At 38.4% G+C, this 121896-nt stretch overlaps 6 protein-coding genes across 7 annotated transcripts; 5 read left to right on the forward strand and 1 right to left on the reverse strand.

The window, feature by feature from the left end:
• The first annotated feature begins 15069 nt into the window (after positions 1-15069).
• On the forward strand, positions 15070-20398 carry LOC131993993 (uncharacterized). The gene is made up of 10 exons (XM_059369763.1): positions 15070-15353; positions 15406-15747; positions 15800-16175; positions 16242-16448; positions 16498-16569; positions 19680-19790; positions 19861-19947; positions 20000-20053; positions 20146-20193; positions 20258-20398. Exons 2-10 carry the CDS (start codon positions 15419-15421, stop codon positions 20396-20398), a joined length of 1425 nt encoding a protein of 474 aa, XP_059225746.1. The 5' UTR covers positions 15070-15353; positions 15406-15418.
• On the forward strand, positions 20376-22573 carry LOC106092300 (uncharacterized). Its single transcript, XM_059370289.1, has 2 exons — positions 20376-20507; positions 20575-22573. The coding sequence occupies exons 1-2, from the start codon at positions 20412-20414 to the stop codon at positions 22471-22473; spliced, it is 1995 nt and encodes a 664-aa protein (XP_059226272.1). The 5' UTR covers positions 20376-20411; the 3' UTR covers positions 22474-22573.
• A 3018-nt stretch (positions 22574-25591) lies between these two features.
• On the forward strand, positions 25592-38624 carry LOC106092297 (uncharacterized). The gene is made up of 13 exons (XM_013259123.2): positions 25592-26116; positions 26179-26287; positions 26619-27161; positions 27222-27425; positions 30414-30551; positions 30617-32101; positions 32174-32302; positions 32371-32424; positions 32694-32786; positions 32866-32883; positions 36221-36463; positions 37015-38221; positions 38326-38624. The coding sequence occupies exons 1-13, from the start codon at positions 25781-25783 to the stop codon at positions 38453-38455; spliced, it is 4689 nt and encodes a 1562-aa protein (XP_013114577.2). The 5' UTR covers positions 25592-25780; the 3' UTR covers positions 38456-38624.
• A 5830-nt stretch (positions 38625-44454) lies between these two features.
• LOC106092301 (zinc finger protein 845) lies at positions 44455-52848 on the forward strand. The gene is made up of 8 exons (XM_013259128.2): positions 44455-44953; positions 45031-45177; positions 45239-45364; positions 45425-45460; positions 51043-51144; positions 51211-51351; positions 51970-52504; positions 52570-52848. The coding sequence occupies exons 1-8, from the start codon at positions 44455-44457 to the stop codon at positions 52793-52795; spliced, it is 1812 nt and encodes a 603-aa protein (XP_013114582.2). The 3' UTR covers positions 52796-52848.
• Positions 52849-52868: 20 nt separating this feature from the next.
• LOC106092302 (NADH dehydrogenase [ubiquinone] 1 alpha subcomplex subunit 6) lies at positions 52869-55984 on the reverse strand. The gene is made up of 3 exons (XM_013259129.2): positions 55751-55984; positions 55546-55661; positions 52869-53046 (listed from the first exon to the last, which is right to left on the reverse strand). The coding sequence occupies exons 1-3, from the start codon at positions 55878-55880 to the stop codon at positions 52918-52920; spliced, it is 375 nt and encodes a 124-aa protein (XP_013114583.2). The 5' UTR covers positions 55881-55984; the 3' UTR covers positions 52869-52917.
• A 5628-nt stretch (positions 55985-61612) lies between these two features.
• LOC106092299 (uncharacterized) lies at positions 61613-117138 on the forward strand. Of its 2 annotated transcripts, none has more exons than XM_013259124.2 (2): positions 61613-61909; positions 114455-117138. In XM_013259124.2, coding segments are annotated over exons 1-2 (1422 nt in total). In that variant the 5' UTR covers positions 61613-61908; the 3' UTR covers positions 115876-117138. The 2 variants fall into 2 exon arrangements, with proteins under 2 accessions (XP_013114578.2, XP_013114579.2); XM_013259125.2 differs by lacking the exon at positions 61613-61909 and adding an exon at positions 76989-77072.
• Positions 117139-121896: the final 4758 nt, after the last annotated feature.

The raw sequence follows: 121896 nt of genomic DNA on the forward strand, positions 1-121896 counted from the left end.
TCGGTGTCCCAGTTATCCATTTTTGTCAAATCTAAGAATCAATCTGCAAAATAAAAAAAAAATCGACCACATTCATTAAATAGAAAAAAAGTTATTACATTTTTTTTTGGTAGCGGCTTTCATCAGCCACCCTGTAGTCCCATATAGCCCATCTTCGAACTTAACCAGCTTATGAACAAAAACAGATTCTGTACAAAGTTTCAGCTCAATATCTCTATTTTTAAAGACTGTAGAGTGATTTCAACAGACAGTCGGACGGACATGGCAAGATCGTATTAGATTTTTACGACGGTCTAGAATATGTGTAGTTATTAGGGTCCGAAATAGATATTTCGATGTGTTGCAAACGGATTGACAAAATGACTATCCTTCGGTGGTGGGTATAAAAAAGTATATTCAGTAGATCGGTTTATATGGAAACTATACTGGGTTATGAACCGATTTAGACCATTCTTTGTAGGAATGCTGGAGCTCCTACCAGAAGTGATTGTGCGAAATTTCAGCACAATCGGCGTGTCGTGGGGGACTTAAAAGGTTTATTCGGGGATCGGTTTATATGGGAGCTATATCGATTGTGTAATCATTCTGCGAAATTTCAAATCGAGAAAGAATTGCGCCCTCTAGTGACTAAAGAAGTCATATCAATTGGTCTGCTTATATGGTGGCTATATCCAAATCTGAACCGATATGGGCCATTTACAACCCTTAACTTAAATAGCACGAAATCCCTGACATAGATTTTCTTTTTCGCACCCTCTTTTCAACCTAACCTAACCTACATCAATAAGAAGTATGTGTGCAAAAATGTCAAGTAGCTAGCTTCATTCGTTCGGAAGAACATTGCTGGATCGACTCAGAATGTCAAGACGATCCAGAATATATATACTCAATAGGGTCTCAGGTCAATATTTCGGAGTGTTACAAACCGAATGACTAGATTAGTATACCACCAACCTCCATAGGCGGGTACAAAAACTAAAAAAGTTTAAAGTGTTTGCTTACAAAGTGGAAATGGAAGAGCATAGCTCGCAGCATAACGATATGGGAAGTGGAATTCAATGTAAGGTTGGTCATAGTGAATGGCATTGTATGCCAGCGGAAATCGACGTGAGTTTTCCGCTGTAAATGGTGAATAACTTTGCAACCACTGCTATCGATGGGTGGCAGTTGATTGTTGAAACCACTCGTAGTTCTAAAGTTTTAAAACAAAGTTTTGTTTTGAGATTCGTTCAACAAAATCGTCCCCATAGAGTGGGGCATATATGGTTTTTTTTGGATTTTGTAATTTTTTTGATGGCATATTGAATTTCCAAAAAGGTTTCATGAGTTTAATGGAATACTTTTCTGAAATGGCCTCCAATTACATAGAAAACGTGACATGTACATCGCTCAGCTGTTACTTAATTTCAAGAACCATGGTTGGATGGGAAAAGAGAATAGGTAGTGAGGTAATTAAAAAAAATCAGACTGCATTGTGATTCCACAGGAACAGAAGAAGGAAAATGCCTTCTAGTTCCTACCGTTGAACCATCCAGATCGCTTTGAAAGCTTAATAAGTTACGAATGTTCATATCCGCTAAATCAGACAATTTCTCAAAGAAATGAAAAACTAAAGTGGAACTCCTTCTAACTGCTAGTGCGGGACTCACACAGTCTATAGTCTCTTCTTCTTCGATGTCCTCACTGCTTCTGCAAAAGTCGTTTTTGACAACTTTCAGTCTGTCAGCATGTTTTCCGATCAGACAGTGACTTGTCATGACGGACACAATGGCCGAGACGTCTGTTCTTGCCAGTGACAGCAAAGCTGTATACCTCTTCAAGTCTAGATTAGGCCACATAGTTTTGGAATGCTCACAGCCCCCTCTTTGTGACCATCTACCATTCGTTGTTCTTCGGGCCTGATCCTAAAATCTTTGCTTACATGTCGCTAGAGGAATACCCACAGATTCCAGTATCCCTGGAATGTGTTAGGTAGTTCCTAGTATCGCAAGCTCATCCGTTTTACAATTCCATGAGATATCTATGTAACCCGGCATCCAGAACAGGTAATTTTGTACTGTTCAGCCATCATCTTTTTGTGTTCAGAAATATGTTCTCCAGGGATTTAATGGCTGCCTAGCTGCCTGAGAAGATATTTATGCCATTCGTCGTAATGACATTATATCTTAGCCATTCCACCACTTCCTTAATTCCAAGGATCTCCGCTTGATACACACTGCAGTGGTTGGGTAACTTTGTCGATATGACCAGTTCTTCAACTTTAAAGTACACCCCAAAGTCCACCTCGTCGTAAAAACAAGTAAAAGGCATTATGTTCGGCGAGCCGAAATTTGGATTCCCACCACCTCGGATATGTATATTAACCCCATTTCTCCCATAGAAACTATATCTAAATATGGTCCGTTTTCCACCATATTCAGGCTATGTAAGTGCCTAAAACAACTTCTTGTACCAAATTCGTCGACTCCTAGAGCCTCTTGCAGTGGCGATCGGGCGATATATATATATATATATATATATATATATATATATATATATATATATATATGAGTGCTATATCTAAATCTGATCCGATTTCTATGAAATTCACCAGTAGTGTAGAGAATTAGAAAATCCTTCCTGCCAAATTTCAAAAGAATCGGGTAACAAATGACCATTTTATTACATAATTACTGCAAATCCGATGAACATATATATGGAAGCTATATCTAAATCTGAATCGATTTCTATGAAATACAACTGTCGACATAAGAAAATTCTTCCTGCCACATTTCGAGAGAATCGGTTAACAAATGACCATTTTATTGCTGTATTACTGCAAATCGGACGAACATATATATGGAAGCTATATCCAAATCTGAACCGATTTGTTCCAATTTCAATAGGCCTCATCTCTTGGCCGAAAAACATACCCATACCAAATTTAAAGACGATCGCATGAAAATTGAGACCTGTAGTTTGTACACAAATCAACATGGACAGACGGACAGACAGGCGGACAGACAGACAGACGAACATAGCAAAATCGAATTAGAAAGTAATTCTGAGTCGATCGGTATACTTATCAATGGGTCTATCTCTCTCTTCCTTTTGGGTGTTACAAACTAATTCACTAAGTTATAATACCCTGTACCAGAGTAGTGGTGTAGGGTATAAAAATTTTCAGCGGTGGTTTTCCCCTCCTAATGCTGACAACATTTGTGAGGTACTATGCCATGTAAAACTTCTCTCCAAAGAGGTGTCGCCCGTGACACGCCGTTCGGACTCGGCTATAAAAAGCTGGCTCCTTATTATTGAGCTTAAACTTGAATCGGGTTGCACTCATTGATATGTGAGAAGTTTGCCCTTGTTCATGGATAAAATTTGCAATTTGCAATCGTGATTTCAACAGATAGACGACCACACAGACGGACAGAAAGACGGGCAGACAGACGGACAAACGGACGGACATGACTAGATCGTCTTAGATTTTTACCATGATCAAGAACATATATACTTTATAGGGTCGGAAATAGATATTTCGATTTCTATTTCTAAAACAAAAAGTTTATAGAAAAGTTGGAATGAAGACGGACTCATGAACTTTAGTTACAATTAAAGGGCATAGAAAAAATTCTAAAATTACTTACCTTTGAATCAAACATTAACGGCCTTATTCACAAAACTTAATGTAGATTAGAAATGGGTTTATTTGGCATATTTCCTTTACAAAACTGTCAAATAAACCTATTTTAAGGCTTCACAAAGTTTTGTCTATAAAGGTCTATATGTGTTGAAAATGTGTTTTAGTAGATGTAGCCTATCTACAAACAAAACAAACTGTCCTCAACCTTGACCCCACTACTTTCCTTTTGTCTTTCCCCTATTAAAGTAAAATGCATCACCAATTTGCACGATGAAACCTTAAAATGCTTGTATATCCCTTATAACAACGTAGTGTACTTTATTAAAATAACCAATAATTGTAAAAACTTAAAATGCTTGTAATCGCTAAGTATACCATAGTGATTAATAAGCATAATAATTCTACAGGGTAGCTGACACGAAGTGTTGCCATATTCACATTGGTATATCCCTCAAACTAGCTACAATATATGATATTTCTTTTATAGCAAATGCAAATTTGCCCATGAACATTCCATAAGGAAAAGGGACAAACTTCTCGCATAATCAATCAATGCAGTCCGTTTCAAGTTTAAGTTCAATGATATGATGGCTATTTTTTATAGTCGAGTCCGAACTTTGGGTAGAAGTTTCTATATGGCAAAGTACCTCACAAATGTCGCCAGCATTAGAACCATTAGGATGACCGGCTTGTTAGAGCTCAAGAAGTCAAATCGGGAGATCGATTTATGTGGGAGCTATATCAGGTTATAGACCGATTTGAAGCGTACTAGACACAGTTGTTGGAAGTCATAACAGCATTACAGCATGCAAAATTTTCAACCAAATCGAACAAAAATTGCGGCTTGTATGGGCTCAAGAAGTCAAATCGGTAGATCGGTTTATATGGGAGCTATATCAGGTTAAAGACCGATTTGAACTATTAAATATCTGTACATAATTTCAAGCGGCTAACTTTACGCGTTCAACCCACCACCATAGGATGCGGGTATACTAAGCTAGTCCTTCCGATTGTAACACCTCAATGTATTCGTATTAGACCCCATAAAGTATGCGATGCATATTCTTGATCGTCTCGACGTCCTGAATCGATCTAGCAATGTCAGTCCGGACCGATCTCCCGATTTGACTTCTTAAGCCCCTATAGGGCGCAGTTCTTAACCGGTTAGGCTGACATTTTGCAAAATGACTTCTGCTATGGTCTCCACCATCAAAAACAAGTACGTTCCGAACCGGGCCAAAACTAGATATAGCTCCAATAGCATGACAATTTTTACACATTATCCTCCATAGTGGAGGGTATATAAGATTCGTACCGGCCGAACTTAGCACGCTTTTACTTGTTTTGTACTCAATCAAATCGAGTATTGATTGAGGTGTCTAGGGGCTCAAGAAGACATATCCGGGGATCGGGGGGTTTATAGACCGATTCGTATCATATTTGGCACGCATATCAAAAGTCATAATAAAAGTCTTTATGCCAAATTTCAGCGGTTGAAAATTGTGGCCTCCAAGGGCTCAAGAAATCATAACCAATGATCGATTGCAATCCTCAACGACGTACATCAATAATAACTATCGGTGAAAAATTTCAATCGAATATCTTTAATAACTGGAAGGCTATTGTGTTTTCAACAGATTAACGGACGGGCATGGCTAGATCGACTCAGAATGCCAAGACGATCAACTCGTTCTTTGACCGACTCAGAGCAATAGGTTAGGTTTACGTGGCAGTCTACCATCCTACTCACTTAGACGTTTTCGTCCATTGTGATACCACAGAAATAGGAGAAGGACGATGCCTTCTGGTTCCTATCGTTGAACCATCCAGATCGCTTTAAAAAGCTCAACAACTTGCGAATGTTCACATCCTCTGAAACAAACAAATTCTCCAGAAAATTGAGACCTAAAGTGAAACATTCCCTCAGTCTTCCAAGTATGAATTCAGGATCTGAGGGAATCCTTGATATACAAGCATGCGCCATTGGTCGAGAAGGAATATCTTAATTCTTGACTTAACCCAGTGCTGCTCGTGGCCAGATCTTACCAATCCTTTTTAGGGCACAACGATACATTTCAATTGAGCTTTGATCCCCGAAGGCAATTAGTTTATATCGGCCCTGATACCAGCCTCCAACGTCACAAACTGGGAGAGACCAATTATTCCTAGGTATGCAACACTATTCTTCTCCCTTGTCGACAACTGCCGACACCAAACTGTCCCTAGCGACATTAGCAAAGATTATTGGATCCATCTTACTATTGTTTGCCCTAGTTCTTTTAGGCATGGGATGCCCTCCAGATGACCGCAGCCTTTTGGCTCACTGCGGTGCAGTTTCCGAATCTAGACTTGTACGCTTTGGGATAGCCTGTGCAGCGAATCCCCAAGCCCAATTCAGGAAGTCTCTCTTCCTAACAGTGAGAGTCTTAGGATCATTCGCTAAAAGCCTCTCAATAAACCTGAGAGCGATGCGCCTTCTATTATTCCTACCTCTTAAGGAGGGTGTTGGTTTGCTCGGGAAGGCCGATGGCCTAGGAAAATTATAGACATGCGAAGATAGAGTAGGTTTGGCATTGTCCTTAAGAACCTAACCAGGTGTTTTCGTCAAAAGCCCCTGCTGACGATTGGTCTGTCGGATAGTGGAGCCTGGAGCAGCCGCTCCACCAGTCGAGGTTTCAGTAACAGACAACACCCAGATCTGATATCACCACTAAAGCTGTTGGGTTTTTGGAGCCCATTCTAAGCCTATTCCCTGGCTCTAGATCTGAGCTTCATTGAAAACAGACTAAGATCATCAACCACCTAATCGATAACACTTTCGTAACAATCCTTGAGTAACTTACATTTTTTTCCAAAATAATGACCTATTACGAGATTTTTGGGTAGAGAATTAACCAAACGTCAATCAAGATTCTATATGGACCGTACTTTCGATGCAAATAAGGATTCATGCATTTTTCTGAGTTTTATGTGTTTTTTTATACCCACCACCGAAGGATGGGGGTATATTCATTTTGTAATTCCGTTTGCAACACACCGACCCTATAGGGTATATATATTCTTGATCAGCGTAAAAATCTAAGACGATCTAAACATGCCCGTCCGCCAGTCTGTTGAAATCACGCTAAAGTATTTAAAAATAGAGATATTGAGCTGAAACTTTGCACAGTTTCTTTTTTTGTTCATAAGCAGGGTATGTTCGAAGATGAGCTATATCGGACTATATCTTGATATAGCCCCCATATAGATTTAGGATCTTAGGCCCATAAAAGCCAAATTTATTATCCGACTTTGCTGAAATTTGGGACAGTAAGTTGAGTTAGGCCCTTCGACATCCTTTTTCAATTTGGCTCAGATCGGTCCAGATTTGGATATAGCTGCCATATAGACCGTTCTATCGATTTAAGGTTTTGGGCCTATAAAATACGCATTTCTAATTCGATGTCGCTTAAATTTGGGACAGTGAGTTAAGTTAGCCCCTCGACATACTTCTGCAATATGGCACAGGTCGGTCCAGATTTGGATTATTGTCTGATATCGCCAAAATTCCTTACAGTGAGTTAGATTAAGCCCTTCGACATCCTTCTGCAATATAGCCCAGAGCAGTAAAGATTTGAATATATCTGCCATATAGATCGATCTCTCGATATAAGGTTTTGGGTCCATAAAAGGCGCATTTATTGTCCGATTTCGCCGAAATTTGGACAGTGAGTTCAGTTAGGCCCTTCGAAACTTGGCTCAAGTCGGTTCAGATTTGGATATAGCTGCCATTTAGACCGGTCTCTCGATTTAAAGTCTTGGCCCCATAAAAAGCACATTTATTGTCCGATTTCGCTGAAATTCGACACAGTGATTTATGTTAGGCTTTTCGACAACCTTGTCGTATATGGTTCAGATCAGTTTGTATTTGGATATGGCTACCAAAAAGACCAAAAATTTGTTCTACAAAATTGAACAATGACCGGCCGAACTTAACGCCTTTTTACTTGTTAGATATCGGGGGAGGCGGCCCCTCCCCCTTATCCCAAAAACGCCACCCATATCCGAAAGTGGTCCGATGGGCACAGTAAGGGTACCAAATGAAAGGTATTGGAGACCACAAAACTAATATGGTATTAAAATTTGGGTCCAATTACCCAACGGGAGCCAAGTGTTTTGGGGTACCCCCCAAAAGCACCCCATAAACTGAACTTTAGTTCCGTTCCAGGAATAAAGAACGAATTTCATATCTATTTTCAGTGCAAAGTGCCTTAAACACCCTCCAAACGGTTCATATTTACCGGCCATGGCAGTATGGGGCTCGATTTAAAGGGATTTGGAGCACGAATTTGATATCCATATTTGAGTCGAAATGTCTGAGGTGCCATCCCTCCCCTAATAAGAACATTACCCTAAAGAAGAACATTACCACCAGGAACCGAGAAGGGGCCAATTCTCACACATCAATGAGTGCTTTTCGAATCAAGTTTAAACTCAATGATAAGGGACCTTTTTTATAGCCGAGTCCGAACGGCGTCCTGCAGTGCGACACTTCTTTGGGGAAAATTTTTTAAATGACCATGCATGGCATTGTACCTCGCAAATGTCGGCAACATTAATAGTGGATAGACACCGCTTTGTCCGATGTTCTCGCCAGGATTCGAACTCGTTCAGCGTCTTAGGCTACAGTGGCACGAATTTGATATTCGCATTCATAGTGTCCCCACCCTAAAAAGTTATTAGAGATTTAAAGAAGGCGCAGCGGCCCGGGCCCGATTCGGCTAGTTTTCATTTATTTTCCATAACTTAAAATGTTTGTACCTCCTAAATTTTATCCCAAAAATTGGTCTCATTTGCAATTACCTGAATAGGTAAAACAAATTCTGAACATTTATATTCTTCATTTAAATGTTTCAAAAATTTTTATTTGTCCTTTTTTAAATTTCGCCAAAAATTTGCTGCTAATATTTGATTTTGTGTCCCCTCTTCAACATTAGACTATAAATATTTTAAAACAGAAAACACTCTAAACAAAGCGACATAAATTCCATTGTCATGCTAAAAACTTTGCCATTTCCTTCCGTTGCCTGCCATCATTTGCTTTTAATTGCATCAGTGGTTTTTACACACAACAAGCATTTCGAACATTTCCGGCCTTTATTATATTCACGCAAAATCCAAAACAGTGTCCATTATTAAAAAACTAATCTTTCTGTTTTCAGCTCATGCAATAAATGGCCGTAAACAGAAGGTTGGAATGAAAAATAAAGAATTTTTAAAGAACGAAAAGAAAATATTCGATGTATTTTACATACAATTTACTAAATTTCAAACTTTACTAGAAAATCAAAATGTAAACAAATTCTCTAGGAAGTTCAGAGCTAAATTTATACCTGAATAATATCACTAACTAGCCGAATCGGGCCCGCTCCGCTGTGCCTTCTTTAACTCTCTAATATCTTTTTAGGGGGGACACTTCGCCCTGAAAGCGGTTATCGAATTCGTACCATTGTAGCCTATGACGCTGAACGCTTTCGAATCCTGGCGAGAACATCGGACAAAGCGGTATTTATCCCTTCTTAATGTTGTCGACATTTCCGAGATACAATGTCATGCATGGTCATTTAAAAATTTTTCCGTAAAAATATGTCGCACTGCGGGACGCCATTCGGACTCGGGTATAAAAAAGTTCCCTTATCATTGAGTTTAAACTTAAATCGGATAGCACTCATTGATATGTGCGAATTTGCCCATTTGGGGCAGGACGACCTCCCATTACTTGGTCCTAATGTTTTATGCCATATTTGTAATATACTGCCTAATGCTTTTCATTTGAGTCCTATAATGACATGAACTTCGAATATATCTGTTTAGAGGAGTTTTGGGGGGGCCTGCTGGGTACTAGGACCCAAATTTTTATACCATATTCATTTTCTGTTCTCCAATATCTTTCACTTGATACGCTTATTGTGTCCATCGGACCACTTTTGGATATGGGCGGCGCCTCCACCCAATATCTAAAAGTACTATAGCCTATGTTTCGTTCCAGACAAACGTACACAATCTATGAAAATGTTAAGAAAATCGGTTCAGCCAAGTATCATATAGTCATAATGGGCGTCTAAAGGCGTTTTTGAGGGGTAATGTGACCCCTTATACTTCGATCTGATTTTGTATGCCAGATTCGAAGTCTACTCCCGAATACCTTTCATTTGAGCCCCATATTAAAATGAACGTCCAATATGTCTGCTTGGGATGGTTTTGGGGTTGGGGCGGCCCGATGGGTACAAAGACTCAAATTTCAATACCATATTCGTATTCTACTCTCCAATACCTCTCATTTGATACCTATATTGTCCCGATCGGTCCACTTTTGATTTTGGGTTGTGTGTTTGGCATAAGGAGGAGGGTCCGTCCCCCTTCCAATACCGATTCTTTCCAGACCAACCTATACAATATGCTAAAATTTCGAGAAAATCGGTTTTGCCGTTTTTCAGTCTATACGGAACAAACAAACCGAGTCCCATATATCCGTGATTGGCTAATGTGCCCATTTTGGGCGATTTTGTGTGGGTAGGGTGACCCCCTATACTTTGTATGCCAAATTCGTTATCTACTCCGGCATACTTTTCATTTGATACCCATATTGTCCTTATCGTTCCACTTTTGATTTTGGGTGGTGTTTTTGGGCTAACGGTGGAGGAGCCGCCCCCTTCCGTTATCAATAAATTAAAAAGCCTATTCCTACTTCCTGACCATATTCGTAATCTACTCCCGAACACCTTTCATTTGAGTCCCATATTGTCATGATCGTCAAATAAACCTATTTTTAAGGGTTTTGGGGCTGAAGCGGCCCCCCCAGGTGCTTGGACCCAACTTTTTTTATGAAATTCGTACTCTACTCTTGAATACCTTTCATTTGAATCTCATATTGTGCCGATCGGTCCACTTTTATTTTAGGGTAGTACTTTTGGTTTAAGGGGGAGGGTCCGCCCCTCTCCCGATATCAAAAAATTATATTGCCTTTGTTTCCTTCCAAACCAACCTACACGATCTGTGAAAATTTCAATGTAATCTTTTCAGCCGTTTTTGAGTCTATACGGAACAAGCAAACAAACACAAATTGATTTTTCTATATAAGATTAATTTACACCTTAATCTGAGCCCCCATTTAATTTACACCCTAATATAATTTCATACATACGTTGTTTCCCCATGATGTTTAATGGCTCCAACGCCAGTTTTACTCTCATTTCCGATTTTTAATAGTTCATTTAATGCAACTAATGCCGGGCAGTTATTGTCGTTTTGTGTGGCAAATGTTTTGGGGACAATAAAGTTTTGGTACCCATAAATTGGTCCCCTCATGTTGGCCCTCTGTAGGCCTGTACCCCAAAAGTCCCATATCCTGGGAGGGCTTGCTACAACATATTGCGTGACCAAAGCCTAAGCAGATTAAATTAAATTGTTACAAAATATGTTTCATTTGTTACAATTTTTTTCATACCACTCGCAGTCCTATGGAAGAATATCCAATACGTATGTGTGTACATATAAGATTGCGTGAGTAGGTGTGTAAGTTTCGTGTGTGTTTGTACAACATGTGGTATGTAAATTAAATGAAATTGTTGTTTTACTTAATTGATTCTAATATAAACAAACGAGTAGGACAAAAATTAATTAAATCCATACATGTTTGATTGACGTTATTAATTTTTGATATCATTGGCATACACACACACACACACAGACGCAGTCGAGTACAAACAAAATCACATGCGCGCCTAAATGCCCCCAAGCTGATGCGCACACACTCACACATATTGGCACATGTCATGCACACAACGGCCAACCAGTGATTTGTAATTGATTCAAATCCATCTGGACGATATTTTTATTAAAATCTACAACGCACAAGTACAGCAAACAAATGTGTGTTGCATTATTATTTTGCAATTAACAACATTCAAGTGTTTTTGTCTACCCCAGAATAATAGATGAGATACACAGTTTGTATGAGCAGATGATAAGGACCTTTAAAAAGGTGGAATTTACAAGAATTTTATATTTTGTTAAGGAGTTGCTTTTAGTTAAAATAAGTATAAAAGCATTTTATTTCAGGATAATAAAGCAACAACGTTTTTCAAATATAGACATGATGTTCATTGTAGAATTGCACTATGGTCTCAACCCCCTGTTTTTCCGGCCAAAACTATTTCAGCATTTTGTTTGCAATCGTAAAGACTTTGTAATTTTGAAACTAGAACACTGATGGTTTTGCAATCTTCTAACGATTTGTAGTGGAGGATATAAGCTTTCAGAAAGTGCATGAATTGGCCATCCTGTTTATAATTTAGGGTGTGCAATTGTGGGTTATAGTTGACCTATAGTGATTTCTTTAATACTTGAATGCACATAACTTTCGATTTACCACACCGATTTGATGGAATCTTTTTTAACGAATAAGATTTTTGAGGTTTGCAATACGTTCAATCACTAAAGGATATGAACAACTACACATAGTTAATAAGATATGGTTTTTGTTCAATTTAGTTACATTTTCCTCAAATTCTTTTTTCAGAAATAACAATTTTTATACCCACCACCAATGGATGGGGGTATATTCATTTTGTCATTCCGTTTGCAACACATCGAAATATCCATTTCCGACCCTATAAAGTATACATATTCTTGATCAGCGTAAAAATCTAAGACGATCTAGAAATGTCCGTCCGTCTGTCTGCTGAAATCACGCTACAGTATTTAAAAATAGAGATATTGGGCTGAAACTTTGCACAGGTTCTTTTTTTGTCCATAAGCAGGTTAAGTTCGAAGGCGGGCTATATCGAACTATATCTTGATATAGCCCCCATATTGACCGATCCGCCGATTTAGGATCTTAGGCCCAGGTTCTTTTTTTGTCCATAAGCAGGTTAAGTTCGAAGGCGGGCTATATCGAACTATATCTTGATATAGCCCCCATATTGACCGATCCGCCGATTTAGGATCTTAGGCCCATAAAAGTCACATTTATTACCCGATTTTGCTGAAATTTGGGACAGTGAGTTGTGTTAGGCCCTTTGATATCCTTCTTTAATTTGGTAGAGATTTGGATATAGCTGATCGGTAGAGATTTGGATATAGCTGCCATATTGACCGATCCGCCGATTTAGTGTCTTAGGCCCATAAAAGCCACATTTATTACCCGATTTTGCAGATATCCTTCGTCAATTTGGCCCAGATCGGTCCAGATTTGGATATAGCTGCCATATAGACCGAGCCTCTGATTTAGGGTCTTAGGCCCATAAAAGCCAAATTTATTATCCGATTTTGCTGAAATTTGGGACAATGAGTTGCGTTAGGCCCTTCGACTTAATTCATTAATTCGACCCAGATCGGTTCAGATTTGGATATTGCTGCCATATTGGCCGATCTCTCGATTTAGGGTTTTGAGCCCATCAAAGACGCATTTATTATCCGATGTCGTCGAAATTTGGGACAGTGAGTTATGTTAAGCCCTTGATATACTTCTGTAATATGGCACAGATCGGTTCAGTTTTTAATATAGCTGCCATATAGACCAATCTCTCGATTTAAGGTTTTGGGCCAATAAAGGCGATTTTATTGTCCGATTTCACTGAAATTTGGGACAGTGCTTTGTGTTAGGCTCTTCGACATTTTTCTGCAACTTGGCCCAAATCGGTTCAGATTTGGATATAGCTGTCATATAGACCGATATCTCGATTTAAAGCCTGGGCCACATAAAAGGCACATTTATAATCCGATTTCACTGAAATTTGAAATAAAGCAACTTATGCTAAATTTTGTAGAAATCAGGCCAAAATTGTGACTACTACAGCTTTTAAAGTCCAAATCGGATGAAAGATATATATGGGAGCTATATCTAAATCTGAACCGATTTTTATGAAAATTTTCAAACAAATAAAGACGTCTAATAAAGCACCCCGCGCCAAATTTGGTAAAGATCGGACCAAAATTGTTGCTGTTTACCCTGGCTTAAAACGCCATATCAGATAAAAGATATATATGGGAGCTACATTTAAGTTTGAACCCATTTTTATGAAATTCAGTTGCAGTTGTATTGAAATTTCACAGAAATTTTGTAAAGATCCGACCAAAATTGGATCGGATGAAAGTTATATATAGGAGCTATATCTAAATCTGGACCGATTTTGGCAAAATCGCACATATGAGGACGTTGAATAAAACACCCTATGCCAAATTTTGTAAAGATCGGAATAAAATTGTGGCTTCTACAGCCTTAAAAGGCCATATCGGATGAAAGTTATATATGGGAGCTATATCTAAATCTGAACCGATTTTTATGAAACTTTGGACACATATGAAGACAAAATGAAGATCCTCATGGTAAATTTTGTAAAGATCGGACCAAAATGTTGGCTTCTACAGCCTTAAAAGGCTTAATCGGATATAAGATATATATGGGAGTTATATCTTAATCTGAACCGATTTCATTTAAAATCAATAGCGTTCGTCCTTGGGCCAGAAAAGAGCCTTGTGCAAAATTTCATGACAATCGGACAATAAGTGTGACCTGTAACTTGATCACAAGAATACATGGGCAAACAGACTGACAGACGGATATATCTAAATCGAATCAGGAAGTGATTCTAAGCCGATCGGTATAATTATCAATGGGTCTAGCTCTTCTTCTGCTTTCCGTTGCAAACAAATGCACAAACTTATAATACCCTATACCACAGTGGTGGTGGAGGGTATAAAAATCCGATTTGCTCACATGTAGATAGCAATAATGATGAATTGTATGTAAATAATATGATAAACATTTTACATTATATGCAAATACAAAAAGTGATGTCATAAGACAACTGCATGGCGTCTAAAAACTTTAAAATGAGTGAAAGATTGGTCCTATTTTTCCTACTGTCATCTGACGACAATGCTTCGCAACTCAACTACAGCATCTACATATATTTGGTGATGTTCATATAAATCAGTCCGGCAACCCTCCAGCTGTTCAATTTCTGAAATTTGGCAGCATTTCTTTTGAGAATCGACAGCTGATTTACGAAAAATAAACAGAATAACGTAAACTGAAAGGATTTTTTTTTTTTTTTTTGGACTTTAATTGAAATGGCAGAGTACGACTCTATATGCCAGGTTGTACTTCCGAAGTTGGTGTCCCCACCAACTGTATATAAAAACACGTGTAATAAAATTACAGAATTAAAAACAATGTACAGTTATAACTGTACTGAGTATAACGATGACTATGCACCGAATCCCGAAGCGTCCACTTCAGACGAATTCTAAATGCAAAGTGAAAGGATTTATTCAATCTATTAAAATAAAAACACCTGCATTTGAGATGATTAATTAAAAGCCCTTAAGGACTCAATTAAGCAAATCAGGTGAAGATAAAGTGCATTTTTTTTTTTTGCTGAAAGTGTGTGGTAGACAGTAAAAATCCAAGGATTATAATTGTGACTGTGCCAACATTTTTATAAGCAAGGTGGCGGCAAATGAATTTTAATTTGCTGCTAGCAAAATATTTGCAGCCCGAATTTCCGAACTTCCAAGCCTTGTTCCAGTTTAATGAAATATTGTTTTGTTTTCTTTTAGCAATGGATATTAGAAGTCTAAATGGATTTTCTTTGTTATCTTTAAAACCTTCCAACATTCACAACAAACTTTAAGCATATTTACTTACCACAAGGAAAAAAGAGTTTCCACCAGCAGCAGCAGTGTATGAATTGTAAAAAAATAGCTAAAATAGTTCTAATACACATTTTCCTTAGGAATAGCAACAAAATGCAAAAGGCAACTAATTTCATTAATTCGACAAAGCTACCAAATAAGTTCGTAATCAAATCCAGTACTTCAGCCAAGCAAAAGTTTCATTTACAGCCGGATTTCCAAAGATTAACAAATCTACCTCCCACGCACACAATGGACCTAACTGGCCTCCGAGTGAACTCATCCATGGTGGGCAACCCATTCAACCGACCCCCCAGACAGCTTTTAAGAAGTATTTCCAGTGACAGCTTATGGTCAGAGGACGAAGTCCTTCTGGCTCAAAATAATGGGGACGTTGCAACCCCAATATCAAACAGAAAACATTCACAAATGACGCAAACTGAGTATGAATGAATAAAATATCTAAGTTCCCATATTTTTAATCCATATTTTTAGATTTTCCTGTAATGCCAATATGTGTGGTATAATTAATGCAAACACATATGAAATCAATTGTTTCTACTGCCACAAAATCTTTCCCCTTAAGAAATGGCCATTCTTTACAAACCATCTAAAACTTATGCATTCACCGTTAGATGAATCCAACAACAGAGCTGATGAAGAGAAGATGGATTTCCAAATTTCCAAGGAAACTGTTCAACATTCAGATATAGAGTTTAACAATGATTGTTCCAATGCAACCCAAACATTTCAGAGGAATCGCAAACGTTCCATGTGTTATGAAGAAGAATACCAAAATATTGAATTTTTAGAGGAGGAACCAAAAACGAAAAAACACATTTCCTTGCATCAAAGCCCTTTAGATAGTGAAGTAATTTTTCACAGTTAACTGTGGGGTAAAGCCCTTTTTTGTACTATTTTATAAATCTTTTAACAGTTATCTGCCTTATGCGAATCCCCTTCCGATTCGTTAAATCCAACAAATAACAACAAAGACCAAAAAAGCAAACAGACTGATACAATGATAATCGATGATAATCCCATGGAATACGCTGTGGATGATGACATAACTCAAATCTCATACAACGGTCAAGAGGTCTATTTGCCTCGTTCCTTAGAAGCTTACATTAGCACAGATGGAAAGGTAAGTTGTACAAATCGGAATTTTCCATTCTTAGTATTTTTGATTTTAGATCGCAACCAAAGCCATAGCTTTGAAGCAATGCAGCACTTTTGATGAATATATAAAATCGGCTGATGTAAAGGTATTTTGTTGTTGTTGTTGTTGTTGTTGTAGCAGTTTATTGTGTACTATCTTTCGTCTGCTTGATTCTGTTTAGTGTCAAGACCCAGGAACTCCGCGACTAAGATGGGTGCGTCCACAGGGATCTGGGTCTGAGTCGAGTGGGTCTGGCCGGGCAGTTAAACAGGTGACGTGTATCGTGCGGTCCCTGGTTACAATCGGGACATACATCTTGCACGTCGGCATCAATCCTAGCTCTGTGGGAATTGAGGCGGCTGCATCTGCCGGAACGTAATTGAGCCAGAAACACTCTGGTTTGCCGGGGGAGGTCGATTTCTTCGGGTGCAATGGGTGGCGGTCGTTCTCCAAGGACTACATTCACCCGGTAGCCAATTAACGCGTCTGCTACCGTGTCTGCATGAATGTTGTTCAGACCCGCTTGATCTAGGGGTTCTCTCTTGTAGCGCTGGACCTCACGCTCTAGATCGTGTAGATTTACCTTAAGGCTTCTGGGCGGTGGGTATCTATCCACAAGATGATGATTTGGATGATTTCTGCGATAACAGCCCAAAAGGTATTGCTTAGACAGCATGTAGTTATGTCTTCGCACTGGTAGGATCTTTGTCTCCTGATGGAGGTGGTCCACATGAGAACTAAGGAGACAGCCCGTCGCAGTTCGGAGGGCGGCATTCTGACAGATCTGAATATTATTCCACTGCGTGTCACAAAGTTGACGTGACCACACTGGCGCTGCATAACTTACCACAGACCGGCCAATTGCTTTGTACGTGGTCAACAAGGTTTCTTTGTCTGCACCCCAAGTGCTGCCAGCGAGTGACTTGAGGACCTTGTTTCTACTTTTGACTTTATTGCAGATTGCTGTGGCATGTGGGGTTCGCCCACGGTAAATTGTGTTGGCTGTTCATCGGCTCGGAGACCACGAATACGGCGAATGGCTCTCCTCCTTGCCCTTTCTCTCTCGGGATGCACAATAAATTGATGGTTGAACAACCTGGCGCATCTCTTCGGATCAATCACGGTTATTTCGCCAAAAGTGGTCCTGTCATCCCGTCTACCGGGGTTCGAGAGTGACTTAACAGTAGTCCACAGTTTTCCTACATCGGTGCCTAAGTTACATTGCTCCAAGTGTTCCAGCCACAAATTCCGTTTATGTTCGTTGACTACCCTGTTTATTTCCAGATTCAGCTCGCTGATTCTGGGGTTTGCGGGGTCCATACCACGAATCCCATAACGCTCATCTGCGAGTACCACTGCTTGCGCCGAGAAATTGGGCCGCACTTGGGGTATTCGACCGGCTGGTATAAAGCAAGCGGCTGCTGCGTTAATGATGTCTCGGAAATCCTCCCACAAGCACATCAGAGGGGGGTGGCAGTTCACTGAAGCGGCGATTGGTATACTCTCTGAAGCCAGTCCAATCGGCCTTGGCATAATTGATAAACGTCCGGCGCTCAGAGGTTATGAAGTCGGGTGGTCGGTCGATGGTGAGAATTATGGGGAGGTGGTCTGACGCCAAAGAGATGACGGCTTGCCAGGATACGTCACTCAGGAGATCAGGCGATGCAATGGAGATGTCTGGCGAGCTGCTGCACCTCCTCGTAATCCTAGTGCGGGCATCCTCATTCACTCTGCAAAACGTGGAGCTTTCAATCTGCTCTGCCAAAACTATGCCACGCTGGTCGTTACCTAGGGGAGAAAGCCATGACATGTGAAGCGCATTAAAGTCCCCTAGAACCAGACTATTATGTCCAGATAGCAACCCACTTATGTCTGGATTGTAAGCCTGGCCATTAAACGGGACACAGCTACCAACCGGTGGTATGTACACGTTGTATAGCTCTATCTCGGCAGTACCAGACCTGACTGCTATCCCCATGCACTCCATGTAGAGGTCCCTAGCTCCAGGCGCAGGCGAGATGGGTCTATACTGCACGGAATGGTGTATCACGAAAGTCAATTCCCCACCTCCATTCCTTAAGCGATCCTTCCGTAGCATTGTAACCGTGACAACTGTGCAAGCTGCAGGTGTTGGTCAGCTTTGTCTCCTGGATCCCTGCGACCAATATGCTCTTCCGACTTATAAAGTCTACGATCTCATCGATCTTGCCACGAAGTCCGTTGCAGTTTAACTGCAAAAACGAAACACTTCCCGGCACTGGCCTGGGTATATTTGGGCTGGGATGCTGCCGTTGCGTAAATTGCCATACGGGAGAGGTCGGGGGAGTCACATAGTCCGACGACGAGGACGCCGGAGGCGACGACGACGACCCTTGTGACCCACTGCTGCCTATGTTCGCACAGCACCTTGCGACATAGCCAGTATGACTATACTCCCGTAGTGAAGTGAGACTAGAGCAATATCGGAAATGTACCACTCCATGCACCGGTTACACCTCACCGACGCCGACCGATGATGAAGGCGTTTCTGGCAATCCGAACAGAACCAGGGTCCGGGGTTCTTTTCAATCCCGGCAGGGACCAGAAGCGTGCGGAGAAAGCACTCCGGGATGTGCCTCTCCCGGAGGCACATGCCTTTCTTGCCCTTTCTGTAAATGAAACATTCTCTCCTCCCAAGTAGACAGCGCCACTATAGGCAACTTGTATCTCCTGTTGAAGAGAACTACTTCTGTCTTCACGGATTTAAACCTAGAAAAATGTACGGCTCTTAATGCACTATTTCTCCCACTTCTGATACGATGTTCTAAAAGTTTTTATTTCAAATCTTATTTTTCGACCCTCTTTCATTTGAGCTTAATTACATCCTCCTATCCCTTTCCGTTCGCCCTGTGCAAACAGTCTCGTACTTTTTAGTACTTAAACGTACGAATATCACCAAACCCAAACTAAACCCTTATCTCGCACCTACGACCTAAGATCAATGTTCATGCAAAATTTCACGATTCTGGCTTTAGCCGTTTGGGCTGGGCAGTGATCAGTCAATCACGCGACCCTATTATATATAGAGATGGAACAATGGGAATTTCCAAAATTGAACTCAACAAAATCGCCATTTTTGATAGTCTATATAACCCAGAAGTAGTTTAATATGGGCGTTTATCCTTGGCGTTTATAGTTTAAAATAAAAAAATTACAAATATTTTAAACTAAACACAGGAAGACGAAGAATCACCAAATTATATAGCATTGGACGAACGCAAAGAAGAACCACGTTCTGTTGAGATAATTTTTGACTGCAACTCAACTAATTCCAATGACATCTATGAGGTATGAGTGGACATTTTTTTAAGTTAAAAAAAAAAACCAAACTTATCCACAACTTAATTCTTATTTACAGGAGGGGGAAGAAGATACCACACCAAGTTTTGAAATCTTGGAAACTATTACCCATGCATCTCAAACTTGTTCGGAAACCAACACAAAGGTATATATTGTCTTTTTTTGTTTATAGTTTGAAATTTACGATTTGTTTTTAGAAGCCCATGGCCCAGGAGACCATTGTAAGCACTGCCATAGAAGCCTTATCGCAGGTAGGTTTATCCACAAAATCCTGCATAATTCTTAAACTGTCACAATGTAAAATTTTACTTTTTGGTCTTGTCTTCTTTGTTTTTACTTAAAGCCCATGCGGGATGCCGCTGTTAGCACCACCATAGAAGCCTTATCGCCGGTAGGTTTACTTCTAAAATCTGGCATAATAAAATGTATAATTTTTTGTCTTATTTTATTTAAAGCCGATGAGAGAACCCATAGTTAGTACTAACACGGATGCCTTATCAATGGTAGGTTTATCTTTGAAATCCCACATGATCTGCCCCCATCTAAAGATGCATTTTACTCTCTGCTTCAAAGCCTACTACAACTACATTGAGTGACTCCACCAGACCTATGGACTTTCTGTCTTATTATGTGGACTCAGAAGATGAAATGCCTTCGAATGATGAAAATGAGGATGCATTTCCCAGCCCAACAAATTGTTGTGGTGTAAGTTTTTTAAACAAATTTTTACATCAAATGGCTTAGATTTACCCTCACTTCACCTTACTCTTAGATTCTTTTTGGCTTGACAAATAAACAAATTGTCTTGGAATTCCTTCAGCAGCTTGGTCAATACCCTTGTTTGTATAAGTTTAAGAAGAGCCAAAACGTACCCATGAAGTCTGGGCAATTCCAGGAAAGCATTACAAGACTACGCACTCACATCAATGGCAAGTTCAACATCGACATGAGTGATGTGGAGACCCGCTTAAGCATACAACGTATAAAGCATTGGTATTGTCGCACACTGCAGGCCATAGAACACAGCAAAGAATGTAGCAAACCCTATAAACACTCGTTTCCGGTTTACTTTGAAATGTTGAATAGCTATATGTCAGCCGATGTAAGTTATACTCGGGATCTGCTTTTCGGACGTAGTGTTCAAAACAAAGACTCTAATGAGCTCACCCGCTATCCAAGATGGATGTTATGCAAAAAAGGGACGAAGAGTAGACGTGGCAAACCAATTGGCCGCAAAAGACTAATACCCAAGGAGACCAACAAGGAAAGGCTACCTCCTCAGGATGACAGTGTTGTATTACCTCTTCAAGAAAAGTTTTTGGTATACGATGAAATCGCTTCATCTACCGAAACGGAAGAAGAAACTGTAAGCGAAACGTATAATGGCATCGCTGTGCATCCTGAACCCATTATCTGTGATATTTGTTTTGTTGATTTTCGCCATCGCCTTGATTTGAAACGTCACCGCGTACGACATTTTCCGCCCAAACACCCCTGCCTAATCTGTCGTCGAATGCACTTTACACGTCCCATGGCCAACAAGTGCCAGCATAATGATGACTCAGCAGAACTCCATACAGCGGAGGACAATCAATTGGAACTCAACCACCATATATGGGTATGTGAAATTTGCGGTTCCACATACAAGACCATGGGTAATCTAAACTATCACAAAAGAAACAAACATTCCAGTCAACGCCTCAAATGTGGCATATGTGGATATGGCACCATCAGAACGGATAATCTATTGCGGCATCAACAAAAATTCCATACCGTAGAATTTGGCACCTGTGACGAGATTGCGAAAAGATCACGGGCACGCCCCAAGATACCATTTTCAATAGAAGCTCGTCGCGAGTATTTGTGGATACAGAAAATGAAGGCCAAACTAAACCCCGGAATTCGCTTTTACGGTTGTTTCAGATGTAACAAAATCTTTAAATCTCGCCAAGAAAAACGTGCACACAACAGAAAAGAACATCCCATAACAGAGAACACGGTGGTATGTTTGCTCTGCCAGCACGATAATGTTCTCTTTGCCAATACAACCAATTTGCGGCGTCACTATATCGATATACACAACGTGGCAATCGAGGATGTAGAATCCCTACTAAAACATGCCAAGCCATTATTGAAAATTCTAAGTCCAGATGAAGTGGATTACCTGCAATCGTCAGAAAATCATAATCAAGCATTAGAACAGATTCTAAGCAAAAAACCCCATATGGCTGCACGTGAATGTATATCTGATACGAAATTAATGTACCACCAACAGGTCTCCCAAGCAGCCCTTACTTCTTTCGATGACGATGATGATGATTCGAATGATGACCTGTATGAGTCAACGCTTTGGGAAGAAGTTGATCAGGGTTATGATGAATTGTATGCAGTCAAAGAATCACAAGCAGTGCCAGAGCTGCATGAAATGGAACATCATGTAAAGGACGAATTACCGGAGGATATGGCCAGGGGCATATGCATAGTGCAGGAACATTACGCCAATTATTATCTTGAAGCAGATGCGGAACAAAATTTAGATGCAGACCAAGATGATCATTTAAAATGTGACGATCAAGTCAAAACTGAAAATTTTTCAGACCTCATTATTGAAGAAATTCCAGAAGAAAACTTTGTTAGCAACGAAGAACTGGAGCAGTACTTTAATGAATAAGTAGTATTCCTCCTGACAACGTGTAATAATAATTATTTTTCCAATTTCAAAAAAGAAAAATTAATTGAAATAATTTTAAGTCTTCCACTTAAAAAAGAGATTGCTTGAGATTTTATTTCATGAACATTTTGTCTGTCTGTAGAAAACATTTCATTGAGTTTGAGTCTATAGAGAAGACTTTGTCAATAAGAAAATGTCATTGCATTCAATAATTTAACCCCTATTACAATGCTCTTAATGGCTCGACCATCTGTTTTCCCTTTATAAAACCAGCCGATGGGAGCCTTAAATCCGGATTTAATGATCAGTGTAAACGATTTTTTTGACTACTTTTCCATATAATCTCACTTACTCCACTTTTCTCATCAGAGAATATCGATGTGCCGAATTAGGCTCCGAGTGAACTAGCCCAAACCTTAAACCAATTTATCCACAATATGTTCCTTTCTACTCAAAACCATGGAACGTATTGTGGATAACATGATAAAGAGTAGAACATCCAGCGAACTGCTGAAATTCAAACAACATGCCTATGTCAAGGGAGGGTCAGTGGAAACTGCCCTGGACGAGGCTGTGCATAAAATAGAAGAATCCTTCGATGCCAAGACATACACATTGACGGTATGCATTCACATCGAGGGGGCTTTTAACAATGTGCGGACGGACAGACTGATCCAATCCTTAGACCACTACCGGGTGAACTCGGTCCTAAGAGACTGGATAAACCATTTGCTAAGGAACAGGCGGATAAATTGTGCGTCCCATGGCATAAATAAAATGCCCACAGGGGGACATTTTAACGGCACTCATATGGGTGACCACCATAAATAACCTCTTACGGATGTTGATTGAGGAGGGATTTGAAACCTTCTGCTACGCAGACGATGTTATAATACTTCTAAGGGGTAAGGATCCAGTCTTGCAGATGGCATACTACTGGGATAGACCCAGATGCCTAAATGTTAACCCAGAGAACACTGAAATCTGTTTGTTCACGAAACGAAGGTGGGCCAGCTTGACGAACCACGTTTCCTCAATAGAACGATTTCGATATCTGACAAGGTCAAATACTTAGGAGAGCTCTTAGACAGGAAACTGAATTGAAAATTTCACATTCAGGAGAGTACCTAGAAGGCTCATAGATGTTGGGCACCATGTAGACAGGCCGTAGGCTCGAAATGGGCCTTGAATCCGATGATAGTCCACTGGCTCTACAGGAGTGTGATTAGACCAATACTTACTTACACCTAAGTAGTTTGGTGGACTGCGATGGAAAGAAAGTGCAACGTAAGGAAAATACAACAGGTTCAGAGAACATGCTGTCTTGGCATAGGCGGAGCGATGAGGACCGCGCCCACTAGGGCACTGGAGACTACTCTGGATATCCAACCCATAGACATACAGATTAAATGTTAGGTTGTTGTGGTTATTGTTGTAGCCACATTTTTATGTGGAGGCGGTGATCCTTGTCGAAATGCTGTAGGTGAGCTGGTTCCTGCAACAAACGGGTTATTTAAAGACGCCAATAACTCGCCTTGTCATATCGAGCATCATAGGCACTCAGTATTTGTGCAAGAGCCGGTGCCGCCCGGCCTTTCACTGAGACTCTCCGCTCGATACCGCTGATTGTCCGCGAATGCCGTTGCAGCTTCTCCGTATGGAGCATTACACTATTCGCAACCTGTGAACGCGAGCTTGCACAACAACAGGAGCTTTGCACCAGTCCAAAGGACCAATCGCCGCGGGTACAGGATGGCCATTGATAATTTAAAGGCGCCAATAACTCGCATTGTCATATCGAGACTCACAGGCACTCAGTATTTGTGCAAGAGCCGGTGCCCCCCGACCTCTCACTGAGACCCTCCGCTCGAAACCGCGATTGACATTGCAGCTACTCCGTATGGCGCATTCCACTATCCGCAACCTATGGACGAATATGAAGCCCGTTTTTGAGGCTCGGGCCGTGGACCCCCTTGGGGTAAGTAGTCCAAGTAGTTGTTGTTATTTGTAAATATGTATTTGTTTTACTTTAGTGTCCTTCTAGAGCTTAGATTTTTGCATATTCGTTATTTACTCGTTCAAACCTTTAATTTGATACTCATATTGCCTAGGTTGGACTACTACCCCCCAAGGGGGTTTTGGGCCCTAGGCTGGTCCGCGGGCGCTGGCCCCAAAAACGGACTTCATATTCGGGTTCCTGAGGTCAAAATTAAGAGGTATGCAAAAAATTAAATTCGGTTCAGCCCTTTTTTTCAAGGTAAAGGTTTACAAAACTACCATATCCCAGGGGAGTTATAAAACTACTCTTTTCTAGGGAAATGGTTATAAACCACCCTTTTATGGGGAAATGTTTATAGACCCAGGGGGTAATGGTTATAAACCACCCTTTTTTGGGGAAATGGTTATAAACCCTGGGGGAAAAGTTTTAAAACCCATTCCTGGGGGTCAACCCAGGGCCGCCTGCCATATGGCAAGACGCTTAGCATGCATTTTTTTCCATACAAAATAAGCGAGAATATCTAGAGAGAATAGAATGTGACGATTTCTTATATTCCTTTCATAAGAGTAAACTCAAGAGAGAAAAAAGGAAATGAGGAAAACACAAGGAAATTGACAAAATGAAGCTAACAAAAAAAAATTTTTTTTTGTACAAATAATTTAATGTTTATAAGCAAAAATATACACACAATCAATTGAAAAGTGCTAAATCACTTTCATTGTTCATTCGCTGTACTTTTATGCTGTTATTTATTTAAGTACTATATAGTGCAAATCACGATTAATAGTTTATTTTATATGTAATTGCATGTTATCGATAATGTACTAGCTCAATTTTGCACTGATATTTTATCATTTCGGTAGTCATTCCCATCATAGCTGTCTTTATATGTCTGACATGCATTGAACAGGGCTAAAATAAAATACAGCATTATTAGTTTTCTTCTTTTATATCTAATCTTTGCACCGAGAGCCTTTTTGAAGAGTCGCAAGGCACATCTACTAAATGACATCTGTTGATAACCCTACGCTCTAGTTTATGTTGCAGTTTTTTTTTCGATTACTAATATTCCGATTACTTTGTAGTCGCTAACAAAGAAATGACACTGTAACAACAATGTGGCAACATTGTGCGCTGTAAACAACAAGGAGAAGAAAATATTTTTATTTTTGCAAAATAATTAAAATAACATTGGAACTTTGTATTAATGTAAATCGTTTTAACTAAAGTAAGCAACAAATATTTTAAGCCAATGTTGAGTTAACAAAATTTTGGAGACATAACACACCCGATTAACTCAATGAAAACATGGGTGATAAGAACGGTATACAGGACTATTATTCATCGGTTTGTCGAACCTGTCTGTCAAGCAGTGGGGATTTGCTCAATTTGACCGCGCTTATTAATGATAATGTGCACCATAATGATGACGAAATCTCCTATATGGACTGCTTAAGGTATTGCCTGCCTGACGGCTATAATGCTGAGACGGAGGACGCGACATTGCCCAATAAAATTTGCATAGACTGTGCTTCAGCCTTACAAGTGGCCTATTGGTTTATGAAGAATGCTAGCAAAGCACAGGAGGTGTTGAGAGTTCGTATTCGAGAATTGCAAGATAAACAAAATCAACTGGACAGACAGGTAAGTACCATTGGCAACAAAGTTTCACACGAAAGTTACCCATTTCTGGTCATCTTTTGCAGGCGGCAGCTGCAGAGGAAAGCAAAAAGCCCAAAAGGTATCGCTGCAAAATATGTAACACTAAGTTGGAGACCAAAAGGTCTTTAAAAGACCACGTCAAGCTACATTTAGGTAAGCATTTTCGTAGGATCTGCGTTTGTTTGTTTGGTGACTGAGTCATATTATGGTTTAGTTAGTATATTATGGGGTGGAAGGGGTTTAACCTTTGATCACTTAACAAAATCACAAACTTAGAACCACCCCCAGAATAAAACAAATGCAGTTGCTTTGTAGCATGTTGATTGTTACATGCAGCATATAGATCGTATGTGCTCTCCTTGCTGCAGTCCGACCCCCCAATTGTTGTTTGAGTTATTTGATAACTAAGGGTGGTTTATAAACAGGTTGATAGGGGAATTTTGCTTTAATTTATTCATCCCCCCTTCAACATTTTCTTTTTCAGATATTATTGCCTATATGTGCCAATTATGCACATTTGAGCACCACCAACGTAACCATCTAATTGAGCATTATCAGCTGGTGCACGGTGTGGAAGCCACTGTTGAACAATTGAAGCCTAGGACAAAAACCTCACTTTCAAGCAAAGGTGCTACTTCGACAACAACAATCCGGCAATATGATAACAGAATAGAGGAGCAGCAACAAACAACAGAGTTACAACAGCAAGCATGTCAAGTTTATATGGAGGCACCTTCAACTCAAAACTCACATGAAATTCTATATTCAAGTGCTTTAAATCAGCAGCAAAATAGTCAAAACTTTTTGTACACTACGACTGGTGACTCCATAAATGCAACTGCTGTTGCCAACCCTCTCAATGAGAATCTAAACCCAATAACAACAACAACTATATTTGCTCCTACCAATACAGATAATTTCGAATTTAATGCTTTCGAAGGAGGCGAACTGAATGTACAAAACAATCCAAATGACAATGAATTTATCGTCATGACAGGGGGTACAATGGAGAATGTTATGGGCAAAGGTAGGTGGTATTTTATTTAGAGATCTTGTCATATCATTTACTGAATTTTAAACATTTTAGGTGTTGTCATCGAGTATTTTAATACTGGAGAAGATGGTACTATATCTCTGGAAAATGGTTTAGTTTTGGATAATGCCATATTACAAGTTCAAAATCCTCAACCGGATAACACCAACATGTTATTGGGACAAAACGAAGTGGTACAAATGGATGTGGACGATTTAATAGTAGAAGATCCAGAAAATACGCCAGAACAAACTCAAGGTAAGACAAGGGTCACAGTTGTTGTTGTAGCAGTGTGTTGTAAACTGAGGCGGCAGCCCTTGCCGATGAAGGACTTCATCAGGTCAATCCGGTACGTACAACCGGCTGTCTTGGGATTAGGGACATAGTAATGAAAATCTCTACATACGGGCAAAGATTGCCTCTCGGGAACTTTGACATATAGGACATACATATCCGATGTAGAATACATCCGTCGAAAACATCGTAAATTTAGCTAAAGGAATTAGTTTTTGACATACATAGTTAGAAAAATAATAAGGAAATCGTACAACCAGTTTTAAACATTTGTGAATTTATGATTATGGCCGCCCTTGTGCATAGGTTAGAAGGTACGTATATAACAGAAGGTGTCTGAGTTGGAATCTTGGCGAGAACATAAAAAACAATTTCAGTTGTTGTTCCCCCGCATTGGTGGAATTTATGAAATTAAATTGGTCTAAAACCAAATCTTTGAAATAGTAAAACAACAACAACGAATCTAAACGATGATATGGTGTCGAAACTAAGAAACTAAACTAGCGGGGCTTTTTCGAGGTTTATGACGTTTACTACATATTATACGTTTTATACAAGCATATGACGTTTTCGACGTTTACAACTTTTTGACAGTCGAAAGCCTAAAAAAATCTTCCATCTCTGCATATTAAGAAAAATTGACTGACGGTCGGCTTAGGTCATGGAAAATGCCACATGACTATAATGAAACGCTATAGATGTTTTTGTTATTGTAGCAGTTTTATGTTCTATCTTTCATCTGCTTGGTTCTGCTGAATATACAGATTCAGAAACTCTGCGATTAAGGTGGGGGGAGTTGAGTGAGTCTGGCTGGTCTGTTATGCAGGTGACGTGTGTTCTGTGGTACCAGGTCACAATCAGGACACACATCCTGCACGTTGAAATCAATCCTTACTCTAAAGGAGTTGAGGCGGCTGCATCTTCCTGATCGTAATTCAGCCAGAACTATTCTGGTTTGGTTTGCCGGGCGAGGCCAATTTCTGCAGGTGCAATAAGTAGCGGTCGTTTTCCAAGGACCACATTCAGCTATTCACCGCATTTGCTACCGTACCTGAATGTTGTCTAGACCCGCTTGATATGCCGCTTCATCTAGAGGTCCTCTATTGTAACGGACGTGTTTTGAGTTCTTATCTCGAAATTTCACAAACGATGGGTGACCACACAGATAATTCATGCCCCAGCGTTTTTCGTCTGGCTGGAGGAACGTGTTGGCGAAGTCTGACCGTGTCAAATGTTTTAGGTAGGTCTAGTGCAGCCATGACCGTCCTAATACGTGGCCTTGGCTGTTTGAAGCCACAGCAAATGTGTGCGATGATACCTAGCGAAGCAGTTGCTGTCCTATTTGGCGAATGTAAATTCTCCGACGAGGCTCGGGAGGAGGAGCTCCTCAAACTTCTTAGCTATTGGTGAAAGAAGGCAGATCGCACTGTTCGACTTAGGTCCTTTCCAGGCCTCAGTAGCAGGTACACCCTGCCTATCTTCCAGACAACGGTTACTAAAGATTGGTTAAAGACTGATTGAGGACGGTTGTAAGATACTCGACACCAGGCAGGTCCTGATTCTTCGGCATCAGTGTAGAGATTCCGTCGGCGTCCAATGCCTTGGATGATTTGAGGCCACGGATGACATTCGTAACTTCGTCCACGGTAAATTGTGATGGCTGTCCATCGGCTCGGAGACCAAAGTTACAACGAATGGCTCTCCTCCTAGCCATGTTATTCTCGGGATGCTCAATAAATTGACGGTTGAACAACCTGACGCATTTCTTCGCGTTAGTAACAGTTACGTGGACAAAATTGACTGAGGTCCTGTCATCCCTTCCAGGCTTCGAGAGTAAATTTACAGTACATCACAGCTTGCCTAGACCGGTACCTAAGTTCCATTGCTTCAACTTTTCCTGTTGATTTTTCAACCCAGCAAGCTGATTCTGGGGTCATGGGGTCAGTGCAATGAATCCCATCACGTCCGTGAGTACCACTGCCTCGGGAAGTTGGATTGCACTGGGGGTATTCGACTGGCTGGTATAAAGTGAGTGGCTGCTGTATTAATGAAGTCTCGGAATTTCCTCTTAGTCACATTTGAAGGGAGTGTCAGCTCACTAAAGCATTGATTGGTGTAGTCTCTGAAGCCAACCCAATCGGCCTTCTTCCGATTGATAAACGTTCGTCGCTCAGAGGTTACGATTGATGGTGAGTATTATGAAGAGGTGATCTGCCAGGATACGTCACGCGGGAGATCAGGGGATGCAAAGGAAATGTCTGGAAAGCTGCTGTACCTCCTCGTTATCCTAATGGCGGATTCTCATTCACCGCGCAGAATGTGGAGCCTTCAATCTGCTTTGACAAAGCTACGTTCGCTGGTTGTTACTAGTGGAAAATTCCAAGCAACGAGTTGCGCATTAAAGTTTTCTAGAACCAGGCTCTATTACAGCACTGACCTGACTGCTATACCCATATAGCGCCAGGCGGAGGCGAGATGAGTCTATACATCACGGACTGGTGTATTATGAAGGCCAATCTTCCAGCTCCACTCTACATGCCAGTAGCACTCATCAGCTATTTAACTCGTCAGCCGACGCATTTCACACCACCTCTTGATGAGTCGAGTCCAAGCAAAGACTGATAGCTATTTCCATGGCTCGAAGATGTTCTTTGATGACGCCAGAGTTTTCAGCGCCGACTGACCAATACCAATAGCAATAGACCAAAGCGAGTGCTTGCAAGTCGAAAGGAAACGACATTCCTCGCACTGTAACCGTCGATTCCGTGAACCATTCTTGGCCAGATGGACGATAACTTCATCCACCACTTCCCAATGGCCCGGAGTTCATTATAGCGTAACAGTTAGCCCATGACCTGGATAAACTGCAGGAGACAATTTTGAATACTATTATTTCTTATTCTCTTACTAATTTTTGCACCACCATGGTTAATAATATGTAAAACATTACAGATGCACCGCTTTCTCCCATCGATGAAGACATGATACCTGCATCATTTATTGAGCAACCAAAAAGAATCAATTGCAAAATTTGTGCCAAAGAATTCGATACACAACTGGAGCTTAAAAATCACATGTTGACACATAATGGTAAGTTTGCAAAATTGTGAAAATTGCCTTTGTTAAAGTTTCCGGTTTTTTGAAAATATTTTCAGAAATACCCCATTTCTTTTGTGAGAACTGTAGTTTCTATACATTTTTCAAAATTGATTTGCATCAACACTACAAAAGTAAGCACGGCATTCAACCTACAAATAGGCAATTGCAACCGAAGAATAAACAAACAAGAGCTTCGGAAGTTGACATGGATCCACAGACAAAGAAAGCAGTGGTACAAAAAATTGAGAGATACGCAAGATCGCCGAGATTGGTGTACAGTTGTGATATATGCTTCTATGAATGTGATTTGAAATATGAAATTCGTAGGCATTATCTGAGCAAGCATAGGATGCAATTGCAAGATTTCCAGCAGAGACCTACCCGAAGTAGTCTCACCGCTGCCATACAACCCATTTCATTTACAAACATTGTGGAATCCTCGCCACCTGCACCACCCGCAGCACCTGCAACGCCAAAAGAGAATGCTACCAATAACAACAAAATTGTTAAAATAAGAGTCAACTCTGTCAATAAAAATGCAAAAGCGGTTGAAGCTGTGAATCCTTCTGCCATGGAAGAGCCACAATTGCCGGATTATATAAATGGTCTAAACTGTCGAAAGTGTAACGAGGTCTTCTTCTATCGCAATAAACTGTATGAGCATTATAAGTTACACACAGCTGCGGAGGAGGCATTGCGGCAACAGAAAAAGGCTGCAAAGAAACAGACAGGTAAAAGTTTGCCGAACTCACAAATTCAACAGACAACACCGTTGGTAGAATCTACTTTGGGCTATCAGCAGCAGGAAACGGAAGCAACTCAACTACATCTGCATCAACAAACGGATGTTAATTTACAATTACAACAACAGGATAACACATTAGTGCTACAACAACAGTCATTGCAAACTGAAGCCCCATTACAAATCCCCCAACAAGAAGCTGCGCTACAAATGTCTGAACCACAGAATATCCAAATGCAATTACCAGAGGAAACACAAATTCCCCCCGAGTTGCAAATGCAATACAATCAAGATTCCCAAACACATCAAACGCACCTTCAGGTATTGCCGCAATTGCCTCAGCCACACCAAGAAGTGGTTATAACTACAACACCTTTGGACAATGCCATACAGACGACATTCAACAATGTCGATGCCATGTCATTGGTTCTAACATCCAACACAAACACCATGAGTAATAATCCCGCGGCACCATTAACCCCCTCCTCCAGTTCGACCTACACATTGCCCTCAGATGCCATACCACAAATTGTGGAAATGGAGCAAACCATTGAGACCGATATGGATTTTGATTTTAATGGCGATGCATTATTTGAAGATTTTGATGATGTCGATGTGGAAAATGAATCGGATGATAATGACCTGCGTAACATTGTGCTGACCTCCGATGATGATTTCGATGATATGCTTAAGGAACAGGGAGAAACACAAATTCAGACCACCACTTCGTATTGTGCTCAGTGTCAGAAAACATTTTTGAGCCAATACCAATTTGAGAATCATATGTTTTTGCACAGAGGTAAAGAGATGGCATTGAGAAATCTATGTAAGCAGTTTTATAAAGTTTTTTTTTATTTTTGTTTCATTTTAGGGCTGGCTCCTTATCGTTGCGAAATGTGTACGAATCTCTATAATACCAAACGTGCTTTAATACGTCACTACAGTGCTGTACATAAAAAAATACCCTCCCGCGATATGATCCAGGCAAAAGGAGATAAAGGTTGAACATTTATCGTAAAGTTGAAGATTTAATAATTAAATTTTTCTTTTGTTGTTGTTTCTTTACAGTGTGTGTCTATGACAAATCTTCGACGGAGTATACGAACATAGAAGAATCACAGGGTGAGTATAACATTAAAAAAAACATAGACCACTTTTTTTTATTCTTATTATCAAAATACAAAAACAAAATTTATAGAATTTTTCGTGGCAAAATTAGCGCATAACAAACATATATCTATAGAATTTTTTTTATCAAAATTTGTTTGTTGCGTTAAAATTTAATTTTTATAGAAAATGTTACCAACATTTTATTTACATAGAAATTTTTGCTTATGTCTATATACAGTCCAAATAAGTCAGTAACCTAATATTAAACATACTCTTTGCAGCCATAACACTGATGTGTGCTAAGTGTACCTATGAATCAACAGACTTTCCCAGTGTGCAATTGCATCTAAACACCAATCATAGTATTCATGATGGTGAGTTAAAAATAAAAACATTGTCTTCTAGTCTCTGAATATGTTTTCTAATACCATTCTTTAACATTTCTAATTCCAGATTCATATATACTTAGAAGTAAGTTGATATTTTTTTATTCATATACATCCATGTGTATTCCCCATATACCAGTTTAAGCATACTGAATACTAGCGACTTAGAAACAGTTAATACTGTTAAAGTTATCAACAGAACTAAGCACGAGAAAACTGAGTACCACACAGCCTGGAACTTTGAGCTCTGTGTGATGTTCTTTGTTATCATAAAAAGCTTAGCTGCGAGCTACCGGGCGCGTCCACAGTTTGTGGATAGCGGAATGCTCCATACGGAGTAGCTGTAACGGCAGACGCGGGCAATCAGCGGTATCGAGCGGGGACTCTCAGTGAGAGACCGGGCGGCAACGGCTCTTGCACAAATACTGAGTGCCTATGATGCTCGATAAGACAAGGCGAGTTATTGGAGCCTTTAAATTATTAATGGCCACCCCGTTCCCGCAGCGATCGGTCCTTTGGACAGAAACGAGCTCGCTCGCCTACAGGACTTTGGCGAGGATCGCTACCTCCACATGCAATGTGACTACAACAACAAAAACAAGTAAAAGCGTGCTAAGTTCGGCCGGGTCGAATCTTATATACCCTCTGCCATAGATCGCATTTGTCGAGTTCTGTTCGCGATATCTCTTTTTGGGAAAACAGAGGATAACAGAAAAGAACTTATTTAATATTGGAGCTATATCAAGTTATAGTCCGATTCGGACCATAAAAGAATTGAATATTGGAGACCATACTAGAAGTCATTGTGTAAAATTTCAGACAACTCGAGTAAGTGTTGTACCCTTTAGGGGCTCAAGAAGTAAAATAGAGAGATCGGTTTATATGGGAGCAGTATCAGGCGATAGTAAGATTCAAACCATGTTTGACAAGTATGTTGAAGGTCATGGGAGAAGCAGTTGTACAAAATTTCAGCCAATTCGGATAATAATTACGCCCTCTGGAGGCTCAAGAAGTCATGATCCCAGATCGGTTTACATGGAAGCTATATCAGGTTATGGATCGATTTCATAACAAAACACCACAAGCAAAATTTCTGCCATTGTGCAATATTTGTGCAAAATTTTAAGCGCCTAGCTTTACTCATTCAAAAGTTAGTGTGCTTTCGACAGACAGACGGACGGACGAACATGGCTAGATCGACTTAAAATGTCATAACGATCAAGAAAATATATACTTTATGGGGTCTTAGACGAATATATCGAGGAGTTACAAACAGAGTGTCGAAATTAGTATACCCCCATCCTATGGTAGAGGGTATAAAAAGTAAGGAACCAGGCGGACCGGAGAGAACACTTGATCGGTGAGAGTAGAATATAGCCATCGAACTGAGAACTCTACAAAACTACAGCACGTATTCTTGCAGTTGCGGGGTAGTGGCACAAAATGTGTTCGATACCAGCTACCAGCTATCCGAAGTCATACTTCATCAGCTCCAGGTTAATCAATGTTCTGGTTCGCCAAATACTCACCCATAGGACCGTAAATCGAAATGACATTAACCTAGACGACATAAAACGAGGTATTACCGTAGCGTAATTGACTGACTGATCACTGCCAGACCAGCCAGCATTAGTAAGGGGATAATCACCGCTGAAAATTTGTCTGATGTTTATGTCGGCATTTAAACCCAGTCGTTAGACATGCTTACCTCTGCACCACGGCACCCTCTAGGTTCACTAAGAGAACCTAAATTAAGCGACTAGACGATTTTTCCGAAATTCATATCTTGAAATCTTGGAAGAATGAGGCTGATCGAAGGCGTATCATTGCAAAATTGATCGTAAACGAAGCATTGGAGAGCTTCCAACCACTTAAGTCACCCTGCCCTGATGGAATGTTTCCTGTTTTACTACAGAAGGAGGCCGACTATCTGACGCTCCATCTGGTCACTATTTTCACAGCGTGCCTAATACTTGCATAATTTCTATAGCCTGGCAGGAAGCGAGGGTGGTATTTATATAAATGCCCACCAAGGCAAGTTATACGTCACCAAAGGCCTTCACACCTATAAGCAAGTGCTACGAGAGAGAACCTCTGGATTAAGCGGCATATCTTTCGGGTCTTGACAGCATTCATGCAGACATGGTAGCAGATGCGGGGAATAGCAACCGGGTGACTGTGGTCGTTGGAGAACGACCGCCTCCCATTGCACCTGAAGAAATTGAGATCCCCCGGTAAACCAGAGTGGTTTGGCTCAATTACCGTCCGGAAGATGCAGCCGCCTCAACTCCCACAGAACAAAGATATATTCCAACGTGCAGAATGCGTGCCCCGATTGGGACCTGGGACCATACGTCATTTGTTTAACTGCCCAGCCAGAACCCACTCGTCTCAGATGCATATCCCTCTGGATCCACCCCACCTTAGTCGCAGAGTTCCTGGATCTGGACATTCAACAGAATCAAGCAGACGAAAAATAGAACACAACACACTGCTATAACAAAAACTACAACGATAAAGAGTAGGACATGCAGTGAACTGCTCAAAAACAATCATCATCCCTATGTCAAGAACCGACCGGGCTACACTTAGGGGTTTCAATGTTAACCCAGAGAAGACTGAAATCTGCCTGTTTACCAGAAACACGATGCACCAGGTTTCCTCAATAGAACGATTTCGACTTCTTGAGCCTTTGGAATCCGCAATTTTGCATATAGCGTTGTGTAACGACTTCCAACAAATGTGTCAAGTACGTTTTGAAAACGGTCTATAACCTGATATAGCTCCCATATACCCTTCTCTCCCGATTTTGCTTCTTGAGCCCTTACGAGGCGCAATTTTTGTCTGATTTGGCTGAAATTTTGGATGTAGTGCTCTGTTATGACTTTCAGCAACTGTGCCAAGTACAGTCCGAATCGGTCTGTAACCTGATATAACTCCCGATTTGAGTTCTTGAGCCCTTACAAGCCTCAATTTTTATACGATTTGGCTGAAATTTTGCATGTGTTGTTCCGTTATGACTTCCAAATCAAATCAGTATATAATCTATAGCTGGCATATAAACCGATCTCTCGATCATCCTTTTTCAGTTCCTAGAAGCTTTAATTTTTGCTGGTTAGACAGAAGTTTGGTATGCAGAATAAAATTATGCCCTTCAACTAAATTTTGTTTTGTATAAATCCATGGTGGTGGGTTCCAAGATTCGGCCCGACCGAACTTTGCATGCTTTTACTTGTTTTTGCCAAATGCGTCTTTTGGGGATTAGAAAAAAGTCTTCTTGGCCATTATAAAAGTCTTTATCTTACTGTAGAGACTAAAAGCTAATTTATTGATATTTCAGAATGCTTAACCGAAACTGGGGCTAGAGTGTGTTAGTAACAACATGCCTTCAATAACTATATCTTTTTTTTTAATATTTTCAGAACTTTCCTTCGAATGCCCACGCTGTATTCGATCATTTTCAACCAAAGCAAAACTTCTGCGACATTTGGAGCATAATCATTCATTGACACCCATAAATGAAACAAAATCTCAAACAAATTCCACAGATATTCCCGCCTCGACAACAGCAACAACGGCGAATACAAATGACGCCCTAGCACCTCCATCCGCACCCACATTAATTGTAGATAGTGTAAATATGTTACAAATGAACGCCACAAGCGGTAAGGTTTTCCAGGTCAAAAATAATTGTAATACTAATGATCATAGTAATGTTAATAATAACAACAACAATAATAATGATAATACTGCACCTGGAGATTCCCCGATTATTGTTAACCACCACAGTGATATACCCAACAAACCTAATGATTAAACAAAAAATGAGCAAAGCGTGCCAGAAAAATGAAAAAAAAAAAAAAACTATGGTAAAAAGTAATGGTCAAAACAATGAGAACAAAAAAAAAATACATTTTTTACCTAAAAGAAATTGCAACTTCCAAGTGTTTTTCATGTCATCACCATGATTAGGGTGGGAAGCACATTTACTTGTACTGTTTTCTTTTGTTTTATGTAGCATTGATGTGTTTTTTGTTTTGTTTTCCAAAACTACTAATTCATGGTCATGTGTTGACGACGAACGGAGAGCAATGTTGTAAGCGAAACTTTAATTGGTATGCTTTTCTCTTTCCTCCTGCCCTTTCCCTCTTCTTTTTTTCTATAAATTTTTTTAACTTTCCTACAATACGGACGCTACTGATATTGCAAACCTTAGAACTAAGCTTAGAACCGGAAAAGGAAACTAACAATGAACAGCTGGTGGCAACGCAACTTGTAGATATACAACCTGCAACTGCCGAAATTCAAATAATTGATACCCAAGCTCTTAATATTCAACCAAATCCAAGGGCAGAAGAAACCCCACTGGTAGCAGCTCCATATATCGATGTACAAACAGAGAAAGCAAATGCCCAAACTGAGCTAGGAAATGGCGAAAACAATATAGCGGTCTCCCTTTCACCTTTTGTTACACTTGCGGTCTCCCTCTCGTCCCTAAGCCAAAAACCTGATTTGTATGTGAGCTCTGTAAAGCAACCTGATCAGTTCGTGCAAACACAATTTATGGAGATCCCATCAGGAACCCCAACGCTTGGTAAACATAAAGAGGCAGCTGAAAGCCCAGCTATGACAGAAGAACTTCAAAATGACAGCAAAACTATAAACGAAAATCACGAAAATGACGAAAGTCAAATGGGCGTCTCCCTCTCGCCCTTTGACATGACCTGTTCTATTTTGCCTAATGATTTTTCCCTTAACGAACCTGCCGAAGACCCAAAGGATAAGTCATGTGACGCTGACATTGCTTACTATACTAATACGGACCCCAAGACGCCAGATCTATCCAAAACTGAGGCAGACTCCTCGTACTCCTCAGATCCCCAGTCTTCGACTAACCCCATCAAAACCAATTTAATTCTCTACAAATGCAAAGTATGTGAAGGTGAATGCACCAGCATAGAACAAGTCCGACTACACACCAGAAATGCCGAATGTCGGGAGCTAGTCAAAATATCGAAAAAAGACAATCCGCTCTTCAAATGTGAAGTTTGTGAAGCCAAATATCCCAACACCTATCTACTGAGACACCACCTAAGGCGCCATATTGAGCGGAAATATCCTTGTTCGTATTGTCCCAAGTCTTATTTAAGCAAAATCGAGGTGGATGTCCATCAACGAATGGCTCACTCTGCGGAACGGCCATATAAGTGTGACAAATGTCCCAATAGCTTTCGTTTAATGCATCACTTGAGACGGCACCTGGATATCATACACTTTGGCAAACGTCATTTGTGTCCCGAGTTGAAGTGCAATAAGCAGTTCAGTACCCTGAGCGAGATGAAGAAGCATAAGCAGTCTCATTACGGAGCTATTGAGCCATATAAATGCAAGTACTGCCCGAGTGTATTTAAAAGGCGTCTCTTGTAAGTGGCACAACCATTTGTAGTTGTAGTTGTAGTAGATACTTTGAAAACAAAAAAAAATCTTAAAACATATGTAAGCCTTCTTTTCCTTCTATTTTCAACAGATTACGCAAACACTTCTCAATTGTTCACAAGAAAAATCTTAGCGACGAAGAAACCTCCTCCAGTCGCAACATAAATAAAGAAAAGTCTCACGTAAGATTTGGCATGAGGCGTCTACGTAGTCGAGAGTAATTGCAGTAACCACCATAACCATAAAGTACCACACTTGGAGAAATATATACACCCCTAGTCTTAGAGTTTAGTTTTCCAAAGAATCCAATTTTCAATACAACATATTTTCTGTACGTAAAAAAAAAATTATTTATTTTTTCAAATAAAAGTTCAATAATATTTAGAACAATTTTTCTTATTTTTTATTTATTATGCAACAGCTCCATATATTTAAAAACTTTAAATAATATTGTTAGGACTACGAGCTCACTTGTGCAAAATCGGTGCGGCAAGTGATAGCATATGTAGGGCATGTCAGGCGTCTGTTAGCCGGCTTTCGCGGCTAACGCCTGTACTTGGGTAGGGACACAATACCAGACACGAACCAATTTTGGGGAGTGGTATGGAAAACAATTAAGGACTTTGTAAGTAGCACGGAATTCCGAACTTAAAATTTTCTTTGCGAGGCTACTTTTTAGGTTTTAGAGCGTACAACAAGCCTATTACTGGCCTAGGCATGGGACGAATAAACATCTGCACCCTTTTATCAACCTACCCTAATCTAAATAACATTGCCAATAAGGTACTATGCATGTAGAAACAAGTAAAAAGGGGCCGGTCCGAAACTCTCCACCTGGCCGAAACCACCACCTTTCGTCAAAATCAGGTGAAAAATGCATACCCCAGCTATATCGAAATATGTTCCGATCTGGACCAAATATTGTTCAATTGTGTATAAAAAAATATTGGTCTTTTAAGTAGCTATATCTAAGAATAAACCGATCTGAACCATATACTACACGGATGTCGAAAAGCCTAACATAAGTCACTGTGTCGAATTTCAGTGAAATCGGATTATAAATGCGCTTTTTATGGAGACAAGGCTTCAAATCGAGATATCGGTCTATATGGCAGCTATATCCAAATATGGACCGATTTGGACCAAGTTGCTGACAAATATCGAAGAGCCTAACACAACTCTTCTTCTTCTTTAATTGGCTATGACAGAACATTTGTTCCACAAGGCGAACGTAGAATAGCGTTCCAAGCGCCTCGATCTCCAGCGCTCATTCTAAAATCTCTGACACCAAGTTTCGAGGTGTCTCCCACCACTTGATCTTTCCATCGGGCTTTTGGTCTTCCCGGTTTGAGTGTACCACCGTGTTTGCCTTCAAAAGACTTCTTTGCTGGAGCTTCTTCATCCATTATTCTGACAACATGACCTAGCCATAGGTCTAAAATCTCTGACACCAAGTTTCGAGGTGTCTCCCACCACTTGATCTTTCCATCGGGCTTTTGGTCTTCTCGGTTTGCGTGTACCACCGTGTTTGCCTTCAAAAGACTTCTTTGCTGGAGCTTCTTCATCCATTCATTCTGACAACATGACCTAGCCATAGGTCTAAAATCTCTAACACCAAGTTTCGAGGTGTCTCCCACCACTTGATCTTACCATTGGGCTTTTGGTATTCCCGGTTTACGTGTACCACCGTGTTTGCCTTCAAAAGACTTCTTTGCTGGAGCTTCTTCATCCATTCATTCTGACAACATGACCTAGCCAACGCAGCCGTTGTATTTTGATACGTGTAACTATGCTATTGTCGTTATACATACGACTGCATAGTGGTTCATACGTCTCCTTTATACTCCATTAACGCAAACTGGTTCATATATTTTACGAAGAATCTTTCTCTCAAATACTCCAAGCACTGCCTCATCTGCTTTCACAAGTACCCATGCTTCGGAACCATATAACAGCACGGGTAGTATCAGTGTCTTGTATAGTGAAATCTTCGTCTATCGAGAGGTGGTCTTGTTTCTAAACTGCTTACTTAGTCCAAAGTAACATCTGTTTGCTAGTATTATTTTTCGCTTAATCTCAAAACTGGTGTCATTCGTTTCGGTTATGGGGGTGCCGAGGTACATAAACTTACTGACTATCTGAAATTTGTGGTTCCCAACTTTCTCCATTTTCTTTATCTGCTCGGTTGTGCAAGACTTGTGCAAGGAAGTTGAAACCATCCATTTAGTCTTTTCTCCCTTTACTGCCACATCCATTTTCACTGACTCTTTTTCGATTCTTTCAAAGGCTGCAGTTACTACTTCCAGTGACCGGCATGAGTGAGAAGCATGTGATCTCTTGTGATTAGTGTGCCATATCTATTCACATCTGCATCTCGTATAATCTTCTCTAGCTGGATATTAAAGAGATCACATGATAGGCTGTCTTTTTGTCTGAAACCTCGTTTGGTGTTAAATGGTTCGGGGAGATACTTTCCTATTCTGACTGAGGAACACGTATCAGCAAGTGTCATCCTACAGAGTCTTATCAATTTTGCAGGGATACCAAACTCTGACATGGCTTGAAATACCTTTGAACGTAAAGGAATATCGAAAGCGGCTTTGTAGTCAACAAAGAGATGGTAGGTGTTGATTTGTCCCTCTCGGGTCTCTTCCAGGATTCGGTGCGGTGTGAATATCTGGTCTAGGGTGGATTTACCAGGTCCAAAGCCGCATTAATAGGGCCCAATTATCTCATTGACTTTAGGTTTTAATCTTTCACACAGTACGCTCGAGACTATCTTGTATGCGATGGGGAGGAGACTTATTCCTCTGTTGTTGGCACATCCCGTCTTGTCTCCTTTCTTGTGTACGGGACATAGTATGCTGAGGTTCCAATCACCGGGTATGCGTTCTTCTAGCCAGATTGCACAAATAAGCTGATGCATACACCTTATCAGTTCAGCGGTGTACATACCACCGGTCGGTAGCTGTGGCCCGATTAATGGCCAAGTTCACAACCTCGACATAAGTGGGATATTATCTGGCCATAATCGTCTGGTTCTAGGAGATCTAAATGCGCATCACACTTTATGGCATTCTTCCCTAAAGCGGATCTATTGCCGGATTTCGCTGAGACTGTGCCTTGTATCAGAGTTCTCGCGGCCTGAATATGATATGATCTAGAACAGCCCCAATTTATATATAACCATTAAAGAAGGACAAAAGTCGGGCGAAGCCGCTGTATAATACCCTACACGTACCTTATAAGTAAAATGTGGGAGCTATATCCAATTCTGTACCAATGGACCTCGGCGGATGTTTTCAGATGGGTTCTTAAACAATCAGTATCAAATTTTGAGCAATTACGAGTATGTTAAATTTGTAATAACTACGGTTGACAAATGACATTATTATTGCAAATTATCCAAAATTTGGCGAACGTATATTTGGGAGCTATATGTGAATCTGAACAAATTTCGAGCAAACTTTTCAGATATAGTGGTAGTCGTCGAGGAATGCTTTGTTGCGAAATTATGGCAAGATTGGTCAATAAATGCGCTTGCCCTGGCTCTGGGAGTGAAAATCGGGACATATACATATATGATAGCTATGTATATCTAAATCTGGACAGACTTCTATTAAATTTATCAGTAATGTCGAGAGTCATAAGAAAATCCTCCCTGCTAATTTTTGAGAGAAGCGATTAACAAATGAGCATTTTATTGAAATATTTCTCAAAAACGGACGAACATATATAGGGGAGCTATATCTAAATCTGAACCGATTTCGAGCAAACTTCTTAGATATTGTGGTAGTCGTCGAAGAAAGCGCTGTGAAAAATGTTGGCAAGATTGGTCAATGTATCGGGCTATATATATACATGAGAGTTCTGTCGAAATCTGAACCGATTTCTATGAAATTCACCAGTAATGTCGAGAGTCAAGAGAAAATCCTTCCTACCAAATTTCAAGAGAATCGTTTAACAAATGACAATTTTATTGCATTATTACTGCAAATCGGACGAACATATATATGGGAGCTATATCCAAATCTGAACCGATTTTTTTTCCAATTTCAATAGGCTTCGTCTCTATACCGAAAAACTTGCCTGTACCAAATTTGAAGACGATCGGATGAAAGTTGCGACCTGTAATTTGTACACAAAATAACATGGACAGACAGACAGACGGACGGATGGACGGACAGACAGACGGACATAGCTAAATCGAATCAGAAAGAAAGTGACGACCGATCTTACTTGTTATACCCACCACCGTAGGATGGGGGTATATTCATTTTGTCATTCCGTTTACAACACATCGAAATATCCATTTCCGACCCTATACAGTATATATCAGCGTAAAAATCTAAGACGATCTAGACAAGTCCAACCGTCTGTCCGTCTGTCTGTTGAAATCACGCTACAGTCTTTAAAAATAGAGATATTGGACTGAAACTTTGCACAGATTCTTTTCTTGTCCATAAGCAGGTAAAGTTCGAAGATGGGCTATATCGGACTATATCTTGATATAGCCCCCATATAGACCGATCCGCCGATTTAGGGTCTTAGGTCCATAAAATCCACATTTATTGTCCGATTAAGCTGAAATTTGAGGCAGTGAGTTCTGTTACGCACTTCGACATCCTTCGTCAATTTGGCCCAGATCGGTCCAGATTTGGATATAGGTGCCATATAGACCGATCCGCCGATTTAGGTTCTTAGGCCCATAAAAGCCACATTTATTATCCGATTTTGCTGAAATTTGGGACAGTGAGTTGTCTTAGGTCCTTCGATATCGTTCGTTAATTTGGTTCAGATCAGTTCAGATTTGGATATAGCTGCCATATAGACCCATCCTCCGATTTAGGGTCTTAGGCCCATAAAAGCTACATTTATCATCCGATTTTGCTGAAATTTGGGACAGTGAGTTGTGTTAGGTCCTTCGATATCCTTCGTTAATTTGGCCCAGATCGGTTCAGATTTGAATATAGCTGCCATATAGACCGATCCTCCGATTTAGGGTCTTAGGCCCATAAAAGCCACATTTATTTTCCGATTTTGCTGAAATTTGGGACAGTGAGTTGTGTTAGGCCCTTCGACATCTTTCTTCAATTTGGCCCAGATCGGTCCAGATTGGGATATAGCTGCCATATAGACCGATCTCTCTATTTAAGGTTTTAGGCCTATAAAAAGCACATTTATTGTCCAGTGAGTTAATTTAAGCGCCTCGATATGCTTCTGCAATATGGCACGGATCGGTACTGATTTGGATATAGCTGCCATATAGAACGATCCCTCGGTTTTATGTTTTGGGGCCATAAAAGACGATCGGACAGTAAATTGTCCGATTTTGCTGAATTTTGAGACAGTGAGTTGTGTTAGGCTTTTCGACGTCCTTCTTCAATTTGGCAGATAGGTCCAGATTTGAACATAGACCGATCTCTCGATTTAAGGGTTTGGGCCCATAAAAGACGCATTTATTATCCGATTTCGCCGAAATTTGGGACAGTGCGTTGTGTTGTATCCATATTTGGATATAGCTGCCATGTAGACCGATATCCCGATTTAAAGTCTTGACCCCATAAAAGGCGCATTTATAATTCGATTTCACTGAAATTTGACACCGTGACTTATGTTAGGCTTTTCGACATCTGTGTAGCATATGGTTCAGATTGGTTTATTTTTAGTTATAACTTCTAAAAAGACCAATATTTTGTAATAAATAATTGAACAATGACTTGTACTTATTAGTATTACGTCCATATCGAAACATATTGCGATATAACTGCTATGGGACATATGGTATGCAATTTGCACCGGATTTTGATGAAAGGTGGTTTACATATATACCCGAGGTGGTGGGTATCCAAAGTTCGACCCGGCCGAACTTAACGCCTTTTTACTTGTTTTTTACTATTTTCGGTGCATAGAAATTTATTTTATTTCTAGGAAATTGTATTTGGACATAAAAATGCTTTTGTTGTATGTCTGTAAAGTTCCGAATTTATTTAGAAATTATTTTCATAGAAACTTCATCTTGTTCTTTTCTCTTCTGTATGGTAAGATACCTAATATCCCCTGTGTTATCTTCTGTTCTGTTTTATCTCATTCTACACTTTTAAACATAAAACCGTTATTTAAGAATTGTTGTTGTTGCAAATATTCAGTCCTATCCTTGCATTTGCATATTTTTTTTATCTGTATCACCTACACAAATTTCCCAATTTCCAATCTAAAAATGTTGAAAATAAAAATTTGTAATACCGCAAAACGTTTCCAAAACTGTTGTCGCTGTTGTTTAACTCATGAACGAACTCTGATCTCTGTCCATTGTGCTTCCTCTCACAATGATGACAAAACTTTAAGTGATTACTGGGATATGCTATTTGGACATCATGTCGATCATGCCACCAACATCGTCTTTCCCGCCTACATTTGCCTTCGCTGCAGCAAAGCCTTGGAGATAGCCTATCATTTCATGAATATGACCTTGGAGAGAAGAAAAGAACTGGAGGAGAGATTACAAACCTCTAGCGGGATAATTGAGGTTTTTGAAGAAGAAGAAGAAGATGATGAAGTGAGCTATACCGAAACTAAAATTGTAAGTAGAGTGGAGGTAAAAGAGCTTGGAAGTTTGGAGGAGATGGAGAATGGCCACGAAGAGGAATTTGCTTATGAACAAGACTTGGAGACGGTGTTGAATGACCCAGCAGATCTAGAGTATGATAACAAAAACGGTATTTCGATCTACTAAAAAGTGTTTATATTGTCTTACACTTTTCTGAACATGACATATTTTTTGTGCCTTACCCAGAGTCGGAACAACAAGAAGATATAACTGACCTGACTATACAAAAGGTAGCTGAGCCACAGGTTATAAGATCTTATAACTGCTGTTATTGCCTGGAAACTTTTGAATGTCATGAGTTTTTAATAGAACATACCCAAAGCATCCACAAAAGTATTAGGAATAGTCTATAAACCTCGCCTTCCGGCCTATATCAGTTATTTACCCATTTCAGAAATGATTCCCTTTAAGTGTCAGATGTGTAGGTACTATACCTGTTTCATGGAAAGCCTACGCAAACATTATAAAGCCTACCATAAATTGGATGATCTGGAAAATCGTTTGTATCAAACCAAAGAACGTAAGTAACACTAGGGCCACAAATAAAAAATCATATAGCTGACCAATTGTCTATTTCCAGTTCTGGCTATATCTGCTGAGTTAGAACCTCCACAAGGTAGGATTATTTTTATAACTGCTACCATAGGATGGGGTATACTAATCTAGTCAATCCGTTTGTAACACCTCGAAATATTGATCTGGGACCCCCTAAAGTAAATATATTCTTGATCGTCTCGCCATTCTGAGTCGAAATCGGTACATAACCTCATATAGCTGACATATAAACCGATCTGGGATCTTGACTTCTGAAATTTTGCACGTAGTGTTGTGGTATCACTTCCAACAACTGTGTTGAGTATGATTCAAATCGGTTTATAATCTGGTATAGCTGTCATATAAACCGATCTTGGATCTTGACTTCTTGAGCCAATAGAGCGCGCAATTCTAATCCGATTTGGCTGAAATTTTGAATGAGGTGTTTTATTATGACTTACTTTAACTAATGCGCAAATCGGTACATAACCTGATATAGCAGACATATAAACCGATCTGGGATCTTGACTTCTGGGTTTAGTTTCTTGAGTCCCTACAAGCCGCGATTGTTCTCCGTTTTGGCTAAAATTTTGCATATTGTGTTCTGTTTTGGCTCTCAACAACTGTGCCAAGTACGGTCCAATAACCAGATATAGCTCCCATGTGTTAGCAAAATCCATGGTGGTGGGTTCCCAAGATTCGGCCTGGCCGAACTAAGCACACTTTTACTAGTTTTAAGTTAAAATGTTAAATAATCTCCGCCATTGGATGAACTGGTACAACAATTTCCGATGTTACTCTTTGAAACATTGAGCTAGCACCCACCCTAGATAGTCTATATATTCCTCATCGCCATGACATTCCAAGGCGATAAAGGGATTTCCGTTCATCCGTCTGTATGTCCGCAAACTAACAATATAATGAGTAAGTTCTGTTTCCCTTAATGCCTTCTATGGATGTTGATTAGTTGGAATTGTAAATAGGCCATACGGGTCCATACTTTGATAAATTGACATAATACATACCTGACCGTCTTCAATTCTTCTTCTTTCCAATCCCGCTAAAGTTTGCTTTTCTAGAGTCCAGGTTAGCATCAGCTACCTGGCATTGATGTGGCCAGTGAAAACCTCTACCAGCAGCCTATGTGCCCCTGGACCAAGGGGCTTTTGCCACCCTACAACCACTAACCTCAACAATTATTCCGAAATACTCGCACAATAAAGACTCAATAAATCGGTAGGAGGAACCACGGCAATCAGTGACCCATTTCTGACTAACTTGTCGGCAACTCATTTCTGGCCATCCGCCGATAGCCCTGGATCCAGTACAGATCATCCTTGCATCCCTTCTGGAAATATTTCTAGCATCTTTCGATCTCAAACGGTCTAATGTCAGAGCCCTTAGCCCTAGTGACTGCCCACATAGTTCGTAACAGTCTACCGAGGCATTCGGTATAACCTTGAAATCTTATCCAGCGCATTCAAAATCGCGAAAACCTTCATCTGAAAATGTTTCGCCCAAATAAGGGTCCAAAAGAGCCCAAATAAGAGAAAGACCTCTAAACTGGCGCCCCCCTCCAGCCGAAATACTCGCACATGGTAGACTCTATAAATCGGTAGTAGGAGCCACGTCCATCAGTGACCCATTTCCGGTTAACTCGTCGGCAACTCATTTCTGGCCATCGACTGATAGCCCCAGATTCAGTACAGGGCATCCTTCCATCCCTTCTGGAAATATTTCTAGCAGCTTTCGATCTCAAACGGCCTAATATCCGAGCCTTTAGTCCCTAGTGACTGCCCATTCAAGATCGCGAAAACCTTCATCCGAAAACGTTTCGCCCAAATAATATTCTAAATGACACCCTAATTACTAAAAATTCAAGAAAGACCTCTAACCTCGGTAGAAGGAGCCACGCCCATCAGTGACCGATTTCTGGCTAACTCGTTGGCAACTCAATTTTGGCCATCCGCTGATAGCCCTGGATCCAGCACAGACTCTCCTTGCATCCCTTCTGGAAATATTTCCAGCATCTTTCGACTTTCGATCTCAAACGGGCTAATGTCAGAGTCTTTAGCCCCCGGTGACTGTCCACATAGTTCGTGACAGTCTGCCGAGGCATTTCCTCAACCCTTAAAATCGTATCCAGAGCAAGAGTCTATAATAAGAGTCTAAATAACTCCTTATTCCTAAAAATTCAAGAAAAACCTCTAACCTGGTGCCCCAGTCCAGCCTGGACCGTCTGTATGTATCAAGGAACCAGAGAAGCGCTGCCGAAATTGGATCCTCGGGAGCCCAGGGTCCTTTCCACCAAAAACGAATCTGATTCGTGTTCCTGGGATTAACCCACATCTACATACCAAATTTCAGCGAAATCAGAGGTGCCCAGTATAGTGCATTTTTCCCCAACTATTAGAGAGTGCTAAAATAGACCTATAGCGCAGTGCCTGTCTCCTGTTAAAGTACTCAGAGGTGCCGCCTCTTCCAGTTAATGCCAAAGAGTATATGCCATTCAACAGTTGTGCATCGTACTGACCTACTTGCCCATTTCATTTGGGGATTCCAAACATTTCATTGCTCCTTTCGACCCTGGAGCCTTCAGTGAAGATTGAGATCTTATTGCCCTCAAACACAGAATCTGTCGCCCAATCTTTCCTTATATGCATAATTAAGTTCTCGTCATAAATTTATAGCTAAAGACCCGGTTAAGACTTCTTTGAGCGTCTATCCTATCTAACATGAAAGCGTAACTTTGTCTTCACAGTTCTCTTTCTTCCAGTTCTTTCTTTCGAACTCTCGAAGATAAGTCTTTCATATCAACAATTTCGAGACGCATAGGTAAACATGTCCGCATAGGACGCTTAACGCCAGTGTTCGAATCCTGGTAGTTATCGATTCTGTGGTGGTTATCTCTCACTAATGCTGGCGACATTTGCTAGAACTTCAGCTATATAAAACATGTGCATGAAGAGATATCCACGCCGCTCTGTCTCAAAAATAAAAGGGAACCCTTTATCCATATGTGTCAGTATTGGTACATCCAGTAGATCATTCTTGGGCTAACCTTCCACTTTCTATTCAACATTCATGTTGGTGTTGTTGTAGACACACTCTCCGCAAGCATGTACATAGATTCATTCTAAGGCCATTCTGCCGCCTCCAGATCTAACTCCAGGAATCTGGCTGCTTCAATTGGAGTGGTCCATAGTGATTCTTAAGTTGGATTAGTAGGTTTTTCTGGACATGTAAATAGGTATTGGTGTCATTGGGTCCTGTGTTGCATGTAGGGCAGATATTGTGGATGGTATCGTCTAGCTTTAAGAGATATTAGTTCAGTTTGCTCACCACTCGGATCTTGATGTTGTTGTAGCAGTTTGTTGTGTTCATTCTTTGGTCTGAGTGATTCTGTTGAGTGTGAAGATCCAGGAACTCTGCGACTAAAATGGGGTGCGTCCAGAGGGATCTGCGTTTGAGTCGAGTGGGTCTGGCTGGGCAGTTAAACAGCTGATGTGTATCATGTGGACCCTGGTTACAATCGGGACATACATCTTGCACGTAGGCATCAAAACTTGCTCTGTAAGAGTTGAGGAGGTTGCATCTGCTGGAACGTAATTGAGCTAGAACTACTCTGGTTTGCCGGGAGGTCAATTTCTTTAGGTGCAATGGGAGGCGGTCGTTTTCCAAGAACTGCATTCACCCGGTAGCCATTTACCGCATCTGCTACCGTGTCTGCATGAATGTTGTCTGGACCCGTTTGATATACTGCTTGATCTAGAGGTACTCCCTTGTAGCGCTGAACCTCACGCTCAGATGGCCTGGGCTTATTGAAGCCACGGCAAATGTGTGCGGTGATGGCATGCAAAGCTGTTGTTGTGCTGTGCAGTCTGCGAAATCCATGTTGATGCTCGGCGAGTGGAAATTCTCCTAAGAGGCTTGGAAGGAGTAATGCCTCAAGCGTCTTTGCCACTGGTGAGAGAAGAGAGATCGGTCTGTACGACTCGCCCAAACTCCAGGTCCTTTCCAGGCTAAAGTAGCGGTATCACTCTGGCCATTTCCCGGACATCGGGAACTATAAGAGTGTTCAAAAACAGGTTGGGGACAGTAGTAAGGTACTCAACTCCAGGTAAATCCGGATTCTTGAACAACAATGTAAAAATTCCGTCGGGGCCCAACGCCTTGTATGATTTGGCGACTCTCCGGTTAATGCCGCTGATTGTACGCAACTGCCGTTGCAGCTACTCCGCATGGAGCATTCCACTATCCGCATCTGTGGACGCGCCCGGGGTAGCTCGCAGCTAAGCTTCTTGTAACAGCAAACAACACCACACGGATTGGACCTCAATGTTCCAGCCTGTGCGGTGCTCACAGGCATCCCGCGCCGGATTAGCGTTTTGAGTTCAGAATTAGTGCACAATTTGATAGCTAACTTATAAAACGATCGAGCTCAGATTAACCGTGTAAGTTAAGTGGGTTTTTTATACCCTCCACCATAGGCTGGAGTAATACTAATTTCGTCATTCTGTTTGTAACTCCTCGAAATATTCGTCTAGGACCCCATAATATATATATATATATATATATATATATATATATATATATATATATATATATATATATATATATATATATATATATATATATATATATATATATATATATATATATATATATATATATATATATATATATATATATATATATATATATATATATATATATATATATATATATATATATATATATATATATATATATATATATATATATATTCTTGATCGACATGACATTTTAAGTCGATCTAGCCATAACCGTCCGTCTGTCTGTGAAAAGCACGCTAACGAATGAGTAAAGCTAGCCGCTTGAAATTTTGCACAAATACTTATTAGTGTAGGTCGGTTGGGATTGTAAATGGACCATATCGGTCCATGTTTTGATATAGCTGCCATATAAACCGATCTTGGGTCTTGACTTCTTGAACCTCTAGAAGGCACAAATCTTATCCGATTGGAATGAAATTTTGCACGACGTATTTTGTTATCCCTATTTATGTTATCCCGTATTTTTGTTATATCCAACAATTGTGCCAAGTATAGTTCAAATCGGTTCATAATCTGGTATAGCTGTCATATAAACCGATCTGGGGTCTTGATTTCTTGAGCCTCTAGAGGGCGCAATTATCGTCCGATTTAACTAAAATTTTGCACGTAGTGTTTTGGTATTACTTTAAACAACTGTGCTAAGTATGATTCAAATCGGTTCATAACCTGGTATAGCTGTCATATAAACCGATCTTGGATCTTCACTTATTGAGCCAATTGAGGGCGCAATTCTCATCCGATTTGGCTGAAATTTTGCATGAGGTGTTTTGTTATGACTTCCAATAACTGTGCTAAGTATGGCGTAAATCGTAAATCTTGACTTCTTGAACCTCTAGAGGGCGCAATTCTCATCCGATTTGGCTGAAATTTTGTACAAGGGCTTCTCTCATGACCTTCAACATACGTGTCTGGTATGGTCTGAATCGATCAATAGCTTGATACAGCTCCCATATAAACCTATCTCCCGATTTTGCTTCTTGAGCCCCTGCAAGGTGCAATTCTTAGATTCGGCCCGGCCGAACTTAGCAAGCTCTTACTTGTTTTAATTTTTCTTGTTTTTTTTTTTAAGAAATGACTTTTAGGTGTGCAGAATGTGAATATCAGACCCATTCACCAACAGAAATTGATAATCATTTGGCTATGGAACACGATTTGTATGAAGACGCAAAAGGTTTAAACGATATATGTACAATGTTAAAGGCCTAAAGATAAACATTTTTTCTTGTGCTTTTTTCAGAAAAATATACTATTACCTATTATAATTGTCCTTTATGCTATCGCCACTTTTACGATAAGACTTCACTGAAGATTCACATTTCTACTACTCACAATTCCCAGCCAGTTCAAAACGTCATGGAACATAAATGTGACAAGTGTGGTAAGTATGGATAAAATTATGTTGAGTGAAGGAACCTATGAACATAAAATTTGCTTAGGATTTGATAGACAGGTTGCTGATAGTGGAATGCTCAAGACAAGCTTACTCGCCTATGGAGCTCGATAAAATTATGTTGGTGTTACAGCCACATTTATATGTGGAGGTGGCGATTCTGGTCAAGCTCCTATAGATAAGCAAATTCGTCCCGGTCTATAAGACGAACGCCGCGGAGACGTGATAGCCCTTGGTCGCCAATAACTCGCATTGTTATATCGAGTATCATAGGCACTCAGTATTTATGTAAGAGCCGGTGCCGCCCGGCCTCTCACTGAGTCTCTTCACTCGATACCGCTGATAGTAAGCAACTGCAATTACTGTTATTCTATATGGAGCTATCCACTATCCGCAACCCGTGGACGTGCCAGGTAGCTCCCAACTAAGCTTCTTGTGATAGCAATGAACACCACACAGATCGAAGCTCAAGGATTTAGTCCGTGTGGTAATCATGGTTATCCCGTGCAGACTAAAATGATAATAAATTGTGACCCTTCCAAAAATTGAGCGAAAATTAAGATTGTTGTTTCTTAAAAAAAACTCCTTTACTTTGATTGATTTAAGGTAAATGTTTTCTCCGCAAGTCTGGCCTGGTGCTCCATGAACGTTACTGCGATTTGGCTGAACCCTCCCAGTGCAACTTTTGCAGTTTAAAATTTTCTTCGGTCTTAAAATATGAGCAACACTTGAAGGCGGAACATGGCGTGGCTATTAAATATGAATGTGAAATATGTCACAAAACCTTTAAAACTGCTGCCTATTTATCGGTGCACAGAAGGAGACACAATGAGCGTTACTACCATTGCAATATGTGCCCAAATACCTATATAAACAATGCTGAGCTTAAAGTGCATTTGCAACGAAATCATGCCCCTAAAAATGCCAAAATTTGTTCTCTATGCAAGAAGAGTTTTGGACAAATCTTTCAGTTGAGAGAGCATATAAAAATGGAGCATAAAAGGCATCATGAATCCTACAAATGCAAGTTTTGTAACTATACATCCAATTCGAAATTTGCCTTAGAAGTGCATCAGTACCGCCACACGGGGAAGCCTTATAGATGTAAATTTTGTACTAAACAGTATGTGTTGAGGAAGGAGTAAGTTTAGTGTAACTTTTGTATGGCTGAATATGCAATTTTAACTTTTCTTCTTCTATAAACAGCCTTAAAATGCATTGCAGAAAAATCCATGATTATGAGCTCAAGGAGGAAGAGCTGGCCTCTATGTTTTTTGATAAACACGGCTATACAAGCCGTGTCGATGCTTTCTCGAAGCAAAATAATAATTTGGAAATTGATGTTATCAATGAAAAGGATTTGGCTATGGAGCTAAAGGAGTTTAATTTAACATTTGATGACATCATCGAAGATTTGTTCAACTGCAAATAATTTGAATTTAATTTTTTTTCTTCTTTTTTTCGTTTTTTATTTACTTCTTTATATCACTTAGAACATTTTGTAGTTTTTTGTTTTGAAATTAAACTATTTTATTGAATTGAAGTTTTAACATTTTAATTTACACCTTGAATGAATTTCGATAAGAAATCAGTGGGCTTGGGCTCCTGTGATTCCTTCCAGTAACGCATAATGTGTCCCTTTTGCTTCCAAATCTCGATGGATTCTTTTAGTTCCATTTGGCCCTGGAAAAGAGAACAAAATTAAAATAAGAGTTAGTTAAGTTCGAATGTTGGTATTGGAATAAAGTTTGGATTTTTTTTTTTTCAAACGGAAAAATGCGATTTCCAAGCGGACGCCTAAGAATTCAAAATTGAGGATCAGTAAAGCCCAATAAGAATTTTGCCTTCCTAGTGCTCGGAAATCTTACCGGAAAACCAGTTAATATGGAAGCTAAAACATGTAAATTTCCGATATGGACTAACTAAGCACGAATTTTGGAAGTAAAAATAGATCCTATGGCTTGACCACAACTGGGGAGAAGTCATACTGATTTTGTTGTTGTTGTAGCTACATTTTTTATGTGGAACTAGCGATCCTCCCCAAGCTTCCTAGGTGAGCAAGCTCGTTCCTGTCCATAGGACCGATTGCTGCGGAACGTTATGGTCATTGGTTATTTAAAGGCGATAACAACTCGCCTTGTTATATCGATTATCATGCCTCCAGGCATCTCAGTGTATCTCCACTTGATATTGCTGATTGTCGCCGCCTGCATTTTCAGCTATTGCGGAAAAAAGCATCGGCAACCTTTAGACGCGCCCGGTTGCTCCCTGGGAACCCTTAATTTCGTTGGGGCCAGATCATTTTCCCATAACTTTCTCCGTTGACCGATCTCTGATAATATCTGAATGTTGGACGCTTATCTATCACTATAAAGCCGACCCGGCACAGGATCGTTGTGAGTACCACACAGGCTGGAATATTGAGATCCGATCTGTGTGGTGTTCGTTGCTGTCACGAGAAGCTTAGCTATGAGCTACCGCGTCCCCAGGTTGCGGACAGTGGAATTCTCCATGCAGAGTAGCTTCAACGGTATTCGCGGGCAATCAGCAGTTTTGAGCGGAGAGACTCAGTGAGAGATGGGGTAGCTACAACAACAACAACTACAACTAGAAAGCCGAATGGAATCGCTTCAGAGAATACAACAATCACGCTTTCGGCAGCTCCTGCCTTGCTCGCTCTATACCAGATGGTCGAATACTCAGGGGAAGGCCTGATTTCTCTGCGCAGAAAGTGGGTTTACAAATTTGGGTGATGGTATTCGTCGTTTCAATCAAATCAGGAAACTAAATATAGAAATCAAAAAGGGTGGTGAAAAAATATAGGCGGAGTTAATGGGCAGAGAACTTGAAGCATTGCTCCTCAAGAGTCGGTATTGGTAAGCTTTGGTATGTTGCCAAGTCACTTTTAAACCTTTGATGATAGAATTCCAGTTGCTTTTGGCGATTTGGCAGTGATTGGTATCTGAAGAGATGCGCCAGGTTGTTCAACTGTCTATTTATTAAGCATATCGAGATTGATGAAGCAAGAAGAAGATACATTCGTCGCATAAGTGGTCTCCGAGCCGTTCTAGAAGCATCACTATTTCCCGAGGACGAAGTTATTAATTTCACCCGCGGCGCCAATTCGTCCAAGAAGTTGGCCCACGACGCAATATATACGCTGATGCTGAAGACATTGGTATGGAACGGAGTCAAATACTTAGCCAATGTCTGAGTTTGTCTATGTCTGAAAAATTTGCATTGTTTTCTTGCCAGTAGCTAAGGCGCTTGAGGCACTTCTCATCCCGAGCCTAGTTGACATCAGCATAGATTTCGTTGTTGTTGTAGCAGTGTTATACACTGAGGCGGCAGCCCTTGCCGATGAAGAACTCTATCGGGTCAATCCGATACGTACAACCGGCTGCCATGGTAGATTTCGTAATTGGTTGCTGCTGTTGTTATTGTAGCCACGTTGCATGTGGAGGTAGCAAACTTTGCCAAGCTCGTTCCGGTCTAAAGATTCGATCGCCGCGGGAACATGGTGGTCATTGGTTATTTAAAGGTGCCAATAACTCGTCTTGTCGTATCGAGCATCATAGGCACTCAGTATTTGTGCAAGAGCCGTTGCCGCCCGACACACAGATCGGACTTCAACGTTTCGACGTGCGTGGTGCTCACGGCTGTCCCTTGCCGGGTATAATTGGTATAGCATGACTACTGCTTTAAACGACATATCGGTCAGGCCATCTCATATACCGGTGCTAGTGGCTCTTGAATTATGAAACATCGTTGATACGGCCGATCCATGCCATGCTTTTTGAGACAATGCCAACATGCCCCTCCTGCAGGGCCTGAAAGTTTGGATCGCTATATGTGTGGTCATCACCCATGTGAAATTTAAGGATAAGAAATTGAAGCCCGCAGATTTAAACCAGAAGTTCGCCAATGTGGGGTGATATTTTATTTCCTTTATTTCGAACAGTATAAAAGTCAGAAACTAATATTTCCAGTACTGTTCGACCTCTACTTATAGTCAATCCCAACCCCTTAAGCCCCATCTGACATTTACACATAACAAGACAGCTTCCCGTATGAACCTCAACTACACAGAGACCAACATTAAATCAATAAGTTCCTGCACTTTGAAGTAGACTATCCAAGGAAAATACATTGTCTTACGTTAGTTAGAATCTCACTACTCACTTTAATGACCAACATATCGATGACCCGCACATCCGAGACATTACGGTGCTTTATGAACTCCTCACGCAATTTTTCACGGCATTGTTCCACAGACATGGGAATATCATAATCATTGACTGCAAATGAATGATAAACAAAAATTAATAAAGATTCCTTTCTTATAAAGCACTATGACATAACAGCCCCATATTTTCCGTCCACTTACCAATATAGGGAATCTGGCGATACCAAGCCTTGTATAAATTCAAGGCACGTTTACGAGCTTCCTCACGGTCAACTGAGAGAATGGGACGCACTTGCTGTACGGCTCTTTTAACAGCTTCACGACCAGCCATGATTTTTTTATGTCCTAAGTGTGTTTTAGTTCTCGTTTGGCTACACAAAAATAAGCCAAAATGTAGAAATGTCAAAAACTCTGACTTCGACAAAAACAGCTGATAGTGACGTTTCGTTAAACACACTAGAAAGGTTGGCAGCACTGCAGCCAAAGAAAGTGATTAACCCACCAAACAGAAGCATAAGGAAACAACGAGTAGTACAAAATATTGCAATTGATACGATATATTTGATGTGTTTTATTTTAGTCCTAATTTCGATGTTCTGGATAGTATTACTGGTAAGTTGTTAATATCATGCCATAACTGATGATAAGAAACGATTGATTGTGATTTGCTCTATATAGTACTAAAATATTGTTTTTGATGTTTATTGAAGTGTTTATGCATATGTATCAAAAAATATCAAATATATCAATAAGTACAAGTCATTGTTCAATTGTGTTAACAATATATTGATCTTTTTAGTAGCTATACCTAAACATAGACCGATCTGAACCATATACGACATGGATGTCGAAAAGCCTAACATATTTCAGTAAAATCGGACTATAATTGCGCCTTTTATGGGGCCAAGACTTTAAATCGAGATATCGATCTATATGGTAGTTATATCCAAATCTGGACCGATTTGGGCCAAGTTGCAGAAACATGTCAAAGAGCCTAACACAACTCACTGTCCCAAATTTCGGCAACATCGGACAATAAATGCGCCTTTTATGGCCTATATAGCTATATCCAAATCTGGACCGATCTGAGCCATATTGAAGAAGTTGTCGAAGAGACAAACGCAACTCACTGTCCCAAATTTCGGCGACATCGGACAATAAATGCGCCTTTTATGGGCCCAAAACCTTAAATTGAGAGATCGGTGTATATGGCAGCTATATCCAAATCTGGACCGATCTGTGCCATATTGCAGAAGTATGTCGAGGATCTTAACTTAACTCACTCTCCTAAATTTCGGACACATCGGACAATAAATGCGCCTTTTATGGGCCCAATGCCTTAAATCGGGAGATTTGTTTATATGGCAGCTATATGCAAATCTGGACCGATCTGGGCCAAATTGAAGAAGGACGTCGAAGATCCTTACACAACTCACTGTCCCTAACACAACTCACTGTCCCAAAATCTGTGCAAAGTTTCGGCTCAAAATCTCTATTTTTAAAGACTGTAGAGTGATTCAATGGAAAGACGGACGGACATGGCTGACATATTGTCTTAGATTTTCACAGGCAGATTTTCAGGCAGAAATCTGTGCCGTCAGGATAGCCACAAATGGGCAGTATGTTAGAAGCTTGTGTCGGAGTGTTTGGAATTCCTTAAGAAACTCCGGATTCACGAAATAGTGCTAACTTGGATTCACGAACACGATGGTGTTCAGGGAAACCGGGAGGGCGAACAAATATGACTGAGAGAGGTTTTCCCCTGAGGGCGAACCAGTCGCTGGTCTTATATTACTGCCACTTGCAATGAACATACTTAAGAGGGTGGCCAGTGCGGATGCCGTGGCGAGGTGGGAGAATGTTCATGGATGTCGAATTGCCAGGACTATCTGGCCTACCGTCGACTGTAAGAGGGCGAAGATCTTTCTTTAGAGCAGCGCTGCGAAGTCGAGCAATTTTGACTCGACTCCGACTCCGGGGTCGACTCCGGGCACTTAAAAATATATTTTATACCCAATTTTATAAAAATTGGACCCAAGGCAATATGGGTATCAAATGAAAGCTAAACATAAAACATTAGACTACGGCGCTTTTTTCAAATCTTCATTTTTATCCAAAATTTAAGATGAAGAGGAAGAGGAGGATGATGATGAGTATGAAGATATCGCATTGTGGGTGTAAGGAGCCCACATTAAATATACTCCTAAAAGGATAAAAATGTGATTGCCACATCCACGCGGCAATCCCTGGGTAGCGCCAACGACTATGCCCCTGAAGGACATCTTGGCCAACCTTTTCCTGAACTGAGCTTTCAAACTATTCGTAAACTGAGCTTATTCAAAAAATGTGTGGAAGGTTTTAATATTTGTAAATATCCATTGCAGGATACGCTGAATAAATATGGAAAAATTAAAAAGTGAAATTTTCACTAAAATATTAAAACAATTTTCTCTTTGATACAAAAATCAAAGAAATTTTTTCCAAACAACAATTTAATGGAATTGTTCCAATTTCAATGAAGTGTTTTCTTAAGATAAAATTTTAATGCAATTTTTATGTAGAATTTTTCCATCAAATTTCAAGGACATTTTTTAAAGAAATATTTCAAAGAAAGTCATTAAAGACAAAATTTTATTGATATTTTTCGAAAATTTTTCTAAAGGAAAACTTTCAATAATAATTCGACGAAATTTTCTCTAAAGGCAAAATTTTAATAAAAAGATTCTAAAGACAACATTTTAACTAAACTTTTTCTAAAGACAAAATTTAAATAAATCTTTTCTAAAGACTAAATTTTAATGAATTTCTTTTTTTATGCCCATTACCATGGGATGGGGGTATACTAATCTAGGCATTCCGTTTGTAACACCTCGAAATATTGATCTAGGACGTTTTTACCTGTTTTTTTGTCGAAACATATTTTTCTTTTTTGTGCGGGTTCGGAGTCGAGGTAATTTTTTTGACTCCGACTCCAGGGAAAATTGCAAGACTTTGACTACGCAGCTCTGGTTTAGAGTTCCCAGAAAATGATTACAGTTGTAATAACCTGGCACAGTCACCTCCCGAATTTCTGCTTGTATTTCTTCTTATGTTTCTTATATTTCACACTTTTTATACCCACCACCATAGATTGGGGTTATACTAATCTAGTCATTCCATTTGTAACACCTCGAAATATTGATCTAAGAACCCATAAATTATATATATTCTTGATCGTCTGGACTTTCTTAGACGATCTTGCGATGTCCGTCCTTCTGTCTGTCAAAATCACGATAGCGGTCGAACGCGTAAAGCTAGCCGTTTGAAATTTTGCACAGATTCTTACCATTGATGTAGGTCATTGGGGATTGGAAATGGGCTATATCAGCTCTGATAGCTTCATAGATAGCTCCCATATAAACTGTTGTAATCCGATTTGGCTAAAAATTTGCACATAGTGTTCCGTTATGACTTCCAACAACTGTGCGAAGTACGGTCTAAATCGGTCAATAACCTGATATAGCTCCCATATAAACCGATCTCCCGATTTGACTATTTGAGCCCCTGGAAGCCTCAATTTGCATCCGATTTAGATGAAATTGTGCACATTGTGTTCTGTTATAACTTCCAACCACTGCGTTAATTACGGTCTAAATCGGTCTATAACCTGATATAGTTCCCATATAAGCCGATCTCCCGATTTGACTTCTTGAGACCCTGGAACCCGCAATTTTTGTTCGTTTTGGCTAAAATTTTTATACCCACCACAGCAGGATGGGGGTATATTCATTTTGTCATTCCGTTGGCAGAACTTGGAAATATCCATTTCCGACCCTATAAAGTATATATATTCTTGATCAGCGTAAAAATCTAAAATCTGTTGACGCTACATTCTTTAATAATAGAGATATTGAGCTGAAATTTTGCACAGAATCTTTTTTTGTCCATAAGCAGGTTAAGTTGGGCTACATCGGACTACATCTTGATATAGCCCCCATATAGACCGATCCGCCGATTTAGGGTCTTAGGCCCATAAAAAACATATTTATTATCCGATTTTGTTGAAATTTGGGACAATGACTTGTGTTAGGCCCTTAGACATCCTTCTTAAATTTGGCCCAGATCGGTCAATATTTGGATATAGCTGCCATATAAACAAATCTCACGATTTAGGGTCTAAGGCCCATAAAAGCCACATTTATTATCCGATTTCGCTGAAATTTGGGAGAGTGAGTAGTTTTGGCCCTTCGACATCCTTCTTCTATTTGGCCTAGATCGGGCAAGATTTGGATATAGCTGCCATATAGACCGATCTCTCCATATAAAGTCTTGCGCCCATAATAGGTGCATTTATTGTCCGATTTTGCTTAAATTTGGGACAGTGAGTTTTGTTAGGCCCTTCGACATCCTTCTCTAATTTGGTCCAGATTTGGATATAGTTGTCATGTAGACGATCCGCCGATTTACGGGTTTCGGCCCATAAAATGCGCATTTATTGTCCGTTTTTCGCCGAAATTTGGGACATTGAGTTGTGTTAGGCTCTTCGACATATTTCCGCAATATGGCCCAGATCAGTTCGGATTTGGATATAGGTGCCATTGGTCTACAAAATTGAACAATGACTTGTACTTATTAGACGACACAATTTCCATGTCGAATTCGGTCCAAATCGAATATATTTCGATATAGTTGCTATGGGGGCATATATTATGCATTTTTCATCGAATTATGATAAAAGGTGGTTTACATATATACCCGAGGTGGTGGGTATCCAAAGTTCGGCCCGGCCGAACTTATTGCCTTTTTGCTTGTTTATACCCTACACCACCACTGTGGTACAGGGTATTATAGATTTGTGCATTTGTTTGCAACGCTAAGAAGGAGAAGAGCTAGACCCATTGAAAAGTACACCGATCGACTCAGAATCACTTTCTGATTCGATAAAGCCATGTCCGTCTGTACGTCTGTGAGTCCATGTATTCTTGTAATCAAAGTGCAGGTCGTATTTGCTGTCCAAAAATTTTGCACATATCACTTTTTTGGCCCAAGGACATGACATGGATTGTTTTGTTACTGATCTTAAAATATCTGCAAATTTTCATCAAAATCGGTTCAGATTTAGATATAGCTCCTATATATATGTATCGCCCGATTTGCACTTAAACGACCGCAGTAGCTACAAATTTCAACCGATATGCACAAAAGTTGGCACGGACTGTTTCGTTACTGATTTGAACATATTTGCAAAATTTCGTCAGAATCGGTTCAGATTAAGATATAGCTCCCATATATATGTATCGCCCGATTTGCACTTAAATGTCCCTAGTAGCTACAATTTTGAAGCGGTCTGCCCAAAATTTGGCACGGATTGTTTTGTTACTGACCTTAACATATGTGTGAGATTTCATCAAAATTTAAATAAAATTTATTTAAACAAATTTTGACAAAATTTCTGTTTCTTAGAAGAAAACAGATATAAAACTCATCTATTGTGCTTCAGAATAATTTGCGGTTTTTTGTTGCATGCCGGTGATTCTGAGTGACTCAGTCTACTTTTTTTATTGTTTTAAATCTTACAGACAGTAAAAATGGTCTTTTTTTGTTGTTGAGAAGGTGGATAATAAATAAATTAGAGAGGAAAACAATTGCAAAGCATATAAATCTCAGTATGTATGAAAAAAATTATGACAACAATTTTTAAATAATCAACAATGACGGGGATTGTCCGTTGAGTAAACACACACTGGCAAAATGCAATGCCAACCACCCAAAAAAACGAAATACAACGTGAAACGCTTGTAGAATTTCTTTAGAGGAGGGGATTTGGATGAAGTGTTTTGCAACTTATTAGCCATTCGAATGAATGAATGAAATGTGGTGATAATATCGCCGCCGTTTGGCTGGCGATATTGAAAACAAAAGCTCTGCTTGAGTTAGACATTGTGTGAAGCTTTACCTCTCCCCTTTACCTCATTCGAGGTAGAGCTTACACCAACCTCGGTCTCAGCTCTGCATGAAACCGTGCTTGCTTCTAACCTCTCCGATGTGTACATTTCAATATTTTCTGATTTGAGTTTGATTTGAAACGTTGAAGTGTTAAAACGTTAGTTTTTAACTCAAGCGGTTAAGTGCGCATGCGTGTAGTCAGTCAGTCTAAGCTAATAACGATAAGTGTTGACAACATAAACGCATAAAATTCGTGTATCGTCGCGTTCGGGTGTCGAGTGTTGGGAAGTTGGATACCGCATTCAACATCGCTGTGAGCCAAAGGAAGGCTTTATCTATTAGTATTGTCGGAGCTCATTGTTCAATTAACAATTGGATAAAACGAATACATTGTTCTTCTCCCCCACATAGGCTTAAATATATTATGCAAATAAAGTAAGAATTTATTTACACAACCAAAAAAAAACGAAAAAATTAAAAAAAAACCAACGGACATAAAATTCAAAACAATTACAAAACAAAACAAACGTGCCACAAAAAATGAAAATATTTGAAAAATTTACCATTATTTCCACATTCACACAAAGCAAGATATGTGTCGTCCACATGACATAACATAAGCCCAAGTCTAAGAAAACTTCAAAAAATAGGTTTTTTTTCTCTTCCAATTGTGTGGTTGTCTTTTAATTAGCAACACAAAATTATTGACCAGACCCACAAATCAACAGCCAACAGCATATACATTTCTCCGTATGTATGTCATAAATATTATTAAAAAATTATGTATATGCGACAAAAGGCCACCGAACAAATTAACAATAAATGAATACACTGTTCATTTCGTTCGATTTTTTTTCTTTTTTCCCCCCCTTCCCTCCTCCTCGGCTTTTGAGGAAAAAAAAAGAAAGTTGCCATTTGGTTTTGTATTGAAAACATTTTATGTTAAAGCATTTAAAGGTGATTGTAAAAAAAAACCTTCGAATCTTTTTGAATTAAAACGGAAAGTTTTGAATTAACATTTGAATTAAAAACAAATGAAAATGTGAGCGAAAAAAAGTGGAATAGAAGGGAGATTAGTAAGCATCAATTATATGGAGGCAAAGATTTTGCAAAGAATTCACTTTGAACAAAAGGCAATTTAAATTTTAAGGAGGAGAAATGAACTAAACAAACATTTCTAAATGTGGAGAGAACGGCATGAATGTGATCAAGTTTTAGACAGGGTGCTTTAAGACTGGAAGCCGATTGATGTCGGGTTTGAAAAAACGAATATCAAGGATGCAGGATTGCAGAGGAGGGATGATAGCACAAATGCCTACTGATAGCTATAACTACACTGAAAAAATGTTGATCCTAATTTTAAAGATTCGAGCCAAAGATTAACAAACTTTATTAAAGACTAGCCGAACCGGGCCCGCTCCGCTGCGCCTTCTTTAACTCTCTAAAATCTTTTTAGGGTGGGGACACTTCGCTCTGAATGTGGATATCGAATTCGTGCCATTGCAGCCACCGCAGCGAAGAGGTTAGCTTGTCCGCTCATGACGCTGAACGCTTGGGTTCGAATTCTGCCGAGACCATCAGAAAAATTTTCAGCGGTGGTTGTCCCCTCCTAATGCTGGCAACATTTATGAGGTACTATGCCAGGTTAAACTTCTCTCCAAAGAGGTGTCGCACTGCGGCACGCCGTTTGGACTAGGCTATAAAAAGGAGGCCCCTCATATTTGAGCTTAAACTTGAATCAGACCATGTTCCTAGTGGAATGTTCATGGGCAAAATTTGCCATTGTACCCTATGACGCTGCACGCGTTCGAATCCTGGCGAGAACATCAGACAAAGCGGTGGTTATCCCCTCGTAATATTGGCGACATTTGCGAGGTACAATGCCATAAATGGTTATTTAAACATTTTTCCTCAAAGAGATGGCGCACTCCGGGACGCCGTTCGGACACGCCTATAAAAAAAGGTCCCTTTTTTATTGAGTTTAAGCTTGAATCGGAAAGCACTCATTGATGTGTAAGAAGTTTGCCGCTGCTCGGTTCCTGGTGTTGTTAAAAATTAGGGTAATGGGAAGTGATTTTTGTGGGAGGGATGGCACCTCAGACATTTTGACTCAAATATGGATATCAAATTCGTGCTGCACTTCCACATCCCTTTAATTTGAGCCCCATATTGGCATGGTCGGTAATTATGAACCGTTTGAAGGGTAGTGCGGCCACCGGCACTTTGCATTGAAAATAGATATCAAATTCGTTCTTTATTCTCAAATACCATTGATTAGAGCTCCATATTGCCCTAATCGAAAATGAAGTTTAGTTTAGGGGGTGCTTTAGGGCGTACCCCAAAACACTTGGCTCCGAAATTGGATACCAAATTCGTTTTCTACTCTCAAATACCTTTCATTTGAGTCCCATATTGTCATAATGTATTTGAATTTCCTATACATTATCCTTAGGAGGGAAATCTCCACCTAGACTTGAAAGCAAATTTTAATGTCATATTCGTAATCTAATCCCAAATACCTTTCATTTGAGTCCTATAAAGCCATGGTCGGCTAATATGCCCATTTGGGGGTTATTGGGGGTGGAGCGATATTTGTAATCTAAGGCCGAATACTTTTCATTTGATTCCCATATTGATAGGAACGTCGAATATATCTGTTTAGAGGAGTTTCGAGGTTGGGGCTGCCCGCTGGGTACTTGGACCAAAATTTGAATACGATATTCGTTTTCTAGTCTCCAATACCTTTGATTTGATAACCGTATTGTGCCCATCGGTGCACTTTTGGTTTTGGGCGGCGTTTTGGGGGTAAGGGTGAGGGACCGCCCCCATCCGATATCTAAAATTTATATGGCCTATGTTTCCTTCAAGACAAACTTACACAATTTGTGAAAATTTTATGAAAATCGTTTCAGCCGTTTTTGATTCTACGGAACAAACAAAAAAACCGAGTTCCATATAGTCATGATGGGTCATATGCCTATTTAAGGCATTTTTGGGATGTAGGGTGACCCTCTATACTTCGAACTGATTTTGTATGCCAGATTCGTATCAACTCCCGAATACCTTTCATTTGAGGCCCATATTGACATAAATGTTTATATTGACCTTTTGGGGTTTGGGGCTGCCCGATGAGTACTTAGACCCAAATTTTGATACCATATTCGTATTCTATTTTCCAATACCTTTCTTTTGATACCCATATTGAGCCGATCAGTCCACTTTTGATTTTGGGTGGTGTTTTTTGGGTAACGGGGGAGGGTTCTCCCACTTTCGGGATCAACAAATTATAAAGCCTATTTTTCCTTCCAAATATATTATATTTGCAATCTACTCCCGAATACCTTTCATTTGAGTCCCATATTGTCTTGATCGACCAAAAACCTATTTTAATGGGTTTTTGTGTTGGGGCGGCCCCCAGTTACTTTGACCCAAGTTCTAATATAAAATTCGTACTCTACTCCTGAATACCTTTCATTTGAGTCCCAGATTGTCCCGATCGGTCCACTTTTATTTTTGGGTAGAACAATATCAATCAATTATCACAAATATGCTAAGTATGGATCAGCCCATAACCTAATATAATTGCCATATAAACCGAGCTCCCGGTTAGACTTTCCTATTTGGTTGAAATTTTTCACATTTCGTTTTGCTATGACTTCCAACAACTATGCTAAGTATGATCTAAGTCCCATATTCCATATTCTCATAGCCCATATTCTGATGTAGCTGCCATATAAACCGATCTCCTGATTTGACTTCTTGAGCTTCTAGAGGGCGCAATTGTTATCCAATTTGGCTGAAATATAACGTTTTGGTATGACTTCCAACAACTGTGTTAAGTATGATCTAAATCGGTATATAACCTGATATAGCTGCCATTAAACCGATCTCCCAATTTGACTTTCTGAGCCTCTTAAGGGCGCAATTATTATTCAATTTGCCTGACATTTTCGAGGCGATATGCAGCATGACAAGTACGCTGCATATCGGTCAATAACTTCATATAACTCATTTATATTTGAAAAAGCAATTCAAAGAACTTGACAAATGCGATCCGTGTTGGAGGGTATATAAGATTCGGCCCTGCCGAACTTGGCACGCTTTTAATTGTTTTATGATGTCCTTTGCAAAATTGTTTTCGATTCAAATGAATTATCGTTTATAGAGGATACTTTACTCATACCTGTAATACGATTAGAATAGGCGGACATCTCTCTGACTCCTTTCATTAGGTAGTTATGATCTAATTAGCAAATATTGATATGTGATGAATATAAACCAATTATATGAGCATTTTACTAATCAAGTAGATTTCCATGGAATTAATTTAGTACAACTTAAGTCAACTTTTCGATAGCATAACAAAACAAAAAAAATATCATTGATATGTTAATCAGTTGATATTCATATTTTCCCCCTACATTTGTAGAGTGAGAGTTAAATGCCAATAAAATGTCATACAAAGCTAAATTGGACGAAATAAAAGTAAAGAAAAGTTTGGTTTTTGTATAGTAAGTAGCCAATGCCAAAACACAACCCAGTTTGTTGTATACCATGTTGTCTATTCGTTTCTTTTCGCCAATTCGGTTGGGAGCTACATTCCCCCCTATTCGAGCATTCTTTATTAAAAAGTGAACTAAAATTGTAAACAGTTTGAATTTTTCATAGTCATTGCAGATATACACACAAGGTCAATATTTACTAATAGATTTTGTATATGTATGAATGAGGATATCTAAATGATTGACTGGGTGTTAAATTAGTAGGAGTGGGTTGGCAGGAAGAGGGTGTTTCATATTACAATTGGCTTGTCTACAACAAACTAGACCAAAATAATTTAGGCCGCCTTTCACAACCGTCATAACAAATCGTTTAAGGCAACTTAATATGCAGAGTTGCCAACTTTTTTTCACCACTTTCAGACAGAATGAAATATAGGTAAATTTTGCGTAAGCATAACATAAACAACTTATATGTAGAATCCAATAAATTAAAATGGAGTCAAAATGAAAAGCAAAGTGAAATATAAACAAGTAAGTTAACTAAACTGAAGGAAATAAAAACCATAAATAAAATGAAATTGAAATTAAAAGAGGTAAAAAGGTGTAAAGTTCGGCCGGGCCGAACTTTGGATACCCACCACCTCGGGTATATACGTAAACCACCTATCGTCGAAATCCGATGAAAAGTGCATACCTTATGCCCCATAGCAACTACGTCGAAATGTGTTCCGATTTGGACCAAATACAAATAAGTAAAAGTCATTGTCCAATTGTGTATAACAAAATATTGATCTTTTTAGTAGCTATATCTAAATATTAACCGATCAGGACCATATACGACACAGATGTCGAAAAGCTTACATAAGTCACTGTGTCAAATTTCACTGACCGATTTGCAGACAAATGACGAAGAGCCTTACACAACTCACTGTCCCAAATTTCGGCGAAATCGGACATTAAATGCGCCTTTCATGGCCCCATAACCTGAAATCGAGACACCGGTCTATATGGCAGCTAAATCCAAATCTAAACCGATCTGAGCCAAATTAGAGAAGAATGTCGAAGGGCCTAACACAACTCACTGCCCCAAATTTAGTCGACATCGGACTATAAATTCACCTTTTATGGGCCCAAAACTTTAAATAAGGAGATCGGTCTATATGGCAGCTATGTTCAACTCGGGACCAATCTGAGCCAAATTGAAGAAGAATGTCGAAGGGCATAACACAACTCACTGCCCCAAATTTAGTCGACATCGGACTATAAATGCGCCTTTTATGGGCCCAAAACCTTAAATCGAGGGATCGGTCTATATGGCAGCTATATCCAAATCTGGACCAATCTGGCCTAACTTGAAGAAGGATGTTGAAGGGCCTAACACAACTCACTGTTCCAAATTTTGGGCGACATCGCTGTTCCTTTTATGGGCGCAAGACCCTAAATCGAGATATCGGTCTATATGGCAGCTATATCCCAACCTGGACCGATTTGGGCCAAGTTGCAGAAAGATGTCGAAAAGCCTAACACAACGCACTGTCCCAAATTTCGGCGACATCGGACAATAAATGCGCCTTTTATGGCCCCGAAACCTTGAATCGAGAGATCGGTCCATATGGCAGCTATATCCAAATCTGGACCGATCTGGAAAAAATTGCAGAAATATAAAGATGGGCTTATCTTAACTCACTGTTCCAAATTACGGCTTCATCGGACAATAAATGCGCCTTTTATGGGCCCGAAAACTTAAATCGCGAGATCGGTCTATATGGCAGCTATATCCAAATCTGGACCGATCTGGGCCAAATTGCAGAAAGATATCGTAGGGCCTAACACAAACCACTGACCCAAATTTCAGCAAAATCGGATAATAAATGTGGCTTTTATGGGCCTAAGACCCTAAATCGGCGGATCGGTCCATATGGGGGCTATGTCAAGATATAGTCCGATATAGCCCATCTTCGGACAAAAAAGAAATCTGTGACAAGTTTCAGCCCAATACCTTTATTTTTAAAGACTGTAGCGTGATTTCAACAGACAGACGGATAGACGGACGGGCAGACGGACGGACATGGCTAGATCGTCTTAGATTTTTACGCTGATCAAGAATATATATACTTATAGGGTCGGAAATGGATATTTCGATGTGGTGGGTATAAAAATGGTTTAATAGAAAACTTTATCAAAATTTGATTTTTGAAGAAAATTTTGGTATAATTTAAGTTTCATAAAATTTTTTGCTAAATTAGTTTTTTTTTGCAAAAATTTTGTTAAAATTTTACTCTGTTGGAAATTTTTCTAAGAATTTTTATTTTAAATTTTTCTATGTGGCAACACTGCTGCTACAGGAAGAAAGTAGGACACTGTTGTGCATTTATAAGGAAAAACACTCCTTTTTTCTCCCTACCAACCATCATTATTAGACATTCAAGAATTTATAACAAAATTTAATAGTTTCGATGAAAGTGATTCTTTTTTTCTGTTTCTACAATTCAAAATTCCATTCTTCAGCAATGCGCAGTGGCATGTCAACGGTAGCACTGACGACGACAATAACAACAAATATAAACGTCTACGGAACATGACAACAAAAGAAGGTGATTAGGTGGGGGCTCTTTGGGAGGGGAGGGCTGTTTTTATGATTGGTGGTGTCGATTGCGGTTCCGATATATGATTCCCATATATGTATGTGATATACGCTTCTAATAAGAGACCCATAGATGGAAGAAAAAACCCCAAAATAATAATGAAAACTGTTAAAAAACGGAGTTATCAATTCAATATCAGCTAAAAACCAAAACAAAAAAATAAAAGCTGCCAAAAAAAAGCTTTGCGTATTTAAGTTTGGCTGAATTCTATTATTGGGTATTTTTTGCTTTTATACTTCTTGGAGTTGTTTGTTGTCGATGGTGTGGATGATGATGACGGTGGATTGATTGAGATTAGAAAGTACCCTATAATGGGTAAAGGCGTTTGGAGTCAAAATTTGGGGAAATCAAAAAACTTCATTTTGTTGTATTAAGTTAAAGGGTGATTCTTAAAGTGTAATTTTTTTACCCACCACCATAGGATGGGGGTACACTTATCTAGTCATTCTGTTTGTAACACTTCGAAATATTGATCTAGGATCCAATGAAGTGTATATATTCTTGATCGTCTCGAAATTCTGATTCGAACTAGCCATGTCCTTCCGTCCATCTGATGAAATGACGATAGCGGTCGAATGCATACAGCTAACCGCTTGAAATTTTGCATGTAGTGTTCTATTATGACTTCCAACAACTGTGTCAAGTACGGTCTAAATCGGTCAAGAATCTGATATAGCTCCCATATACACTTCTTGAGCTCCTGGAAGCCTCAATTTTCATCCGATTTGGCTGAAATTTTGAAAAAGTATTCTCTTATCTATCCCAACAACGGAGCCCAGTACGGTCCTAATCGGTCTATAACCTAATATAGTTCCCATATAAACCGATCTCCCAATTTGACTTCCTGAGCCCCTAGAAGCCGCAATTTTTGTCCGCTTTGGATGAAATTAAAGGGGCTCAAATCTGATATCTGTTTTATGGCCAAGTGTTTCAGGGATGACTCATCTCATAAACTCCCCCTGAACCACACATATATATCGACTATAGCTATATATAGCTCAAATGTGGTTTATGGGAGTAGAGTATGAATCTGATATCCACTTTTGGGGCAAAGGGTACAGCTACTCCAATCCGCCACCAAAACCAGGAGAATGAAGCATATCTAACATACAAACTTTAATGGGCGGACCCTTCCCTTACCCTATTTTCAAAAACGCCAGACCTCGAAGTTGGGTGGGGGGATTTATGCGAAATTTAGTTTTTTTATAACAACTCAAAAACCGAAATTTGGTATTCATATTTAAGGTGGGATGTCAAGGGCGGCCGCCCCAGCTCCAAAGCCCGTCAAATTGAAATATAGACCAATAATGACAATATTAGGCTTAAATGAAAGATATTTGATACCAGAGCACGAATTTGATACAATGGGGTCCATCTCACCCTCAAAAACACCCCATACCGTACATATTCACCGACCATAGCAATATAAGACTCAAATGAAGGAAATTTGGGAGTGGAGCACCAATATGATATCCACATTGGGGTGAAATATCTGAAAAGCCGTAACGCACCACCAAACAGGACTATTCTCCTGACCGTACCGGGCTCAGATTAAATAAGAGAGTGAAAGAAGGTGCAGTGGAGAGGGCCCTGTACAGCTGTACATTAAGTTCGGTCGCGCCGAACTTTGGATACCCACCACCTCGGGTATATATGTAAATCCCATTTCGTCACAACCCGGTGAAAATAGGATAACTTAAGCACCCAAATTCGGTACGGACATTGAGTGGTCTAATATATATGTCACTATTAAATTTTGTAGAACAAAATATTGGTCTTTTTGGCAGATATATCCAATTATAAACTGATCTGAACCATATTAAGGTCGGATATTGCGAGGCTCAGAAAAACTCACTGTTGCAAATTTCAGCGAAATCAGGTAATAAATAAAGTTTTTATGGTCTTCAAACCCTTCATCGGTAGATCGGTCTATATGGTAGCTATATCGAAATATAGTCCGATCTAAGCCATATTTGGGTCAGTTTTTGGGAAGCCTTAAACTACTCAATGATTCAAATTTCAGCAAAATCGGGTGAAAAATAAAATTTTTAGTGGCATTAGACCCTTTATCGGAAAATCGGTCTATATAGCAGCTATATCTAATTATGGTCCGATCTGAACCATATTTGGGTCCTGTGTGAGGAGGTGTAAAACTACTTATTGTTTCAAATTTCAGCGAAATCGGCTAAAAAATAAAGCTTTTATGGGCTTCAGACCCTTAATCGGGAGATCGGTCTATATGGCAGCTATATCTAAATATAGTCAGATCTGACCCTTTTTTAGGTCAGATATCAAGACCTCAATACCTCAATTTTTGAAGGCTGCAGACGGACGGACAGACGGACAGACACGCGGACATCGTTACATCATCTTAGAATTTTACGACGATCCGAAATTTATATACTTTGTAGGGTCGGAAATTGATATTTCGATGTGTTGCAAACGGAATGACTAAATGAATATACCCTCTATCCTACGGTGGTGGGTATTAAAATTTTCGTTGAATATTTGGCAGAAGTTTACTGCAAACCTCAAACAACAAATGGAGCGATTTTTATTGCAGTTTTATATTTTAGAATATTTATATTACAGCGATGATTTTGTTTGTTTTGTTATTGTTATTTTTTAATATTTATGCCACTATAGCCAATTTCTTTACAATGTCTATTGACATATTTCTTCGGGTGTATAAGTTACACGTAACATCTTCAAGGCGCCTTTTAATTTCTATAAAAAATAAGAGAATGTACCTTATCTGCTCGATTGCTTAACAAAAACATATGACTACTGCGAGATAAGTGCAGTTTCAGAAATATTTGTATAACCTCTCATAAAAAAATGCTGATAAAACAAGAGTGTTTTCTTTAAAGTTCAAAGCGTCATACACATTTTAAGGGAAAGGAAGTGGAATCTTCTCATTTCCGTTTTTTAAATGATACTCGCTGAAAGTAGTTTTTCTAAGAGTTTACTCAGTGGTGCTAAATATTTAATGTTCTTCTCGACACTGATGCAACAGTAATAAATTTTGGGAATGCTTTTGTTTACTTAAAACATTGTTGGCCTGCTTGATAAAAAATGATGCGAGGGAGATGATTTGATTGTAGACACAGCAAACACGTTTTGGCGTCACCGGTGAAAATCTGCTAAAAGGGGACAACTGTCTTTTGTTTACTATTCGTGCAAGAATTTTAAAAATTTAATCAACGGCTCGTTCTAAAACTCCTATGGATTTTAAAGTGTTAGTAGATAGCTAGTCTTAAATCTACCAATTTTTTTAAAAAACCCCGTATCTGTCATGATATTAATTGGGCATTTTATTTCTCTTATAAGATTTTTGGGCCGTAGAAAATCACGAAACAGATTATTCACCTACAGCTAGTCCAAAAGCGAGTGGAAAACTAAAATGAGTTATTTATATTTTCCAACGACCAGCTCATTGAGGATTAAAGAGGATCAAGAGGATAAGAGAGCAGAGAGTTGCCCGATTCACATTTTTCGGTCAACTATGACCCCAAAGTCATACGTGGTCAACTTTACTAAAGATTTGATTGCAAGATTTGTACTCCACTGCTATTCGTGTGAGATGATATCCAACTTCTTTTTGTTCAAAATACAAGAGCTTGACTTGCATGACATGTGGTTTCAACAAGACGATGCCACATGCCACACAGCACGTGTAAAATAGCCTTATTGAGAGGCGAGTCTGGTGACATTTTTTTCATGTTCGGAACTGGTCAATTGGCCTCCTAGAACGTGCAATTTAACGCCTTTAGACTTTATTTTGTTGGGCTATGTTGAAGCTCATGTTTATGCAGACAAGCCTGCTTCAATTGACGCATTGGAAGCCAACTATGAAGCATTTATTCTTGAGATACCGGCCGATATGTTGGAAAGAGTACGCCAACATTGGATTTAGCGGATGGACCTTTTGAGGCGCAGTCACGTTCAATATTTGCATGAAATAATCTTCAAAAATTAAATTATATGGACCGTACTATCGATTCAAATAAAGATTTTATAAATTCTTCAGAATTTTATGTGTTTTTTTTTTTTTTGAAAAATAAACTTTATATTGTATTAGGTTAGGTTAGTATGGATGTCCTTTGCAGATTCAATAAGACTATTTAAAGTCGATTGTGATAACAAAGTGGTGACAGACAAAGACCTCTGGTGGGAATCGAACCCCCAACCCTCGCACTGGTAGTCCGAACACGCAACCAACTCGGCTGCTGGGGCTGAACCTAAATCGGCTCAGATATGGATATTGCTCCCATTATATATGACGCCTTCTGAACAATTCCGCCAAAGTCCGTCAAAATTGATGCATATTTATATAGCCTTCATATAATGATGTGGCCTAAGTTAAAGTTAAAGTGTAGATGTAAGGTAATGTTTCCCTTACTATTCCATAGTTTTCCATGTTTTACATTTACAAATTTATAGAAAAATTATTTCATACTATGTTAATGTGCAATTTTGATGTAAGTGACATATCACGGTCACGCAAAAATTCAAACAAACCTTAAATGGCGCTTACACCGAAATGGTACATGGCATGGCTCCCATATTTGGAGAGGAGACGTAATTCGATGTCCTCTGTTGATATCGACCAAAAAACGAAAATCGAAAATATGTCGCTTATATCATTTTCGAAGGAAGGGTTCATTATGGTGTTGTGGTTTGGTGGACTACACTTCACAAAAACAATCCACTGTTCAATAACCTGCTGGATGTAAATGTTGGATTGTTTGTGTATTACAGCCGCATTGCGGATAATGCATCTGGATATTTTGGCTAGAAATATTGCGCCTCATTGCCGTGAGGTTGAGGAAGCTTTCTCTATAGTCCTTGTGCTGTCCTTCATACCCTAATGCTACACATAAAAAAAATTAAAGGTTTTGGACATTATTATGGCAAACAAAATACTTATTTTTCGAAGTTTTTCTTTTATTACTCACTAGCTGGACCGGACCCGCTGCGCTGCGTCTTGTGTTACTTTATATGGAACAAAATTCTCCTTTGAATATTTATTTTCGACAAAATAAGAGCTTTTAGTGAAATACAATGCTACGAAAATAGTATATGTATATCGCTTAACTAAGAGTATAACAATATAAGTGCCTTTATCTGAGTCCCATATGATCTTTATTGGACTACGAATTCGCTTGGAGTATTTAATGTCATTTAAGTTTGGATGTTAGATGTACTCCATTCTTAAAGGACTTTATTTCAGCCCGATATTCTCATGATGTCCGATTTAGTGGTGTTTTCGGGGGTGAGCAGGTCCGCCAGACGCTTAGCCCTAAAAAAATATCAGCATCGTGCTCTTCTCTCAACTGTCATATATTTAAATCCCATATTGCCATTGTTTTAAGGAGAGTTTATAGGATGAGGCGTCTCCCAAACATTGGTTATCAAATTCGCTTTCTAATCTCATTTACTTTTCATTTAAGCCACATATTGGCATTGTCAGTAAATTTTTAAGCTTTAACGGTGCCACAAATACATGATACCTTATTTGGATAACGGACTAGTATTCTACTCCCAAATACCTTTATTTGAGCCCCATATAGCGATGGTCAGTAAATAATTGCTGTTTGTGGGGTATTTTGGGAAAATGGTAGACCCACAGAAAATTGATCCTGAAAGTGGGTATCAATTTCGTGCTTTATTCCCCAATAACTTTCATTTGAGCCCCACATTGACATGGTGGGTAAATATGCCCGATTTAGGGGTGTTTTGGGGAGTGGGTGGTACCTCAAACACTTAGACCAGCCATTGACCTCGAAATTGAATATCAAATTCGTTTTCTAATCTCAAATACCTTTCATTTAAACCCCTTATTGCAAAAGTCAGCAAATATGTCCGGTTTGGGGAATGGACCCTAAAAACTATCAACATCGAGCTCCACTTTCTTGAAGACCCAAATTGTCATGGTGAGCAAAGGCGTTATTATGGGGTTATTATGGTGGTGGGACGTCGCCTAGACATTTGGTCCCGAATGATGATATCAGATACGTGGCCTACTCCCAAATACGTTTCGTTTGAGCCCCATATTTCTATAGTCGGCAAATATGTCCGGTTTGGGGAATAGGGTAGCCACTCAGTGACTTGGTCTTGAAAATATATATCAGATTACTCTAAAATACCTCTCATTTGTACCCCATATTGCAATGGTCAGCAAATAAGTCCTGTTTGGGTTTTTTTTGGGGGGGAAGGCACCTTTTCCCGAATATTGATATCAGATTCGTGCTTTACTCACAAAGACCTTTCAATTGAGCCCCATATTGCTATGGTAGTAAATTTGTCCCCTTTGGGGGATGTGTTTGGTGAGAGACGGCCCCACAAACACTTGGTCCTATATTTGGATATTAGATTCGTATTGTACATTCGAATACCTTTTTTTAAGCCCCATATTGCCATGGTCAGTAAATAAGTCCTGTTTGGGGTATGTTTTGAGGAAGGGGTGGATCCCAAGAAACTTGGTCCCATATTTGGATATCTGATTCGTATTGTACTCGCAAATACCTTTCTTACCATATTGCCATGATCGGTAAATATGTCCGATTTAGGGGTGTTTTGAGGGTTGGCTGGTTCCCCAAACACTTGGTCCGACAATTGGATATCAGATATGTTTTCTAATCGTCAAAACCTTTCATTTGAGTCCGATATTGTCGTGATTAGTCTATGGTACCCCATCCGAAATTTGGATACCAAATTTTTGCTTTTAGGTTACTATTGTATAAGAGAGCGGACACAATTTCACTTAAATCGCACCACCCACCTCCGAGATCTGGCGTTTCTGAAAAAGGAGTAAAGCTAGCCGCTTGAAATTTTGCATAAGTACATCTTATTAGTGTAGATCGGTTGGTATTGTAAATGGGCTATATCGAATCACGTTTTGATATAGCTGTCATATAAACCGATCTAGGATCTTGACTGCCTGAGCCGCTAGAGGGCACAATTCTTATCCGATTTGACTGAAATTTTGCATTAAGTGTTTTATTATGACTTTAAACAACTGTGCTGAGTATGGTCGAAATCGGTCCATAACCTGATATAGCTGCCATATAAACCGATCTGGGGTCTTGGCTTCTTGAGCCACTAGAGGGCGCAATTATTATCCGATTTAGCTGAAATTTTGCATGACATGTTTTGTTAAGACTTTCAGCTACTGTGCTAAGAATAGTTCAAATCGGTCTATAACCTGATATAGCTGCCATATAAACCAATCTGGGGTCGTGACTTCTTGAGCCACTAGAGGACGCAATTATTATCGGATTTGGCTGAAATTTTGCATGGCGTGTTTTGTTATGACTTTCAACAACTGTGCTAAGAATAGTTTAAATCGGTCCATAACCTGATATAGCTGTCATATAAACCGATCTGGGGTTTTGACTTCTTGAGCCTCTGCGGGGAGCAATTCCTATTCGATTTGGCTGAAATATTGCATGACATGTTTTGTTATGACTTTCAACAACTGTGCTAAGAATAGTTCAAATCGGTCCATAACCTGATATAGCTGCCATTTAAACCGATCTGGGGTTTTGATGTCTTGAGCCTCTAGAGGGCGCAATTATTATCCGATATATAAACCGATACGGGATCTTGACTTCTTGAGCTTCTAAAGGGCGCAAGTATTGTCCGATTTGGCTAAAATTTTGTACATCGGCTTCTCTCATGATCTTTAACATACGTGTCGAATATGAAATGAAACGGTTTATAGCCTAATGCAGCCTTATAAGCCGATCTCCCTCTTTTACTTCTTCAGCCCCTAAAGTGTGCAATTCCTATTAGATTTGGGTGAAATTTTACACAATGACTTCTACTATGGTCCGAAATTAACCATTACTTGATATTGTTCCGATAACATAGCAATTCTTTTCTTTTATCCTTTGTTTGCCTAAAAAGAGATACCGTGGCAAGAGTTCGACAAATGCGATCCGTGGTGGAGGCTATATAAGATTCGGCCCTGCCGAACTTAGCACGTTTTTACTTGTTTTATTTTCTGATTATGTTTGTATTTATTTAAACTAAAATAATACTTTGCATCGATGTTTATATCTTCTTCTGCAAGAACACTTCTGTTATTAACTGCCCTTCATATATATTTACAATAATAGTTTTTTTTTTTTTGAAAAAAAAATATATATCTTTCTGTGTCTATTAGACCTGCTGTAGTAGCTCACTACTTGCACATTCGCATATTTATCATAATTTTGTAGCTTTTTTCTCGTGGGGTTTTCCCCTCCAGCCATCCAACTCAGCGTCTAGCTTGGAATGCTAGCGATAGTCGATAGCCGTTGGTGGGGTGCTGGCAGCGCAAAGCAGGCAAGCAAGCAAGCGAGCGTGCGAGCAAAATAATACCTTCAATAGAACCTACTTCAGTTACGTTTCTGCTGTGTTTTGTAGCGCACATTCATTCTTAAATAGGAATAAATATTTCCGAGGGTTAGTAATGAAAAAAAATAACAAAAAAAAAAACCAAAAAATATTAAAAGATAATAATAAAAAATTAAGAAAAAACGGAATAAACAGTGAAGGCAATGGAAACGCGTTTCAAAAAAATAAACGTTATGAAAAAAAAAAACACCAAAAATCTGTTATGGCAAAAAAGAAATGAATTCTCAAATTCGCGCTAAATGTATATGTGTGTTAAACAAGACAAGAAAAAAACGGCTTCCAACCCATAAACTCCCAATTCACACCTTAGTTTGTATTTGAAGCTTTTTTTGTGTTTTTTTTGGTTGCTACCTTAGTTGTTAAAGCGGTGTTCTATTCTCTTTACCCCCAATAATAGCCACAATGATTGAAAATATTTTGTGTAATAAATATCTACAAAAAAAGTAGAAAAACATGGCCAGTGAAAAAAAAAATTGGAACAATTTTTTATAGCTTGATTGCCTTATGACCATGACTTTGACTCTTGGCCAGGCCATACCAAACAAGTAATTAACGGTTATTGAAGTCTGCTGTTCTGCTATTGTGTGCGGGGTTTAGTTCGTTTTATTGTGGCCTCTAAGGTGTTGAGCGATAATATTTAATTAAATAAAAATATGTTTTCAATTAAGTCGTAAAAAATAAAAAGAATTTTCAAGGAATTGGCAAAAGGTTGAAAAAATGTACTGCTTATAATGTGGAAAAAACGCAATAAGTTTTTTAGTTAAATATTCTTAAGTTCTTAAAATATTAAACAAAAGTGATTTTAGAAGTAAAAAAAAATTGAGAATTCCAGTTAAATTAAACATGAGTCTGCGTGATACTTTTAATGCTTGGAAACTATGATGAAAACTAATCGGACTTTAATTTTGCGTATTTTCCGTATCAGATGGAACGACTTTAATAAAATGTAGCACACATATTAAGACGTCAAATAAAACGCCTCACGCTAAATTTTAAAAGACTCCACCAAAATTAGCCTTAAAAAGCCATATCGGATGGAAGATAGATATGGGAGCTATATCTTAGTCTGATCCGATTTAGATATGGGAACTATATCTTCATCTGATCCAATTTTAATGAAATTTCGCACACGTGTTGGCACGTCAAATAAAACTTCTCATGTATAATTTTGTAAAGATCGGACCAAAATTGTGGCTACTACAATCTTAAACGACCATATCGGCTGAAAGATATATGTGGGACCTGTGTCTAAATCTGAACCAATTTTTATGAAATTTTGCCACGAATTGGGACGCCAAATAAAACATCTCTTGAAAAATTTTGTAATGATCGGACCAAAATTGTGGCGACTACGGCCATCGAAGTCCATATCGGATGAATGATATACATGCGAGCTTTGCCTAAATCTATGCCTTAGTCGGGTTGAAACACTTTTTCATTTCTTAGGAGTCTCCAGTTTTGAGAGAAGTAAGAATGCAAATTTTTTAATCTGCAGTCTTATCCGGGGAAGATATGATCAAAATTTTGGACGGCCGCGAAACAAACTATTGGAGCCAGCTACTTAAAAATATCACTTAAGAATAGAGAATTTTTTGTAAACGAATACAATTGAATATGAAATGTTAATAACTTACAGAAATGACAGACGGTTAAAAAGAACAATTGTTAATTAAATCCTTTTTTTCCTTTTAAAATACATTGTTATAAATAATGACAAAACTTGTCGGAAGAAGCTTCAAATAAGGAAAACAAATTATTATTCTTATACCTAAATCTGATCCGATATTTTTCAAAATCAAGAGAGTTCGTTTTTCGATAAAAAAAAGCGTTGTGCAAAATTTCATGACAATCGGATAAAAAATGCGTACTGTTCCTTGATTACAAGAATAGATGGACTGTCAGATAGACGGACATATCTAAATCGAATCAGTAGGTGATTCTAAACCGATCGGAATACTTATTAATCCTTCTTAGCGTTGCAAAAAAATGCACAGAGTTATAATACCCTGTACCACAGTGGTGGTGCTATGTCCGGCCCAGCCGAATCTTGGGACCCACCACCTTGAATTCGGCTAAAAATTTATACAAAATACATTTAGTTGAAGGGCATCATTTTATTCTACATACCCAACTTATGTCAAACCAGCAAAAATTAAAGCTTCTAGGAACTGAACCAGGATGATCGAGAGACCAGTTTACATGGGAGCTACAACAGTTGCACAGTTGTTGAAAGTCATATCAAAATATCGTACGCAAAATTTCAGCCTAATCGGACAAAAATTGCGGTTTGTAAGGACTCAAGAAATCAAATTGGGAGATCGGTTTATATGGGAGCTCTATCAGATTATAAACCGATTTGAACGGTACTTGGCACAGTCTTTGGAAGTTATAACAGGAGCTCAAGAATTCAAATCGAAAAATCGGTTTATATGGGAGCTACATCAGGCAATGGACTGATTCAGACCGTATTTAGCACAGTTATTGAAAGTTATAACAAAGCACTATATGCAAAATTTCAACCAAATCGGACAAAAAAGTGGCTTCCAGGAGCTCAAGAAGTCAGATCAAAAGATCGTTTTATATGGGAGCTATATCAAGTTAAAGACCTATTTGGATTGGATTGGTACTTGGCACAGTTATCATAACAAAACACTACATGCAAAATTTCAACCAAATCGCACAAAAAATGCGGCTTCCAGGGGCTCAGGAAGTCAAATCGGGAAATCGCTTTATATGGGAGCTATATCATGTTATAGACCAATTCGTATCGTACCTTGCACAGTTGTTGAAAGTCATAACAGAATATAACGTACAAAATTTCACCCATATCGGACAAACATTGCGGCTTCCAGGGGCTCAAGGAGTCAAATAGGGTGATCGGTTTATATAGGATCTATATCAGGTTATGGACCGATTCTAATCATACTTGGCACAGTTGTTGGAAGTTATAATAGAATACAAAGTGCAAAATTTCAGCCAAATCGCACAAAAATTGCGGCTTCCAGGGGCTCAAGAATTCAAATTGGGAGATCGGTTTATATGGGCGCTACATCTAAATCTAAACCATTTGCAATCCCTAAAAACCTACATCGATATTATGTATCTGTGCAAAATTTCAAGCGGCTAGCTTTACGCGTTCCTCCTCTATCGTGATGTCGACAGACGAACGGACGGACATGGCTAGACCAATACAGACCGACACAGCGATTTAAGGTCTTAAGCCCATAAAAGGCGAAATATAACCAGATCTCGCTGAAATTTGAGTTATGTTAGATTCCTCGTCATATGTGCTGAGTATGGTACAGATCGGTCTATATTTCAATATATTAGCTCCCATAAAGACCGATATTCCGATTTAAGGTCTTAAATTCATGAAAGGCGTATTTATTACCAAATTTGTATGAAAATTTTGCTCAACGAGCTATGTTAGGCTCCTCGAAATGTGTGCCGAGTACATTTCAGATAAGTCAATATTTAGATATAACCGCCATGTAAATCGATTTCCCGATTTAAGTTCTTGAGCACATAACAAGGCTCATTTCGCTGAACATTTGATTATAAGCTGGGTTAGACCCTTCAATATCCATGCCGAATTCGGTCCATATTTGGATATTGCTGTCATATATTCGAAGATATTGGTCTATAGGCCAAAAAAGGCCACATAATGTTGAAGTATTCATTCGTTGACTTCGGGCCTGATGCTGAACACTTAGTTTTCATGTCGCTAGAGGCTTCAAGTTCCCCTGGAATGTGTAAGGTAGTTCCTATACTCGCAAGCTCGTCTGCTCGGCAATTTCCTAGTATACCTATGTGGCCGGCACTCAGAACAGTCGACTTTTGAATTCAGTAATATGTTCCCCAGAGTATTAATGGCTGACTGACTGTCTGAGAGGATATTTATGCCAATAATTGTTATGTCATTGTAAGGATCTTCGCTTGATACAAACTACAGTGGTCGGGCAACGGTCTTGATGTGACCAGTCTTAATTCCACAGAGTACACCCCAAAGCCGACCTGGTTGTTTTGTTTGAAAACATCCGTATAGCATTCCTTGTAACTTATATTACCAGGGATATTGTAATTCTAGTGGGTTCTATCAGGAATAGTGATACAGTACTTTTAATCAAAAATAGGCTCAGGTAATGTGTAATCCACACTGCCTGGAACATTGGACATAGTATCAAAGACGGCGCTTCAAAAGTTCACCTACGGCTCAATACTTAACCGGATCCAAAGGATGGCTTGTTTGTGCACACAGCCGCACTGAGGACGACAACATGTGATGCACTGAATTTAATGTTACATCTTATGCCTCTGGACATTGTGGTTAGACAAATTGCAGCGAACACTGCCGTGAGATTAACGGAGCTTTCTCATTGGTCATGTGGCGGCTACGAATACTGTGTTATCCTTGATACAATATCCGACTTTCCAGGCAGTGTGGATTACATCCTATCTGAGCCGCTTTTTGATATAAGTACTGTATCACTATTCCTGATAGAACCGATTGGAACTACGATATCCGTGGTAACAGAAGTTACATAGATTTCTAAACGGATGGTTCCAAACTAAAAGACCAGGTCAAACTAAAAGACCTGGTCATATGGAAAAGGTTACCCAAACACTACAGTGTGTATCAAGCGGAGATCTTTGCAATTAAGGAAGTGGTGGAATTGCTAAGATATAATGTTATTATGACGACTGGCATAAATATCTTCTCAGACAGCCAGGCAGCCATTAAATCCCTGGAGAACGTATTTCTGAACACCAAAACCGCCCTCGACTGTCGCAGATCTCTCAACGAGATTGCTGAACAGTTCAAAATTCACCTGTTCTGGGTGCCGGGCCACGGAGATATCCCAGGGAATTGTAAAGCGAACGAGCTTGGGAGACAAGGAACTACCCTACACATTTCAGGGATACTGGAATCTGTGGGTATGTCTCTAGCGACATGTAAGCTAAGTTTTCAGGACCAGGCCCGAAGGGCAACGAATGATAGATGGTCACAAAGAGGGGGCTGTAAGCATTCCAAAACTATGTGGCCTCATTGGCTTTATACACGTCTCAGTCATTGTGTCCGTCATGACAGGTGACTGTCTAATCGGAGAACATGATGACAGACTGAAGGTTGCCAGCAACGACTTTTGCAGAAGCTGTGAGGACATCGAAGAAGAAGAAACTATAGAACACCTTCTATGTGTGTGTCCCGCACTAGCAGTCAGAAGGAGTTCCACTTTAGGTTCTCATTTCTTTGAGAACCTGTCTCATTTAGCGGATGTGAACATTCGCAAGTTATTGGGCTTTTAAAAGCAATCTGGATGGTTCAACGGTAGGAACTAGAAGGCATCTTCCTTCCTCTGTTCCTGTGATATCACAATGGAGGAAAACGTCAAAGTGAGTCTGATGGCAGACTGCAACTTAAACCTAACGTAACCTATCAAGGATAACACAGTGTTGCAAAGAGATATCTCTATCCGTTCTCACACGACATATTTCTTACTAGTTTTTTTTTTCGATTTTCTCCCACTGTGCGTCATAGGCGGACATGATAATTTACATGCTACGGTGGCCTCCAAGTAGTTACAGTTTCTCCTTACTAGACCTGGTATGTAAACATATTCAGCGATCTCTGTATGTACCCTATTGTACTGGGTTAGGGAGATTATATCTACTGCATCCTTGGGTCACCTTTCAGTGCAAAAATTCATACAGATTTTGTACTGAGACTTATGGCTACAAAAATTTTAAAGATTACACTAGAAACTTATTTTCAATAAAATAATATTGTTGGAAAATTGAGGCGTAGGCAACATAATTGTTTCCAGGAATTAGCACAACAACAAAACAATACACTAAATAAATTGAATTCTCCCATAACTTGGCTAATAAGAACTTTATTATTGTTATTTTTATAATCATCATAGGTATGTAGGCAGGTACATATGGGTACTGTATATGGCGGCTGATCTAATTTTGTTTTCGCCCCATCATCGTTATAGCACTTCATTTACTATTGGCTAATATAAACAAGTGTCTGATATGATGATAAAATTATGTTATCGAACTGATAAATCACAAGATATGACATGGCTCGTGTTGCTTGTCTTCAAGTGTCATTACAATAGGCAACAAACAGTGTCATATAGAGTACAGTGTTTTGTCATTCAAAGCTATGTACTTGACAACGAAGGTCAGATGACATTCTAAGAGGAGGAAAAACAATGTGAAAAACGTATATCATAATGTAATTATTAAATTGGAAATTTTCTCCATGATCATTCCAAAAAGGAACAGGGGCAAATTTATAAATACATATATAAATTAATAATTACCACTACTGTGGTAGAGGGTATTAAAACTTTGTGAATTTGTTTGTAACACCCAAGGAGGAAGAGAGATAGACCCATTGATAAGTATACCGATCGACTCAGAATCACTTTCTAATTCGATTTCGCTATGTCCGTCGGTCCGTCTGTCTGTCCATGTCTTTTTGTAATCAAGGTGCAAGTCGCATTTGTTGTCCGACTGTTACAAAATTCTGCACAAGTCACATTTTGATCCAAGGACAAATGCTATTGTTTTAAAAAAAAGTCGGTCCAGATTCAGATATAGCTCCCATAAATATCTTTCATCCGATAAAGCCTATTTAGGCTATAAAAGCCACAATTTTGTTCCAATCTTTACAAAATTTTGCATTGGATTTTTCATTTCACGTCCCAATACGTGTAAAAGATTTCATTAAAATCGGTTCGGATTTAGATATTGCTCCCGTATATGTCTTTCATCCTATTTGGCCTTTGAAGGCTATAGAAGCAACAATTTTGTTCCGATCTTTACAAAATTTTGCATGAGATGTTTTATCTGACGTTCCAATATGTGTGCAAAGTTTCAAAAAAGTCGGTTCAGATTTAGATATAGTTCCCATATATATCTTTCATCCGATATAGCCTATTTAGGCTGTAAAAGCCACAATTTTGGTCCGATCTTTACAAAATTTTACACGAGATGTTTCATTTAGCGTCCCAATACGTTTGCAAGATCTTTCATCCGCATATCATGCATATATTTCATCCTTTATTGGCTTTAATAGCCAATAGCCTTTACTTTACTTTACTTTAATTGGCTATGATAGAATATTTGTTCCACTAGCCGAACGTAGAATAACATTCTAAATGCCTCGATCTTCCGCGCTCATTTTAAAATCTCTGACACCAAGTAACGAGGTGTCACCCACCACTTGATCTTTCCATCGGGCTTTTGGTCTTCCCGGTTTGCGTGTACCATCGTGTTTGCTGGAGCTTCTTCATCCATTCTGACATCATGACCTAGCCAACGCAGCCCACCACTTGATCTTTCCATCGGGCTTTCGGTCTTCCCGGTTCGCGTGTACCATCGTGTTTGCGGGAGCTTATTCATCCATTCTGACAACATGATCTAGGCAACGCAGCCGTTGTATTTTGATACGTGTAACTATGCTATAGTCGTCATACAGCTCATACAGCTCGTGGTACATACTTCGCCTATATCCTCTTGACGCAAATTGGTCCAATGTTTTACGAAGAATCATTCTCTCAAATACTCCAAGCACTGTCTCATCTGCTTTCACAAGTACCCATGCCTCAAAACCATATAACAACACGGGTAGTATCAATATCTTGTTAGTGTGATCTTCGTTTGTCGAGAGGTGGCCTTGTTTTCAAACTGATTACTTGATCCAATGTAGCATATGTTTGGCAGTATTATTCGTCGCTTTATCTCGTAACTAGTGTCAATCGTTTCGAGGCAGATAAAGTTACTGACTATCTCAAAGTTGTGGTTACCAACTTTTTCCCTTTTCTTTATCTGCTTGGTTGTACAGGGCTTTTTGAGAGTTGAAACCATCCATTTCGTCTTATCTCCACTTACTGCCAGATACATTTTGACAGACTCTCTTTCGATTCTTTCAAAGGCTGCAGTTAATACTTCCGGTGACCGACCAATGATGTCGATGTCATCAGCATAGGCGAGTAGCATGTGTTCTCTTGTGATTAGCGTGCCATATCTATTCACATCTGCATCTCGCATAATCTTCTCCAGCAGGATATTAAAGAGATCACACGATAGGCTGTCTCCTTGTCTGAAACCTCATTTGATATGAAATGGTTCGGAGAGATTCTTTCCGTATCAGCATGTATCATACTGCAGAGTCTTATTAATTTTGCAGGGATACCAAACTCAGACATGGCTTGAAATACCTTTGAACGCAAAGGAGTATCGAGAGCGGCTTTGTAGTCAACAAAGAGGTGGTAGGTGTTGATTTGTCCATCTCGGGTCTTTTCCAGGATTTGGCGCAGTGTGAATATCTGGTCTAGGGTGGATTTACCTGGTCTAAACCGCATTGATAGGACTCAATTATCTCATTGACTTTAGGTTTTAATCGTTCACACAGTACGCACGAGAATATCTGGGGAGGAGACTTATTCCTCTGTATTTGGCGCATTTCGTCTTGTCTCCTTTCTTGTGTACGGGAGATAGTATGCTGAGGTTCCAACCATCGGGTATGCGCTTTCAGATTGCGCTAGTCAGATTGCGCAGATAAGTTAATGCATATGCCTTATCAGCTTTTCCTTTTCTCCCGATACCTCTCCTTCATCTGGCGCGTTGCTACTGATTGCAGGGTTGCATTATATGCCGCATTCTTGGCTTCAGTAGCACCACGACTCTCTTGGTCGTACCATGGGTTTTTTGGGGGGAGGCTTCCGGTACCCAAGTACGGATTTTGCAGCATTTTTCATGGAGTAGGCAATAGTTTGCCACTGCACAATTATATCATCGGGGCGAGGAGTGCTTTCAACAAGCAGTTGGATCAGTCGAGTGGAATATGCCGCTGCCACCTGTTGTGTTTGCAGCTTTTCAATGTCCAGCTTCCCTGCAGTGTCAGATCGTACTTTCTTCGCCATGTCCAAACGGGTGCGAACTTTTGCCGCAACAAGTTAATGATCCGAATCTACATTCGCTCCACGGATCGATCGTACATCTAACATGCTGGATGAATGCCTTCCATCTATCACAACGTGATTAATATGGTTCCTTGTGTTTTGATCGGGTGGCAGCCATGTGGCTTTGTGAATATTTTTATGTTGGAATCTGGTGCTACTAACTACCATGTTTTTTGGCGCGGCGAGATCTATCAGCCTCAATCCATTAGTAGAAGTAGAGGCTAAACTTACCAACTGTTGGACCAAAAATGTCTTCCTTCCCTATCTGCGCATTAAAATCTCCCAGAACGATTTTAATATCATGGGCGGGGCAGCGGTCATATTTTCTCTCTAGGGGCTCGTAGCAAATATGTTTGGTATGCTCGTTCTTGTCTTTAGTCGGGACATGGGCACAAATAAGGTTGATGTTAAAGAATTTGGTTTTTATGCGGATTGTGGCTAGCCTCTCATCCACTGGAGTAAAGCTGGAGACAAGATGTTTCAGTTTCCGACTAACCACAAATCCACAGCAAAATTCATGCCTCGTGTTATGGCAGCTATAGTATAGATCATCACCATTTGGTGTTGTACTGTCGCCATTCCCAGTCCATCGCACTGCCTGTAAGGCGATAATATCTGCCTTGTACTTCTCTAATACATCCGCCAGCGCGTGTACTGCACCTTATCTATAAAGAGTGCGGACATTCAAGGTACAGATCCGCAAATCATGGTCCTTTTTCGATTGCGTGGGTCGTCAATGGTGTGGGGGTCCGTTTTTACTATTCCTTTGTTTACCATAGTTTTCCTGGGGCGGTTTACTGGCCCAGCGCTCCAACTGCATGGGTTTTTTGGCTATAGACCGCCCGACTTTTGCCTTTCCTTACTGGTTTTAACAAAATTTCTTTTCATCTTTTCATGATACTACTTTGTTTTAACAAATTCAATGATTTTATTGTGTTTGAGAGGCCAGTTTCCTTTTTTTTGTCTTCTTCCTCAATTATATCATCTTCTTTTCTTCTCTCATTTTATTGGTTTTTTGTGTTCGGTCATTGCTTTTTCCCCTTTTCTCAAGTGCGTGTGTTTGACCTGGAAGAGACCGCAAAATCGGGCATATAATAAAAGTAAAAGTGTTTCAGCTAGCGTTTTAAACATCTTTTGTTTTGTATTGTATTACAACATACGAACGAACAGATCTTTCACCCAGTTTTTGTGGTTAATTAATAAAAGCGGTAAGGAGGGGTGAGGGGCAAAAGCCAGAAAACATATCAACAAAGGTAACAAAAATTTATGTACGCAGTAGCTGAGACAAATGCCGGGATTGAACTTCGCCATGCATATACTGTAGAAATTTGAGCCGCGGAAGAAATCAAAAATGCCATTTATGATAATCAACATCGACTTCCATGGGCAATAGACTGACTCAATATTGGTTGACAATTTTCTGCATAAAATTATTAAGGATGGGTGAACGAGGGACGGACAGACAGACATAATTTATGGCCTTTTCTTTATAATGAATCGTTTAAAGATTTGAAAAAAATGCATATCGTTGGTGGTAATGTTTGGGGTCTTTGTCGTTCCTGGTTTCTCATATTACCCTAGAGGTTTTGAGGGGATAAAAATAGCTTACATCGTTTTTGTGATAACTAATTTAAATAAATGTTTACTAATATATACGAAGAGCACAAAAACAAAAACGTTACCAATGTGCATTTTTGATTTGAAAATTTAACCCTCATCATTTGTCTGTCCATCCCTCCAATGGTCAGCGCGAAGGTTTATCAAAAAAATAAAATAACAAAAATTCACTTTCTATTTCTATGGCATGGATTCTTAAGGCAGACGTCATGCACTTGTTGTTTTTGTTTTATTTATGTTAATTTTTCTACACAAATTTCGCTTTTAAAATTCAGGTTCAGTTTCAGTTTCGATATGGGTTTTCTTAATCACTGGCAAGTATTGAAGAAATTAATCACATGATTAAAATAATATTTCTTCCGTTATGCTTTGATTGACTGTTGGGTATTTGTTTCAAAAGACAATATATGTTATCTTATTATAAATTTTCAAAAGAATAGAGAAGGAGGAGGGCTGGGAGGTTGCCCTTACCTACCACCCAGTATTTTATTGAACTGTAAATATCAAATTTCATTTAGTTAAGCTTTGCTATTTAGCGCCAATATATAAAAACAAAAATTAGTAGAATAAATTTACAACTTTCTAACGATTAGATTAGCCTAAATAACGCATTATTTCATGATTATAAAATAGCAAAAACAAATTATTATCGCTTTTATATATATAATAGAAGATATTTTTTCCCCAATAGAAATGAACTTTGAAATTTAGAAGTTCCATGGAAGTTTGATTAGTTTAGAAATTCAAGTTGCAAAGATTTGCTTTTTGGTAGATTTCTGATAAATCTTGCTATATATAACTTTATTGTTTAGTCTTATCTTTGATAATGATATTATTGGGATTTTACAGGAGTTGTAGAAGAGAAATACTCAATAAATTTTAAAGCTCAACACTAGTTAAAATGAACTATATCTGTGGAATATAAAGCTTTATATAGCGCTAAGAATTTATATGCTCCATGTTAGTAAGGAATTGGTTTTAAATAGTTTTAGTTCACTTTAAACATCTCACCGATAAGTTATGAACTAACAAGCACTTAAACTGAAAGGTAAAATTATTGAAAAATAAATGGCTTTTCCGAACTCTGGATGATCCAAGTGGAGATTGGCGCACACATCTTTATTACACAACCCATTTAGTTCCGCCTGTCTTTTTAAGAGTTCTTTCGGTAATAAGTTTCAAAAGACGTATCGTCGACGATAATATGTTTTTATCCTTTTTTGGCAAATTGCTTGCTTATTACAAAGCAAGTAGTTTTAGTAAGTTTTAAACTATTTCGAGTTTTTAACTATTTCATCTATACTCACGTAAAGATAGTTTAATTTGTACAAAGTTTATTTTCTAATGCGTAAGAATTCATTAGAATTTTTATTTAAACATGAGTACAGATCATGAACTAACGTGTATTATGAAATCAACTCGTATTTACAAAAATCATTTTTCTGATGGGAAAAATAAATATATAAATTAAAAAAGGAGAGATAATGTTTATTACTTCCCTAGATCATCAATGTCAGATTTCTGAAAGCAACATTTTCTTGTTAAATTTTTAAAAAATATCTGAATTTTTCTTAAGAACGAAAAATGTTTAGCTTTTTAGGAAGTTACAGAAATGTTTGTTATACCCATCACCGAAGGATGGGGTTATATTCATTTTGTCATACCGTTTGCAACACATCGAAGTATCCATTTTCGACCATATAAAGAATATATATTTTTGATCGGCGTAAAAATCTAAGACGATCTAGCCATGTCCGTCCATCTATCCATCTGTCTGTTGAAATCACGCTACAATCTTAGAGAGATATTGAGCTGAAACTTTGCACAGATTCTTTTTTTGTCCATAAGCAGGTTAAGTTCGAAGATGAGCTATATCGGACTCTATCTTGATATAGCCCTCATATTGACCGATCCGCCGACTTAGGGTCTTAAACCCATAAAAGATACATTTATTTTCCGATTTTACTCAAATTTGGGACAGCGAGCTATGTTAGGGCCTTCGATATCCTTCTACAATTTGGCTCAGATCGGTCCAGATTTGGATATAGCTGCCATATAGGTCAAACTCTCAACATAAGGCTTTGGGCCCATAAAAGGCGATTTCGCCGAAATTTAGGACGATCTCTCGATTTAAGGTTTTGAGTCCATAAAAGGCTCATTTATTGTCCGATGTTGCCGAAATATGGGACAGTGAGTTGTGTTAAGCTCTTCGACATCCCTCTTCATTTTGGCCCAGATCGGTCCTGATTTGAATATAACAGCCATATAGACCGATCTTTCGATTTAAAGTTTTGGGCCCGTAAAAGGCGAATTTATTCTTCCATGTCGCCGAAATTTGGATCAGTGAATTGTGTTGGGCCCTTCGACATTATTCTTCAATTTGGCCCAAATCGGTCCAGATTTGGATATAGCTTCCATATAGACTGATATCTCGTTTTTAAGACTTGTTCCCATAAAAGACGCATTTATAATCCGATTTCACTGAAATTTGACACAGTGACTTATGTTAGACTTCTCGACATCCTTGTCGTACATGGTTCAGATCGGTTTATTTTTAGATAAAGCTACTAAAAGGATCAATGTTTTGTTATACACAATTGAACAACGACTTGTACTTATTAGTATTTGGTCCAAATAGGAACATATTTCGATATAGCTGCTATGGGACATAAGGTATGCATTTTTCACCGGATTGGTGGGTATCTAAAGTTCGATCCGGCCGAACTTTACGCCTTTTTATTTGTTTTACTTATTTGTTGAGCTTTTCCTATAAATGTTGGCGCCAAGTTCTAGTTTTTTATTAACCCCAAAGTAAACCTAGCAAAAAAATTAATGATAACATATTAAATTTATTGAAATTCACAATGATAATCAATAAATATTACTTATTTGTCAAGTTTTTTCCTTAACTAAAAATTTAGTGGACACTTACATATATAAAGTTTGTAGGAACTTTTAAATTCAAAAAGTGTTTTTTACCTATATGATTTTTGTTATTATATTTCGTGTAAAATAATAGTTTGGAAACAAAGTGCAACCAAAAATCTTAACCAGAGTCTTAAATAGGTCTATATAACCGCTTTGTTAACTGTTATACGGTAGTATAACTCCTTGGGAATATTTTATACAAAGTATTACAAGTATATAGTGTATATTGTATAACAATTTTATAAACTGCTTTGTTTGCTCTTTACAGATTATAAGATTATCCAAGTTTAATATAATAGATAGCATGGTTATATAAAAGTTCAGTAAACTGTTATATACCTATATAACAGTTTATAACACTTTGGTACAAACTACTTGCATTGAGTAGAGAGTTACAGCGGTCAAAAAAAGTATTCATCATTAGCAAAATTGATAATAAATTCACTTATTTTGGGTAATTGAAGAAAATTTAAAGTAAACAAATAATGCAGTTTTATGCAATAGTTTATTTTTCGTAATATGTTTTAAAATAAAATCAAAAAATAAATTTAATTAGCGCAAAAAATGCAATTTTATATAATAACACCAAAAACAGAACAAAAAAAGTATTCATCATTGATGTGCTATCATCAAAGTCAAATTCAAATATTATTTGGGAATCCCCCTTTTCTGTTTTATTTAGTAAAGGAGGCTTTGCCCTTGACAGCAAATATTTAATTTCATTGAAAATATAGTTTTTGTCAAAATGGGTCGTAAGCAAAACGAGGTTTCTGATGAGGTAAAAGTTTTGATAATAAAACACCACAGGAATGGTTTAACTCAAAAAACTATCAGTGAAATATTAAATAGACCACGATCTACTATACAATCCATCATCAGAAAGTGGACAGAAACGAAAACTGTTGACAATAAACCAAGATCTGGTCGACCAAAAGCACTTTCAGTTGGAGATGTGCGTTGGCTAGTGCGGCAAGTTCAGAAAACTCCGAAGACAAATGCGACCATTCTTCGTAAAAACACTATGGAATATTTAGGGAAGGAAGTTACTACACAAACAATTCGAAATACACTCAAAAGGCATAGTTACAGAGGAAGAACTGCACGTAAGAAGCCCTTTATAAATAAAATAAACCGAGTGAAAAGGCTAAACTTCGCAAAAATGTATGTAAAACAGCCCGAATCATTTTGGAAAACAGTCATTTTTGCAGACGAGAGCAAGTTTAATCTTTTTGGGTGCGATGGAAAGGTCATAGTGTACAGAAAACCAAATACAGAGCTTGAAGAACGAAACACAATTGCTACTGTAAAACATGGTGGAGGTGGTTTAATGGTTTGGGGGTGTATGGCGGCTTCAGGAGCGGGAAATCTTGAAATTATTAATGGAGTAATGGATCATAAGTATTACATTGACATTTTAAAGAGGAATTTAAAAGATAGTGCTGTAAAACTTGGGCTTGGTAATAACTTTCAATATTATCAAGATAATGACCCCAAACATTCTGCTTTAAATACCAAGATGTGGATGCTGTATAACTGCCCCAAAGTCATTAAAACTCCTCCTCAAAGTCCCGACTTGAACCCAATTGAACATCTTTGGGAACATCTCGAACGCAAATTGAGAACGCGCAATTTTTCGAGCAAGAGTCAAATGCAACAGGTGATAATGGAGGAATGGACTAATATAGACCAAAATATAACCGCTAAATTAGTCCAATCGATTTTAAACCGTTTAAAAGAAGTTATAAGTCGAATAACAAAGTATTAATTTTTTTAAATTATGTTATTTATTTTTTTTTTTTTTTGCAATGATGAATACTTTTTTTGTTTAATTTTTTGTGTTCAGCTGTAAAATGGCCCTTTTTGTTCCAATAAATACTATTTTTTTCTTTAAAAACAATGAAATTGTGTACATATATATCACACAAGCACTACTGCATCATTAGTTTAATATGTTTTTATTCCAATTGTCTTTTGTAGACTTATTAAAAAAAAACATTGAATGATGAATACCTTTTTTGACCGCTGTATATCGATTTAAAAGTTTGTCCTTTAATAAACAACTTTCAAATATGGCAGAAGTTTTGACAACTATTCTATGTAAAAGTACAATAGTTATTAAATTGTTAATGCAGTTTGAAATACTTACTACCAATTTGATACAGGTAAAAAGCTTTAAAACCATTTTATAGATGTATAACAGTTTCATTAACTGTTATACTGATCTTTTATATAGAATTAAAGAACCATATAACATTAGATTATCAATACAAAAGTTCAGCGAAACAGTTGTACAGTAATAGAACAGCTTTTGGAACTATATACAACATAAAAACTTTTTGCAACCTCAAAAAAGTTGGGATGTTTTTGTATATCAGTTTCTTCAATTTTAGTTCAATATCTTACAAATTTATTCAACATAATGTTTTCAAAATAATGTGATTCTATAGCACGAAGGAGTTTCAGAAGTTACTTTTTTAGATGTATAACAATTTCATTAACTGTTATACTGATCTTTTATATAGAATTAAAGAACCATATAACATTAGATTATCAATACAAAAGTTCTACGAAACAGTTGTATAGTAATAGAACAGCTTTTGGAACTACATATAACATAAAAACTTTTTGCAACCTCAAAAAGTTGGGATGTTTTTGTATATCAAATGCAAATGCAAATTATGCCCATGAACATTCCACTAAGGAACAGTGGCAGGAACATCAGTTTCTTCAATTTTAGTTCAATAACATCAGTTCCTTCAATTTTAGTTCAATATCTTACAAATTTATTAAACATAATGTTTTCAAAGTAATGTGATTTTATAGCACGAGGGAGTTTCAGAAGTAACATTTTATACATGTATAACGGTTTCATTAACTGTTATACTGATCTTTTATATAGAATAAAAGAACCATATAACATTGGATTGTCAATACAAAAGTTCAGCGAAACAGTTGTACAGTAATAGAAAAGCTTTTTGGACTATTATACAACACAAAAACTTCTTTCAACCTCAAAAAATTTTGGATGTTTTTATATATCAGTTTCTTCAACTTTAGTTCAATATCTTACAAATTTACTAAACATAATGTTTTCAAAGAAATGTGATCCTACAGCACGAGGGACTTTCAGAAGTTTGATATTATCCCCATATACTTGTATATGTCATAATCCACGTAATTCTATTTAATTTATTCATATTTAGCCTTGTGACTTTCATAATGATGAGGGTGCAATTATGCCTATTATATTAAAACTTTTAAAATGTTTACTTAAACAAATATAAATATTAATCAAAACAGCTGTTACTACAATATGTAGAAGTATGGTTATAATTTTGTTCCCTATTCCGCTGTGGATTCGTTATACAATATTAGCACTTCATTAAGATAATTTAACACGAAATGCCATATGATCAACTGTATTGAATAACATGGAGCTAATTCAAACATATGTAAATACTTATCATTTAAACTAAACACGCTTTTTGCCAACAAAATCGATTAAATAATATTCGCTGACCATTGCTTTTTGTTAGCTATGTCACATTAACGGTTATTTTCTTTAAAGAGTTATATTTGTATTTTTTTTTAAACAATTAGTAACGGTTTTTGTAAGGTGGGCAATTAAAATTTCAGTTGCAAAAATTGAGAGATTCCATTTCTTTTTCACTTGAGGTTTATAGCGTAGGGTATTTTCTTTGTATGTTATAAAAAAATTTTTGCTACAAATGGAAAAAATGTTCATACAGTTAATATGTAATTCCAAAGCTCTTATCAATTTGTTGTAGTTTTGAATTTTTTTTAAGGGGTTGCCTAGTCTTATTATCTTTTGCTACTACATACCATTTAATAAAGTAACATTTTGTGAGTATTTACACGTACAAATAAACAACAACAAAAAAATTTAATTGTTTTTCATCAATGAAAGACGCGGCGGGTATTACTGTTTGGTGATGACTTGAAAGTGACTTTTTTTACATTTTATTATTGGCCAAAACTGCGTGTTATGGCGGGGTTTTGTTAGGTTGGGAGCCAATTGAATATGAAATTTAGTTTAAAATATTCAGAATATTGTGACTCTAATAGAAATGCTAATAAGTTGCCAAAATAAGCGATAGACTAATAAAAGAGTATATTCTTAGTTTTTGTGGAAATTTTATGGATTGGAGAAATTAGAATAATTTTTTTTGATTCTTTGATTAAATATGTGTGATATCCATGATGAATTTCTTCAAAAATATTTTTTATATTTAAATAAGCAATTTGTAACTGTCAGAAATTTGATAACTTTGATATAAAGCGAAAATAAAATCACTCAACAGCATCAACAAATTTTTATGAAGATAGATTAGTCATCTTGTTAAGAAGATGCTTGAAGTAAAGTGGAATTTTAACAATTCCTTCTTAGAAAAGACTGAACAAAATTTTCCAGAATCTAAAAAACCACCAAATCGAACATGGGGATGGTCGGGAGAACAATATGGGGTCAAGATGGCAAGTTTTGGAAAGTAGAAAGCGAATTTGATATCTAAGTTATGGCCAAAAATCCCATTCTTTCTGTGAAGTTATTACGAAATATCAACAATGAAAAATATGCACACTTTGGCATTGGTTTAAACTTTAAAGTGTTTAGCAAAAATTTAAACTTAATTCCCGTATTAACACTTAAAACCATAAGTGTTAAAACTTTATTTAACAAACAAACAATATATTTAAATATTTTCTAAACACTAATGATGTTTAAATTCAGTTGACGACGACAATGATAACGATGCCAAACGTCATTGTGATTGTTTTACACTTTTTTATAAATTTTTTTGTTTTGCTCTTCACGGCTTCAATTAGTATTCAGTTAAATACATTTCATTTATTTAAATATTTATATTTAGTTATTTTCTTGTTTTTTTTTTTCTCTCTCTCTCTCTATCTCCCTCTACCGTCATCTCTATCCATTTTTGTGCTTTGTGCATTGGTTGTGTAATAAAGTGATTTTAAAGCTTTAAACAAGATCTCCTCCAGTTAACAGAAATTTTTAATTACTATAATGGATAAACATCATCATTATGGATAACCTTAGAAACAGCACGTCATAGCAAAAAGTGATTGTTGCATAAATAAAAAGTATTTAACGCATTTTCATCGTTAAATGAAAGAGATGTATTAATCATCACTGTTCATTTACTAGTTAAACATAGAATTTTGAAAAGGTCATAACACATGCCTGGTTGTTGTTGGTGAATGGATAGTTTAAAATAAAAACAAGTAAGAGCGTGCTAAGTTCGGCCGGGCAGAATCTTATATATCCTTCACCATGGATAGCATTTGTCGAGTTCTTTGCGCGGTATCTCTTTTAAGGCCAACAAAGAATAATGAATAACAACTGTTATGCTATCAAGTTATAGTCCGATTCGGACCATAAATGAATTTAATGCTGAACATTGTAGAAGTCATTGTGTAATGTTTCAGTCCATTCGGATAAGAATTGCGCCTTGTAGGGGCTCAAGAAGGAAAATCAGGAGATCGGTTTATATAGGAGTTGTATCAAGCTATAGATTGATTCATACCATATTAAACAAGTATGTTGAAGGTTATGGGAGAAACCGTTGTACAAAATGTCTGCCAAATCGGATGAGAATTGCGCCCTCTAGAGGCTCAAGAAGTCAACATGCCAGATCGGTTTATATGACACCCATATCAGGTTATATGCCGATTTATACCATACTTAGCACAGCGATATCAAAACACCACGTGCAAAATTTCAGTCAAATCAGATGAGAATTGCGCCCTCTAGAGGCTCAAGAAGTCTAGACCCAAGATCAGTTTATATGGCAGCTATATCAAAACATGGACCTGTAGGTCAGTTGGGATTGTAAATGGGCTACAATCCCAACTGACCTACAGTAATAAGAAGTATTTGTGCAAAATTTTTAGCGGCTAGCTTTACTCCTTTGAAAGTTAGCGTGCTTTCGATAGACAAAAGGACATGGCTAGATCGATATAAAATATGACATTTTCGATTAAGAATATATATACTTTATGAGGTCTTAGACGAATATTTCGAGGAGTTACAAACAGAATGACGAAATAAGTATACCCCCATCCTATGGTGGATGGTATAACAAGTAAAATCGTGCTAAGTACGGCCAGACCGGATCTTGTGAATCCACCGCCATGGGATTCCGCTAAAAATTTATACAAACTTAATATAGTTGAAGGGCTTTATTACATTACATTATTAAACTTACAGGAACCGAACATGGATAATCGAGAGACCAGTTGTTATGTGAGCTATATGAAGTTATAAAATGATTTGGACCGTACTTGACACAGTTTTTATAAGTCATAACAGGACATGGCATGCAAAATTTTAAATCGGATAAAAATTGCGGCTTCCAGGGGCTCAAGAAGTCAAATCGGGAGATCGGTTTATATGGGACCTATACCAGGTTATAGACCGACTTGGACTTTACTTACTACAGTTGTTGAAAGTCATAACACAACACTATCTGCTAAAGTTAAGCCAAATGAGAAAAAATTGCGGCTTGTAAGCGCTCAAGAAGTCAAATCGGGAGATCCGTTTATATGGGAGCTATATTAGGTTATCGACCGATTTGGACCCTGGACCACAGTGGTGGTGTAAGTTATAAAAATATTATTCCCGTTAACGTTAATTTTTCTTTTCCTTGCTTTTACTTATCTGTCTCCCTTTCTTTTACACTTTTTTCCATTTTTATACCTACCACCCAAGGATGGGGGTATATTCATTTTGTCATTCCATTTGCAATACCTCGAAATATCCATTTCCGAACCTAGAAAGTATATATGTATATTCTTGATCACCGTAAAAATCTAAGACGATCTAGCCATGTCCGTACGTCTGTTGAAATCACGCTACGGCCTTTAAAAATGGAGATAATGAGCTGAAACCTTTCACCGATTCTTTTTTTGTCTATAAGCAGGTAAAGTGCGAAGAAGGGCTATATTGGACTATATATTGACATAGCCCCCGTATAGACTGGCCCGTCGATTAAGGGTCTTAAGCCACATTTACTATTCGATTGTACTGAAATTTGGGACAGTGAGTTGTGTAAGGGGTCAGTCGACAAATGCAAATTGCAATTTTTTCCCATGAACATTCCACTAAGGAACAGGGGGGAACGATCTCTTGATTTAAGGTTTTGGGCCCATAAAAGACGCATTTATTGTCCGATTTCGCCGAAATTTGGGGCAGTGAGTTGTGTTAGGTCCTTCGATAACCCTCTTCAATTCGGCTCAGATCGTTTCAGATTTGGATATAGCTGCCATATAGACCGATCCACCGATTTAGGGTTTTAGGCCCATAAAAGCCACATTTATTATCCGATTTCGCTGAAATTTGACACAGTGACTTATGTTAGGCTCTCATCCATCTCTTCCAACATGAATTTCTAAAAAAAAACTCTAAAATAGTTTCCAAAAAATGCCTAAATTAATCAAAGCAAGTAACAGGCAAACATAAAAAATAGCATAACATTTTTTTTTCAGCAGATTTTTGTACTTAAAACTGCACATTTTGTTTGCTGATTTAGCTGACCGAAATGTTTACTAATACAGCAGCCCTATGTTTGCTGAAACAGCGTTAATGCCTACTTTTCCATTTTCAGCAGACAAAAACTGCTGTTTTTACTGTTTTGAATAACACTTTTAACTGTTTTGAATAACAAATTTGGTTGAGTGTAAAGTTTTTCTTTATAGACATAAAAGAATGAAGATGCCTTCTAGTTCCTAAAAGCAATCAATTTTATTAAATTCTATACCCCTTAAGTAAATTATGATGCAACTTAGCAAATGGCCCACTAACTTACATTAATGGTCTCTGGGAAACCCCTTCCTTCCTCAATCACTTTTGTTTTTCTTAACACATCACTCAGAAACTTATTTATATAGTAAATAGCGTAGAGCAGAAAAACGTTTATAAGCATATCAGGCAACAACAACAAAAATAAAATATACTACTCTACTATACTTTGAAGGTCACATAAATTACTTACTGGACATTATAATAATAAAGAGTACGAGCGGGTGTAGTAGTATACCTGTTATATGCTTCACTGACACTGTAGCTGTTGCTGCTGCTGCCCACTATTCACTATACAACTCCTTCATGCCAAACCCCTGCTCCAGGCATAACAAACATTGTGATCTAATATTTTCCAAGTGATGGCGAACGAGAGTGCAAAAGGGGCATAGGTACCTGGGGTACAGTGTGAAACCTCTTTAAGGTTTATTTTACTCATGCTTTAATGTTATTTTCTTACATGTTTGTTATTTTTCTGCTGATGTAAAAAATATACAGCTCACAATCTGATCATAGTGAAATAATGTGTTAAGTGTTTATTGTTAAAGTTAATTAAAAAGGTTTTAGTTCACATAAAAAATACATGAAATACCAAACAGCGTGGTAGGAAACCAAGAAACGTAGAAATACAATTTATGGGGAGGGTATAAAGTATTTCAGCCTTATTCACAAAACTTAATGTAGATTTGAAATAGGTTTATTTGACAGTTCTATAAAGGAAATGTGTCAAATAAACGTATTTCAACTTTAATTGGCGGTTTTGTAGTCAACAAAGAGATGGTAGGTGTTGATTTGTCCTTCTCGGGTCTTTTCCAGGATTTGGCGCAGTGTGAATATCTGGTCCAGGGTGAATTTACCAGGTCTAAAGCCGCATTGATAGGGCCCAATTATCTTATTGACTTTTGGGTTTATTCTTTCACACAGTACGCTCGAGAGTGTCTTGTATGCGATGGGGAGGAGACTTATTCCTCTGTAGTTGGCACATTCCGTCTTGTCTCCGATGATTGAAAACTCTTGTGCTGAGTTTTCAATCATCGGGTATGCGTTCTTCTAGCCAGATTGCGCAGATAAGCTGATGCACATCGCCTCCGATCGCGGGTAACCCGTCGATTCCTGCTGCCTTGTAGATCTTTAGTCGGGTCACTGCTACTTGGACCTCATTCTGACTAAGAGGTAAACATTCCAAACCATCATCAGGGATTGGTCCTGCGGTATCCTCTTCGCCGCCAACGTCGAACACTAGCAGTTGGGTTAAATGTTCTTTCCATATCCTCAGCATGTTGTCTGTGTCAGTTTCCAGATTTCCATCATTGTCCCTGCAGGAGGATGAGCCTGCACCAAAGCCATCGGTTTGATGTTTAATTCTTTGGTAGAATTTTCGGGCTTAATTTTGATTCCTGTACATGTCAGTTCGCTCGCACTCACGTCTTTATACCCTTTTTATACCCACCACCGAAGGATGGGTGTATATTCATTTTGTCATTCCGTTTGCAACACATTGAAATATTCATTTCCGCGTATATATAAAGTATATATGTTCTTGATCAGCGTAAACATCTTTGACGATCTAGCCATATCCGTCCGTCTGTCTAATGAAATTAAGCTACAGTCTTTAAAAATAGAGATATTGAGCTGAAACTTTGCACAGAACTTTTTTTTGTCCATAAAGATGTTTAGTTCGAAGATGGGCTATATCGGTCTATATCTTGATATAGTCCCCATATAGACCGATCCGTCGATTTAGGGTCTTAGGCCCAAAAAACCACATTTATTATCCGATTTTGCTGAAACTTGGGACAGTGAGTTATGTTGGGCCCTTCGACATATACCTTTAATTTGGCCCAGATCGGTCCAGATTTGGATATAGCTGTCATATAGACCGATCTCTCGATTTAAGGTCTTGGACCCGTAAAAGGCTCATTTATTGTCAGATTTTGACAAAATTTGAAATAGTGAGTTGTGTTAGACCCCTCGACAATCTTCTTCAATTTGGCTCAGATCGGTCCAGATTTGGATATAGCTGCCATATAGACGGATCTCTTGATTTAAGGTTTTGGATTTATAAAATGCGCATTTATTGTCCGATGTGGCCGAAATTTGGGACAGTGAATTGTGTTAGACCCCTCGGCATCCTTCTTCAATTTGGCCCAGATCGGTCCAGATTTGGATATAGCTGCCATATAGACCGATCTCTCGATTCAAGGCTTTTGGCCCTTAAAAGCGCATTTATTGTCCGATGTCGCCGAAATTTGGGACAGCGAGTTATGTTAGGTCCCGCAATATACTTCTGCAATATGCCACAGATCGGTTCAGATTTGGATGTAGACCGATCTTTCGATTGACCATATAGACCGATCTCTCGATTTAAGGTATTGAGCCCATAAAAGGCGCATTCATTGTCCGATTTCGCCGAAATTTGGAACAGTGAGTTGTGTTAAGCCCTTCGACATTCTTCTTCAATTTAACTCAGATCGGTCCAGATTTGGATGTAGGTGCCATATAGACCGATCTCTCGACCTTAGGTTTTGGATCTCTAAAAGGCGCATTTATTGTCCGATGTCGCCGAAATTTGGGACAGTGACTAATGCTATGCTTTTCGACATCTGTGTTGTATATGGTTCAGATCGGTCTATATTTGGTTACCAAAAAGACCAATATTTTGTAATACACAATTGAACAATGACTTGTACTTATTAGTATTTGGTTCAAATCGGAACATATTTTGATACAGCTGCTATGGGGCATAAGGCATGCATTTTTCACCGGATTTTGACGAAAGGTGGTTTCCGTATATACCCGAGGTGGTGGGTATCCAAAGTTCAGCGCGGCCGAACTTAACGTCTTCTTACTTGTTTTTTTCTACGGAATAGACGTTTCTCCTCTCTCCTTTTCTCCCGATACCTCTACTTCATCTGGCGCGTTGCTACTGATTGCAGGGTTGTTCTATATGCCGCATCCTTAGCTTCGGTAGCATCTCGACACTCTTGGTCGTACCATGGGTTTCTTAGAGGGGGCTTCTGGTACCCAAGTACGGATTTCGCGGCATTTTCCATGGAGTGGGCAATAGTTTGCCACTGCGCCATTAAGCAGTTGGGTCTCCAATTTTTTCGTAGGAAACTTGTGTACAAAAATCTGAAGCAATGTCAGAATTACAAAATTATTAACACTTAACAAGAATTGTTTATTGAAATTTTATTGCATATTTTTCCAATACCAGGCTTACATGAAAATCTTATTTCATACAAATTTTCGAACTCTTCCTTTACTTAAGACATATCTTATCCCCCTTTTCCCTACGCTTGTGGTCTGTGTAAACACAATTTGATTAAAATCAAATCAAATGTAATTATTTGGCAAAGCCTCAACATAAAATTGCACCACTCAATTTGGAATTTAAAGTTTTACAAAATCAATGCAAAGAGATCAAAATTTCAAATCATTTTGAGCCAAAAAATAAAAGTGATTTATTGCATTCAACCATTTCAAGTTTAAACCTTCATGATCGTCATTTTCTTATGCAAATTTTTGAATTTTTGACCATCAAAAGTTTGCTTCGATTTGCTTTCTGGCTTTTATGTGTTTTTACGCCATTCCTTCCATGAAGTTGTTTTCTTAAATATTCTTCAATAAACATTATAAAATTTATAATAATTATGGCGATTAATTTAGATAACCTAAAGTTTTGTCGGTTAACGTCACAAGCCATCACATTTAGGAAATGATGATCATTTTTTGTCTGTTATTGTATTTTTTGCTATGAAGTAGATAAGTATTTCCTAATAATTTAAAATGAGTCATTTTGTAAATAAATCATTGGAAATACATTTTAAAATGATTATTAATCAAATAATTATTTTCTAAGTTAACAAAAACAAAATTATAGGGGAAATACAGTTATGAATAAGACAACTAAGCACGTTTTGGTTAGAACAATATTTGGTAAAACGTAATTCAAATTTGAGCAAGTGGGATTTTTGAGTTATTTTCGGAACTATTAGAGTTTTAACACGAATCGAATAATTAGAAGGAGCTACTGTAGGTATGAAACTTAAATTTGCATGTAATTTTGAGACATTATTTGAGATGTTCTCGAAAAAAATAAAAAAAATTAAAATTTTAAATAATTATCATTTTACTTCTCTTTCGTGACGAGCTTATAGATCTAACAGGTTATAGTCCGCTTCGGGGTCGAAGAAGCAAAATGGGAGCTATATCAAGCTATAGATCGATTCAGACCATATTGTACACGTATGTTGAAGGCCACGGGAGAAGCCGTTGTATAAAATTTGTGTCAAAATCAATGAGAATTGCGCTCTCTAGAGGCTCAAGAAGTCAAGATCCCAGATCAGTTTATATGACAGCTATATCAGGTTTTGTACCGATTTGCGCCATACTTATCACAGTTTTTGAAAGTCCTATCAAAACACCTCATGCAAAGTTTTAGCCAAATCGCATGAGAATTGCGCCCTCAACAAATTAAGATCCAAGATCGGTTTTTACGGCACCTATACCAGGTTATGAACCGATTTGGACAATACTTCGCACAAATGTTGGAAGTGATACCAAAAAACCACGTGGAGGCTCAAGAAGTCAAGACCCAAGATCGGTTTATATGGCAGCTATATCAAAACATTGACCGATTTGGCCCATTTACAATTTACAAACCGACCTACAGTAATAAGAAGTATTTGTGCAAAATTTCAAGCGGCTAGCTTTACTCCTTCAAAAGTTAACGTGCTTTCGACAGACAAACGGACGGACGGACATGGGTAGTTCGACTTAAAATGTCACAATAATCAAGAATGTGTATATTTTATGGGGTCTAACGCACATTTCGAGGTGTTACAAACAGAATGACGAAATTAGTATACCCCCATCCTATGGTGGAGGGTATAAAAAGTTTTTGCAATGGAAAAGTAGTGCCAGAAGCTACCAAAACACCAACCATAGCATGATGCCTTTCGATTCTTGGTTAAGAAATCTTATTGCAAACTTTTAGGTGTCAAGGCTTCAAGGGCCGTCCGTTGGTAGGTTATACTCATATCGAATTCAAAGCTCAACATCCTGTCTGCCAGTTATTCTTTTTCCAACGCATGTGTTTGTTTGTTGTAGTGATAGTGATCCATGCAATCTGCAAACATTTATGATTGCCAAACATCCTTCCGCCAATCTTATGGATGAAGATTATGATAGAGGATGAGCTTGTTTAAAAGAGTCGTAGACAATTCCCCCTGTCGTGAGCCATTGTCTCCTCAAGATGAATCTTCTGGAAGAGTATTCCGCGAATCTTCCATATGAGTTGCTAACGAGTAAGTCAGAAGAGTCTTGGAAGATCTAAAAATGGCGCAAAAATTGTGTGGACGAGTAACATTTGAATGTGTTAGAAGATGTATATAGTCTTCTAGAAGAGTTGCGCAAAACTCGCCTGGACGACTAACGAATAAGTATTTGGAATATTTATTAAATATTATTATCTAACCGTTCCGCGTTATTAGCTTGGAAAATGAATATCAAGATTAGTTTGTCCTTCGAAAACGCAACAACTACAATATGTTAAGTTAAAAAGAAGTTGCGGATAGGTTATACGTACTCAGAACGTTTTGGCATACGAGCGTTATTTGTGTTTCTACAGTAATTTAAAAGATTCATCTTGCCCAAAAAACGGAATTAAATCGTGAACGTTATGGTGCGATTCTTTTTTATAACTTTCGGCGTGAATTAACTCAACAACAGTGTATTAATGAACCTAATTCAATTTTTGGCGATGAAGCTCCATCAAGGACCAGAGTTTATAGATGGTATGGTGAATTCAACCGAGGTCGTAGTTCACTCCAATACAAATTTCGTGAAGGTGGTCCAAAATCAGTTGTTGTTCCAAAAACCATTGATGCTGTGAACCAACTGATCGTCATGCAACCTCTCGTGGGATTGAGATAACCTTAGGCATTGGTGGGACCAACATTTATTCAATACTGCATGAACATTTGACCGTCAAAAAAATTTGTTGACTTGACTTCTTGAGCTTCTAGAGGTCCCAATTCTTAACCGATTTGGCTGAAATTTTGGTATCATTTTTAACAACTGTACTAAGTTTGGTTCAAATCGATTCATAACCTGATATAACTTATAACTTGAATTCTTGAGAGGTCGCACTTCTTATCCAATCTGGCTGAAATATTGCACATAACGTTGAGGAATGACTTCCAACAACTGAGTATGGTCTAAATCGGTTTATAACCCGATATAACTGCCATATAAACCCATCTCCCAATTAGACTTCTTGAGTTTCTAGAGTGCGCAATTTTTCTATGACTTCTAACAGCGATGACAAGTATGGTCAATATCGGTCAATAACTTGATGTAGCTCATACATATATTAAAAAAGTCATTTAAAGAACTTGACAAATGCGATCCATAGTGGAGGGTATGTAAGATTCGTCCCGGCCGAACTTACCACGCTTTTACTTGCTTTAATATTCCTTTCAATAACGTAAAATGGCTGTAACTCCTCATTCTGGGATCCTTTATCATAGGAAACCCGCTCTTCTTTACAGAGCCTTCTTTCAGAAAAACGAATAAAATATTAACCTTAACATAAAAGCCAGAATTGTACTATTGTCCAAAGTACATTTCTTTTGAGTCGAATATTGTTCCTAGTAGCCCATATGTACTTCATCTGGAGGTGGACGGCCTACTGGCACTTGATCCAAGTTTACTTTACCTTGATCAGGTGTGCCACTGTACGAGAGCCCTTTGTAGAGAAATTTTACATGGCATAGTACCTCACAAATGTTGCCATTTTAATTTCATATTGTACGGATCGTTCTACATGTCCGGTTGTAGGTGGAGCGGCATCCACTGATATTGTTGTTCAACTAGATCTAAGTATTTTAACTTAAAATGGTTGTATCTTCTTAACTATGGTCTAGAATTCTAGATAAGAACCTTTTGCTGTAAAGTTGTGTGAATTCTCCGCGTCAAAAGGAATCTCCGTTCATATGGGTTTCCAAGTAATCGTTTAATTTGGAAACTTAGAAACCAAATAACTTGCATAAATATAGGGAGGATGTGCAACAATTGTAGCTTATTGTTTAATTTGTTCGTAAGCTAGAGTAAAGCATTAGAAATGGAATGGCAAAGTTAGTACTATCTTATCTTATCCTATGGAGGGTGTAAAAACTACAACTATTATATTTAAAAATTCAATCTAAAGTACAATAATCCAGCTCATCTTAATTTTTGAATATATCTCCGCTTTAAGTTGAGGGGCCCTTCACTTCAAAATTATTCAGCAAGAGAGCTATTTTGACAGCCAGACAGACAGAAGAACTAACATAAATGACTTTGATGTATTAGCATATACTTGCCTTAAAACCCTAAGGTCATTCTCAATCATTTATTAAGGGAAATTTTCCAAACATTTGCCGCATCACCTCATTTGGAAAACAAAACAAAACAAAAATGCTTCCATTACCTTATACAAGCCTAAAAAAAATCTGCGGTTTGCTTTAATGTTAAAATGAAAATCATTTAGGCGAACAAATATTTGCCAATAATTAAATTGACTTACACTACATTTTCTTTGGGTGTGTACATTCTTAAGGTTATTTAACGACCATATATGTCAATATTTACATTATATAGAAGGCAGGGAATAGGTATATCATCATCATTAATGTAGCTAGCAATCATAATTGTTTTACTCTACAAAACACTTAAGATAATTATTAATAACTTTTTTACAGAAATTTTTTTTTACTATTTCACAAGTTAACAAACAATAAAATCCCTTGCAATTTCTCAAAGCCACGTGTCCAGCCAAAATTGCTGTTGACCACAACAATGGCGCCCGACGTTATCAAAATATTCACAATAACTCAGACTGGCAGCCAAAAACACATGCCGCAAATATTGCACGGTATTCACTTTGACAGATAAACTGATCGAATTTTCATTTCATGCGACAACAGTCATGTGAATAGACAATAAATAATTTAATTTCAAGTGCTAAATCGATCGATCGGTCATCACCACCACCTTTGCATGTGTTGTCATGGAAAATTGGCAAGCTTTTCAATTTCAATGAGTTAACACATCACTTCAGGGCCAAAATAGCTGTTATGCAAAGGCGGCCGTTTGACCAAAAGGTGTTCAGGTGCCTGCCATCACGTGTTTTTTTTGGAACCAACTCTTGCCAATTAATCAATTTTGAGTTGCAAAAATGTATTTGTAATGAATTCAATTCTAATTATTTGAAAAAGGTAGGAGAAAAGGTGATCAGGCAAATGGTTTTAAATAACAATTAACAATATTTGTGGTGTAGTTTCCCCTGGGAAACTTCAACTAAATATAAAAAAAGCTTCCGATATATTTTTATTTTTCAAAGTAGATACCACAACTTAGAATGGTTATATCTTCTTATCAAGAGTCAAAGAGTATTAGCGCTATTATTACGGGTCATAACAAAATGATAAAGTTTTAATTTTGCAACTCCACATACCTCAAGGTGGACATTTGTTACACATATTTCCTGCAAACACTAGCCTTAAAAGTGTACAATCTGATTGATCTGAGTGATTTTATTGCGGAATAAAAAATTTTGCACTAATGCACTTTGAGAACTTGGGTTGTAAATGTAAATTTGCCCATGAACATTCCATTAAAGAACTGGGGCAAACTTCTCACAAATCGATGAGTGCTGTCCCATTCAATTTTAAGCTCAGTGATAAGGGATCTCCTTTTTATAGCCGAGTCCGAACGGAGTGTCAACTCTTTGGAAAGGAAGTTTTACATGACAAAGTACCTCACAAATGTCGCCAGCATTAGGAGAGGATAACCACTGCTGAAAAATTGTCTAATGTTCCTACCAGGATTCGAACCCAGGCTCTCAGAGATATAGGCAGACATGCTAACATCTGCGCTACGGTGGGGTTAGATTTGATTTTAGTGGCAGTCTTAGGTTAGATTTGGTTTTTGTGGTAGTCTGTAATCATACTCAGTCCATTGTAATATCAAACGAACAGGAGAACAGATTGCTTGTAAAGTAAGTAAGTTATTAGTTCAGACAAGTCCATAAAGAAATAAGAACCCAAACTGAAACTCCTTCTTGCCAGTGCAGCAAAGGACCTCCTCACAGCTTCCGTAACCTTTAGTCTATCCACAGTTCTAAAACCTCTGAAATGTGTAAGGTTGTTTGTAGTCTTGCAAACTCTTCTGAAAACAAGTAAAAAGGCGTTAAGTTTTGGATACCCACCACCTCAGGTATATATGTAAACCACCTTTCGTCAAAATTCGGTGAAAATGCATACCTTATGCCCCATAGCAGCTATATCGAAATATATTCCGATTTGGACCAAATACTTATAAGTACAAGTCCAGATTTTGATATAGCTGCCATATAGACCGATCAGTCGATACAAGGTTTTGAGCACATAAAACGCGCATTTATTATCCATGTCGCCCAATTTGATACAGTAAGTTGTGTTAGGTTCTTTGATATGGATATATTGTAGCTGCCATATAGACCGATCTCTCGATTTAAGGTTTTGGTCCCATAAAAGGCGCATTTATTGTCCGATGTCGCCAAAATTTAGGACGGTGAGTTGTGTTAGGCCCTTCAACATTCTACTTCAATTTAGCTCAGATCGGACCCGATTTGGATATAGCTGCCATATAGACCGATCTCTCGATTTAAGGTCTTGTCCCAAATTTCGATGTCGCTGAAATTTGGGACAGTGAGTTGTGTTAGGCCCATCGACATTCTTCTTCAATTTCGCTCAGATCGGTTTAGATTTGCATATAGCTACCATATAGACCGATCGCGCCATACAAGGTTTTGGGTCCATAAAAGGTACATTTATTTGTCCTGCCATATAGACCGATTTAAAGTCTTGGCCCCATAAAAGGCACATTTATAATCCGATTTCGCTTTTAACTTGACACAGCGACTTATGTTAGACTTTTCGACATCCGTGTCGTTTAAAGTTCAGATAGGTCTACATTTGGATATAGATACCAAAAAGACCTAAAATATTGTTCTACAAAATTGAAAAATGTCTTATACTTAATAGACCACTCAATATATGTGTCGATTTTGATCAAAATCGGAACATATTCAGATAAAGCTGCCATGGGGGCATAAATTATGCATTTTTCATCGGATTATGACATATACCCGAGGTGGTGGGCATCCAAAGTTCGGCCCGGCTGAACTTAACGCCGTTTTACTTGTAATTTTTCTAATACATGTTGGATGTAATCCATTCTTTAAACCGGCATCGCCGTATGAACGATTTGCATCTTGTGAAGCCTGTTCTCAATAAACAAAAACTTAAAATGACTGTAAGTCCTTAACATTTGAGATGTGAAAAAGTTCATTATCCTAAATTTGGAATATTCAATTAAGAATTTAATCAGCATAAAATGTATATTGAATGCCAGTATAACTTTTTGATTGGAAGAACCTTTTAACAAAAGTTCGGCTGGCAGCCATCACATGTTGTTTGGAATCGCCAATAAATCAATCAATATTTGGCAGCAAAAATGGTAAATTTGCAAGAATTGAATTCTTATTATATAATTAAGAAACGGTCAACCCAAAAGGGTTTAAATAACCATTAACTGAAATTGTGCTGAGTAACAAACAGACAAATGACATTTAGTTTTCTTTAAAAAATCACTAAATGCCTCTTGTACGTAATGGGTGATTATACAACCACAACCACTTTGATGGACAAGTTTATTTACAATAACTTGAAAGCTAGTGCCAACGCCATACCATTTGTCTAAGCCCATTGACTGATTCTACAACTCAGGGCAATGTAGGCAATATTTACACCATTACTGCGGTTTGCTGCTGCAGCGGCCTCTAATTCTTATCGGTTAAAGTGTAGTCGAAAAGTACACAAAATAATATCAGGGGCAAAACAGAATGCGTTTTGTTTTATTGCCAACATGTTATGTTGACATTAAAGGTAATCAATTTAATTTAAAGGCTAAATGTTCAAATAAAGATTTGTGTCTCGGCAAAGAAAACACCAATTAAATAGATTATCAAAATTAAAAAGAAAGAAACACAAACTCAACACTGAGCATATTGGCAATGAACTTAAGTAGAAGGTCAGTTTTGTTTGCCACAATGTAGGAAAATGATTGATATCTATTAAGGGCCAGCACACAAAAACATGTTGGAAATTTTAAGTGTGGTTTTCAAGGAAAATATCTAATATCATTACAATAGTTAGTTTGCTCATATCAATTAGTTTGTTTGACTTATTGGGAAATTTTGTAAACAAAATTAATTATGTACATTTTAGACTGCAAACACATTTTTGGAATATTCAATTATATAGCAAAGAAGATATAACTCTTCGCTCAATTTAGGCTCAAAAATAAGGAGTTCCTTTATTACACCCGAGTGCGGCATAATAAACAATATTTTTATGATATTTCTCCTTTTTAGTATTTGTTTGCTAATCTTCCTGTAATACACCTCGTACCTATAAAATTAATTATATGTACATTTTAGACTGCAAACACATTTTTGGAATATTCAATTATATAGCAAAGATATAACTCTTCGCTCAGTTTAGGCTAAAAAATAAGGAGTTCCTTTATTACACCCGAGTGCGGCATAATAAACAATATTTTTATGATATTCTTCCTTTTTAGTATTTGTTTACTAACCATTCTGTAATACACCTCGTACCTATAAAATGTGGGATTTTATTTAAATTCTGTACAAACAATTAAACCTCTTCAACGATGATACATCGACGATGTATTTTGGTGATAAGATGTAAATACAAAAACATGTTTATATATATTATTTATTTATATTATTCGGCAAAAAGGTCTTTAAACTTAGTAAATATGATATGACATACATTTATTTCTCTGTTAATTATATTATGCTATTAACCTTTCGAAAGCCTCAGTCTATTTTTAGTTAGTTTCCGCAACATTGCTTAAATTGGAGAAGCCTTATCGCTTCCTAACAAAGTTTCGGAGGAGAATTTTTTGTGGGTAACATTTATGGATATTATGATTGATATAAATCATATATAAATAAAAGGAAAAACGAAAAGTGTCTAATCGGAATGTTGGTTAATTTTTCATAAATGAAGTCCAAAGTGGAAGCTGGTTAAAGTCGCCTTAAAGTGCAAGCTTTCAAGGGTCCTGATATATGCAATGTATACAACTGCACTTAATAACTACGAATGCAACAAAAAAATAATTTTCCTCTTTAAAGTATAGTTGTTCTGCACAGATCTTATTGTAGTATTGATTAAATTTAAAAAAGTGACCCCTAAATGGGTCACTGTTTGAAAAATTTTTACCATAGTATTCAACATGAAGAAGTGTAAATTTCATGCTGATCTCAGCGGTGCTTTTAAATAAATGTGATCCAATAGAAACTCAGACTTCAGGTTTCCATTTAGTACATTTAGTTTGAAATTGACGTTCAGCATTGTACGCCGACTTTTCAACATGGACAATCTGATCAGATTTAATCTTTCCTTATAATGTGGTAAAGTATTAAATGTCCAGTAACGTCCGCATAAGCAGAATATCACGAACTGTTTTTGCACAGACTCAGTTGAATTTCAATGTATTTGACAATTAGGGTCCCATATTTTTGATCTAAACTCCAAAATCGGTCGTGCAAGGGATGTATAAAGTTTCTCGTAACAATTGGATCCACAAACGCTTAACGAATCCTAAAGAACTATAGGCTTGATTAACCGTCAAAGATATGAGTGATCTAAAGTTTAACCTTTGATCTAACCGTCAAAGATATGAGTGATCTAAAGTTTAACCTTTGATTTAACAAGAAGCCAAGATGCATGATTGATCCCACAGTCTCTACAGTCGAACTATTTATATGGTAATTTGTGGTAAGATTATTATCAGTCATTGTGTCCGTCATGACAGGTCACTGTCTAATCGGAAAACATGCTGACAGACTGAAGGTTGCCTGCAACGACTTTTGCAGAAGCTGTAGGGATATCGAGGAAGAAGAGACTATAGGACACCTTCTGTGTGTGTGTCCCGCACTAGCAGTTAGAAGGCATGTGAACATTCGCAAGTAATTGGGCTTTTTAAAGCGATCTGGATGGTTCAACGGTAGGAACTAAACGGCATCTTCCTTCTTCTGTTTCTGTGGTATCGCAATGGACGAAAACGTCTAAGTGAGTCTGATGGCAGACTGCCACTTAAACCTAACCTAACATACGTCAATATTAAGTATCTGTGCAAAATTTCAAGCTTTATGGATGGTTCAAAGGTAGGAACTAGAAGGCATCTTCCTTCTTCTGTTCCTGTGGTATCACAATGGACGAAAACGTCTAACTGAGTCTGATGGCAGATTGCCACTTAAACCTAACCTAACCTACGTCAATATTAAGTATCTGTGCAAAATTTTAAGCGGTTAGCTTTACGTGTTTGACCACTATCGTGATTTCGACGGACGGTCGGACGGATGGACATGGCTAGATCGACTCAGAACGTCGAGATGATCAAGAATAGATACACTTTATGGGGTCTAAGATGAATATTTCGAGGTGGTACAAACGGAATGACTAGGTTTGTATACCCCCCATCCCATGATGGTGGTGTTAACTAAAAGTTCTTGTATCTCCAAAATTGTTCTTTCAATAACTTAAAATGCTTGTATCTCCTATGCCATCCGCTTAGAACCCGATAAATATGCTTATAAATCAGTCTTAAAAAGTCGTCCATGTCGTTTTTTTTTTCTCCAAAAATTAACAAACACTTCAGATTTTGTAAAAAAATTTGTTCGCTACAATGACTTCATCATCTTCTCCAGCGAAGCTTAAACAAAATAAAATTGACACCAAGATCACAATTTTAACAAAAGAAATAAAATTATAAACACAATTAGAAAACGCTAACATATCATAATCAATTAACACCAAGTGTCAAGAAACTGTTCAGAACTTTTAATTAGAAATAAAACGTACAGAAAAAAAAAACAAACCTGATCAGATTTAAAATTTATACGTTTTCCGTTCTCTCTTGTTATCGTTACAATTACAGCAATTTTCAACAAGATCTACACCGAGGGCAAAATTGAGGAAGAATTTCAGAAAACAGTTATATTCCCTATTCATAAAAAAGGCAGACTCGATGATGCATCGAATTATAGAGGTATATCCTTTATGAATTCCGTGGCTAAAATATTCATGGGTGTACTAAATGATAGACTGGGACAATGGGTTGAAGAAAACAATATATTGGTTGAATTCCAGGCAGGTTTTCGAAAAAACTATTCTACGGTGGACAATATATATAATTTAGCTTCGATGGTCAATATCAAGCTGGCGGAAAAGAAGAAGGTTTACGCGTTTTTTGTAGATTTTCGAGCGGCATTTGACAAAATTTCACGAAACTTACTTTTCTACAAATTAAATCAGATTGGCATCTCTTTCAAATTTATAAAGATGATAGAAGCTGTCTATCAAAACACTCAGTCAGCAGTGTGGACTGGAGAAGAGCTGTCTGGTTATTTTGATACAGAATCTGGTGTAAAACAAGGGTGCTTACTATCGCCATTATTATTTTCTCTTTATATAAACGACTTAAGCGATGCACTGGAAGGAGGTGTAGATATAGAAGGCATAAACATAAAAACCCTGCTGTATGCTGACGACATAGTAATTTTAGCGGAGGATTCAACTACCCTGCAACAAATGATAGCAAACTTGGAAGAATTTTGTAAAAAATGGAGCTTAATAGTCAACACTGAGAAGTCTAAAATCATGGTATTCCGAAACGGGGGAAGACTATCACAGCAGGATAAATGGTTCTTCCATGCAGAACCATTAGAAGTGGTATCAGAATATAAGTACTTAGGGGTGGTACTAACGCCCAAAATGAAGTTCTTGAAGCATATTCAGTCCCGGACAACACAAGCTAAAAGTGCTATAAAAGCAACATGGAAAAACTTCTTAAAGAAAGACGAAATACCCCTGCAAGATAAATGGAACTTGTACATGGCGGTTTGCAGATCGGTACAGTCGTATGCAGCGCAGGTCTGGGGCTATGAATATTTTGAAGAAGTTGACCAATTGCAGCGTTTTTTCTTAAAAACTGTTCTTAATTTGCCAGACTCTACACCAAATTATGCTCTCTATATGGAAACAGACTTACAAGAAAGTCATTTATACACACTGGGACTGCATTTGAAGTATATATCTAGTACGCTGTACAGATATAAAAGGGATAGACTGCCGCATAAACTTACACTTATAATGGTCCAGAAACAAATATTTTGGGTGAAAGCTTTAAACGACATTCTAAATGAGCTGGATATGCAACCATTGGTTGGAAATATAACGCAAGGTGAATGGAACAGTATGACTAATTCCATCATAGATTCACTATCGCAAGCTAACAAGCAAAGATTGCTGCAGAAAGCTTTACAAAGCAGGTCACGGTTTTATAAAAACCTGGATTTCACAAGAGGGTGTTTGTACCTAAATGGCGAATATAAAGTTAAGGACATTACGTGGATATTTAAAGCACGGGTCGATTTGATATACCTCAATGCTAATCAAAGAGGCTTAAATTTGGTTGACAACGATTTGTGCACGCTATGCAATTTGAGGGAGAGAGAGACAATATACCATTTTCTTGCCGTATGTCCCATACTAAGAAGCCAACGCATGCTTTTCTTTCACAGGCCGACGCTGACAGAACCTGAATTAATTAGCATCTTAGATGGAAGAGAGGTAGCAGACTGGGATAATCTTATAAAATATACCAAAAATGCCTTACAATACCGAAAGCTAATATTAACCGAGTACGCCTAATACTATTAAGCATAGACTAAAATGTCCCTTAAACACAGCTTTGAAAATGTTTCTTTAAATCCGGCTGACGACTTGAAGTCATAGCCGTAAATCTTTATTTTGATGGATTAACTCTGAAATACGCTAATATATTGCTTTTATTTTATTTTAAGTTTATTTAGACATTATTGTATTGAAAAAGAAAATAATGAAAATAAAGATTACTACTACTACTACTACTACTTGTTATCGTTACAGTGTTGCCTGTATATCAACGTAGCTACTACAACCTCAACATGGCTGATATCAACAACAAGCCCAAAATACAGTTACGCCCCAGTCTGTCCATTAATGGCGAAAAGACTCCCTCGCCGTCCACCAAACTGCTAATCAATCATGGCAAACCAAATTTCACCATACAACGTTCACCAAAAATACAAAATGGCAATGATAATCCCATGTCTCCTCCGGCGACCCCCAAAAATGATTTTGTGGTTAAGAGTACCACCTTCAATGGTGTCTTCAAGCCTTCAAATATAAGTGTGGCCTCCAAGAAGTCTCTAGAGGAGAATGGCAATGGCGGTGACAATGAGGCTGCCAAAGTGGTTTTGAGGCGCACCAAAGTAGCAGAACCTCCATTAAAGGAGGGCGAAGACGAAAATGTGCCCGAATTCATAAGGCGTCAGCGTCGTATTCAGGAGCGCCTGGCAAAGGAGAATTTAGATTTCGAAAATAGACGCAGTGGCTACTTTACCCATGTTGTGATTTCACCTACTTCACCCAATCGCAAATCATTTGTGGAGACCATGTCCAGTCCGGCTATAGTACCAGGCCTAGAAATTCGCCCACCGGTGCAACCAGAAAAAATTGTCGAAAGCGAAGAGGAAAAGAATCATGAAGAAAATAAAGAAGAATTGCTTAACGAAATAGCCCATGAAATAGTGCAGCAGGGTAATGGAGAAACAGCTGTTGCTGCTGCGGCCCCTATAGCCTTAAATGGCAACCACGATGAGGAGGAGGAAGTTAATAAGGCCATAGAGGAGGTGAACAAAGCTGTAGCTGGTGAAGATGATGACAGAGCTGTGGAGGAAGATGCCACCGAGGAGACAGTAGTAGCTGTAGTAACCTCAGCTCCTTTAGTGGAAGTGGAAACACAAGAGGATGCCAAGGCACCAGTACAAGCTGTAGTAACTTCGTCGCTGTTGGAAGAATCACAGCCCTCCGATGAGACTCCTGCACAAGTTGCTGTCGTAACTTCAGCCTTGATGGAAGAACCCGCAGCTCCTGTGCAAGCCGTGGTGACCTCAGCCTTAATGGTGGAAGAAGAGCCTCAACAAAACGGTCATGTTGAGGCTGTGGTACATACCGAGGTCCACCAACAAAATGGTCACTCTAATGATGAAATCACAATTTCCCATACCAATGCCATGGACACACCCAGCCTACCTTCCCCTGATCCAAGTGGTGAAAAAGGCGTCAACTATGAACCCAAAACCGTGGTCTCTTTCTCAAGAGATTTGGGAGAGCCCAATAAATATCCCGATACAGTGAAAGTTGTAAAGGATGCTGATACAACCGACTCTGCTAATGATGAACTGAAGGAATTGGCCAAGCTGAAATTTGAAATTAAGGGCGATGAGCAAGATATTGAAGTGACGCCTGTTCTGAAGGTGGAATAGAGAGGGAGCAAATGAGAAATATTTCCAAAACAAGTGAAAAAAAACTTAATTTAATTAAAGTAGATGCATAAGAGTATAAGTAAATTCAACTATTCTCCATGGCTTAAATATTGAAATGTCGAAGAAAATATAAAAAAAAACTTTGTAGAGCCCTCATTTTGTAAAAGCTTTGGTAAATCCAACTAACATCACAGATCAATTAGTGTATAGACTCCTTATATGGTTATTTTGCAAAAAATAATTCAAAAGTTTTCCTCTAGACGTCACTTTAAGCTGTCAAAGACAAGCCGCTGAGCATGTCTTGCCATCTGTAAAGGCCAAAACAGAACGAGCGCGTTGAGCTTTGTTTTTGAGCGTTGCGTTGAAAAATGCAACTCTGCAAACAAATCCCACATAAGCAACGCCCAAAAGTTAAAGAAAGTATTGCCACACTAAAATTAGTGTTTTAGGCTTCAAAATTAAAAATGTTTTAAACTTTTGCGTGTTGCTTTTGTGGGATTTGTTTGAAGAGTTGCATTTTTCAACGCAACGCTCAAAAACAAAGCACCACGCGCTCATTCTGTTTTCGCCTTAGGAGCTTTTTTAGCGTTTGGAGAGAAATTTCAAGTAGCCTTTACATTTGTCTATGGTTAATGCTTCTTAATTTATTGTATTAGAAAAAGAACATAAGAACTCCCTGCATATCTTGGAGCTTACTGATTTTTTCTGTTTCTTCTGGAATTTAGTAAAAAAAAGGTTTTAAATTTAGTCCTTACATTTTTTGCAATAGCTAATCTGAATAAAAAACTTGAACTATTCAAATATCTTCCAAAAAACTATGAGCGTGGTCTTAAGTATCTTTTTTTCTGCTTTTATAGTATAAATTAAATTTTTATTAAATATGATTAAATAGCATATCCTTGATTGAGCGAGTCAGTTATGCAATCTGGCATCTTAGTAATAATATTTCTTAATTTTAAGTTAAACGAATTAAACTTCTTTACACATTCATAAACGAAAATTTTAATGACAAAAGACATTGAGAAATAACGCATTCCCATTTAATACTTGTACTATTATGAGAAGAAAGTGTGATCTTGGTAGCCTGGAGTAATGACTTAGTCCATTGTTTTATTTTATTATTATCATTATTATTATTATTATTATTATTACAATATTATTGTATCTGTATTTTAATTTTTTGTTTAGTTTTTAAGTTAAAACTGTTGCCAAATTTTTAAATTATAATAAATTTATTATTTAAATAAAACAAATAAAAAACAAGTAAAAGCGTGCTAAGTTCGGCCGGGCCGAATCTTATATACCCTCCACCATGGATCGCATATGTCGAGTTCTTTTCCCGGCATCTCTTCTTAGGCAAAAGAAGGATATAAAAAAAGATTTGCTCTGCTATTAGAGCGATATCAAGATATGGTCCGGTTTGGACCACAATTAAATTATATGTTGGAGACCTGTGTAAAATGTCAGCCAATTCTAATAAGAATTGCGCCCTTTGTGGGCTCAAGAAGTAAAATAGAGAGATCGATTTATATGGGAGCTATATCAGGCTATAAACCGATTCAGACCATAATAAACACGTATGTTAATGGTCATGAGAGAATCCGTCGTACAAAATTTCAGGCAAATCGGATAATAATTGCGACCTCTAGAGGCTCAAGAAGTCAAGATCCCACATCGGTTTATATGGCAGCTTTATCAGGTTATGAACCGATTTAAACCATATTTGGCACAGTTGTTGGATATCATAACAAAATACTACGTGCCAAAATTCATTCAAATTGGATAAGAATTGCGCCCTCTAGAGGCTCAAGAAGTCAAGACCCAAGATCGGTTTATATGACAGCTATATAAGGTTATAGACCGATTTGAACCATACTTGGCACAGTTGTTGGATATCGTAACAAAACACGTCGTGCAAAATTTCATTCCAATCGGATAAGAATTGCGCACTCTACAGGCTCAAGAAGTCAAGACCCAAGATCGGTTTATATGGCAGCTATATCAGGTTATAGACCGATTTGAACCATACTTGGCACAGTTGTTGGATGTCATAACAAAACACGTCGTGCAAAATTTCATTCCAATCGGATAAAAATTGCGCACTCTAGAGGCTCAAGAAGTCAAGACCCAAGATCGGTTTATATGGCAGCTATATCAGGTTATGAACCGATTTGAACCATACTTATCACAGTTGTTGGATGTCATAACAAAACACGTCGTGCAAAATTTCATCCCAATCGGATAAGAATTGCGCACTCTAGAGGCTCAAGAAGTCAAGACCCAAGATCGGTTTATATGGCAGCTATATCAAAACATGGACCGATATGGCCCATTTACAATACCAACCGACCTACACTAATAAGAAGTATTTGTGCAAAATTTCAAGCGCCTAGCTTTACTCCTTCGGAAGTTAGCGTGCTTTCGACAGACAGACGGACGGACGGACGGACGGACGGACGGACGGACGGACAGACGGACGGACATGGCTAGATCGACATAAAATTTCACGACGATCAAGAATATATATACTTTATGGGGTCTCAGACGAATATTTCGAGTAGTTACAAACAGAATGACGAAATTAGTATACCCCCCATCTTATGGTGGAGGGTATAATAAAATAAATAACTGTTCTTTTTTATACCCCCCACCATAGGATAGTTGTATATTCATTTAGTCATTCCGTTGGTAAAGCATTGAAATATCCATTTCCGACTCTACAAAGTATATATATTTCGGATCGTTGTAAAACTCTTAGACGATTTAATGATATCCGTGTCCAGTGTCCTGAGGAAGAGTGGTTCCACAGCTTTCTCACCTGCCCCCGGATGCCTACGGAAGCTCATCATGACAAGATCTAACGAATCTTGTGAATCTGAAGACGAGGCTAACACAACAGTGGTGGAAGTTCTGAATCTTGACTATGGTCCGGTTTCTACAGATAAATCTCCATCATTGTAAGGCCGCTTCGGCAGCACTAAAGGTCCTCTGACGGCAGGGGGATTTGACGTGGTTCTTATCCAGGAACCATGGGTGTGTGGAGAAAAGATTTGTGGACTAAGAATTGCGGACTTAAACTCCTCAAAGGGATACACATTGCCTGTATTCTTGCAAAGAGTAATCTAAATGTTTTTATACCCACCACCGAAGGATGGGGTATATTCATTTTGTCATTCCGTTTGCAACATATGAATCCGTGCAAGACAGAAGTAGTTCTTTTCTGGAGGAAATACAAGTTACCTACAGTGGAACCTGTCTCCTTGGGTGGAGAGAATGTTCCGTTTACAGAAAGCGCAAAATACTTGGGTGTTTTGCTGGACAGGAAATTAAACTTCAAATCCAACATTTTGGAGAAGGCAAGAACGGCAATTCTTGCCCTATACTCCTCCAAGAGAGCCATTGGCAAAAGTTGGGGATTTAGACCGCGTGTCATGCATTGAGTATATACTGCAGTTGTCAGATATGGTGTTGTGGTCTGGTGGACGGAGCTTCAAAAGTCCACCAACTGCTCAATACTTAATCGGATCCAAAGGATGGCTTATTTGTGCATCACAGCCGCACTGAGGACTACAACATCTGATGCATTGAATTTAATGCTACATCTTATGCCACTGGACATTGTCGCTAGACAAATTGCAGCGACCACTGCCGTGAGTTTAAGGGAGCTTTCTCATTGGTCATGTGGCGGCTACGGACACTGTGTTATCCTTGATACAATATCCGATATTTCAGGCAATGTGGATTACACCCTACCTGAGCCGCTTTTTATACCCACCACCGAAGGATGGGGGTATATTCATTTTGTCATGCCGTTTGCAACACATCGAAATATCCATTTCCGACCCTATAAAGAATATATATTCTTGATCTGCGTAAAAATCTTAGAATCTAGCTATGTCCGTCCGTCTGTTGAAATCACGCTACAGTCTTTAAAAATTGAGATATTGGGCTGAAATTTTGCACAGATTCTTTTTTTTCCATAAGCAAGTTAAGTTCGAAGATGGACTATATCTTGACATAGCCCCCATATATACCGATCGGCCGATTAAGGGTCTTAGGCCCATAAAAGCCATATTTATTGTCCGATTTTGCTGAAATTTTGGGATAGTGAGTTATGTAAGGCCTTTCGACATCTTACTCCAATTTGGCCCAGATCGGTCCAGATTTGCATATAGCTGCCATATAGACCGACCCGCCGATTTAGGGTCTTAGGTCCATAAAAGCCACTTGATCACCTCGAGCCACACCAAGAAGACGAAGTTATAAAATTCCAAAGGTCAACAATAAAATCACAGAATTACTTTATTTAGACACAGATTTCAGTAGGAAATTCCCTCATGATATGTATAACAATTTTAATAAACGTTTTATGTATCATTGAGATTTTTGTAGTGTTACTAAACATTAATCGCTAAAAACCTGTGTTTTCAACTGTGAAAGACCCACATAGTACCAGTCTTAAGAAAGTTGTTTTTCATCGAAGTCCGTTCTCATTTTTAAATTTGCTTCAAATTCAAAAAAAGAAAACTTAACAATTCACCAATGTTGTCGCCATCAGCTGGGGGTGCAATGTCTTTTGTTTTATTGAAGGAATCGATTGGCTGCCATTATAAAAATATAACAATAAATAATTGCAGTCTTGTGGTTTGCTGATTAAATGCCTCTATTTATGGAGGAATATAAAATTAATTAGCCAACCCTCATCATGTCTGCTAAAACCACCGATCCGATTGAGAAGGCAAAAAAAATTAAAAAAAATATATAATATGACACCAGTTGCCGGCATGTGTCACTCTTTGGTAGTATCTGATCTTAAATAATTGGCGATGAGGTCAATGTCTAACATTGCGAGTTTAATAATAGGAGAAAGAATTCGCTTTTATTCACAAGACACCGATCAATTATATATTTGGGGAAGACCTAAAGGGAAATTCTCTTTAAATTTAACATGAGCTATTTGTTTTCATACCCTCCACCATCGTATGGGGGTATATTGACTTCGTCATTCTATTTGTAATACATCGAAATATTGGTCTTAGACCCCACAAAGTATATATATTCTTGATCGCCACCACACGCTATTGTTCGAAGGAATAAAGCTAGGAGCTTGAAATTTTTAACTAATACTTTCTACTAGTGTAGGTTGGTTGGGATTGTAAATGGGCCATATCAGTCTATGTTTTGAAATATCTCCCGTATAAAGCTATCTCCCGATTATACTTCTAGAGCCTCTAGAGGGCGCAATTTTCACCTGATTTGGCGGAAATTTGACGATTTTATGAACTGTAACATACGTGCCAATAATGGTTAGAATCAGTCAAAAACCTGATATAGCTCCCATTTAAATCGATCTCCCGATAATGCTTCTTGAACCCCTAAAGGGCGTAATTCCTACTCGATTTGGTTGCAATTTTGTAATATATTAAAATTATCAACCAAAACATATATTTTTATACCCTTCACCACAGGATGGGGGTATACTAATTTCGTCATTCTATTCGTAACTCCTCGAAATATTCGTCTAAGACTCCATAGAGTATATATATTTCTGATCGTCATGGCATTTTAAGTCGATCTAGCCATCTCCGTCCGTCTGTCCGTTCGTTCGTCTGTCTGTCGAAAGCACGCTAACTTTCGAAGGAGTAAAGCTAGCAGCTTGATGCTTCTTGTTAGTGTAAGTCAGTTGGGATTTTAAATGGGCCATATCGGTCCATGTTTTGATTTAGCTGCCATATAAACCGATCTTGGATCTTGACTTCTTGAGCCACTAAAGGACGCAATTCTTATCCGATTTGGCTGAGGTGGTATTTTGTTATGCCTTCTAATAACTTTGCCAAGTATGTTTGAAATCGGCCCATAACCTGATATAGCTGTCTTATAAACCGATCTGGGGTATTGACTTCTCGAGCCTCCAGAGGGTGTAATTCTTATCCGTTTTGGCTGAAATTTTGCACGGCGTGTTTTGTTATGACTTCTAACTATTGTGCAAAGTATGACGTAAATCGATATATAACCTGATGT

Source organism: Stomoxys calcitrans, chromosome 5 (genome assembly GCF_963082655.1).
Source record: "Stomoxys calcitrans chromosome 5, idStoCalc2.1, whole genome shotgun sequence".
Classification (NCBI taxonomy): Eukaryota; Metazoa; Arthropoda; class Insecta; order Diptera; family Muscidae; genus Stomoxys; species Stomoxys calcitrans.

Excerpts from the sequence above, each read along its gene's own strand:
- LOC131993993 (XM_059369763.1), top strand. The coding sequence starts at position 15,419 with ATGCAAAAGGCAACTAATTTCATTAATTCGACAAAGCTACCAAATAAG. Across the intron at positions 16,449-16,497 it reads ACATTAGCACAGATGGAAAG|ATCGCAACCAAAGCCATAGC; the intron begins GTAAGTTGTACA and ends TTTTGATTTTAG. Across the intron at positions 20,194-20,257 it reads CCATAGAAGCCTTATCGCCG|CCGATGAGAGAACCCATAGT; the intron begins GTAGGTTTACTT and ends TTTTATTTAAAG.
- LOC106092300 (XM_059370289.1), top strand. The coding sequence starts at position 20,412 with ATGGACTTTCTGTCTTATTATGTGGACTCAGAAGATGAAATGCCTTCG. Across the intron at positions 20,508-20,574 it reads GCCCAACAAATTGTTGTGGT|ATTCTTTTTGGCTTGACAAA; the intron begins GTAAGTTTTTTA and ends CCTTACTCTTAG.
- LOC106092297 (XM_013259123.2), top strand. The coding sequence starts at position 25,781 with ATGGGTGATAAGAACGGTATACAGGACTATTATTCATCGGTTTGTCGA. Across the intron at positions 27,426-30,413 it reads TACGCCAGAACAAACTCAAG|ATGCACCGCTTTCTCCCATC; the intron begins GTAAGACAAGGG and ends AAAACATTACAG. Across the intron at positions 32,303-32,370 it reads CCAGGCAAAAGGAGATAAAG|TGTGTGTCTATGACAAATCT; the intron begins GTTGAACATTTA and ends GTTTCTTTACAG.
- LOC106092301 (XM_013259128.2), top strand. The coding sequence starts at position 44,455 with ATGTTGAAAATAAAAATTTGTAATACCGCAAAACGTTTCCAAAACTGT. Across the intron at positions 45,178-45,238 it reads TACCCAAAGCATCCACAAAA|AAATGATTCCCTTTAAGTGT; the intron begins GTATTAGGAATA and ends TACCCATTTCAG. Across the intron at positions 45,365-45,424 it reads TTTGTATCAAACCAAAGAAC|TTCTGGCTATATCTGCTGAG; the intron begins GTAAGTAACACT and ends GTCTATTTCCAG.
- LOC106092302 (XM_013259129.2), bottom strand. The coding sequence starts at position 55,880 with ATGGCTGGTCGTGAAGCTGTTAAAAGAGCCGTACAGCAAGTGCGTCCC. Across the intron at positions 55,662-55,750 it reads TCGCCAGATTCCCTATATTG|TCAATGATTATGATATTCCC; the intron begins GTAAGTGGACGG and ends ATTCATTTGCAG. Across the intron at positions 53,047-55,545 it reads TCGATATGTTGGTCATTAAA|GGCCAAATGGAACTAAAAGA; the intron begins GTGAGTAGTGAG and ends TCTCTTTTCCAG.